Here is a 105,145-nt window from a genome sequence, read left to right on the forward strand (position 1 = left end):
GCAATGTTTATGGAGCGGAACTGACTCCCTATACCTGAGGACCGATATCTGTTCTGCACAATATATTTATATCTTAATGTTCTGTAACATTTCACCCTCCTGAACAGACCCAGGAATTAAATAGCCCTTTGAAAAGGTTGGTGTTTATGTCCATTCCTAACACCCCCTTCTCACCAAATGGAGGTGTTCATATTTAAAGGATATTCCTTAAGTAGTCTTGTTTCTCTCCCAAATAAAGCAACAAAACATTTTTGGGCCACATGTAACTAGCTAAGTGTTAGTGGGGTCTGCATTTGAACTGTATTACTTTATCTAAGAAAGAAAGTTAAGTATATTGATGAAATTAACAGGTAGGAAATAAGTAGCTGCATGATGTGGATGCACCAGAAGGCAGTTATAGCTTTGACTAAAGCACACGTTTGTTGGGATTTTAAAACTATGGTATACTTTCAAACCTTCCAAAAAATGAAGGATGACATTGTTATCACATATACAGTTTATATGCAAATAAAGACTACATCATGACATCCCAACCAAAACAAACATCTTTGGGCTTAGAAATTAAACTGGAGAGATTAGGACAAAATGCGAGTCAATCAACAAGACATTGCAACAACATACAAAAAAAAGACACATTTAAAAATCACACCGTGCCAATAACTGCTTTCACCACAGGTTGCACATGTCCTCATCTGTACAAAATACACATTTTATTGTATGTCCTAAGAAAACACAAGAACTTAAGGCAGACATGGGTCAAGCAAAACACAACATCCTGCCTTTGTGGCCCAGTGAGTAGCTACGACCACTGGTATTCCCATGGAGGCATCGCTCGGCAGACTAAACCAAATCAACTTTAATTCCTCAGATTAGCAAAAACGGAAAATGTCCTCCATAACAAGTTGAACAAAAACATGTTCTCTCAGTTCTATTTTTTCTCAATTCTAATGCACAACGTTGATTTGGCAACCAAGGTCCCCGTGAAATAAATAAGATTAAATGTCTTTGAGTACATGTTTTCCATCAAAATCCCAGGATTCAAAATGGTTCATTTTTAGCACAGGCCTGCTGACAATAGATTGGTCAAACACACACACACACACACACTTGGTTTCAACTTGTGGACAGCAAGAGCTGCGGAATACAAGCGAGAGCTTGTAAAAACGACATGCAGCACACTTCTGAAATTTGCCTAGTCATCATCCAAATCATCAATTCAAGTTTTGGTACCAAGAATGGAATATAAAATGTTGCAATTAATACAATTGTGAGTCCATGATTGGTCCCAGCTTGTACAATTGGGTACTGATAACATATTGTTTGAGAAGGTAGAATTCCTCAGAGAGGGACGATTGACTGATCCGTCACATGAGATAATTGAAATCTCAACATTGCTCCACCATCCTTCCAGAGCCAGAGAGATGCATATTGTGAAGTGCTTGCACAAGACTAATTCTGTTTTGCTACTATTAACACGCACACCTGAAACTCAAACTCAATAAATAAAGACTGACAAATGTGGTAAGGCAGTGTTGAACATGCATCATTCATCACAAAGAACAAAAAAATTATACACACATACATGATAATAATATGCACATTCGTTTTAAGAGCAAGATCTGTTTCTTTCCCTCGTTTTTTTGTTAACTGTGGAATTCTTTCAAGGCTTTCTGGGTGATATTCCTGGTCGACAGGACTCATCAAGGGTGATGCGACACGCTGTTCAGGTCTGTGTCGCTCGCGGGCTACCCTGGTCGTGTGGAGAGCCAGGTTCCAACGAGTAGAGTGGCGCGACCATAACCGCCAGGCACAAGGACCCAGGGCAGGGGCCGGCCGGTAGTCTTTTTTGCAACGCAGAGAAAGTTCAAGTAAAAAAACTAATAAGAGGAAGAATCCAAAGTTCTTCCCCGTGGCAGATAGCTGCTCCCAGACCTCATGACGTCCCAGACGTTTCCAGGTAACTCTGGAGCTTCCGTACCGTGATTTTGTCCAGGGAACAGAGGTCAAAGTCAAAAGTTGTGTTTGTGATGTGGAAGTGTCCAGTCTCCTCGATGAGGTTCACGATCTGGGAGGCAAGAGAAGGCACAAAAATAAAAAGCTGTCAGTTAACACTCAGACTACAGTATGTAAACCCAAATCCCAGCAAGAATGGAGAAAGTGTACACATTTCTTTATGTTGAATCTTCCACATTTAACAATTCCATGCATGTCCTCCTCTTCCTAAAACAAAAGAGGAATGTTGCTTGGATAATATAGTATGTCTAAGCAGGTGATATTAAACTGTATTCTTCTTTGTAGCTGAGCTTCTTTGTATGTGCAGTACTGTCTTAGAGAGCAGCCTAGTCATACACAAATGTTGGACCTCACACAATACTTATTAAAAACACATTTGTGGGAAACGTCATTGAGCGGTTGGTGGGCTAGTGTCGGTTGAACTTGGAATGGGGACCACCCCCCCTAATTCACTCCATCCCATCTCTCACATGCAGAACCCTGTATCAGAGCGGGAGAGACCCTAATGGGAATGATGCTTTTCCATGGCTGGTGGTTCCATGGCTTATTGGTTCTAGTTCTCCTCCGATAGGCGTGTGTGTGTGTGTGTGTGTGTGTGTGTGTGTGTGTGTGTATCTTTCTCGTGGTAATTATGGGCACTCGTGTGTATTTGTTGATGAAGCAACAGCAGTGTTGTAACGTAATTGGGACCCAAACCTGATCCGTTCACACTACAAAGTACTGGATGGAACACATTTCTCCTCCCTCTGAGCGCAGGCTGGATTCAGGAGTGCAGGGAGACTCCGCCCATTGTTATGACACAGCAGATAGATGCTTGCAAGTCGAGTCGCAACAACCCCCTCCCCCCGCTTGTATCCGCAGAGATGGAACCACACCAAGATTTTCAGACCTGGTTTTGGTCATGTAGGACAGCATTTTGGCTGATACTTCCATTTTCCATTTGCCATGACAGATTCATTTCTATTGGATATAAACACAGTCCCCATTTTTGGTTTTCATCACAATGACAAAAAAAATATATCCCATGGGCAGACAGACAATCTACTTTAAAAAAGACTCCACAATGAAATAAGCCCATTTTTACATTTGTGGTTTCCCCAAACAGAGAGACCGGGGAGGAAAAATAGTGTTGGGAGGTTAGAAAGTTAATCATTCCCATGTCTCGTTTTCTGAGGACGTGGAACGCCGCTCCGAACTCTCTAAACGCTCAGAGGATTAGCGTGATTACGCCACGAGTCAGCGCGCCACTTGCTAATGTTGTTTGGGGATGAGTTTTTCCACCGATGCTCGGAGCCAAACTTTTCATTAGGAGAACGAGGAAGAGCGAGGCCACTCCTTGGCAACTGCGGCTGGGAATCGCCATTAATGCTGTCATATGATAGGCCTTGTGAACATAAACAAGAGGACGTTTGCTCTTAGGCAGAGTGGAAAAAAGGTTAACCAAATAATCTATCGTTTCCAGACACACATAGATGAAGTCCTCGACTGTAATGTGTCGAGTAACATACAGTATGAAGTTGTTTGACATACAAGCCCAAACAAAACCACCCTAGCAAGTAACATCTTCTTTGCAAACATGAACTGCAAACAGGTTGTTTTAACACATGTACTACACACACAGTATTAAACCTCACCTGTTGTAGTATGTGCCTCTCTCTCAGTGTCATCAGTCGTCTGTGTAGCTCCACCAGCTCATCCAGGTAAGCCTGAGTGAGTGAGATACCAATTGAGTAGCTCCAAATGTGCAAACTCAAGCAAACCTTCAAGTATGTATTTGACCCAGGCCTTTTAACTAGTCACACCATCTGGGACTATGACAAAGAGAGTAAAGGTTGGATGGCCAAGGAAGAGTGTCTGTCTTCTGTCCATTTACATGAGCCTTGGTGAACATGAAGACTTCTTCAGTGTAAGATTACACCCAGCGTAACTCCACTGGTATGACCTAATCTACGTAAAACCCAACTGCAAGGAAGCTACTCACCTTGTCACAGTCAATGTTTTTATTCTTATCCTGCTTCGTTTGCTTCACCTCCAGTATCTGCGAGACATCAGGGTTGTATTCATTAGTACACAACGTAGCAAAACATTTCGCAATGGCAAACAAGTGTTTCTTTTGGACTAGTTCAAGAAGGACCATTCCAGTTTCAACCTGTTTGCTTCCGTTTTGTTCCTAAGGAATACAACCCAGATAAGGAATTACCATACGCTGGGAAAACCGCTGATTTGTTCACACAACAGTCATTATTTACATAACAGTGTGGTTGGCGTATGAGGGAAATGCTTTGTGGGAATTACGGGATGCTAATACGACAGATGTTTCCCTACGAGCAGCATTGGATAACAATAACAGCCGTGTTCACTTTCATAATGAGGAGCAAAATGGCAAACTACACATTAGAAGGTTTCCTCCCAGCAAAGTGTTTATGCTAATACAGTATTTACATAAAAAGGGGTGGGGGGGGGAACGTATTCGGTCAATTCCGTTGGACTAATTGTGGTTGGGAACTATTTTTGGGCTACTCTAGAATGTGAAAATATTCAACATCAGGGATACCAGTTGATTTTACTGATAACATGTAAGAAACAATCCTCTGACAACTGCTTATCATTTCACCTGGTCTTACCTGGTTATTATTGGTCTTCAGTAAAGGCGGGGGCTCGTGTCGAGAGTGGGGAGAGGGGGCTGAGCTGTTCTCGCTCTCACTGCCGTCACTCAAGCTGACCCTGCAGACAAAGAGGATGACAAGAATTAGAATACAACTATTATTCAAAATAGAAATTAGTCTGAGGTTGTTTTTCATCTAATCGTACACACACACAAACACACCTAGGAGCAGCACAAGGTCAGAGCAGTGTCCCTGAAACTATTTTTAGATAAAGAGCCTTGCTCAAGGGCACAACGATAGCAGGTGGTACCCGAGTTGCCAGTTCATTACAGCCCTATTGAACACGACAACGGGAGGGGCCAGAAGGGCCAAGACAATGGCCAGGCGCTAACTACCGGCGATGGCGGTGTGTCATGTGCGTGTGCACCGGTCGCTCCAGGTCAGAGTCCACGCCGTCGTCGTCCTCCGAGTCATCCTCATTGTCTTCCGACTGGAGGTCATGGATTATCGAACGAAGGGGACCTAACACTGTGTGTGTGAGAGAGAGAGTCAGTGAAGAGGAGCTCACAACTTTATATACACATTTCACTGTCAACTCATCATGCTTAGTCTTGTGATTCCATCCAAGGACTGTAGTCAAGTGTGAGTATACCTGTGTGGGCTGTGCCAGGGACGGCCCCTGCCTTCCTGCGGACGAACTCGGCCACTGTGTCCATGGAACAAAAACACATGCATAGAAGTGAGTGGAAGTGATTCAAAATGTAATACCCCCTTTGTCGTGACCAATCCCCCCAAAAATGTATAGTTATTTCTGGGTGATCTGGAGAAAAGTGTATGCATAGGTTCTGGTGTTACCTTGCCGTTTGTGGCTGGCTGCAAAGCCTGAACTGGAACTGGAGCTGGAGCTGGCCGGACTGGGCTGCTCCGACTGGGGAAAAGAAGAGCGGGAGAGAGATAAGAGACCCAAAAACTATTAGAGATATACTACATGGTAACACCAGCGATCGCAGAGGGAACAAAGCCCATTGCGTAGGGTGCAAACACAGTGTGCACAAAACACTAAGGGAGGACAGTGATGCTATCAGCAGCCAATGAGTCCAGTTAGGGGAGCATACAATTACCACAAAGATGTAGGGCCGTGGTAGAGAAAGAGGGAGAGAATCTGAAGTCAACTGTCTACTGTTTGCTGATGATCTGGTGCCTCTGTCACCAACAAAGGAGGGCCTATAGCAGCACCTAGATCTTCTGCACAGATTCTGTCAGACCTGAGCCCTGACAGTAAATCTCAGTAAAACCAAAATAACGGTGTTCCCCAAAAAAAAAAAAGAAAGGCCAGTTGCCAGGACCATGAATACAAATTACATCTAGACACCGTTGCTCTAGAGCACACATAGCTCGGCCTAAACATCAGTGACAGGTAAATTCCACAAAGCTGTGAACGATCTGAGACACAAGGCAAGAAGGGGCTTCTATGCCATCAAAAGGAACATAAAATTCAACATACCAATTAGGATCTGGCTAAAAAATACTTGAATCAGTTATAGAACCCATTGCCCTTTATAGTTCGGGTCCGCTTCCCAACCAAGAATTCTGCAAAAAATATCCTCTGTGTACAGCGTAAAACACCAAATAATGCATGCAGAGCAGAATTAGGCCGATACCTGCTAATTATCAAGATCCAGAAAATCTTCCATAACAAAGCCATCACCTACAGAGAGATGAACCTGGAGAAGAGCCCCCTAAGCAAGCTGGTCCTGGGGCTCTGTTCACAAACAGACCCCACAGAGCCCCAGGACAGCAACACAATTAAACCCAACCAAATCGTGAGAAAACTATAATATTTACTTGACTCATTGTAAAGAATTAACAAAAAAAACTGAGCAAACTAGAATGCTATTTGGCCCTAAACAGAGAGTACACAGTGGCAGAATACCTGACCACTGTGACTGACCCAAACTTAAGGAAAGCTTTGACTATGTACAGACTCGGTGAGCATAGCCTTGCTATTGAGAAAGGCCGCCAAAGGCAGACCTGGCTCTCAAGAGAAGACAGGCTATGCCCACAAAATGAGGTGGAAACTGAGCTGCACTTCCTTACCTCCTGCCAAATGTATGACCATAGATAGACATTTCCCTTAGATTACACAGATCCACAAAGAATTAGAAAACAAATTCAATTTTGATAAACTCCCATATCTATTGGGTGAAATACCACAGTGTGCCATCACAGCAGCAAGATTTGTGACCTGTTGCCACAAGAAAAGGGCAACCAGTGAAGAACAAAACACCATTGTAAATACAACCTATTTTTATGTTTATTGTTTTCCCTTTTGCACTTTAACTATTTGTACATCATTACAACACTGTATACAGACAATGACATTTGAAATGTCTTTATTCTTTTGGAACTTTAAGTGTAATGTTTACTGTAAATGTTTATTTCACTTTAGTTTATTATCCAATTTCACTTGCTTTGGCAATGTAAACATTTTTCCCATGCCAATAAAGCCCTTTAAATTGAATTGAAATTGAATTGACTGAGTGAGTGTCACTTCGCAACGTGAAGTGATTTGAGATAATAAAGTTAGTCCCATTATCTTCTCTCTACCTTCCATCCTGATGGGCTTAACAGTCTTTTCCCCCGTAAATCTGGGCTTGTCACACATACACAACCTAATGACGATAGATTTACAACGCTTTAAGCTGAGAACAGTATTCACACCTCACAAACACAGTTGGGCAGGAAGGCAGCCAACAAAAGGTAGACTGTGCAGCACACTCACAATAAAAAAGGGGATTCTGTTCTATTCCCACATGCAAAGGAAACACATTTCTGGGAACAGACAAGTACACAGTCTAGAAAAATCCCAATGGAGATGCCGCATACACATCGACCCATTACGTTAATCAACAACTCAAGTTTTCAGACCATCGTCCATCAGATTAAATGTCATCATGCTACCCGAGTTTAATACAAACCAATTCAAATATATTGATCACTGGTCTCCTCTGGGAAAGATGACTTTTGATCCCACGCCCCACAGCTTGAGAACCACTGCTACAGTTGAAGTCGGAAGGTAACATAAACGAGTTTTAATGATTCCAACCGAAGTGTATCAACCACTCCACATATTTCTTGTTAACAAACTATAGTTTTGGAAAGTCGGTTAGGACGTCTACTTCGTGCACGACACAAGTAATTATTCCAACAATTGTTTACAGACTGTTTCACAATTCCAGTGGGTCAGAAGTTTAAATACACCAAGTTGACTGTGCCTTTAAACAGCTTGGACAATGCCAGATGTCGTCATAGCTTTAGAAGCTTCTGATTGGCTAATTTGAGTCAATTGAAGGTATACCTGTGGATGTATTTCAAGGCCTACCTTCAAGCTCAGTGCCTCTTTGCTTGACATCATGGGGAAAATCAAAATAAATCAGCCAAGACCTCAGAAAAACTATTGTAGACCTCCACAAGTCTGGTTCATCCTTGGGAGAAATTTCCAAACGCCTGAAGGTACCACGTTCATCTGTACAAACAATAGTGCGCAAGTATAAACACCACGCAGCCGTCATACCGCTCAGGAAGGAGACGCGTTCTGTCTTCTAGAGATTAATGTACTTTTGTGTGAAAAGTGCAAATCAATCCCAGAACAACAGCAAAGGACCTTGTGAAGATGCTGGAGGAAACCGGTACAAAAGTATCTATATCCACAGTAAAACGAGTCCTATATCGACATAACCTGAAAGGCTGCTCAGCAAGGAAGAAGCCACTGCACCAAAACCGCCATAAAAAAGCCAGACTACAGTTAGCAACTGCAAATGGGGAGAAAGATCGTACTTTTTGGAGTAATGTCCTCTGGTCTGATGAAACAAAAATAGAACTGTTTGGCCATAATGACCATCGTTATGTTTGGAGGAAAAAGGGGGAGGCTTGCAAGCCGAAGAACACCATCCCACCCGTGAAGCACGGGGGCTTTGCTGCAGGAGGGACTGGTGCACTTCACAAAATAGATGGCATTATGAGTCAGTGTGTGCGAGCAGAGGCCTACAAACCGGATTCAGTTACACCAGCTCTGTCAGGAGGAATGGGCCAAAAATTCACCCAGCTTATTGTGGGAAGCTTGTGGGAGGCTACCCGAAACGTTTGAACCAAGTTAAACAATTTAAAGGCAATGCTACCAAATACTAATTTAGTGTATGTAAACTTACGACCGACTGGGAATGTGATGAAAGAAAGAAAAGCTGAAAAAAATAATTCTCTCTACTATTATTCTGACATTTCACATTCTTAAAATAAAGTGGTGATCCTAACTGACCTAAGACAGGGAATTTTTACTAGGATTAAATGTCAGGAATTGTGAAAAAACTCAGTTTAAATGTATTTGGCTAAGGTGTATGTAAACTTCCGACTTCAACTGTATATAGATCATCATGAGAGCACACCTTGTCATATGCTGACTGACACTCATTTAGTACAGAGAGGAAGACGTGTGCATAGAATACTGCACTCCAAATGTCACCAGAAGTTCACTGATTACACCAACTTCTATATCCAAGTAGTTGTACATTTTGCCCGCTATTTTAAGTCAGCGCAAAAGCTGATGGCTCCTTTCAGGAGAAAGAGAAAATAATTAACCATTAAGTTAATCCTCTTTGGAGGGTGGCCCAAAAGGACATTTGAAGGAGCCATTAAAGTTAATCTGAATTAATTTGTTTACATTCCTCTCAGATGACCCCTTGGAAAAACCAAGCCAAGGCAGCACAAAGCAGTGATTTACAGCCAGGACATGGCTAATGCAAAATGTTTTCAGCTGATAAGGGCTCGATAGGGCCGTCATATATATACACACACACACACACCAGCTGCAACAAAGAAATGGTGGATTTAAAAACTGAATGGAGAGGCAAAACTATTTTCCAGAGGACACAAATGGAAGTAATTAATTGGAGGTTTTCCAGGTGTTGATCACTGCATGGCATCCTTTTCCTGTCTGGCTTGTGAGGTGTGCAGCAAGGCATCTCCATTCGAATTGTGGAAGCGTCAACAAATGTCCATGACCACACACACACTACAACCCCCCCCCCCCCCCCCCCCCAAGCTGCCAAGTGTCAGGCTGGCGAAGTGGGGTGCACTAAAACCGAGCCCCCTGTGTGGTCCTGGGGAGTCATGTGAGAATCTTTGATTCTCTCCCTCCCTCCCGCTGGAGCGTTTTACAGCCTGTTTGTCTGTCTGGGTGTCTCATCGACATCAAATGCATGGTCAGAGGCCTCTGTTGTAAATCAAGAGGCTTTTCTCTCTGCCTTTCGTTGTCCGGCCAAAAACTAGACACTTGTAAAAAGAAGAAGAGAGCAAAGTTAAAATCATCCTGAGAGAGAAAGAGAGGAGAGTCACGAGCGGTTGAGGAGAGCGCGAGAAGACAGCGGTTGAAGAGAGCGCGAGAAGACAGCGAGAAAGGAGGAGAGCCCAAGAGAGAGGAGAGCCACTAATGGTTGAGGAGAGCGCGCGAGCCAGGTGAGAGCGAGAGGACGAGGGCGAGCGCGAGAGGACGGGGGCGAGCGCGAGAGGACGAGGGCGAGCGCGAGAGGACGAGCGCGTGCCAGGAGAGGGCGAGCGAGCCAGGAGAGAAAGAGAGGAGAGCGCGCTCTCGCTCCCTCTCGAGCGCGCTCTCCTCTCTCGCCTGGCTCACCCTTGCCCTCGAGAGCGAGAGCGCGCAAGAGCTGAGAGAGAGCGCACAAGAGCTGAGAGCGAGCGAGCGCGCAAGAGCTGCGAGCGAGCGAGCGCGCAAGAGCTGCGAGAGAGCGAGCGCGCAAGAGCTGCGAGAGAGCGAGCGCGCAAGAGCTGCGAGAGAGCGCGCGCGCAAGAGCTGCGAGAGAGCGCGCGCGCAAGAGCTGCGAGAGAGCGCGCGCGCAAGAGCTGCGAGAGAGCGCGCGCGCAAGAGCTGCGAGAGAGAGAGAGCGCAAGAGCTGCGAGAGAGAGAGAGCGCAAGAGCTGCGAGAGAGAGAGAGCGCAAGAGCTGCGAGAGAGAGAGAGCGCAAGAGCTGCAGAGAGAGAGAGCGCAAGAGCTGAGAGAGAGAGAGCGCAAGAGCTGAGAGAGAGCGCAAGAGCTGAGAGAGAGCTCAAGAGCTAAAAGAGAGAGAGCGCAAGAGCTGAAGGAGAGAGAGAGCGCAAGAGCTGCGAGAGAGAGAGAGCGCAAGAGCTGCGAGAGAGAGAGAGCGCAAGAGCTGCGAGAGAGAGAGCGCAAGAGCTGCGAGAGAGAGAGCGCAAGAGCTGAGAGAGAGAGAGCGCAAGAGCTGAGAGAGAGAGAGCGCAAGAGCTGAGAGAGAGAGAGCGCAAGAGCTGAGAGAGAGCGCAAGAGCTGAGAGAGAGAGAGCTCAAGAGCTGAGAGAGAGAGAGCTCAAGAGCTGAGAGAGAGAGAGCTCAAGAGCTGAGAGAGAGAGAGCTCAAGAGCTGAGAGAGAGAGAGCTCAAGAGCTGAGAGAGAGAGAGCTCAAGAGCTGAGAGAGAGAGAGCTCAAGAGCTGAGAGAGAGAGAGCGCAAGAGCTGAGAGAGAGAGAGCGCAAGAGCTGAGAGAGAGAGAGCGCAAGAGCTGAGAGAGAGAGAGCGCAAGAGCTGAGAGAGAGAGAGCGCAAGAGCAGAGAGAGAGAGAGCGCAAGAGCAGAGAGAGAGAGAGCGCAAGAGCAGAGAGAGAGAGAGCGCAAGAGCAGAGAGAGAGAGAGCGCAAGAGCAGAGAGAGAGAGAGAGCGCAAGAGAGAGAGAGAAAGAGCAGAGAGAGAGAGAGAGAGCGCAAGAGCTGAGAGAGCGAGAGAGAGCCCAAGAGCTGAGAGAGAGAGAGAGCGCAAGAGCTGAGAGAGAGAGAGCGCAAGAGCTGAGAGAGAGAGAGAGCGCGAGAGAGAGCGCGAGAGAGAGAGAGAGCGAGAGAGCTGAGAGCTCAAGAGCTGAGAGAGAGAGAGCTGAGAGAGAGAGAGAGCGCAAGAGCTGAGAGAGAGAGAGAGCGCAAGAGCTGAGAGAGAGAGAGAGCGCAAGAGCTGAGAGAGAGAGAGAGCGCAAGAGCTGAGAGAGAGAGAGAGCGCAAGAGCTGAGAGAGAGAGAGAGCGCAAGAGCTGAGAGAGAGAGAGAGCGCAAGAGCTGAGAGAGAGAGAGAGCGCAAGAGCTGAGAGAGAGAGCGCAAGAGCTGAGAGAGAGAACGCAAGAGCTGAGAGAGAGAAAGCAAGAGCTGAGAGAGAGAGAGAGAGAGAGCGCAAGAGCTGAGAGAGAGAGAGAGATCGCAAGAGCTGAGAGAGAGAGAGAGAGAGATCGCAAGAACTGAGAGAGAGAGAGATCGCAAGAGCTGAGAGAGAGAGAGAGAGAGCTCAAGAGCTGAGAGAGAGAGAAAGAGCTCAAGAGCTGAGAGAGAGAGAGAGAGCTCAAGAGCTGAGAGAGAGAGAGAGAGAGAGAGCTCAAGAGCTGAGAGAGAGAGAGCTCAAGAGCTGAGAGAGAGAGAGAGAGAGCTCAAGAGCTGAGAGAGAGAGAGCAAGAGCAGAGAGAGAGAGAGAGCGCAAGAGCAGAGAGAGAGAGAGAGAGCGCAAGAGCAGAGAGAGAGAGAGAGCGCAAGAGCAGAGAGAGAGAGAGAGAGAGAGAGAGAGCGCAAGAGCTGAGAGAGAGCGAGAGAGAGCGAGAGAGAGCGAGAGAGAGAGAGAGAGAGCTGAGAGAGAGAGAGAGAGCTCAAGAGCTGAGAGAGAGAGAGAGCGCAAGAGCTGAGAGAGAGAGAGAGAGAGAGCGCAAGAGCTGAGAGAGAGAGAGAGAGAGAGCGCAAGAGCTGAGAGCGAGAGAGAGCGCAAGAGCTGAGAGCGAGAGAGAGAGCGCAAGAGCTGAGAGCGAGAGCGCAAGAGCTGAGAGCGAGAGAGAGAGCGCAAGAGCTGAGAGCGAGAGAGAGAGCGCAAGAGCTGAGAGCGAGAGAGAGAGCGCAAGAGCTGAGAGCGAGAGAGAGAGCGCAAGAGCTGAGAGCGAGAGCGCTGAGAGAGAGAGAGCGCGAGAGCTGAGAGAGAGAGAGAGCGCAAGAGCTGAGAGAGAGAGAGCGCAAGAGCAGAGAGAGAGAGAGAGAGAGAGCGCAAGAGCAGAGAGAGAGAGAGAGAGAGAGAGCGCAAGAGCAGAGAGAGAGAGAGAGAGCGCAAGAGCAGAGAGAGAGAGAGAGAGAGAGCGCAAGAGCAGAGAGAGAGAGAGAGAGAGAGCGCAAGAGCTGAGAGAGAGAGAGAGAGCGCAAGAGCTGAGAGAGAGAGAGAGCGCAAGAGCTGAGAGAGAGAGAGAGCGCAAGAGCTGAGAGAGAGAGAGAGAGAGAGAGCGCAAGAGCTGAGAGAGAGAGAGAGCGCAAGAGCTGAGAGAGAGAGAGAGAGCGTGAGAGCTGAGAGAGAGAGAGCGAGCGCAAGAGCTGAGAGAGAGAGAGAGAAAGCGCAAGAGCAGAGAGAGAGAGAGAGAGAGCGCAAGAGCAGAGAGAGAGAGAGAGAGAGCGCAAGAGCAGAGAGAGAGAGAGAGAGCGCAAGAGCAGAGAGAGAGAGAGAGAGAGAGAGAGAGAGAGAGAGAGCTCGAGAGAGAGCGCAAGAGCTGAGAGAGAGAGAGAGAGCGCAAGAGCTGAGAGAGAGAGAGAGAGAGCGCAAGAGCTGAGAGAGAGAGAGAGAGAGAGAGCGCAAGAGCTGAGAGCGAGAGAGAGCGCAAGAGCTGAGAGCGAGAGAGAGCGCAAGAGCTGAGAGCGAGAGAGAGAGCGCAAGAGCTGAGAGCGAGAGAGAGAGCGCAAGAGCTGAGAGCGAGAGAGAGAGCGCAAGAGCTGAGAGCGAGAGAGAGAGCGCAAGAGCTGAGAGCGAGAGAGAGAGCGCAAGAGCTGAGAGCGAGAGAGAGAGCGCAAGAGCTGAGAGCGAGAGAGAGAGCGCAAGAGCTGAGAGCGAGAGAGAGAGCGCAAGAGCTGAGAGCGAGAGAGAGAGCGCAAGAGCTGAGAGCGAGAGAGCTGAGAGCTGAGAGCTGAGAGAGAGAGAGAGAGAGAGCGCAAGAGCTGAGAGAGAGAGCGAGAGCGAGAGCGAGAGAGAGAGAGCGCAAGAGCTGAGAGAGAGAGCGAGAGCGCAAGAGCTGAGAGAGAGAGAGCGCAAGAGCTGAGAGAGAGAGAGAGAGCGCAAGAGCTGAGAGAGAGAGAGAGAGCGCAAGAGCTGAGAGAGAGAGAGAGAGCGCAAGAACAGAGAGAGAGAGAGAGAGCGCAAGAGCAGAGAGAGAGAGAGAGCGAGAGAGCGCAAGAGCAGAGAGAGAGAGAGAGCGCAAGAGCAGAGAGAAAGAGAGAGAGCGAGAGAGAGAGCTCAAGAGCTGAGAGAGAGAGAGAGAGAGCGAGAGAGAGAGCGAGAGAGAGAGCGAGAGAGAGAGCGAGAGAGAGAGCGAGAGCGCAAGATCTGAGAGAGAGAGAGAGAGAGCGAGAGAGAGAGGCGAGAGAGCGAGAGCGAGAGCGCAAGAGCTGAGAGAGAGAGAGAGCGCGCAAGAGCTGAGAGAGAGAGAGAGCGCGCAAGAGCTGAGAGAGAGAGAGCGCGCAAGAGCTGAGAGAGAGAGAGAGCGCGCAAGAGCTGAGAGAGAGAGAGAGCGCGCAAGAGCTGAGAGAGAGCGCGCGCAAGAGCTGAGAGAGAGCGCGCGCAAGAGCTGAGAGAGAGCGCTCGCAAGAGCTGAGAGAGAGCGCGTCGCAAGAGCTGAGAGAGAGCGCGCAAGAGCTGAGAGAGAGAGAGAGAGAGCGCGCGCGCAAGAGCTGAGAGAGAGAGAGCGCGCGCGCGCGCAAGAGCTGAGAGAGAGAGAGAGCGCGCAAGAGCTGAGAGAGAGAGAGAGCGCGCAAGAGCTGAGAGAGAGAGAGCGCGCGCAAGAGCTAGAGAGAGAGAGCGCGCGCAAGAGCTGAGAGAGAGAGAGAGTGCGCGCAAGAGCTGAGAGAGAGAGCGCGCAAGAGCTGAGAGAGAGAGCGCGCAAGAGCTGAGAGAGCGCGCGCAAGAGCTAGAGAGAGAGAGAGAGCGCAAGAGCTGAGAGAGAGAGCGCGCGCGCAAGAGCTGAGAGAGAGAGAGAGCGCGCAAGAGCTGAGAGAGAGAGAGAGCGCGCAAGAGCTGAGAGAGAGAGAGAGCGCGCAAGAGCTGAGAGAGAGAGAGAGCGCGCAAGAGCTGAGAGAGAGAGAGAGCGCGCAAGAGCTGAGAGAGAGAGCGAGCGCGCAAGAGCTGAGAGAGAGCGAGCGCGCAAGAGCTGAGAGAGAGCGAGCGCGCAAGAGCTGAGAGAGAGAGAGCGCGCAAGAGCTGAGAGAGAGAGAGAGCGCGCAAGAGCTGAGAGAGAGAGAGAGCGCGCAAGAGCTGAGAGAGAGAGAGAGCGCGCAAGAGCTGAGAGAGAGAGAGAGCGCGCAAGAGCTGAGAGAGAGAGAGAGCGCGCAAGAGCTGAGAGAGAGAGAGAGCGCGCAAGAGCTGAGAGAGAGAGAGAGCGCGCAAGAGCTGAGAGAGAGAGAGCGCGCAAGAGCTGAGAGAGAGAGAGCGCGCAAGAGCTGAGAGAGAGAGAGCGCGCAAGAGCTGAGAGAGAGAGAGCGCGCAAGAGCTGAGAGAGAGAGCGCGCAAGAGCTGAGAGAGCGCGCAAGAGCTGAGAGAGCGCGCAAGAGCTGAGAGAGCGCGCAAGAGCTGAGAGAGCGCGCAAGAGCTGAGAGAGCGCGCAAGAGCTGAGAGAGCGCGCAAGAGCTGAGAGAGCGCGCAAGAGCTGAGAGAGCGCGCAAGAGCTGAGAGAGCGCGCAAGAGCTGAGAGAGCGCGCAAGAGCTGAGAGAGCGCGCAAGAGCTGAGAGAGAGAGAGAGCGCGCGCAAGAGCTGAGAGAGAGAGCGCGCGCAAGAGCTGAGAGAGAGAGAGAGCGCGCGCAAGAGATGAGAGAGAGAGCGAGCGCGCAAGAGCTGAGAGAGAGAGAGCGCGCAAGAGCTGAGAGAGAGAGAGAGCGCGCAAGAGCTGAGAGAGAGAGAGAGCGCGCAAGAGCTGAGAGAGAGAGAGCGCGCAAGAGCTGAGAGAGAGAGAGGGCGCGCAAGAGCTGAGAGAGAGAGAGAGAGCGCGCAAGAGCTGAGAGAGAGAGAGAGAGCGCGCAAGAGCTGAGAGAGAGAGAGAGCGCGCAAGAGCTGAGAGAGAGAGAGCGCGCAAGAGCTGAGAGAGAGAGAGCGCGCAAGAGCTGAGAGAGAGAGAGCGCGCAAGAGCTGAGAGAGAGAGAGAGCGCGCAAGAGCTGAGAGAGAGAGCTGAGAGAGCGCGCAAGAGCTGAGAGAGCGCGCAAGAGCTGAGAGAGCGCGCAAGAGCTGAGAGAGCGCGCAAGAGCTGAGAGAGAGAGCGAGCGCGCAAGAGCTGAGAGAGAGAGCGAGCGCGCAAGAGCTGAGAGAGCGCGCAAGAGCTGAGAGAGCGCGCAAGAGCTGAGAGAGCGCGCAAGAGCTGAGAGAGCGCGCAAGAGCTGAGAGAGAGAGAGAGAGCGCAAGAGCTGAGAGAGAGAGAGAGAGAGAGCTGAGAGAGAGAGAGAGCGCAAGAGCTGAGAGAGAGAGAGAGCGTGAGAGCTGAGAGAGAGAGAGCGAGCGCAAGAGCTGAGAGAGAGAGAGAGAAAGCGCAAGAGCAGAGAGAGAGAGAGAGAGAGCGCAAGAGCAGAGAGAGAGAGAGAGAGCGCAAGAGCAGAGAGAGAGAGAGAGAGCGCAAGAGCAGAGAGAGAGAGAGAGAGAGAGAGAGAGAGAGAGAGCTCGAGAGAGAGCGCAAGAGCTGAGAGAGAGAGAGAGAGCGCAAGAGCTGAGAGAGAGAGAGAGAGAGAGAGCGCAAGAGCTGAGAGAGAGAGAGAGAGAGAGAGAGCGCAAGAGCTGAGAGCGAGAGAGAGCGCAAGAGCTGAGAGCGAGAGAGAGCGCAAGAGCTGAGAGCGAGAGAGAGAGCGCAAGAGCTGAGAGCGAGAGAGAGAGCGCAAGAGCTGAGAGCGAGAGAGAGAGCGCAAGAGCTGAGAGCGAGAGAGAGAGCGCAAGAGCTGAGAGCGAGAGAGAGAGCGCAAGAGCTGAGAGCGAGAGAGAGAGCGCAAGAGCTGAGAGCGAGAGAGAGAGCGCAAGAGCTGAGAGCGAGAGAGAGCGCGCAAGAGCTGAGAGCGAGAGAGCTGAGAGCTGAGAGAGAGAGAGAGAGCGCGCAAGAGCTGAGAGAGAGAGAGAGCGAGAGCGAGAGCGCAAGAGCTGAGAGAGAGAGAGCGCAAGAGCTGAGAGAGAGAGAGAGCGCAAGAGCTGAGAGAGAGAGAGAGAGAGAGCGCAAGAGCTGAGAGAGAGAGAGAGAGCGCAAGAGCTGAGAGAGAGAGAGAGAGCGCAAGAGCAGAGAGAGAGAGAGAGAGCGCAAGAGCAGAGAGAGAGAGAGAGCGAGAGAGCGCAAGAGCAGAGAGAGAGAGAGCGCAAGAGCAGAGAGAAAGAGAGAGAGCGAGAGAGAGAGCTCAAGAGCTGAGAGAGCGAGAGAGAGAGCGAGAGAGAGAGCGAGAGAGAGAGCGAGAGAGAGAGCGAGAGAGAGAGCGAGAGAGAGAGCGAGAGCGCAAGATCTGAGAGAGAGAGAGAGAGAGCGAGAGAGAGAGCGAGAGCGCAAGATCTGAGAGAGAGAGAGAGAGAGCGAGAGAGAGAGGCGAGAGAGCGAGAGCGAGAGCGCAAGAGCTGAGAGAGAGAGAGAGCGCGCAAGAGCTGAGAGAGAGAGAGAGCGCGCAAGAGCTGAGAGAGAGAGAGCGCGCAAGAGCTGAGAGAGAGAGAGAGCGCGCAAGAGCTGAGAGAGAGCGCGCGCAAGAGCTGAGAGAGAGCGCGCGCAAGAGCTGAGAGAGAGCGCTCGCAAGAGCTGAGAGAGAGCGCTCGCAAGAGCTGAGAGAGAGCGCGTGCAAGAGCTGAGAGAGCGCGCAAGAGCTGAGAGAGAGAGAGCGCGCGCGCAAGAGCTGAGAGAGAGAGAGCGCGCGCGCAAGAGCTGAGAGAGAGAGAGAGCGCGCAAGAGCTGAGAGAGAGAGAGAGCGCGCAAGAGCTGAGAGAGAGAGAGCGCGCGCAAGAGCTGAGAGAGAGAGAGAGCGCGCGCAAGAGCTGAGAGAGAGAGAGAGTGCGCGCAAGAGCTGAGAGAGCGCGCGCAAGAGCTGAGAGAGAGAGAGCAAGAGCTGAGAGAGAGAGCGCGCGCGCAAGAGCTGAGAGAGAGAGCGCGCAAGAGCTGAGAGAGAGAGAGAGCGCGCAAGAGCTGAGAGAGAGAGCGCGCAAGAGCTGAGAGAGAGAGAGAGCGCGCAAGAGCTGAGAGAGAGAGCGAGCGCGCAAGAGCTGAGAGAGAGCGAGCGCGCAAGAGCTGAGAGAGAGCGAGCGCGCAAGAGCTGAGAGAGAGCGAGCGCGCAAGAGCTGAGAGAGAGCGAGCGCGCAAGAGCTGAGAGAGAGAGAGCGCGCAAGAGCTGAGAGAGAGAGAGAGCGCGCAAGAGCTGAGAGAGAGAGAGAGCGCGCAAGAGCTAGAGAGAGAGAGAGCGCGCAAGAGCTGAGAGAGAGAGCGCGCAAGAGCTGAGAGAGAGAGCGCGCAAGAGCTGAGAGAGAGAGAGAGCGCGCAAGAGCTGAGAGAGAGAGAGAGCGCGCAAGAGCTGAGAGAGAGAGAGAGCGCGCAAGAGCTGAGAGAGAGAGAGAGCGCGCAAGAGCTGAGAGAGAGAGAGAGCGCGCAAGAGCTGAGAGAGAGAGAGAGCTGAGAGAGAGCGCGTGCAAGAGCTGAGAGAGCGCGCAAGAGCTGAGAGAGAGAGAGCGCGCGCGCAAGAGCTGAGAGAGAGAGAGCGCGCGCGCAAGAGCTGAGAGAGAGAGAGCGCGCGCGCAAGAGCTGAGAGAGAGAGAGAGCGCGCAAGAGCTGAGAGAGAGAGAGAGCGCGCAAGAGCTGAGAGAGAGAGAGCGCGCGCAAGAGCTGAGAGAGAGAGAGAGCGCGCGCAAGAGCTGAGAGAGAGAGAGAGTGCGCGCAAGAGCTGAGAGAGAGAGCGCGCAAGAGCTGAGAGAGAGAGCGCGCAAGAGCTGAGAGAGCGCGCGCAAGAGCTGAGAGAGAGAGACGCAAGAGCTGAGAGAGAGAGCGCGCGCGCAAGAGCTGAGAGAGAGAGCGCGCAAGAGCTGAGAGAGAGAGAGAGCGCGCAAGAGCTGAGAGAGAGAGAGAGCGCGCAAGAGCTGAGAGAGAGAGAGGCGCGCAAGAGCTGAGAGAGAGAGCGAGCGCGCAAGAGCTGAGAGAGAGCGAGCGCGCAAGAGCTGAGAGAGAGCGAGCGCGCAAGAGCTGAGAGAGAGCGAGCGCGCAAGAGCTGAGAGAGAGCGAGCGCGCAAGAGCTGAGAGAGAGAGAGCGCGCAAGAGCTGAGAGAGAGAGAGAGCGCGCAAGAGCTGAGAGAGAGAGAGAGCGCGCAAGAGCTGAGAGAGAGAGCGCGCAAGAGCTGAGAGAGAGAGAGAGCGCGCAAGAGCTGAGAGAGAGAGAGAGCGCGCAAGAGCTGAGAGAGAGAGAGAGCGCGCAAGAGCTGAGAGAGAGAGAGAGCGCGCAAGAGCTGAGAGAGAGAGAGAGCGCGCAAGAGCTGAGAGAGAGAGAGCGCGCAAGAGCTGAGAGAGAGAGAGCGCGCAAGAGCTGAGAGAGAGAGAGCGCGCAAGAGCTGAGAGAGAGAGAGAGCGCGCAAGAGCTGAGAGAGCGAGAGCTGAGAGAGCGCGCAAGAGCTGAGAGAGCGCGCAAGAGCTGAGAGAGCGCGCAAGAGCTGAGAGAGCGCGCAAGAGCTGAGAGAGCGCGCAAGAGCTGAGAGAGCGCGCAAGAGCTGAGAGAGCGCGCAAGAGCTGAGAGAGCGCGCAAGAGCTGAGAGAGCGCGCAAGAGCTGAGAGAGAGAGAGCGCGCGCAAGAGCTGAGAGAGAGAGAGAGCGCGCGCAAGAGCTGAGAGAGAGAGAGAGCGCGCGCAAGAGCTGAGAGAGAGAGCGAGCGCGCAAGAGCTGAGAGAGAGAGAGCGCGCAAGAGCTGAGAGAGAGAGAGAGCGCGCAAGAGCTGAGAGAGAGAGAGAGCGCGCAAGAGCTGAGAGAGAGAGAGCGCGCAAGAGCTGAGAGAGAGAGAGAGCGCGCAAGAGCTGAGAGAGAGAGAGAGCGCGCAAGAGCTGAGAGAGAGAGAGAGAGCGCGCAAGAGCTGAGAGAGAGAGAGAGCGCGCAAGAGCTGAGAGAGAGAGAGAGCGCGCAAGAGCTGAGAGAGAGAGAGCGCGCAAGAGCTGAGAGAGAGAGAGCGCGCAAGAGCTGAGAGAGAGAGAGCGCGCAAGAGCTGAGAGAGAGAGAGAGGCGCGCAAGAGCTGAGAGAGAGAGAGAGCGCGCAAGAGCTGAGAGAGAGAGCTGAGAGAGCGCGCAAGAGCTGAGAGAGCGCGCAAGAGCTGAGAGAGCGCGCAAGAGCTGAGAGAGCGCGCAAGAGCTGAGAGAGAGAGCGAGCGCGCAAGAGCTGAGAGAGAGAGCGAGCGCGCAAGAGCTGAGAGAGCGCGCAAGAGCTGAGAGAGCGCGCAAGAGCTGAGAGAGCGCGCAAGAGCTGAGAGAGCGCGCAAGAGCTGAGAGAGCGCGCAAGAGCTGAGAGAGCGCGCAAGAGCTGAGAGAGCGCGCAAGAGCTGAGAGAGAGAGAGAGCGCGCAAGAGCTGAGAGAGAGAGAGAGCGCGCAAGAGCTGAGAGAGAGAGAGAGCGCGCGCAAGAGCTGAGAGAGAGAGCGAGCGCGCAAGAGCTGAGAGAGAGCGAGCGCGCAAGAGCTGAGAGAGAGCGAGCGCGCAAGAGCTGAGAGAGAGAGCGAGCGCGCAAGAGCTGAGAGAGAGAGCGAGCGCGCAAGAGCTGAGAGAGAGCGAGCGCGCAAGAGCTGAGAGAGAGAGAGCGCGCAAGAGCTGAGAGAGAGAGAGAGCGCGCAAGAGCTGAGAGAGAGAGAGAGCGCGCAAGAGCTGAGAGAGAGAGAGAGCGCGCAAGAGCTGAGAGAGCGCGCAAGAGCTGAGAGAGCGCGCAAGAGCTGAGAGAGCGCGCAAGAGCTGAGAGAGCGCGCAAGAGCTGAGAGAGCGCGCAAGAGCTGAGAGAGCGCGCAAGAGCTGAGAGAGCGCGCAAGAGCTGAGAGAGCGCGCAAGAGCTGAGAGAGCGCGCAAGAGCTGAGAGAGCGCGCAAGAGCTGAGAGAGCGCGCAAGAGCTGGGAGAGCGCGCGCAAGAGCTGAGAGAGCGCGCGCAAGAGCTGAGAGAGAGAGAGAGCGCGCAAGAGCTGAGAGAGAGAGAGCGCGCAAGAGCTGAGAGAGAGAGAGAGCGCGCAAGAGCTGAGAGAGAGAGAGAGCGCGCAAGAGCTGAGAGAGAGAGAGAGAGCGCGCAAGAGCTGAGAGAGAGAGAGAGCGCGCAAGAGCTGAGAGAGAGAGAGAGCGCGCAAGAGCTGAGAGAGAGAGAGCGCGCAAGAGCTGAGAGAGAGAGAGCGCGCAAGAGCTGAGAGAGAGAGAGCGCGCAAGAGCTGAGAGAGAGAGAGAGCGCGCAAGAGCTGAGAGAGAGAGCTGAGAGAGCGCGCAAGAGCTGAGAGAGCGCGCAAGAGCTGAGAGAGCGCGCAAGAGCTGAGAGAGCGCGCAAGAGCTGAGAGAGCGCGCAAGAGCTGAGAGAGCGCGCAAGAGCTGAGAGAGCGCGCAAGAGCTGAGAGAGCGCGCAAGAGCTGAGAGAGCGCGCAAGAGCTGAGAGAGAGAGAGAGCGCGCGCAAGAGCTAGAGAGAGAGAGAGCGCGCGCAAGAGCTGAGAGAGAGAGCGAGCGCGCGCAAGAGCTGAGAGAGAGAGCGAGCGCGCAAGAGCTGAGAGAGAGAGAGCGCGCAAGAGCTGAGAGAGAGAGAGAGCGCGCAAGAGCTGAGAGAGAGAGAGAGCGCGCAAGAGCTGAGAGAGAGAGAGCGCGCAAGAGCTGAGAGAGAGAGAGAGCGCGCAAGAGCTGAGAGAGAGAGAGAGCGCGCAAGAGCTGAGAGAGAGAGAGAGAGCGCGCAAGAGCTGAGAGAGAGAGAGAGCGCGCAAGAGCTGAGAAGAGAGAGAGCGCGCAAGAGCTGAGAGAGAGAGAGCGCGCAAGAGCTGAGAGAGAGAGAGCGCGCAAGAGCTGAGAGAGAGAGAGCGCGCAAGAGCTGAGAGAGAGAGAGAGCGCGCAAGAGCTGAGAGAGAGAGAGAGCGCGCAAGAGCTGAGAGAGAGAGCTGAGAGAGCGCGCAAGAGCTGAGAGAGCGCGCAAGAGCTGAGAGAGCGCGCAAGAGCTGAGAGAGCGCGCAAGAGCTGAGAGAGAGAGCGAGCGCGCAAGAGCTGAGAGAGAGAGCGAGCGCGCAAGAGCTGAGAGAGCGCGCAAGAGCTGAGAGAGCGCGCAAGAGCTGAGAGAGCGCGCAAGAGCTGAGAGAGCGCGCAAGAGCTGAGAGAGCGCGCAAGAGCTGAGAGAGCGCGCAAGAGCTGAGAGAGCGCGCAAGAGCTGAGAGAGAGAGAGAGCGCGCAAGAGCTGAGAGAGAGAGAGAGCGCGCAAGAGCTGAGAGAGAGAGAGAGCGCGCGCAAGAGCTGAGAGAGAGAGCGAGCGCGCAAGAGCTAGAGAGAGAGCGAGCGCGCAAGAGCTAGAGAGAGAGCGAGCGCGCAAGAGCTGAGAGAGAGAGCGAGCGCGCAAGAGCTGAGAGAGAGAGCGAGCGCGCAAGAGCTGAGAGAGAGAGCGAGCGCGCAAGAGCTGAGAGAGAGAGCGAGCGCGCAAGAGCTGAGAGAGAGAGCGAGCGCGCAAGAGCTGAGAGAGAGAGCGAGCGCGCAAGAGCTGAGAGAGAGAGAGAGCGCGCAAGAGCTGAGAGAGCGCGCAAGAGCTGAGAGAGCGCGCAAGAGCTGAGAGAGCGCGCAAGAGCTGAGAGAGCGCGCAAGAGCTGAGAGAGCGCGCAAGAGCTGAGAGAGCGCGCAAGAGCTGAGAGAGCGCGCAAGAGCTGAGAGAGCGCGCAAGAGCTGAGAGAGCGCGCAAGAGCTGAGAGAGCGCGCAAGAGCTGAGAGAGCGCGCAAGAGCTGAGAGAGCGCGCAAGAGCTGAGAGAGCGCGCGCAAGAGCTGAGAGAGCGCGCGCAAGAGCTGAGAGAGCGCGCGCAAGAGCTGAGAGAGCGCGCAAGAGCTGAGAGAGCGCGCAAGAGCTGAGAGAGAGAGCGAGCGCGCGCAAGAGCTGAGAGAGAGAGCGAGCGCGCGCAAGAGCTGAGAGAGAGAGCGAGCGCGCGCAAGAGCTGAGAGAGAGAGCGAGCGCGCGCAAGAGCTGAGAGAGAGCGAGCGCGCGCAAGAGCTGAGAGAGCGAGCGCGCAAGAGCTGAGAGAGCGAGCGCGCAAGAGCTGAGAGAGAGCGAGCGCGCAAGAGCTGAGAGAGAGAGAGAGAGCGCGCAAGAGCTGAGAGAGCGCGCAAGAGCTGAGAGAGAGAGACGAGCGCGCGCAAGAGCTGAGAGAGAGAGCGCGCGCAAGAGCTGAGAGAGAGAGAGAGCGCGCGCAAGAGCTGAGAGAGAGAGCGAGCGCGCGCAAGAGCTGAGAGCGAGAGCGAGCGCGCGCAAGAGCTGAGAGCGAGAGCGAGCGCGCGCAAGAGCTGAGAGAGCGAGCGCGCGCAAGAGCTGAGAGAGCGAGCGCGCAAGAGCTGAGAGAGCGCGCGCGCAAGAGCTGAGAGAGCGCGCGCGCAAGAGCTGAGAGAGCGCGCGCGCAAGAGCTGAGAGAGCGCGCAAGAGCTGAGAGAGCGCGCAAGAGCTGAGAGAGCGCGCAAGAGCTGAGAGAGCGCGCAAGAGCTGAGAGAGAGAGCGAGCGCGCGCAAGAGCTGAGAGAGAGCGAGCGCGCGCAAGAGCTGAGAGAGCGAGCGCGCGCAAGAGCTGAGAGAGAGAGCGAGCGCGCGCAAGAGCTGAGAGAGAGAGCGAGCGCGCGCAAGAGCTGAGAGAGCGAGCGCGCGCAAGAGCTGAGAGAGCGCGCGCGCAAGAGCTGAGAGAGAGCGCGCGCGCAAGAGCTAGAGAGAGCGCGCGCGCAAGAGCTGAGAGAGAGCGCGCGCGCAAGAGCTGAGAGAGCGCGCGCGCAAGAGCTGAGAGAGAGCGCGCGCGCAAGAGCTGAGAGAGAGCGCGCGCGCAAGAGCTGAGAGAGCGCGCGCGCAAGAGCTGAGAGAGCGCGCGCGCAAGAGCTGAGAGAGCGCGCGCGCAAGAGCTGAGAGAGCGCGCGCGCAAGAGCTGAGAGAGCGCGCGCGCAAGAGCTGAGAGAGCGCGCGCGCAAGAGCTGAGAGAGCGCGCAAGAGCTGAGAGAGCGCGCAAGAGCTGAGAGAGCGCGCAAGAGCTGAGAGAGCGCGCAAGAGCTGAGAGAGCGCGCAAGAGCTGAGAGAGCGCGCAAGAGCTGAGAGAGAGCGAGCGCGCAAGAGCTGAGAGAGAGCGAGCGCGCAAGAGCTGAGAGAGAGAGAGCGCGCAAGAGCTGAGAGAGAGCGAGCGCGCAAGAGCTGAGAGAGAGCGAGCGCGCAAGAGCTGAGAGAGAGCGCGCGCGCAAGAGCTGAGAGAGAGCGCGCGCGCAAGAGCTAGAGAGAGCGCGCGCGCAAGAGCTAGAGAGAGCGCGCGCGCAAGAGCTGAGAGAGAGCGCGCGCGCAAGAGCTGAGAGAGCGCGCGCGCAAGAGCTGAGAGAGCGCGCGCGCAAGAGCTGAGAGAGCGCGCGCGCAAGAGCTGAGAGAGCGCGCGCGCAAGAGCTGAGAGAGCGCGCGCGCAAGAGCTGAGAGAGAGCGCGCGCAAGAGCTGAGAGAGCGCGCGCGCAAGAGCTGAGAGAGCGCGCGCGCAAGAGCTGAGAGAGCGCGCGCGCAAGAGCTGAGAGAGCGCGCGCGCAAGAGCTGAGAGAGCGCGCGCGCAAGAGCTGAGAGAGCGCGCGCGCAAGAGCTGAGAGAGCGCGCAAGAGCTGAGAGAGCGCGCAAGAGCTGAGAGAGCGCGCAAGAGCTGAGAGAGCGCGCAAGAGCTGAGAGAGCGCGCAAGAGCTGAGAGAGCGCGCAAGAGCTGAGAGAGCGCGCAAGAGCTGAGAGAGCGCGCAAGAGCTGAGAGAGAGCGCGCAAGAGCTAGAGAGAGAGCGCGCAAGAGCTGAGAGAGAGCGAGCGCGCAAGAGCTGAGAGAGAGCGAGCGCGCAAGAGCTGAGAGAGAGCGAGCGCGCAAGAGCTGAGAGAGAGAGCGAGCGCGCAAGAGCTGAGAGAGAGAGAGAGCGCGCAAGAGCTGAGAGAGCGCGCGCAAGAGCTGAGAGAGCGCGCGCAAGAGCTGAGAGAGCGCGCGCGCAAGAGCTGAGAGAGCGCGCGCGCAAGAGCTGAGAGAGCGCGCGCGCAAGAGCTGAGAGAGCGCGCGCGCAAGAGCTGAGAGAGCGCGCGCGCAAGAGCTGAGAGAGCGCGCGCGCAAGAGCTGAGAGAGCGCGCGCGCAAGAGCTGAGAGAGCGCGCGCGCAAGAGCTGAGAGAGCGCGCGCGCAAGAGCTGAGAGAGCGCGCGCGCAAGAGCTGAGAGAGCGCGCGCGCAAGAGCTGAGAGAGAGCGCGCGCGCAAGAGCTGAGAGAGCGCGCGCGCAAGAGCTGAGAGAGCGCGCGCGCAAGAGCTGAGAGAGCGCGCGCGCAAGAGCTGAGAGAGAGCGCGCGCGCAAGAGCTGAGAGAGAGCGAGCGCGCGCAAGAGCTGAGAGAGCGCGCGCAAGAGCTGAGAGAGCGCGCAAGAGCTGAGAGAGCGCGCAAGAGCTGAGAGCGCGTAAGAGCAAGAGCTGAGAGCGCGCAAGAGCTGAGAGCGCGCAAGAGCTGAGAGAGCGCGCAAGAGCTGAGAGAGCGCGCAAGAGCTGAGAGAGCGCGCAAGAGCTGAGACAGCGCGCAAGAGCTGAGAGAGCGCGCAAGAGCTGAGAGAGAGCGAGCGCGCAAGAGCTGAGAGAGAGCGAGCGCGCAAGAGCTGAGAGAGAGCGAGCGCGCAAGAGCTGAGAGAGAGCGAGCGCGCAAGAGCTGAGAGAGAGAGCGAGCGCGCAAGAGCTGAGAGAGAGAGCGAGCGCGCGCAAGAGCTGAGAGAGAGCGAGCGCGCGCAAGAGCTGAGAGAGAGCGAGCGCGCAAGAGCTGAGAGAGAGCGAGCGCGCAAGAGCTGAGAGAGAGACGAGCGCGCAAGAGCTGAGAGAGACGCGCGCGCAAGAGCTGAGAGAGCGCGCGCGCAAGAGCTGAGAGAGCGCGCGCGCAAGAGCTGAGAGAGCGCGCGCGCAAGAGCTGAGAGAGCGCGCGCGCAAGAGCTGAGAGAGAGCGCGCGCAAGAGCTGAGAGAGCGCGCGCGCAAGAGCTGAGAGAGAGCGCGCGCAAGAGCTGAGAGAGCGAGCGCGCAAGAGCTGAGAGAGAGAGCGCGCAAGAGCTGAGAGAGAGAGCGCGCAAGAGCTGAGAGAGCGCGCAAGAGCTGAGAGAGCGCGCAAGAGCTGAGAGAGCGCGCAAGAGCTGAGAGAGCGCGCAAGAGCTGAGAGAGCGCGCAAGAGCTGAGAGAGCGCGCAAGAGCTGAGAGAGCGCGCAAGAGCTGAGAGAGCGCGCAAGAGCTGAGAGAGAGCGCGCGAGCCTCCCAACAGACAGTTGGCCCCTTAGAAACTTCCACAATTCCTTCCTAGGTACAGAGCCACTCTAGGTACAGTCACAGAGCGAGGTCAAAAGGCATGGAAACTTCAATGGCCGCCAACTTAGACAACAAACATGCAGCTGGTCTATTGGTTTATGTGGCCAGGCTTCTTCAGTACGTCGTAAATCTCACCGCCACTCTGCTTTAGGGGCTTTTGTCTTGCCTTGCTCAAAGCCACCAAAGCAGCCCTCTTAAAGGACAATAAACATGACTTTAGTATTAGGTTGCTCCAATCAATCTGCCCTCTCTTCTCTTTCAGAGGGTCCCAAAGTGCGAGACCGACACAAGATGAATGACGCTGGACTCGATTCAGCAGGAGGTTGAGCAAACAAGGTAGTTTCGATGTGAATTAAGGTTCTGTGAGCTTTCAGTTTGGTCGCGTAGTAGGTCAATTTAACACAAACTACTTTTAACTCGCAGACGTGTAGCACTCCACAAACACAAAACCAGCCGTGTAGCACTCCACAAACACAAAACCAGCCGCAAACTACTACGTTCCTCTGAGAAAGGATCAGGACAGCATGGAAGGTGACGTGCACACAGCCTACACATTTCATATAGATGAGAGACCAGCTTGTTTACTGTTGCACAAAATTAGGCAAAAACGCTAACAAATGGACACATCCGTGATGCGGAGCCTGTGTCTCAATTACATGACAGGGAAGTTAGCCTGACCTACGAGTCCGTTCATATGATCTAGCCATGTGTACTGGAGGGGCCTTGAGGCTTTCCGCTCTTCTTACTACTCTCTCCCTCCACTTTGGTGGTTCCTTGTTTCCCCCAGGCCTACACAGCATGGCGGAAGCCCAGATCAAAAGGACGCGAGTAGGACTAGCCAGGACTGGGCCACCAGGGTCGTCACGGCAGCCCGTGGAGAGGACTCCGTGGAGAGGACTGAGCACCTGGCATTTGTCGCCGCTCACCCTGCACCCACCCTACTTCCCATTTAAGACCAGTACTGTAGGGTAAATCCCCACCATCACACACACACAGCTCCTACATCCCCCACCAACACACACACAGCTCCTACATCCCCCACCAACACACACACAGCTCCTACATCCCCACCATCACACACAGCTCCTACATCTCCACCATCACACACAGCTCCTACATCTCCCACCAACACACACACACACACAGCTCCTACATCCCCACCATCACACACACACACACACAGCTCCTACATCCCCCACCAACACCACCCCGTGGACACGTTTGGCTTTAGGTTGCAATGCCTCTGCTGGTTCTGGCAGGGAAATGGTTAAGGGAGATTAGCGCCTGTGTGTGTGTGTGTGTGTGTGTGTGTGTGTGTGTGTGTGTGTGTGTGTAATGTATTTGGAGTGGGGCCAGTGAACACGCCATGGGCATGAAAGAGAACAGTTGAAAGCAAACAGAGAAGGACAATGAGATGCTTTCTGCCATAAATGCAGAATGTTTGGCCCCTTTTTCCTCCTTTCTAAAGGCAAAAGATTAAAGAGGAACTCTTGGCTATTCATGGCGTCCTGTTCCCATTCTCCTTGGGTGTCGTAAAACCCCGCTTGCTTTTCTGCTAATAAAACAGTCCCTGCTTTGTGTTGAGTTTCTTCACGGAACACGTGAGGAGCTGGCAACCCTCTGAAAGACCTACGGATTCATTTCAAGTTTTAAATAAGCGGCATGAGTCGTGTCTGAAATCTAGGCTTGCCACCTACTTAAACTGCATACTGTGTAGTAATCATACTACATACTGTTTAGAACGTACTGTTAAGTAAAAACAAATGCAGTAAGCAACAAATATCAGCATACTAGTATCATCCTACTGAGAATGTGCAATTAATGCACAATTGCGTTGATTGCCGCCATTCATTCATTTTGGTATAGTTGATTATCAGCGGTTGTCAAACACGTCGGTATCGAAAAACTTTTCTCGTTCTCAATAGTGTGCAGCGAATTCTACTAGATGAAAAGCCGAAATGAGTATGACATCCTGGCATTTAAAAGCATACATTTTCAAAATTTCACATACTATATAAAGAAATGTGCATACCCAAAATGCCTGCAGTTTAGAATGCAAGTACAGGTATTGGGACATGGCCAATGTGAAAGAGAGGGGGGGTATTTCAGATTTTTCCCCCCATCTTGACTCCATCAGCAACATGACGCTTCCAAAGGAACTAGAATGTAGTACAAAAAAAAGCATGGCCAGAACTCTAATTCTTTGCGTAGAGTAGCAAATTGTCAATTTTTCACTCCAGAATGCAACAGTGACGCAACTGCATCCTGCATTTTGCAGAACATTCTAAACCTGCAAACATTGTAGTCGCTTGGCATGGGCAGCTTTTTGTGCTTTGTCAAAATGGAGCACCGGGTGGGAAATTCATGGAGATTTAGGAGGTATCCATTTATTGTTAACATCATCCAAACAAAAGCAGACCATATGCAGCTGAATACCCACCATGTTTAAGATTGCCTCCTCTCTGTTGTTCCTGCATCTGAAGCCGTAACAGTAGCAGAAAACAATGGAACAATTCATCGATCCATTAATGTCATGGATTGCTCAAAAGGTACACCTGGTTTTCAAGATATACATCTGGTTTTCACTACTCACTGATTTGAAGGAAGAGATGAAAACCATCAGACACTGGCCACGAGGAGTGGAATTACTCATCCCTGAATCAATCCTTTTTTTAAACTAAAATAATTGTAGGAGCTACAAAGTAGAGCCCAGAAGACATGAAACTATAATTCAACACTTACTTCCAATGTGGTCAAGACAGACCACACCAACCAACAAAAACACCAAGTACAAAAATCCTTCACTCACCTCTGATTTGGTGGACATATTGTCCTCCATGTCAGAGTAGTTAGCGTCCATCAGCTCTGGGAACGGCGGCAGCGTCAACGCCTTTCTGCGCTCCCCCAGCACCTCGCGGCCGTCCACCCGCAGTTTAGCGGGCTGCACCTGGGATTTGTCCTTCAGCAGTTTCTTATCTGAGTGGTGGGACTGGGCGTGCGAGAGGGACGAGCCCCCTGTCGGTTTTAACGAAAATTCCGCAAAGTTTTTCTTGCGCTTTTTGGTCATGTGGTCCTCGCAGTCAGTGACAGACAGTCGCTTGTTAGTCCCCGCCCCAGACCCGGCCCCGTGCAAGTAGCCCCCGTCCTGCCGGTGCTCCTTGGACATGGCCTTTGGCTCCTTGAAGCCCATCTTGGGGATGGGGGGGTTGTCACGAAGAAGAGGCTGGTTCTCTTTGGGTTTCTTGGAGAAATCTTTGGAGGCTTTGCTGGGTTCCCTGCCACAGTCTCGGAAGGCACTTTTGGTCTCTTTTGAAGGATTGTCTTTGTGGTCCTTTGAGGGTTTGTGTAGCTTGGATGAGCTGCTACTGTTAGTAGTGGTGGTGGTGGTGGTGGTGAGGAGGGCGCCAGTTCCTTTGGAGCTGTCCTGCGGCAAAAAGCACAGGCCAAAGATTAGGTCTCAATTTATTTAGATAGATGGTCTATCATCAAGTTATAGGATCCTATCAACTTTGACTCTTGATTTGCAACAACTTGCTTGAGTTCGGTTTTGCGCTACCTTTAAGTTTAGTGGATAGTTTAACATTGATAGTTAGTGAAACATCTTAAACCATTTGGATTACATATAACATTACATAAGCTTTGTAAATAACGAAAGGTTAGTTCAGCCCTAACTAATGCTCCAAGGATTACGCACTGGCAAGAGGGAAGTTGATAAATGGAGAAATCCCACTTCAGGGTCAGTGGACACGACAGGGCAAACACCTAATTAGTCTGTTTGACACGCTGGCGATTAGCAACAACGTGGGTCAAAAAGCTTGGCTAATAGTAACTCCCGGGATCCAGAGCAGATGGTAGGGGCCGAAAACTAACTTCTTGACCTCAAGGCCTTTTGTACATACAGTGCCTTCAGAAAGTATTCACACCCCTTGACTTTTTCCACATCTTGTGTTGTTACAGCCTGAATTTAAAATGGATTCAATTAAGATGTCAATGGCCAACACACAATAACCCCACAATGTCAAATTGGAATTGTTTATACATTTTTACTAATGAATAAAAAGCTGAAATGTCTTGAGTCAATAAGTATTCAACCCCTTTGTTACGGCAAGCCTAAATAAGTTCAGGAGTAAAACTCTGCATTATTAACAAGTCACATGATAAGTTGTGTGGACTTACTGTGTGCAATAGGTGTTTAACATGATTTTTGAATGACTACCTCATCTTTGTACCCCACACATACAGATAATTGTAAGGTCCCTCAGTCAAGCAGTGAATTTCAAACCCAGAATCAACCACAAAGACCAGAGAAGTTTTCCACTGCCTAATAAAAGAAGGGCACCTATTGGTAATGGATAACATTTTTTAAAGCAGACATTGAATATCCCTTTGAGCATGGTGAAGTTATTAATTACACTTTGGATGGTATATGAATAACCCCAATCACTGCTAAGATACAGGCGTCCTCCCTAACTCAGTTGCCGGAGAGGAAAGAAACCACTCAGGGATTTCACCATGAGTCCAATAGGGACTTTAAAAACAGTTTAGTGGCTGTGATAAGAGAAAACTGAGGATGTATCAACAACATTCTAGTTACTCCACAATAATAACCTAATTGACAAATGTGAAGAGGAAGCCTGTGCAGAATGACAATATTTCAAAACATGCATCCTGTTTGCAATAAGGCACTAAAGTAAAACTGAAAACAATGTGGCAAAGAAATTAACTGTGTCCTAATCACAAATGGTTGTGTTTGTGGCAAAACCAGCATGGTGGTGGCTGCATCGTTTTATGTGTATGCTTGTCATCATCAAGGTCTAAGGATTTATTTTAGCATAAAAATAAACTGAATAGAGCTAAACAGGCAAATCCTAGAGGGAAACCTAGTTCAATCTGCTTTCCAACAGACACTGGGAGTATTGTACAATCCAGGTGTGGAATGCCTTTAAATTTACCCAGAAAGACTAACAGCTGTAAAATCGCTGCCAAAGGGGATTCTAACATGTATTGACTCGTGGATACATATGTAAATTAGATATCTGTATTTCATTTTCAATAAATGTGCAAACTTTTCTAAAAACATGGTTTTCCCTGTCATTATGTGTGTGTAGATGGGTGAGATTTTTCTTGGTATTAATTTTGAATTCAGGATGTAACAACAAAATGTGGAATAAGTCAAGGGGTATGAATACTTTCTGAAGGCACTGTACGTACCACTGAAATTAGTCTAGAGTCTAGACTGTTGACTAGATATTGCAGGGAAATGTGTAGGGATAATGAAATTAGACGTTTGCCACGTCACAGTGAGATTTATTGGGGTCAAAAATCGGAAAAAATAAAATACACTACTGGGGACAATTTACTTGGCTTCTAGCGAGGGGGGCTTGACTACAATGCTCAAATCTATACACCCCTGACAACTAAATGAGCAAAGACAATGTAAAGTCTGGCCAAAGCATATCAAAGGAATCCTAATAATCAGTGTTCATTCATTTTAGAGAAAGCCATTGTGCCACCCTGGGGCTCTTGTACTGCTGTGTCAATGAAGAGTCTATTCTAGAACAACAAGATAAAATAAAAAAAGGGGATTCCAGTTTGCTTGAGAAGAGACCTGGGAACTTGTTTTGTCCAGAATGTGGGGGAAGGGAGGGAAGACTCAACAGCTGTAAGCGCGACCTTAAAAATTTGCGCGGACGGTGAAAAAAAACCTGAAGGTGGAAGCGAGTGCATTTCCTCTTCTCCAACTAAACGTGACCGGGGTCACGCCTTCTGGCCCCCAGTCAATATTTCATAGATGTCTTAAAGCCATTAAGCGCATCTAGACGGTAGGGGTGTGTTACGACCTGCCCAAACCCTTTGATTTTGTCGATCTGCTCCTGACCCCTTGACCTTTTGGACATCTAGCTGCTAACCCGCTCACACAAAACTGTTTAAGACCAGTAAAAGGTGGAGATAAAGTGATGCTCTATCAATAACAGCCCCCCCCACCTTTCCCGATACCAAAAGACTGGCACGTTAGTAGATGCTCCCAGAACATGTAAACCTATAGAGGCCATGAAAGTGAATGAACTGAGCAAAATCGAAGGTACCCCGTAATTGCACATGTCAACGGTTGCTGAATATCAAACAGCTACAGTCCTAAGAGTATCACAGGAATCCTTGCAAGTTAATACGATCTCTGTTCTAAAGAACTTTTCATGCCAAGCACCAGCAATTACAATCCATGTTACTTAAGACAGTAACATTTTAAATTGAGTATATGGATGTGTGCATTATGTACTTTACTAGTCTCCTTGTAATAATGACCTGCCACTCAGCACTATGTACAGAGAATATTACAACCCTGTACATAACAGTTCTGCTTAGATTAATAAAAAATACTCGTTGAGCTGTTTTGGAATGATGTGCAATAACGGAGTTTCAGCAGTTTTGTTTTGCCTATAAAAATGCACTTAAAGTCAAGTATAAAAAGTCAGACTGCCATAGCATTCAGTAACACTTAACAAAGCCATGTGGGGTACAAGTGAACCAGAAGGAGAGGAGACAACAGTAGGTGGGTTGCCATTGGACGTTAGTGTAAGTGTGTGTGTGACCCCTATGCTCCATCAGTAATCCATCACACAATCTGTTTGGATTGGAAACCATTTCCATGTGCACCAGGCCTTTCGTAACCCGGCCCTTGCAGGAGTGGGCTCTGACGGGCCGTGGTAAATGATACCATTTAAAGGGCCTAAAAATAACCCTTAATGGAAGCAACATGCCAGTTAGACCCCATGTACAGTGGGGAGAACAAGTATTTGATAACCTGCAAAATTGGCAGTGTTTCCTACTTAAAAATTAGACACCTACATGCTTTGTATCATAGGTACACTTCAACTGTGAGACGGAATCTAAATCAAAAATCCCGAAAATCACATTGTATGATTTTTAAGTAATTAATTTGCATTTTATTTCATGACATAAGTATTTGATCACCTACCAACCACTAAGAATTCCAGCTCTCACAGACCTGTTAATTTTTCTTTAAGAAGCCCTCCTGTTCTCCACTCATTACCTGTATTAACTGCACCTGTTTGAACTCGTTACCTGTATAAAAGACACCTGTCCACACACAGACTCCAACCTCTCCACAATGGCCAAGACCAGAGAGCTGTGTTAGGACATCAGGGATAAAATTGTAGACCTGCACAAGGCTGGGATGGGCTACAGGACAATAGGCAAGCAGCTTGGTGAGAAGGCAACAACCGTTGGCGCAATTATTAGAAAATGGAAGAAGTTCAAGATGACGGTCAATCACCCTCGGTCTGGGGCTCCATGCAAGATCTCACCTCGTGTGGCATCAATGATCATGAGGAAGGTGAGGGATCACCCCAGAACTACATGGCAGGACCTGGTCAATGACCTGAAGAGAGCTGGGACCACAGTCTCAAAGAAAACCATTAGTAACACACTACGCCGTCATGGATTAAAATCCTGCAGCGCACGCAAGGTCCCCCTGCTCAAGCCAGCGCATGTCCAGGCCCGTCTGAAGTTTGCCAATGACCATCTGGATGATCCAGAGGAGGAATGGGAGAAGGTCATGTGGTCTGATGAGACAAATATAGAGCTTTTTGGTCTAAACTCTTTTTGGTCTAAACAACCCCAAGAACACCATCCCAAACGTGAAGCATGGAGGTGGAAACATCATTCTTTGGGGATGCTTTTCTACAAAGGGGACAGGACGACTGCACCGTATTGAGGGGAGGATGGATGGGGCCATGTATCGCGAGATCTTGGCCAACAACCTCCTTCCCGCAGTAAGAGCATTGAAGATGGGTCGTGGCTGGGTCTTCCAGCATGACAATGACCCAAAACACACAGCCAGGTCAACTAAGGAGTGGCTCCGTAAGAAGCATCTCAAGGTCCTGGAGTGGCCTAGCCAGTCTCCAGACCTGAACCCAATAGAAAATCTTTGGAGGGAGCTGAAAGTCCGTATTGCCCAGCGACAGCCCCGAAACCTGAAGGATCTGGAGAAGGTCTGTATGGAGGAGTGGGCCAAAGTCCCTGCTGCAGTGTGTGCAAACCTGGTCAAGAACTACAGGAAACGTATGATCTCTGTAATTGCAAACAAAGGTTTATGTACCAAATATTAAGTTCTGCTTTTCTGATGTATCAAATACTTATGTCATGCAATAAAATGCAAATTAAAAATCATACAATGTGATTTTAGTTTTAGATTCCGTCTCTCACAGTTGAAGTGTACCTATGATAAAAATTACAGCCCTCTACATGCTTTGTAAGCAGGAAAACCTGCAAAATCGGCAGTGTATCAAATACTTGTTCTCCCCACTGTACATGTCGTTTCTATCCATGATTCTAAAATTGGTTCTCTGAGACTGCTAGAGAACAATTGTATCACAATGAAACACTGATACGTACCAAATTTCAACAGGCTTTAAAACTAGTGACTTCTTTATACTGCCTAATGGATACATTATGGCTGTTGCTATAACCGCTATCAGTAGCATACCTTGCATAAGCCCAAGTCGAGCATCTCTTGAAAATCCACAGACTTCAAATACCCTCAACATCTTTGAACCTAGCCAACTATGCAGGGATTAAGCTGGGGGAGACTTCGAAGAAGTGGGAATTTTTGGGGAAGAGAGGGAGGACGGGGAGACCGTCTAGCCCCGGGCTGTACCTGGAGACCGCCACTGACTTTTGACCCCGGGAAGGCCTTGCTCTTCTTCGCATCAGACAATGTCAATGTCAGGGAGCTGCTGGGGAGGGTGGGCAGCTTGAGATGCTGGCCGAACAGAGATGTGGAGCCCTCCTGCATTACCATCACCTGGAAGTAAAATGGGGTCATTAAACCGATGCCTTCATCCGAAGTGACTTATAGATCATAGGTGACACCCATTTTAATATAGAAAATGTAGCAGATGTGGGAATCAAACCTACAACAGAACCAACATAACAATAAAGACAATAAAACACCACAATAAAAAAAGACATTAACAGAATTATATTGTCCTGATCAGCATGTGTTAAACTGAGTTTTGTATCATATTGTGCGCTCAGTCTGGGAGTGAAGAGCTTTATGAACCGAAAGTACTGCATCAATTGGACAGTTTCTTATTTCCTGCTTATAATAGTGGATTCTGTGTGAAACTTAAGACCGCTTTAGTTTGGACAAAAACTTAAGCGAGGCAAACGTATTATCGTAGCGGTCTTGCCGATCCCAAGAGCAGTAAACTTAACATTCGAGCACTTAACACTGCACGTTACTCCTGGAGTCCCTCACAGACTGTCATCGCTTTGCATGGAATGACAGTGAGCACGCGAAGAAAAGACAACACAGCTGCTTCACTGTGGGTCTAAATTTGAGGGTGCGTCCGTTTGCGGTGTCACTTCAACATAGCAGCCGAGGGAAGAATGAATGTTTCATGTCTTGCCTAGCAGCAAGAGGTTAACAAAGGGTTAAAGCTCCACTGAGAACACGCGGCCTGTTTCTCGGAAGCTCCAGTGCCCTGCAGTTGAAATGAGCTGCTGTGAGTCAGCACCAAAACAACTTAGTAAGCATTTCCTTTCATACAACTTTCCCCACCTTCCGGTCTTTCCATTACCCTTTCTCCAATAGAAGAGGGGGACAATAGATCAAGGCACGGGGTGGGTTCCGCCTTTACAATGGCAGAGGAAACACTGGGTCAACAACATGCGGAAAGTCTCAGAAATAATAGAAGCTCATCCAACTGTGCGTATTGGATACAGGTCCCACATTTTACTGTGGGTCATGCTTAGAAGTCTATATTGCCATAGTGAGAGAGTCATAGCATTGGGGAAGCTACAATGTCAACACATTCTTATGTAAATGTTTCAATTTGAAGAGAACGCTAGTTCACATGTCTTACTTTAGAGTCTTCCAAACTTCTTTTGTTAGGATCCCGTTCCTGTGGACACACAAAAAGCATGTCAGTGTACACACAGCAATCAGCTGTATTGGAGAAGGCCTGAAAACATCCAGTGGGCTGAAGAAATGTGCCTGACAAACCAGTCTCTCAATTAAACCACATCACATTCAGTGCACATCTGTTGCCAATCGTATTCATTTCCTCTGAAAAGGCATCCAATCTACGTTAAGGTGCACGGTGTTGTGCGCACAGCCATAAAGCATTGGTGTGTTACTGGAATGAGCATGGCAGGGGGGCCTGCTAAAAATAAAAACACACCCCTGATCTTGTAAATTCCATAAGTTCCTGAAGATATTGTGCACTGAAATAATTAAGAAATCTATTCCAAAATTGACACTCCTATGTGGGCACACAAGGCTTTCTGGAGGTCACTGGGAAGAAAGACTAAACGTGTATAAACAAAAAAGCACTTCGTTCCAGTCATAAAACATGACAGAGAGAGTGGTTTGCCTGCAAATGGCTGACCTGATACATCCTTTTTCCTGCCAATGGCAGGTCTGATGTGTGACCGACATGGATGATACCTAGTTGCCAGCAAGGTCAAGGTTGTTTTTTAAAAGAGCTACTCATTGGTCTTATTCAACTTCTGAATTGTCATTTAAATAATTTACCTCTCCAGAGTGGTGTTTATCTCAACAGCCTTAAGCATGGGTGGCCATACTGGATATTCAGGGCTTTGCTCCAGCCCTGGTCCTGATGATTACCTCAATCAGGTGTTCAAGCAGGGATGGAGCAAGCCTGTATATCCAGTATGGCTACCCATGCTTAAGGCTAATAGGACAAACACCTGCTATTGAGATGTTCCTCCCCCACCCTCCAGTCTTGTCGTACCCCGCCGGCTTTGAGCAGCTTCCTGCGGAACTCCTCCGTGGGGTTGTTGAAGGTGAGCTTCTCGCAGCGCAGGTGATTGACAGGCGGGTGGCCGTCCAGGTGTAGGAACAGGTCGTAGTCGAAGCGCACTTTCTTAGGTTCTTCCTGTGAAGAACAGTGAGACATCCGTAGGAACAAAAGAAAGGAGTGAAGTCAGTTGCGTACTAAAGTCCAAAATGGTAAACATTCATACAAAAAAGGCAAAGTTGTTAACCATATGGAATTCATAAAGATTAACATCTGCACTGACCACATTAAATGTGACATTTTTCAAAAGCACAACATAGATTATTTAGAAATGACCAACGTGGGATGATCATGGTCACCAATGGTACATAAATCTGGTTAAGCCGTATGTTCACAGCTTGGGATCGTTAGTAAGCAATACGCGTCAAAACCTTGTTAAATGTACCTTATTTCTGAAGTAAACTTCAATGGGCAAGATGAAGCCTGCGTATCCAGACTCCTCCACTTTATAGGGTGGATCCTTACACACTGAAACGAAGGGGAGAAAAATCAGCTTTTCACTCAACGCAGGCGTCACTTGTAAAGGTGTGACGTGTCCTATGTAACAAATGCCAGTGTGTGCATAGAGTCCCTCAAGGATATATGAAATATCTGGGGAGCCGTGTGTCCCTGTGTGCTCGCTTCTCACCGATCTTCCACTGTTTCTAATGTGTCTGTCAATAAAGCCTTGAATAGGAAAGGGAGTGATTCTCCCCTCTCCTTTAATAAAAAAGGTCATGTGAATGTGACAACAGCACCAAGTCTCAAGGTAGCAGTTCATTTCATAGCATGGCTCTAATATAATTAGGTATTTTACCATGCATATTCATCAAGGCTACCTTAAGATTACAAACAGAAAGCCCTTTGTGTGTGTGTGTGTGTGTGTGTGTGTGTGTGTGTGTGTGTGTACAAGACATTGGCACTAATGGGAATTGGAATCTGTTGCTGCCAGCCAGCAGCACTTGCTTACAACTCAACACTGCCAGTGCCAAGACACTACATGAAATGCAGCGCTCTCTCATGGGATCTCATTATAAAACATGAAGACAATTTCCGCCAATAATCTGACGCAACGTCGATACCAGAAACCCTGGGTTTATATTAGATACAAATACACATCCCAAAGACTTGGATCCATCCAGCAGCACACCACGACACACTTAGTTCCCATCTAGCTGATCAGGACAAACAACCTGCGCTTCAGGTCAGGTGACCCTCTCAGACACCCGTTTGTCATTCTCTACATCCCAGGGGGCTTTGCAGCAAGACTGCCAGCTAGTCTGCATGTGTATATGTATTTACTGATAGTAGTTTCTCTTCAATTTGCCTTTCAGCTCCATTTCAATTATTTTCGCTTTTGTAAGTCTTTACAGATTAGTATGAGTAGCATAACCATAGCCAGTACAGATTGGACATTTACTTAGTGCTTTATCAATGTACAATGGGCTCCATTGCCCATTTCATCTCATTTGGAGGGGTAAGTACACTATATTTTATTTAACTAGGCAAGTCAGTTAAGAACAAATTCTTATTTACAATATCCAGCCTACCAAAAGGCCTCCTGCGGGGACGGGGCTGGGATATTTAAAAAATAATAATATAGGACAACACACACATCACGACGAGACAACACTACATAAAGAGAGACCTAAGACAACATATCAAGGTAGCAACACAGCATGGTAGCAGCACAAAACGTCGTACAAACATTATTGGGCACAGACAACAGCAAAGGGCAAGAAGGTCGAGATAACGATAAATCCCGCGAAGCAGCCACGACTGTCAGTAAGAGTGTCCATGATTGAGTCTTTGAATGAAGAGATTGAGATCAAACTGTCCAGTTTGAGTGTTTGTTGCAGCTCGTTCCAGTCGCTAGCTGCAGCGAACTGAAAAGACGAGCAACCCAGGGATGTGTGTGCTTTGGGGACCTTTAACAGAATGTGACTGGCAGAACGGGTGTTGTATGTGGAGGATGAGAGCTGCAGTAGATGTCTCAGATAGGGGGGAGTGAGGTCTAAAATAGTTGTATAACTAAGCATCAACCAGTGGGTCTTGCGACAGGTAGACAGAGATGACCAGCGTACAGAAGAGTATAGAGTGCAGTGATGTGTCCTATAAGGAGCATTGGTGGCAAATCTGATTGCCGAATGGTAAAGAACATCTAACCGCTCGAGAGCACCCTTACCTGCTAATCTATAAATTACGTTTCCGTAATCTAGCATGGGTAGGATGGTCATCTGAATCAGGGTTAGTTTGGCAGCTGGGGTGGAAGAGGAGCGATTACAATAGAGAAAACCAAGTCTAGATTTAACTTCAGCCTGCAGCTTTGATATGTGCTGAGAGAAGGACAGTGTACCGTCTAGCCATACTCTCAAGTACTTGTATGAGGTGACTACCTCAAGCTCTAAACCCTCAGGAGGTAGTAAATCACACCTGTGGGGAGAGGGGCATTCTTCTTACCAAACCACATGACCTTTGTTTTGGAGGTGTTCAGAACAAGGTTAAGGGCAGAGAAAGCTTGTTGGACACTAGGAAAGATTTGTTGTAGAGCGTTTAATAATCCGGGGAGGGGCCAGCTGAGTATAAGACTATCTGCATATAAATGGATTCCTATTGCCTGAGCAATGTTGTTGAAGTAAACTGACAAGAGTGTGGGGCCTAGGATCAAACCTTGGGGTACGCCCTTGGTGACAGGCGGTGGCTGAGACAGCAGATGTGCAGTGTATAAAGTCAGAACTCTTTGAGAGCGGTAGTTATCAAACCAGGCCAAAGACCCCTCAGAGACATCAATACTCCTTAGCCGGCCCACAAGAATGGAATGGTCTACCGTCTCAAAAGCCTTGGCCAAGTCAATAAAAATAGCAGCACAACATTGCTTAGAATCAAGGGCAATGGTGACATCATTGAGGACCATTAAGGTTGCTGTGACATCCATAACCTGAGCAGAAACCAGATTGCATACCAGAGAGAATACCATTAGACATCAAGAAAACCAGTCAGTTGATTATTTTTCCAACACGTTTGATAAAACAGGGCAAAAATAAAAAATAAGCCTATAACAGTTAGGATCAGCTTGATCTCCCCTTTAAAAATAAAGGATGAACCGTGGCTGCCTTCCAAGCAATGGAAACCTCCCCAGAAAGGAGAGACAGGTTAAAAACGGTCAGAGATCGGCTTGGTGATGATACGGGCAGCAACCTTAAGAACCTAAACCCAGATGTTTTTTGGGGGTCAAGTTTAAGGTGCTAAAGGAGCTCCTCGGACTAGTGACCGCCTGCAAGGAGAAACTTTGTAGCGGGGCAGGGGGAAAAGAGGAGAATCGGGGCTAGTTGCATTAGAAGGGGTGGGAGATGAAGAAATGTTGGACAGGCAAGGCTGAGTCAAATAGGAATCCTGACTTAATGAAGTTGTGATTAAAGAGCTCAGCCATGTGCTTATTGTAAGTAACAATCACATCATCAACATTAAGGGACATGGGCAGCTGTGAGGAGGGTTTATTCTCCAGGTCTTTAACTGTTTTCCAGAACTTCTTGGGGTTAGACCCACAGAAAGAAAACTGCTCCTAAAAGTAACTAACTTTGGCCCTCCGGATAGCCTGAGTGCACTTATTTCTCATTTGCCTGAACGAGAGCCAGTCAGTATGCGCATGCTGAGCGTTTCGCCAAATGCAATTCTTCAGGTGGAGTAACTCTGCAAGATCACAGTCGAACCAGGGGCTGAACCTGTTTTTAATTCTCATTTTCTTTATGGGGGCATGTTTGTTAACAATACCACTGAAAATATCAAAAAAGAAGTTCCAGGGGTCTTCGTCAGAGCTTCGTCAAGCTGATTCTATACCATTTTAACAGAGGCCAGTTCATGAAGGAAGGCTTGCTCATTAAAGTTTTTTAGCAAGCGTCTATGACAAAATCAGGACAGGTCGTTTCACTGAGCCATTACGAACACAGGCTGTAAAACAGTGATCACTAAGGTCATTACAGGAAAGACTATTACCCATCAGGATTATTTCTAAGGATAACGTTGAGGAGAGTAGTCTTTTCTGGGTGGTTGGAGTCATACCTTGTGGGATTGGTAATAATCTGAGAAATATTTAGGGTGTCCCATTGCTGTAGGACTTGGTCAGGTGGTTTAAGAATGTCTCAGTTTAGATCACCTAGCAGGACAAATTCAGAGTTAGTGTAAGGGGCCAGGAGAGAGCTCAGGGCAGGTAGGATACAGGTCGGTGCTGATGAAGGACGATAGCACCCAGCAACAGTCAACAAAGAGCTATTTGAAAGTTTAATGCTTAAAACCAGCAAATCAAATTGTTTGGGGACAGACTTGGAGACAACCGAGCACTGAAGTTGATCCTTGGTAAAGTGCCACTCTCCCACTTTTGGAAGATCTGTCTTGCCGAAAAAGGTTATAACCAGAAAGGGTTAACATCAGTATTCAAACCGCTCTTCCTTAACCACGTCTCAGAAATGACTACACATTTGGATTGGAGCTGTGAACACACACTTTAATTTGATCCATTCTAGGTAATAAGCTTCTAGTGTTAACATGCAGAAAACCCAGGCTTTTACGAGAGCAGAAATCAGTGAAGCAGATATCAGAGCACAAGTCAGAATTGGGGCTAGCAACAGTAGATGGGCCAGGGTAAACATGCACATTTCCAGATATCATCAGCAGTAATACAATCAAGGCACAGCAGAGGACAAGGAGAGCTCTGCAGTGTTGATTTATTACATTTGAATGTGCATTAGATGGCAACAAGATCATATTGTACAGCAATTTCATCAGGTAACATGAATACAAAACCAGCGAGAGGTGGTTAGATTAGGATGGGAGGCCAAAAGTCTGTGTAACCAATAGAGAGTCAGAGTCCTGAGTGTGGGAACAAAGTCTGTCCCACGGTTGGGTAAATAAGAAAGTTCAGAGTCAGCAAAGCATGCAGGAGTCATGAGGCAAATAGCAAAATGCACAAGAAAAATATATACAGTGGTTCCTCCTTTAAAAAAAGTCACGTCATACTGCGGCACACCATGCGTGCTACTGCAGCATTCTGTGGCGCGTCATTTAATTCTCAGCTATTTCTGTAAGTTATTGCTAGTTTGACCACCAGAGGGCATCTTTGAGAACCATTTGATGGTATTTCGTATTGTCATTACCAGAGAATTTCAAACCTTTTTTGTAATAACATAGTATACGGGATTGATTAAGAAATTTGGCTTAATTAATTTGATTAATATTATAGCGTTTCAAATCGGTGACGTCACTTGTTCTGAGACCTTGAAGTAGTTGTTCCCCTTGCTCTGCAAGGGCCGTGGCTTTTGGGGAGCGATGGGTAACGATGCTTCGAAGGTGGCTGTTGTCTATATGTGCAGAGGGTCCCTGGTTCGAGCCCAGGTAGGGGCGAGGAGGAACGGAAGCAAAACTGTTACACGGGCACCATTTTAAATCAAGAGAGTCTCCTCTTTGTAATTATGTAAGTCTGGGCAGCGACCTTATTTGTCATCGATCGCGAAACCATAAATAGTCAGAAGTTTTGCATTTTTTCCCTACTTTTTTATTATGCAGACATAAGCACAGCTGACACCAGAGGTGCGGATGTTTACTTTCTACACAAGTAGTTTTTTCCCCCCAGTTTCATCCGATGAACAGATTGTGGTAAAATAAAAAGGGATACATTTTTTATGGAATTCTAAGCATCACTCCAGTCAAAACAGGCTATGCGAACATTTGATTCCATTAATTTGCTATGGGCTCACGCTAGTGTTCAGCGCTATAGATAGCCAGAGCGAATTTACAAAAGCACTCGAATGTCCATTGAGAAAGCACAACGACTATACCATTTAGCTAAGCTAAGAATGACAAGAATAATCAAGTCAATAAACATTGGATAGTTAGATAACTATAGGCTAATATACTGGCAAGTTTGATGTATAACTGCTAACGTTAGGTAGCATACATAGCATATCATTACAACAGTATATACACACACACACACACACCGGTATGTGGTTCGTAAGGACAGCGTAGCTAACAAATTGTCAGCCAACATAACGTGTAAGGTAACTTATCTGAAAAGTCATTACTTTATTACATTGAGTAAGTAGCAAGCTACCCCTTGGTCGTTTGGGCAAATCTGGTCTGTGATAGGAGGGGGGTTTTCACACCTAGCTCGGCTATTAGACTATTCTTTAGTAAAGGTTGAATAGTCTAAAGTTCAGCTATTAGCCCCTCCTCCCCAACTTGCAACAAATCTCATTCCTTTCCCTCTTCCACACGGCATTATTCTGCTGCTGACTGGCTCGCTTGTGGGCATGCTGGCAGAATATGGCAGCATCTTCGGTTGTGCGTCAAGAATTCTGCATAAGGTAGCACGTTTGTATGAAGGTGTGGTTATTCACAGGCAAATTGTTATATGCTATGGAGGTACATGTGTCTTTTTGTCGAGAGCAAAAACGTTTTTATTATTTTCAATCAAAAATAATTGTTCTGAAAGCAACCTTTTTCCGACAAAGGAAGTCATAGCAGACGCCTAGGAAGAAGGACTCTGGTAAGCAGCACTGGGCTGTACTGACGTATCCTGAAAATGACATCTGCTGCTTTAGATTGAACGGTCATCTCTCAGTTATTGTTTTCATATCTATAATTTTAAAAAAGCTGTTTTCTTTACTTTCAGAGAGCAAGCTGACCAAGGGGTCGAACATGTAGATATTGCCAGATGTTCACTGTCCGAAGAACATGCCGTGGAAGCTTTATTGCTGGCAAAAGTGTCTAGAACCAGAGGTAACTGTTCTGTGTTCTTTTTCTCCATCTCTGCCTGTCTTGTTGTACATGGAACCTGTCTCACATGCATTAATTAAACAACCCTTAAGATGTCAGCTGCTAATTTTCAGATTTACACCACATAAACACAGCCATTTTCACTGGACTATCTGTTGCTGCCAAGTCATGATTTCCCTGGGGGTTAGCCTTGCAATAACCAAGTGGTGAGACACATAGCCCTCTATATTTAAATGTTTCAGGTACACTCCGATAGGTGTCGGCGTCACATACAGTATCTTCTATTGACATTATCTTCTATTGTTTGTCCTCATGTGTCTGTTTTTCAGCATAAAGTACTCTGTAACCACTTAGTGTGGACACCAGGTGAGACCACACACACATAGTCTCTCTTCTTCACTTCATCCCTCTCCCCCCTAAATCCTCTAGGTTTTATCAGCTGTTTTGGTGAACCCCTCCCGCATCTGAACTGGCTGACAGAGGGCACAGCATGATCATAGGTGAGATGTCACTTGGTCGGGTCAACAGGAAGTATTATTGAAGAGATGCTTTACATAGAAATACAGACAGATGTAGTAGTCCCAGAGTTAATGATTCAAGGTCAGTTTTGCATTTCACCTCCTGATTTAAGATGACTGACCGTGTTACAATAAAAAAAGACAAGGCTTAAATCATGCTCTCTGCAGGTATGTTTTGATGTGAGAGAGGAAGCCAGTCCCGTCATCGCCACCTCACCCGCTCTTAAGATAACCAGCCTTGGGCCCCCAGTTGGCCCGAAGGTTAGGAGACACCGCAATTGTGATGAACTGAGAGAATATTAGGGTAGCACTAATTCATAAACCATATGCTGTCTGCCGCTGTTCTTACCTCTTTCCCTTTCTGTCTTCTACCCCTCTCTCCCCACCTCGTCTTTGTTCCTCGTTTTATAATGTACACCATATGTGCATTGAAGTACAGATTGAACTTGTATTTATAATATTACAATTATCAGAATTCTAATGCATTTATGTATTTATAACACCTGGATAATGAACCTGGATAATGATATAGGACTTCAATAAAGCGTTTCACATTTTCCACTGGTTGAAATGAAGTATCTCATTGAAATACTATCCTGTGTCCTCAGATTAATGCAGATGAAGAGAGTTTGATATGCATTGTTTTTCTCTCTGTATATATGAATTACAAATCAATTATGTTTCTAGTCTATTGCATAGTTACAATGTGTAATCATTGATGTCCCAGGAGCGATAAACACTGTTGAAGTGTATAATTGTAATACATACATGCAGACACAGCATCATTCAAATAATGGAGTTTGATATGACTGAAAAAGAATGTCTCAGATTCATACCTGAACCGCACGTTTATTTGCCAAGGAAGAGTACATGATCAGTGAACATATTCAATGTACAGGCTACAATGTTGGAATCTCACAAGTGGTAATAACTACAGTACATGTGTATATAGGACTTGCATCCTTGGCACAATAAAGTTATTATATTCTACTCTGTCCATAGGCTTCATTAATGCCATTCAGACTTGAAGTTGATACAACTATGATAGCTGAGGTTCATAGATTGGTATGAATATTAGTTTTAGGGTCCATACACAGACCGGCTATATACTGTAGTAAGCTACACATTCATAGGCATACAGTTATTTTTATCCTCCACTACACAATAAGCAAGTAAATAGTTAGCTAGCTATGTTACTTCAGCTGCATTGCAAGGCAAGCTTACACAACTGTACATTCAATTTGCAGTAAATACTTTAGCTAGCTAGATTCTTTACATCCACTGTTTCACAAGACGACAGCCTGGTTTGTGCTTCTCTGGAGTCCCTAAAACATTAAACACGAATTACAAATCCATTCTCCTAACACTAGCTAATGTTAGCTAGTCAGATAACTTGCTAAATAGCGATTTTTGTAAATTAACTTTGACAAAAAAATATGTACAAACGTTTGTCTCTATATTTAACATATACCTCTCAATTGTAAATGTTTTGCTTGACTCGTTATAACAACTTACATCTGGTTCCACCGTAATGTTTTGTCAGCCATCTTTGTTGAAGAACGCCAAAAGGCAAGGGTGGCTCGTGTCAAAATTTGTCATTGGAACCACTCGATATGATTGGTCATATAAAAACCTTGGGACCCAAATGCATAATGAGTGCTCTAACTCTCCTCTGTGGTGGTCTGGAGCAATGAAGCCGTGATGATGGGTACCTCTAAGTCCAAGCTCGCAACTTTTAAAAGGAGGAACCACTGTTTTTTATATATATATTTATATGGGGCTTGCCATTGTCAGTTCAGTCAAACTGTCAAGGTCAGACAATAGTCTACTAAAGGCAGTAAAATGGCAGGGCACAGCATGAAATGGACAACCAACAAGGAAAAACAAAACAGGGGTTTTAAAAATGACTGCATTCTCCACCAGTGTTTGCCAACCATTCAAATGTGCCAAATCCCATAGAAAACCAGACAAAATGTAAATATAAAAACATTGTCAGAATGGCCAAAACAGCACTCGTCCCCTAAAGAGTCTTGGCTGGAAGTAGCCTAGAAACAGAAAGCTAAGGAGCCAAACTGCAGTGACAGACAGGAAGCCAGTTGCTCACATTACACCAGCTCCGAATGACTGACTGCTCGGATGGCTAGACAGAGGTCGACCTCACCGCTGGGGTACGGGGGTCGACCTCACCGCTGGGGTACGTGCTGCCCCATAACCAAATAAAACGAAGCAAATATTGTGGGTTATGATTAATTGCGCGGTCAGGTCAGATTCAATTACATGCGGCTAAAATATTCCATTCACAGTAACCAACTGGCCTTATTTATGTAGAACCTGGGTTGACAAGATGAGCTACACCACCCAGAAACAGTGTAGGATAGTCTTGAGCAATTTTCTTCTTTTAGCCTCCAGCTCCTTTTCCTGTGTGGGTGTGAAGCAAGTGAAGAAGCAGGTGTGTGGACCTGTGAGACCGTCTGGAGGGTGGTTCCTCGGAGGGTTAGCTAGCGTCAAACACCTGGTCTACCTCCCACAGGGTCTCCCTCATTGCCAAGGCAGAATCTCCCCAATCATTTAACACAGCAAAGCTCAACAATCCATCCACCTGTCTTGAAATCCCCTACAGCCATTGGAAGCTGTAATTTACATTTTATGGATCAATCAACCAATGAACAGCCTGCCTATTGTATTGCAGCAGTTGGGGTTTCCAACATGTCGAATCAAACCACTCTCTATAGGCTTTGTTAAATCACCACAACCAATGTTTTGAAACTATTTCATCAACTAATTTATCACCCACTAAAAAAGTATTACAGCTCAAACACACAACGACGACGAACCGCTAAAAGCAGCAGGTGGCCGTCCTATCGCTTGATGTACTTGGCCTTCCGTTATGGTGTACTTGCTCTCAAATCAGTATTTCAATGCAGGATCCCGGTTGCATGATAAGTCTCATGTGGCAACTAAACTGGACAGCAACCTGTGCAATGTAGATCTCCATTATAAGCAGTGTGCTCCTACAACAAGTGACCCTAGAAGGAACTCATCAATTTGATGAGAAAGCCAATACATTGATCTACCAAGCCAATACATTGGCTATCTTACCCTCTCTGTGTGCGTCACATCAGACAAGAAAGGGTTGGCTTTGCGGTACCATCTTGGCTAAGTTTCCCTAGTCAAAGTTGAAAAGGTCACTGTACATGCAAAGGAGCGACTAGAAGAGCGAGGTGCACAATACACTCATTGACCTGTAACAGGAACTTTGCCAACGATTACAGCAAAGTTTTGGAAGGGAGAGCCTTTTTATTGAGCAAGCCCGAGGCACTCACTTTTTCCCTCCGCAGATCAAGCCGAGATGCCAATCATAGAACAATGCATTTGTCCTTTCCCCAGAGACTGAGTTGTAATGAGCCAGAGTTGGATGACAGAACTGAACTGTAAAAGAAAAAGGTTGGAAAAATAAAATCGTCAAGAAAACGTCTTGCGTCTACTTCACCAACAGCTCCTTCCTCCCACGAAATCTTTGATTTCCCTCTAAACCCCTGCCCTCCATTATTTTTTTAAACCTTTATTTAGCTAGGCAAGTCAGTTAAGAACAAATTCGTATTTTCAATGACGGCCTAAAAAGAGTGCCTTGTTCAGGGGTAGAACGACAGATTTGTACCTTGTCAGCTGGGGGATTCGAACTTGCAACCTTTTGGTTACTAGCCCAATGCTCTAACCACTAGGCTATTTGCACCCCTTCACCTTGAATGGTGAGCGTTTATTAACTTAACGTGCCCTTACTGTATTGTACTTGGGATTAGAACCATCAATCAATTGAGTTCTAACAGATGCACTTAACATCTTTTAAGATAACTATTAGAATACAGTTTATCCACTTAAACTATGCAAGACTTTATCCTAAGGCACTTTCAAGAGAAAATATATTTAAAAAATCTGTCAAGTCGATCGGTCAAAGCGGCTGAATAATACACTGTCAAAGACATGCTGTCAAACTCCATATGGTACATAATACGGTAAAGGAGAGCTTCTAGCTCAGACAGGGCCTCTGTCTGCCTAAGGAACAATAAAAAAGAGAGTAGCCTCCATTGATGGAACAGGTACATGCTGGTAAAATTCCATTTCAAGCTTTATTCAACAATGATAAAGCTAACAGTTTAAAAACTCAAGTCGTTTTAAAGCTAGTCTTCAGTATGACCCTTTCAATTCGACGACATTTGGTCCATGACTCAGCTGAAACACTGCATTATCCATGACTCAGCAGCCTTTAAACAAACATAATAGGTGCACTAATTGTGTGATGCATCGTTTAATTAGAACATCTAGATTCTAGTTTCTGAAAAAGGCCATCAAGCCACAGTGAACGATGTCCATTTTTTAATTGAAAGACCCAGCTGCGAGGTCTTGAATGCCAGACCATGCTGTACTTATTTGGATCGCCATTGGCAGCAGCTACTCTTCCTGGGGTCCAAACAAGATTTAAACAATCACATCACTACACATTTACAATACAAAGTGTATAATACCACAATATTACATTGCAATGTATGTATGCAGAAAGGTCAAGCGTCTTCCCAACTGGAAGGGATAGCACAGAAAATGTGTTTTAGATGCCTCCAAGTCAACTTTAAGGTTGTCATTCCTATGGGTCTTTTTGAACTTGCCACAAGAAACAATACTTACAACAAGTGTTGACAAAAGCTTTGTTTCACGTGGCTACAAGTTATGCTTTGCTCAAAAGGGTCCAAATGGTCATATGCCAAATGGTGAACTCCCACTACAGAGACAAATGAAGTTGTGAAAAGGAACACCGCTTATCTCCTGAAAACAAACTTCAGTGGCGGAACAGCGAGTCGGCTTCCATCGAGACGATTTAGTAGTGGTGTGAGTTGCTCAACCTATGGAGAGTAATGATTAGACGCGCCGCAGGGGTGAGACCTCAATCCGCTAATGAACATCCTCCCTCCAACACCGGGGTCATGGTGCCCCACACAGGGTCCAGTGGGGGCCCCCCGAGGAGTGGTCACCTGCTCCTCTTTGGACTAATCGAGTTAGCAAGGGACTCAATACGCAGGGGGCCATACGCTAAGCGCTTAGGATCAGCACACACTGCAAAAAAGGTGTCATCCAGGATATCCCCTCATCAAGCAAGGGCCACGGGGTCAAACATCAGAAGGTGGAAGGTTATGGCCTTAAAAGGAGTTGACTGAAGAGTGCAGACAGAATTGTACAACGCTCAAGTGCAGGGGGGGGGGGGGGGTGTCAGGCCTTCAAATCTGCTCATTCATTTTCATTTGGCCGAACTGCGGCCAACCTGTAATAACAAGCCATTTACAAAATCGGTTTGCCGATAATTGGTCCCAGGCATGGACTACTTAATTACCACAGCCCCAATGCTCTCCTTTCCCCGTTCGCTCCAGCCTTCTTTCTTCTGCACTATTGACCTATATGACTGGCTGCACTGCAGACTGCTGTACAAGCCCACGAGCAGCCAAAGACTGATTACAGGAAAATCTAAGCATTTTCAACCTATTTGTCTGTCCAATCAAAAAAGGGGAGGAAAGTAGAATTTCACTATTGTGATCTGAAAAGAATAGGCATTAACATTCATCTAGGACTATATCTATCATCATCATCTATGCTTGGATCAAACACCAGTGTAATTCCTCAAGCAGGCGGCTACACAAATATCTGACAGTCATCAGCATGCCAACTCTTGTCAAGTTTACCTTCTAGTTTAAGCCAGTACTGTTTAGTGTAGTTTTGTCCACTATTTCAACCACTTGATTGACTACTAGTTGTAGTTTTGACCACTACTACCAAGTGACTGGGATTCTAGTTTGTAATGAAAAGCGCTGTATAAAAATACTACCACCACCAATCCTGACCTGGCAACTCATGCGCTAATCAAAGCAATTTTAGCCAGTCATCCCCGTTTCCTTCCTGACTCTTGTCGGTGCCCAACTCTTTGTATAGGCAATTTGCTCCCGTTTGCCAATGTGGACTTTTGGATTAGTGGAGAGACACTCAAATGGCACACTCCTCAGACAAACAAGCAACGAGGAGAGGAGGGAAAACAAGAAAGAGGGGGAGAACCAGGGATGAGAGCACTTCCTTCCACAAAGCACACCTCGCCATATGGGGGGTGGGGACTCTAACACAAAAGGTGTAAATCTGCCTACCACATGGGAAGACACCAAAGACAGGGAGGGGGTTGTGTCCCCGAAGCTACAGGGTGTCATGGTAGCAGCTCTCAGGGGCAGTACATGAACAATACAAACCTCGTAACCAAATCATAAACATCTGCCACTCAGATTCACTGGACAACTTCCTCAAGCATCCCTTACAGCATCAGAGTTGGTTGATTTGGACAACAAAATAATAATAATAATAATCGCCTGAATTGATGCGATAATGATAAGTTTATCATCAATGTGCACCACCGTTGTTTTTAAAATGAGCCTTTAAACTACTACTTTGACAGTTGTACCCATCAATTGTCCCATTAACAATAACCCATATTAGAAAACCCATTTCAATTAAAGTCTAATTTCTGTAGTAGACCTATAGGCTACTCATCGTAATGAGCGAAATCAGCAATATGCCTGCGATAAGTGATCAACATCGATCATTTTCGGTTTACCGCCCAAGCTCTACAACATCACAAGTCACTATTCTATTATAGTAAGGGCACGGTGTGAGGAGAGTATTTTAGGGGCATGATGGTTGGATCTCTCATGAGAATAGGCTGGCCTACTCCATGACTACAGCATTAGAAAGTTCCCCCTCCTGCCTTTCTGTTTCCCCGTGGTTCCTGCACCTATAGCCCGACCCCCCGGTTCAGAAATAGACCATTGATCTCTAGCCTAGATCTTGAAGGTGCAACTTCTAGTGCCATACACCCCTCTCCTTACCCCTACTGATCCAAAACCGCTGAATGTGAGCATACTGAATGATGATTCAGCGGCCAGGCCAACGCTGATGTAGAGGGGTGAACAGTGAACACACATCCTCATCCACCAACCACAGCTGCGAGCACTGGGCGAAAACGCTCTCCTAACACTAAGCTTAACAGTCCATGGCTGACCTCATCAAAGTAAGCCCCAAACAAGAGCATTTTTTTGTTTGTTTCAAGAATAGTTTTCTAACAATATTGGAAAGACTTGTCCATTAAAAACTACGATTATTATTTCTCAAATGTTTTCAAAATCACTTAACTACCATTCACAGCAAGACAATGCATTTAGTGTGCAACACCACCAGCGCGTCGTTGCGCTAACAATGGCATGTTACTGGGCAAACAGATTGGGTTAGTCAGTCTGCATGGGACCTGGACTGAACTAGGTATAGCCCCACCATGCCCCTCTTAGATGTGTGATCTCTCCCTGATGCCAGCAGCCATCCCAGGTAATTGACCATTAGGAGCGGAGATGGTAAGGAGACACATTCCTTGATCGCAAAACCCCCAACACCGACCCCATCCCCAATCAACAAAACGACAGCAAGATATTTATTAGAAACAGGGCACTCACATCCCATAATTGGCACCATACTAGGGTGATCAGTTGCTGGGTAGAATTCCATTATGGTTCTAATTAAAAGGCCATTAATGGTGGCCGCACTGACCAGTCTCACTTCCTTGCAAGGTGATTTAATTTCCTGTACAGTATTGTTTTCAGTGCACCTCACTGAGCTCCCCAGCTTGTAAAAGGTTTAAGAACACCAAATCCCCCCTCTGACATATTTTACCCAGGGCGCCTTGCTGTCAGCGCACCAGCTGGCCATCAGTCAGCAAGGCCGTTGGTGGTTGCTCCGTCACTCTCCAAGTTCAATCTGCTCCCCCAGCCGTCAAAGCACTCAGACAAGGTTGTTTCTTTCTTCAACCTCTGGCCCTCTGTTTCACCGTCCCATTGACTTCCACATGTGTCCGGTTTCTTCAAATGCAGTGGGTTTTCTACAACCACTGACCTTGGTCCTGTATGGTCCCACTGGAATAGCCGAGGCATGATGGGAGATTTCATAAATATCTTCAAAGAAAATTTGATTCTCATGAAATCTGTGCTTTTGAATGTTACAATTTCCTCTAAAATAGCCATCCATTCTGCAGCTTCCTTTCTTCTACAGGCAACTTCTTTGAAGGCTAAATTGGCATCAAGGTTAAAGGTATAGTTCACCCAAATTACAAAATGACACATCGGTTTCTTTACACTGACATCAATCCATGCTTTGGTTTTATTTCTCTGGCACAGTTTCCAAATGCTAACATTTTAGCATTTGTCATTGGACCGATATTAGCATTTTTTGCGCACCATGACCGAATCATCCGGAAGTATCTAAAATTGATTGTGAAGCTCAAAGTCCCTTAGATTACTTGAACATGAAAATAACAAGTAAACTAAAGCTAAGCATGGATTGCTGTTATACCCTGTCCATAGACTTCTTACAGGGTAAGGAAACCAATACATAATTCTGTAATTAGGGTGAACTTTCCTATAAAGACATATTACATGCAAGGACAACAAAGCTATCAGGAAACGCAGACAATCACCATCGTGTGAAATGGAACAAAGCCGGTGTCGCATCACCTGTTTGTCATCGCTGCCTCCATTCAGGCCTGCTCTCTGGGGGACCCTACCTTAGGATTACCCCCAAACTCCTCTGGACCAGGAAGTATTTCCCACTCACCTTCAACTCCCTGGCCTTTCCTCATTTGGATAAAAGTCAGTCCTCCACCCGCTCTCCTCTTCAGTGACCCAGAAACCGATAAGTGGTCGCGGAGATGAAAATTGGTTAGTAGGCGAACGGAAGTGTCGTCCCCTCCTCGATAGTCACCTTTCATCGAGGATAGTCATGTGTATGGATCCTAGCCCTTCACTGACGAGTTTTGAAATCTGCCACACCCCCTTTGAAATCAGCTTTTGTTTTGTCGTCGGAGAAAAGCATGCACACATTAAAAAAACGATACGCTACTTATTGTTTTATCTATAAAATACCTTGCACAACTAATTCACTTTGTTTTTATCACATTTATTTTGGGATCCACCCCTGTAAAAAGTAATTTGCCTGATGACGCGCAAGTGGCAAAGGAGAGTCCCATTTCATACAAGCTCATTTTCATCCCTCTCCTCGATTACCTTTGACTTTTTTCAGAGAAGACGAAGGAGTTGAGCTGAAAGGCCCCTGCAGTGCAGGCTGGGGAAGATTAATTGGCCTACACTGCATACATATTGATTAAAGCAAATTACAAGGTGGTCATGCTCACGATTAGGGCTGGGACTACACCAGTATTTTTTTTTATTTTTTTATTTTACCGTTATTTTACCAGGTAAGTTGACTGAGAACACATTCTCATTTGCAGCAACGACCTGGGGAATAGTTACAGGGGAGAGGAGGGGGATGAATGAGCCAATTGTAAACTGGGGATTATTAGGTGACCGTGATGGTTGAAGGCCAGATTGGGAATTTAGCCAGGACACCGGGGTTAACACCCCTACTCTTACGATAAGTGCCATGGGATCTTTAATGACCTCAGAGAGTCAGGACACCCGTTTAACGTCCCATCCGAAAGACGGCACCCTTTCACAGAGCAGTGTCCCCAATCACTGCCCTGGGGCATTGGGATCTTTGTTTAGACCAGAGGAAAGAGTGCCTCCTACTGGCCCTCCAACACCACTTCCAGCAGCACCTGGTCTCCCATCCAGGGACTGACCAGGACCAACCCTGCTTAGCTTCAGAAGCAAGCCAGCAGTGGTATGCAGGGTGGTATGTATGGCAAACTTTATTCATGACAAAAAAATAAATCACGAAGCAGATCAAACTCTTTGGTCCTTTAAAAACCTCCTGTATGTAAAATAGTGTGCTTTTGCTTGGAAAATAAATGTGACTCTGGATGACAACATAATGATGTTTGTTTACAACATTATGTCTGTTTTCCTAAAGAAGTTAAATCCGCTTCGTGTTTTGTTTCTTTGCCACGATACTAACGAGTATATCGATACTGGTATTAATTATCCCAGCCCTACTCATGATAGACCTAGTCGAACAATGCATAAAATAAGAGAAATCTTCAATAGTCTTTTTATACATGCCTTCATAAAAAAGGCTACTCATTATTAAAGCTTCATAAATTAGGCACAAGTTGCTGTGTGAAAACACTTCCAACTGACAACTTGTACACTTCTCATATTTTACAAGTAAAAACAGTCTTTCCAACCATTCTGAATGGAAAAAAGGAGCATGACAAAAGATGACTTAAATTACGGACTGCCAAAAAATACCCAGACTAATCGTTTATAATTCCTATTTTAAAAAGGCAGTGACAGGCCAGTCTTTGAAAAAGTGACCAATTGAAAAAGAATATGATAAACAAGAGGGAAAAACCCTTTTCTGGCCAAAATTCCCAACTGTTAAACTAAAAGAAACATCTTATTTCTTTTTCCTCTGACATTATTATTGAGCCTGCGGTTTGTGGGATTTATAACAATTTGAGTGGAGTTGAGTTCCCAGCCATGTTTAGAGTTTGAGTTAAGCTTCTCACTGCTTGCCAAACTGACAACGGCCACTGAAGGATTCCCCGTTGTCGAAGCAGCGGGTCGGATTTCTGCCCTGCACCCTTGCTGTGCCCACCACATATCAAGTCCCTCAACCCTCTTGATTATTATACATTGCATGCCTTTGGAATCATCTTGTGAAAACCTCGTCTTTGATGGAAACCTGGAGGCCAAAATGGAACCGAAACCATTTTCATATCAACGTTTCTCGTGAGGCTACTCGTTTAGACCCCACTCTCAATTTCCACAAACACTGAATCAGTTTAGTCCAAGACAGTACCCAAGAAAAACAAATTGCCATAAGAGTATGGCAGGAGTGTATTAATCTCACACTAATTAAAATTACTCCTTGTGCTCATATCCCAGTTCAGCCAAGCCATTTGGCTCATTATTGAAAATGAGAAACAATCACTAACAGCAGCAAGTCTTGACACAAATTTTCCTGCTTTAGTTTCTGGAGATGCTGTAAATAAGTAAAAATGTATGGCGATCATGAACAAGAGAAAGACCTGGCAACAGACAGCCCTTATAACCGTGCTTCCATAAAGCACTTCCGCCACCCTCGCTTTCATTGACAAAACCAGGGGAGAGTTAGCATTTACGGCTCAGTTCCTGTTTTTCAGGCGGCTGCCCCCCTCTCCATCCCCACCTCCTCCTCCCCTTTCCCAATCCTTTCATGCCAGCAAGAACAGCAGCAGCGGCAGGCAGCCTGCAGTTTCACGGCCCGGGACCTTTGTGCTCCACCTATACTAGTAGGTATGATTTCTGCCGAGTCGTAAAACAATTACTGGCAAATTCCTGCAGCTCTTTGATTTCTGGCCAGAGGCTGGAGGGGGCGAAGAGGAGGAGGAAGGGCCATGGGGCGGCTGACGGTACCTCTGCTATACAGTAAGGGGCAGGGGGGCACAAGGAAGTAGCAGCAGAGGGGGCTTTGTCCAGTGCTGGGAACATCAAGGAATACTGGATCTTTGTGACAGTGCAGAGCCTGTGGTCATTAGGAAACAGTAGAATGAACTGAAGGTAACATGAGCAGTTGCTAACCTCGAGCCGTCTTCAAATGCCCAGTACCGTTGACCAACTTCCTGACTCTCCCCGATTAATAAAACACCTTTACTATGAAACAATCTTGGATTGTAAAATGTATACAACCTCTTTAAAAAGTAAAGAGGGGTTCAATGCCAAAAAAGGTAAATTGCCTCAAATCCAAACAGTTGACACTCGAAACCCAAGAAGGACCGATGTCAATTGCCAAACTACAGCTGACAGCACTGTATTCTCTGCGGTTTCTCAACTTCGCCAAAAGCCTGTCTCTCATATCACAACTTTCGTGCCCCCTTAAACTAAATGAACTCAAATCTGTGGAGCCAACATCCAGCTGGCTGGCAGGAGGGAACAATGTATGCCTTTCTGGCATGACTGTGGTCTTGGGGTGACTCTGAGGTAACGATACAGGCAGAGAAGAGGGGGAAACCAAACAGGCTTCTGGCAGGGGAGGGTGTTGCTGACAGACCTCCCAAATCATGAGGGGGAAATCGGGGGAGAGCAATGGTTTACACTCTGCACATCTCCAATAGGAAATAATCAGTCTGAGGCCAAGAATGTCATGTCAAGCCCCAGGGCTGGAAACCCAATTACCTCAGCTGAGATGTGTGTGTAGAAATTGTGTGCAGAGTGTGTGCGTGCACGCAATGTTGGCGTGTGTGTATACAGTGCATTCGGAAAGTATTCAGACCCCTTCCACACATTTTGTTACATTACATCCTTATTCTAAAATTGATTAAATTAAATGTTTTTCAATCTACACACAATACCCCATAATGACAAAGCAAAAAATTAAACAGACATAGCTTATTTACATTTACATTTAAGTCATTTAGCTGACGCTCTTATCCAGAGCGACTTACAATTTGGAAAGTTCATACATATTCATCCTTTACATCATTTACATAAGTACTCAGATTCTTTGCTATAAGATTTAAAATTGAGCTCCTGTGCATCCTGTTTACATTGATTAGCCTTGAGATGTTTCCACAACTTGGAGTCCACCTGTGGTAAATTCCTCTGTGGAGATGGGAGAACCTTCCAGAAGGTCAACCATCCTTGCAGCAGTCCACCAATCAGGCCTTTATGGTAGCGTGGCCAGTCGGAAGCCACTCCTCAGTAAAAGGCACATGACAGCCAGCTTGGAGTTTGCCAAAAGGCACCTAAAGGCCTCTCAGACCATGAGATTCTCTGGTCTGATGAAACCGTCACGCCTGGAGGAAACCTGGCACCAGCCCTACAATGAAGCATGGTGGTGGCAGCATTATGCTGTGGGGATGTTTTTCAGCAGCAGGAACTGGGAGACTAGTCAGTACCGAGGCATTGTACTGAGAGATCGTTGATGAAAACCTGCTCCAGAGTGCTCAGGACCTCAGACTGGGGTGAAGGTTCACCTTCAAAAAGAACAAAGACCCTAAGCACACAACCAAGACAACGCAGGAGTGTCTTCTGGACAAGTCTCTGAAGGTCCTCGAGTTGCCCAGCCAGAGCCCAGACTTGAACCCGATCGAACATCTCTGGAGAGACCTGAAAATAGCTGTGCAGCTATCCAACCTGACAGAGCTTGAGAGGATCTGCAAAGAAGAATGTGAGAAACTCCCCAAATATAGGTGTGCCAAGCTTGTAGCGTCATACCCAAGAAGAGTCAAAGCTGTAATCGATGCCAAAGGTGCTTCGACAAAGTACTGAGTAAAGGGTCTGAATACTTATGTAAATTTAAAAAATACTGATATCATGTGTCAATTTCTAAAAACCTGTCTTTGCTTTGTCATTATGGGGTATTGTGTGTAGATGGATTAAAATAGTTTTTTTCCTCATCAATTTTGAAATAAGGCTGTAACATAAAATGTGGAAAAAGTCAAGGGGTCTGAATACTTTGTGTGCGCATGCATCCCATACCTGTATGGGAAAGGCTAGCGTAAAAGACATCCCGCTGCTTGCTTAGTGATTAACACTTCCTACTGATTCAGCTCATACCAGACCCGCAGATAACTAAATATATATATATTTTTTTATCCCCATAAAAATCTGTAGTTTTAAGCTAGAAATCTGTTTTTTTGCATGGCCTGCGTCTCATTCCACTGATGTCGGCTTTCCGCATCTGTGGGGAAAGATGGCAGAGCTACAACGGTGTTTGTCAGACCATGAGACATCTCGAAAAGCGATCTTATCACGAAAACGTCTATTATCACACCTCTATGGAAAGGTGAATCTTACGAACACGTACACTACCGGTCAAAAGTTAAACCCTTGAATGAGTAGGTGTTTCCTTTATTTTTACTATTTTCTACATTGTAGAATAATAGTGAATATATCAAAACTATGAAATAACACGTATGGAATCATGTAGTAACCAAAAAGTGTTAAATCAAAATATATTTTATATTTGAGATTCTTCAAATAGGCACCCTTTGCCATGATGACAGCTTTGCACACTCTTGGCATCCTCTCAACCAGCTTCACCTGGAATGCTTTTCCAACAGTCTTGAAGGAGTTTCCCAAATGAGTCCCACCAAGCGCAAACCAGATGGGATGGTGTATCGCTGCTGAATGCTGTGGTAACCATGCTGGTTAAATGTGTCTTGAATTCCAAATAAAATCACTGACAGTGTCACCAGTAAAGCACTCCCACACCATACCACCTCCATTGCTTCACGGTGGGAAATACACATGCGGAGATCATCCGTTCACCCACACCGCGTCTCACAAAGACACGGGACCAAAAATCTCCAATTTGGACTCCAAAGCAAAGGATACATTTCCACCGGTCTAATGTCCATTGCTCGTGTTTCTTGGCCTAAGCAAGTCTATTCTTCTTATTGGTGTCCTTTAGTGGTTTCTTAGCAGCAATTCGACCATGAAGGCCTGATTCACACAGTCTCCTCTGAACAGTTGATGTTGAGATGTGTCTGTTACTTGAACTCTGTGAAGCATTTATTTGGGCTGCAATTTGTGAGGCTGGTAACTAATGAACTTATCCTCTGCAGCAGAGGTAACTCTGGGTCTTCCAGTCCTGTGGAGGTCCTCATGAAAGCCAGTTTCATCATAGCGCTTGATGGGTTTTGCGACTGCACTTGAAGAAACTTTCAAAGTACTTGACATTTCCCGTATTGATTGACCTAAATATCTTAAAGTAACGATGGACTGTCGTTTCTCTTTGCTTATTTGAACTGTTCTTGCCATAATAAGGACTTGGTATTTTACCAAATAGGGCTATCTTCTGTATACCCCCTACCTTGTACAACACAACTGATTGCCTCAAAACACACTGTATCGCAGCGCTAGCTGCGCCACCTGAGTCTCTGGGTTCGCGCCCATGCTCTGTCGCAGCCGGCCGCGACCGGGAGGTCCATGGGGCGACGCGCAATTGGCCTAGCGTCGTCCGGGTTAGGGAGGGTTTGGCCGGTAGGGATATCCTTGTCTCATCGCGCTCCAGCGACTCCTGTGGCGGGCCGGGCGCAGTGCGCGCTAACCAAGGGGGCCAGGTGCACGGTGTTTCCTCCGACACATTGGTGTGGCTGGCTTCCGGGTTGGAGGCGCGCTGTGTTAAAAAGCAGTGCGGCTTGGTTGGGTTGTGCTTCGGAGGACGCATGGCTTTCGACCTTCGTCTCTCCTGAGCCCGTACGGGAGTTGTAGCGATGAGACAAGATAGTAATTACTAGCGATTGGATACCACGAAAAAGAGAAAGATTTTTTTTTTTTTTTATGTTTAAAAAAGAAGCCCTCCTGTTCTCCACTCATTACCTGTATTAACTGCACCTGTTTGAACTGGTTACCTGTATAAAAGACACCTGTCCACACACAGACTCCAACCTCTCCACAATGGCCAAGACCAGAGAGCTGTGTAAGGACATCAGGGATAAAGTTGTAGACCTGCACAAGGCTGGGATGGGCTACAGGACAATAGGCAAGCAGCTTGGTGAGAAGGCAACAACCGTTGGCGCAATTATTAGAAAATGGAAGAAGTTCAAGATGACGGTCAATCACCCTCGGTCTGGGGCTCCATGCAAGATCTCACCTCTTGGGGCATCAATGATCATGAGGAAGGTGAGGGATCAGCCCAGAACTACACGGCAGGACCTGGTCAATGACCTGAAGAGAGCTGGGACCACAGTCTCAAAGAAAACCATTAGTAACACACTACGCCGTCATGGATTAAAATCCTGCAGCGCACGCAAGGTCCCCCTGCTCAAGCCAGAGCATGTCCAGGCCCGTCTGAAGTTTGTCAATGACCATCTGGATGATCTAGAGGAGGAATGGGAGAAGGTCATGTGGTCTGATGAGACAAAAATAGAGCTTTTTGGTCTAAACTCCACTCGCCGTGTTTGGAGGAAGAAGGATGCGTACAACCCCAAGAACACCATCCCAACCGTGAAGCATGGAGGTGGAAACATCATTCTTTGGGGATGCGTTTCTGCAAAGGGGACAGGACGACTGCACCGTATTGAGGGGAGGATGGATGGGGCCATGTATCGCGAGATCTTGGCCAACAACCTCCTTCCCTCAGTAAGAGCATTGAAGATGGGTCGTGGCTGGATCTTCCAGCATGACAACGACCCGAAACACACAGCCAGGGCAACTAAGGAGTGGCTCCGTAAGAAGCATCTCAAGGTCCTGGAGTGGAATAGCCAGTCTCCAGACCTGAACCCAATAGAAAATCTTTGGAGGGAGCTGAAAGTCCGTATTGCCCAGCGACAGCCCCGAAATCTGAAGGATCTGGAGAAGGTCTGTATGGAGGAGTGGGCCAAAATCCCTGCTGCAGTGTGTGCAAACATGGTCAAGAACTACAGGAAACGTATGATCTCTGTAATTGCAAACAAAGGTTCCTGTACCAAATATTAAGTTCTGCTTTTCTGATGTATCAAATACTTATGTCATGCAATAAAATGCAAATTAATTACTTAAAAATCATACAATGTGATTTTCTGGATTTTTGTTTTAGATTCCGTCTCTCACAGTTGAAGTGTACCTATGATAAAAAATTTGACCTCTACATGCTTTGTAAGTAGGAAAACCTGCAAAATCGGCAGTGTATCAAATACTTGTTCTCCCCACTGTATGTATGTATGTATGTATGTATGTATATACACACACACTGCTCAAAAAAATAAAGGGAACACTTAAACAACACAATGTAACTCCAAGTCAATCACACTTCTGTGAAATCAAACTGTCCACTTAGGAAGCAACACTGATTGACAATAAATTTCACATGCTGTTGTGCAAATGGTATAGACAAAAGGTGGAAATTATAGGCAATTAGCAAGACACCCCCAATAAAGGGGTGATTCTGCAGGTAGTGACCACAGACCACTTCTCAGTTCCTATGCTTCCTGGCTGATGTTTTGGTCACTTTTGAATGCTGGCGGTGTTTTCACTCTAGTGGTAGCATGAGACGGAGTCTACAACCCACACAAGTGGCTCAGGTAGTGCAGCTCATCCAGGATGGCACATCAATGCGAGCAAAATGACCTCCAGCAGGCCACAAATGTGCATGTGTCTGCTCAAACGGTCAGAAACAGACTCCATGAGGGTGGTATGAGGGCCCGACGTCCACATGTGGGGGTTGTGCTTACAGCCCAACACCGTGCAGGATGTTTGGCATTTGCCAGAGAACACCAAGATTGGCAAATTCGCCACTGGCGCCCTGTGCTCTTCACAGATGAAAGCAGGTTCACACTGAGCACATGTGACAGACGTGACAGAGTCTGGAGACGCCATGGAGAACGTTCTGCTGCCTGCAACATCCTCCAGCATGACCGGTTTGGCGGTGGGTCAGTCATGGTGTGGGGTGGCATTTCTTTGTGGGGCCGCACAGCCCTCCATGTGCTCGCCAGAGGTAGCCTGACTGCCATTAGGTACCGAGATGAGATCCTCAGACCCCTTGTGAGACCATATGCTGACACATGCACATTTGTGGCCTGCTGGAGGTCATTTTGCAGGGCTCTGGCAGTGTTCCTCCTTGCACAAAGGCGGAGGTAGCGGTCCTGCTGCTGGGTTGTTGCCCTCCTACGGCCTCCTCCACGTCTCCTGATGTACTGGCCTGTCTGCTGGTAGCGCCTCCATGCTCTGGACACTATGCTGACAGACACAGCAAACCTTCTTGCCACAGCTCGCATTGATGTGCCATCCTGGATGAGCTGCACTACCTGAGCCACTTGTGTGGGTTGTAGACTCCGTCTCATGCTACCACTAGAGTGAAAGGAAAGCACCGCCAGCATTCAAAAGTGACCAAAACATCAGCCAGGAAGCATAGGAACTGAGAAGTGGTCTGTGGTCACCACCTGCAGAACCACTCCTTTATTGGGGGTGTCTTGCTAATTGCCTATAATTTCCACCTTTTGTCTATTCCATTTGCACAACAGCATGTGAAATTTATTGTCAATCAGTGTTGCTTCCTAAGTGGACAGTTTGATTTCACAGAAGTATGATTGACTTGGAGTTACATTGTGCTGTTAAAGTGTTCCCTTTATTTTTTTGAGCAGTGTATATATATATATTTTTTTTTTAACCATCTGCTTATCCATGCATGAATCGGTTATTCAATGCGTTTCTATGGGCTAATAGCAGTAAGGCCAAATTCAATGTTTCATCAAATAATTATATATATATATTTTTTTGATACCTTAAGGGGTCAAATCAAATATAAATGATCCTTGGTATGACCATCTTAAAACAATTCCATATGTTAGCTTAGTAGACCCCTGAACACCCGGCTTAGAATCTGGAGGGTTAACATCCATTAACACTTGAAAGTTATTTGTCTCGTAATACCCCTTCAGAAAGTCATTACCACTAGTAAAACACAGGCATAGTCACACACACATTCACCCTCACTCCCAATATCCTGACAAACTTGAACATTTAAATTTGACTACAAATTGAACCATAAATCTAGGTTACCACAATCTCCAAAGCCATACTCCCCTAAACGAATCAGAATGTTCTACGCTGCAGACAAAGACAATATGGCCATCAATATCAAAGCCAGACAAGATCACATTCGGGAACCCACAGCAAAAGGAGGAAAGGAACGCAACATCTAAGACATGTTTAGCCTGAGGAGATCATGTATGGGTTACTCCAGTCACTTGACTTATGTGGTATGTGCACACACACACACACGCCACAAAATAATGGGGAAACGCAAAGAGAGGATGTGGAACGTTAAGGCTTCATGCTACAACTTCAGGGGCTCAGGAGAGGCCCAAGGGTCCAACATACTGACCCAATCATTAAGCTAAGCCACCACTATGGAGGGAATAGGGCAGGTGTGTGTGTGCGCTTAGTTTATTTAATCTGGTTATCGGAGATCTTCTTTTACAGAATAATAACAAAGAGCCTGAAAAGAGCCCTTCACTGTCAGTCTGTTTCCACAGAAAGATCCATTAACGCTTCTGTCAACTCCCCCATTCCGCCCGCGTAATCCCGAGGCCTTTTATCTACTTCCCCAGAGTCAGATGAACTCATGGATACAATTTTTATGCCTCTGCGTGCAGTTTGAAGCAAGTTGCTAACTAGCTCTAGCGCAATTGCAAACTGGCGTGAGCATAATGTCTGGAAGTCTATGGGTATCTGCTTTCAGATAGCATTCTGACTGGAAGTCTATGGGTAACGCTAGTTAGAGGTGGTTTCACAAGCCAATTCTAACTTCCTACATACTAGGCAGACATAATAAATGGTATCCAAAAGTTCATCTGATTCTGAGGAAGGGCCTCATTGGCAAAATCCCAAAGTATCCCTTTTAGGTGACACTATTCATTAAATATTACCTGCACATCTTATGAGGCATCTCAAAACACAATAAAATTGCATAGACCCATTATTGCACCAATTCAAATTTACCCCTACCTATATATACATAGCTACCTCATACCCCTGCATATTGACTCGGTACTGGTACTCTGTATATAGCCATGTTATTTTTACTTGTTATTGTTATTCGTTGTATATTTTTTCTCATCTTTAACTCTGAATTGTTGGAAAATGACCGGTAAATAATCATGTCACTGTTAGTCAAAACCTGTTTTTTTACAAAGCATATGACAAAATTGATTTGATTAAATGGCACCAAATAGAGTGCAAGTGCCAAATAGAGTGCCATTGGAGCGCAATACAAAAATAGCCCATTCTCGGTTCCAGTCCAGACCCAACTTCGAGGTTGGTGAGCTCCACCGAGACGACAGCGATGCCATTCGCAGCGGCCGTCGCCACGGCAACACCTGAACGCCAGGACCCAACTGCCGGCGATAATGAAGCGGCACTGTGACTTCACAGACTGTTGCATCATTCATTTTAATGTGTTGAGAAGAAGCAGCTTCCCCTCCTGGACTGAAACTGAAAATCAGTGCAGCTGTGTGGGAACGTGAGAGGAGAGCTACAGCAACGTCTCCAGTTCGCTTCCTAAGCACCACATCATGGCCAGGGGAGAAAAAAGTGATGTGAGCTAGAACCGTCCAAACAAGTAGAAAATGAAAGGCTGGTTAAGCAAAAAAATAGGAACAGAGGATAAGATTTAAGATTCGGAACAACGCACCGAGAGCCCGTTTTGACCAATACCTTGTTGACGTCTCTGCCAGTGTGAAACATCAGTTCACTGGAATCGTTTCACAGGGAAATAGATTTAGAGAGTGACACAAATGTGACCCGCTCAGCTCCCTGAAAATCAATAAATCAAACTTCCCATAGAGCCAACAGTCATGATATATTACCATCAGGCCTTAAAACTGTCACTGAGGTTTTGAATTACGATTATGACTGAGGAGTAATGGGAAAAGGCCAGCTATTCCCCACTGGCTTTGAAGCAGGTGAGAGCACCCTTACAGCAAACACTGCATATGAGTAAGTGCTCATTTCAGAACCTGAAATGACAGGCAAAATGGCCAGTGAATGAAATGAATCCCTCGTCATTCTGAATATCGGTGAATATGAATATCATGAATATGCCTACATGACACACTGACTTATCATTCTTTATGCAAAAAATAGACTACTTTACCATGATACAAATACATTTTGTTCAGAGAAGTATACAATGACAGAATCAAGTCATGTATGCTTTGACAGGTGAAGCCCAATGTAAAAATGGCCGACCAAACCATGTTCCAGTCCATTTATTTTGGGATGGGGTCGGTCTTACACTCCTTCTCACAGCACTAAATATCAGGTTTCCAAGGCTACACAGCATGGCAGCCAATCATAGCCATTTTCTTCAGGTCCGTTTAAATGTCTTGCTGGCCATAAAACTCAAAATTGGAAGCTTTAACCGAGAGAGCAGCACAGTGGAGAATGGGGACAGTAACTGACCACTCCTGTTGTGACAAATGTTAGCCATTTTATTTTTCTTCCTAATTCACATATAGCCTGCCTTACTCTACATTTATGCCACATTTAGGATGGTTAAAAAGTATAACCATCCACAATACATTTTTCAAAGCAAGGTGAGTGAAAAGATTCCCTTTCAAGTGAGGAGAAGGCACCGGTGTAATCCACAACAGCTGCAAGACGGACTATATTAAAACAGTATAGCCAGCGTTTAGCCGCCTCACAAGAAAAGAGGGAAGTGAGAAAGAAAGAAAGAGGGAAGAAAGAGAGAAAGTGGAAGAGTGACCTAATGCCGAGCTGCACCTCCTTGGAAGGAGTGTCTGTGCGTCTCTGCAGGAGTAGGGGCAGGCAGCTGCGCCCTTATGAGACCACTCTGCGAGACTGTTAGTATTAAAACTGTCAAACACATGCTTGTCTATGTTACAAGGTTTCCCCTCAATTTCTTTGGCTTCGCCCGTCAGGGGCCCAATGTTGATCAAAGGTACCGGAGGGGTAGGGGTGGGGGGCTTCAGCTGGGCTGAAGACGGCTTGTGGACGTCTCTTGTACCCAACAGAGAGAGGGTGCCGATGCCACACTGCTCCTGAAGAGTCTTCAAGCTCGATTCATTAAATTCTACATATGCTAAATGTATTCTGTCATAACATAAGAGTATCTATCTACTGTTGTCAAATGTAGGTGTACTATCCCAACACAGGTAAACTCCCCTAACAGGTAGATACCACCAAGTTTCAGAACAAGACCTGTGATACGGTAGTTTGCTAACCATGATACAGAATGAACTTGCCAAGGCAGGTTTCAGCCTAAAAGGAGAGTGCCAATTGGTCAAATTCAGTGATAAGCTACATCATCCTTGCAAACAAAATCCAAATGTGCTTTCATTTTCAAACGAGTTTAAGCAAGGCTGGAAGAATTTAAAACCATGGCCTAGCCTGAAAACTCTGAGCTTGCCTTAAAAAAATGTAACGAATGTCACTGTAGGCAACACCACGTTTTGATAAGTGAGACAGCACTTGTGCCGACAAGAGGGTAACAATGAACCACTATACCCAATGATGGAAACACTGCTCATTTCCCAAAAACTGCCTCAAAAGAAATAGGTCACTCATTACTCATTACCCATGCACCCAAATGTTTTGTGTCTATGTTTTATACAAAACCCTTCCAAAGAAATAAGGAAGTACTTAGGCTGGCAATTTGCCACCATGTGAAAACACACAGAAGTACCAGAATACCATTCACCTCCTTGGGACTGGGCTAGGATCTCATGGCATGTGTCATCAGGTGATTTACACGAGGTTAAGCATCTTTCTGATGGGTTTTTGGGACATTTTCTCCAGGCCCAGCACAACATTTATCAAGAAGGGGTGTGGGGGGGGTACTCTCACTGGGCTCACCTCGTCATCAAAGGTCCTTCTTCAGAACATACATCTCACGCAGTGCCGTTTCCATATCAGGAAAGCGTTTAGCTTGAAGTTCACACACACACACCGGTAGAAATAAAACGCCTCATCTGTTCTCATGAGCTTTGAAATGCATCTATTCCTATGCCATAAATCAGAGTACTGGATGATAATAAGTACTTTCGCTAACCAAACTCTCCTCTCCAGTCAGGTGTTCAGACTAGGGAAGAGATCGGTTGCATACGCCTCAAGAATTCACTGCATGCATTGAAGCATGCAAGCAGCAGCACTTTGGAGCATCAAGTACAAGCAACACTTTGTATACTAGCCCTTGCCTTGACCCCCTCTCCTCTATTTACACACTATAGATTTATGCCCGTTGAAATGGGAAAAATAGGGTTTCTTTTCAACACGCATGTAAATGGCCAGACTTTCCAGTTTATTGACAGAACACTGATTTGCTAAATGACTTAGCAGGAAACTGATGGTCAAGGTGGATTCGTAACCAAATGCATCATATGAAGTACATCTATTTCACTTGCCACCATGTTCAAATGAAGCTCTGTAGCTCAGCTATTACAGATGAAACAGTACATGACATTGGTGTTATGACAAAATAACTAAACATTTACCAGCAACTGTTTATTTTTGTATTCAAAAGTCCAGTAGCAAGACAACTTACAATTAGATCGTTTTTTCAGTATTCTCGCAGTGAAAGAAACAAAGCTTCTCTCTTTTAACTGATTTCAACCTCGTTCCTTGGCACTAGTCTAACAAGCTGTTGTCTCTTTACACCACAAAGAGCAGACTCAAAAGCAGCCTTTGGTGGGTTGTGTGTGTGTGGGGGGGGGGGGGGGGTTGGCAGAGAGGGGTTTGTACAGTCAACCATGTACGACAGACTGTAGCCTACCTGCACCAGTGAACAGAGACCAAGCATAAGAAGCACCAGCAAAACAGACTTATGGTGGTGGCTGGCTGGTTCTATGGTTGTCTTGTGTTCAAATCTACCAGCCTTTTAATGAATATTGTAATAGGCTATGTCATTCATCCAATCAAACTGTGACAATTCCTGTGACATTTTTGAATTTTAGAAATAGGAGTGAAAATCAGATCACTTTGCTTCTATAGGGTATTGGTAACATCATGAAAGCACACAGGGGCCAGCTGTCAATGGAACACGTCAGACACTTACAGGGGATACTGGTAAACATCACAATGACACCATGTTGTGAACTGTAAAACTCCCTGGATAACGTAACAGGTATGTGATGTGTAGCCTTTGAGAGGGCTATCTAGTCCAAATGCCCATGCAACAACATCACTGTGTGACACTAGAAGTCGTTGGCAGGTTGTTTAACAGCCTACAAAAATGGACAATCAAGTCACTAATATTTATACTATATAGGGGTGAAAGCATAAAAGTATAAGAGTTTTAACAAAGAATAGTCTACTCAAAATACTTTATTTATATAGTAAAAGACAGTGGTTCTCCTGCACCCAGTAGGCTATGAACTCATTGCTATTAGACCCAATTTATTTTGTACATTGCATAATGCATATTTTTCTTGATGCAATGACTATTCTTCAGACTGTTGAGAGTAGTGAATGAATGGTGGTTGAATGAATAACAGCATGATCTTACAACTGTTCCCAATAAACTGCAAATGTTCCCTGGTAATCTGAGTCGCATGTAATTAATATGACAGGGTCTCTCCAAGGCATCGACTTTGGCACATTTCCCTGCATTATTCACACTAAACAACACTCAAACACACCAGCAGGAAAGGAGGTAAAAATTCCAAACCAACAAATAGTATAATTGATCCCTACCAGCCATGCCAGAAGCTTAAACAACCACTATGCTCTCCACTGTTTGAACAAGCCCTCTTATGTTTACCATCACCAAATGCTGGGTAGTAGTCACATTTAGCCTTTCTAGTTATTACTGCCACACCTAGCAACGTTGTTACGGTTTGTAGTTTACGCTCACCATTTTTTTTATAAAACGTGTGGGGTGGAATTAGTAACCTATTCTACTAAAACTGGTTTACAAAAGAAAACAATAATGCTTTAATCTAACCTCTCGGGTTATGTTTTAATTGTAGAGATACACATATGGGGAACTCTATCCTATGACGATCAAAGATGTTTACAGTATAAATTATCCAATAGCGCATCTAATTAATTGTGCATGCGCTACAGGTGGGCATGTTCAAATGAATTAACCAAGTTTTTTTGGGGGGGGGTCCATTTATAAACTTTGCAAAGTGAAGGCTATAACAAAAACAAAGTATTTTCAATGAACCGCCAAGGATGGTCGCGCACACAAATCAATATGCTTAATTTGTCCGGAGTGGTAGGCTATTGCTATAAGCTTTGCTTTACAAATCAAGCAGTCTATTTTACGACAGTAAAACTAAATGATATGCCTACCTCGTTTTGGTCTTGGGAAGCTTTCGTGCAGGTGAAAAACGACTTTTTCCACAAAGTGCTGAATGTTGCTGTGCTCTGGTCCTCGGACAAACACCATCCAGTCGTGCGTAAAGCCTTCCACGGTGGGTTTCTTTCTGACCTGGGCACGATGTCCGAGTTCTAGTTTCACCTGAACAGCACCCTAGAACATCCAAAATCATATCACATATTGTTGCCAATCGGAGGCTGGTATCATTGCATGTTGTACAACCTACCTAAATCTATCCACGAGTAAAACCATACATTGTCTCAATAGACACCCGTGTCAGCCTCAATGCGTGGAATAAATTAAATAAAACAATCACACGTTAAACATGTTTCGATTTGATAGGTCTACTCAATCACTTGCACTCTATCCTGCTTTGCATTTCAGCAAAGAAAGCAAGGTGTCTATAGCCTTCCCTACACTATAAAGACATTCATGTATTTATGTTCATGAAGTAGCCTAGGCTACAAACGGCAAATAATGTTGAACGCCGAAAAACTATTACAAGGAGACTGTAATTCGCCAGGGTATACTTTTTTTCATGATTTTACTATCCAAGCATCACTTTTGCAAACATACTTTATACGTGAGATATGCAACATTCTAGACGCGCTTCGCTGCTCAACTAACGTTAGTTCTACTGTACTTGAATATCAATATAAATATGGCTGGAAATCTTCGGCTCAGACGCACCGGGCAATACCGCCTTCTTCGAGCAAAGAAAACAATACGTTGGAACACACCCTGCCTAAGCATGGTCGCGAGCAGTGTACTCACCGACGTGGCCATTCTTGAGGCCGCGTGCAACCGCTATTTCATCGAGAATTTGTTCTAAATGAGAAGATATAGGAGTGCAAATGGCTGATGGCGGACATGGTCTCTCCTAATTGAACTCAACCCCCGAGTTTCAGACTGAGGAGCAAAGTAAGACGCATGCGCTGTTTTGTGCACTGACAAGAGACAGACAGAGCAGAGGGAAGAGAACCAATGAGACAACGCACACGCGCAGAGAACCAATGCATGGACTCGAGTAAAACCACCTCACAACTTCCCCACATAGGCAAGGGATTATTACCCCATGCCTTCAAACCATTGATGACTAGACCCAGCTCCCAGCATGAACAGTCAACATACATTTACTTGCACTCTCGCAACAGTGTTGAGTGGAGCACTCAATACTGTAACATTATCCAATATATCCAACATGATAAACAGTCTGCTATCAGATGTTTTTTTTTTTTTAAGTATCAATTAGCCTACAACTGGATGTCAATATATTCAAACATTTCCCCAAATAGTAATTGAATCAACATAATCATTCATACACCATTCTTATCAAATCGAACAACATATTATGAGCCCCAAAATAGATAACTATTCATGTTTTATTCAAGCATCCCCTCCCATAATGCCCATTTCATCATCTCCACCCATAATGTGACAACCAAGTAAATAAACACCTTGATTTTGAACTATACTCCAAATAGCCCACAAATTCTGATCATACCTATGATCTGAATGAGTTAACTACAATTTCTGACTGAGAAATCAATGAATGCAAGGTGTCAGTTTCCACTTTCTTTCAATAGGTGTGTGCTCTTCAGTTGTGCCAGCAGCAAAATAAGAAGTGTTGGATTTGACAACTAGCCAACTGTTCATCATTCCCTACTGAAAAACGATTGTTTTTACTGTCATTGCTGTGGCAACTTGATGTTGCTTCTGCATGAACACATTGATTATTGTTAAAGAGGTAATAATTACTTTATTGAGGATCAGATCAGGTGGTGCCCTAATCTGAAAACTCTTAATTTCACTAGAATGGAGGCGAGGACAAAAAGGTGACCAATTGCAGGGGGCAGAGGTCATGGTGCCAAACCAAAGCTCCATGAATTAGCATCGACTCCTCATTGGTCCGTCGTTACAGGAAGTCCAGAGAAAAGCCAAACCTAACCAAGCCATCTTTGGCCATACTGACTTTACAATATACCTATCCAAATCACATTAAATCAAGTGAAGTAAAATATTTGATGGAATATTTTAAGTATACTATTGGACTAAAAACAGATCTGGCTAATTAATCTATATGGGCCAAATAATGATGATCCACACTTTTTTGAAAATATATATAATAATAATCCATTGAGTTCACAAGCAACGAAATAATCTATTAATATGGTGGGAGATTATAATACGGTTTTAAGTACCTCAATGGATCGTAAAGGAAATCATTCTACAAACTATCACCCTCAAGCACATAAGGACATCACAAAGATCATGGATACATTACAACTAGTGGATATATAGAGGTTGAAAAACCCTGACCTAGTGAGATATGCATGGAGGCTTCATCAAGCTAGCCATCTTGATTACTTCCTAGTTTCATTCTTGCTGGCATCAAAAGTAAAAAAGTATTGATAGGAAACCGAATGTGATCGAACCACCATCTAATTGGCCTCCATATAACTCTTACAGAATTTCCACGTGGACGGGACTATTGGAAATTTAATCAAAGCCTATTGGATGACAATTTGTTCTTGACTAAGAAAAAAATTATGAATAATTGACTTTTTCTTTGTAGAACATACAGTTGAAGTCAGAAGTTTACATACACCTTAGCCAAATACATTTAAACTCAGTTTTTCACAAATCCTGACATTTAATCCTAGTAAAAATGCATTGTTTGTCAGTTAGGATCATTGTCATTGTCAGTTAGGATCACCACTTTATTTTAAGAATGTGAAATGTCAGAAAGTAGTAGAGAGAATGATTTATTTCAGCTTTTATTTCTTTCATCACATTCCCAGTGGGTCAGAAGTTTACATACACTCAATTAGTATTTGGTAGCATTGCCTTTAAATTGTTTAACTTGGGTCAAACATTCCGGGTAGCCTTTCACAAGCTTCCCACAATAAATTTGGTGAATTTTGGCCCATTCCTCCTGACAGAGCTGGTGTAACTATGTCAGGTTTGTAGGCCTCCTTTTTCGCACACGCTTTTTCAGCTCTGCCCACACATTTTCTATGCGATTGAGGTCAAGGCTTTGTGATGGCCACTCCAATACCTTGACTTTGTTGTCCTTAAGCCATTTTGCAACAACTTTGGAAGTATGCTTGGGGTCATTGTCCATTTGGAAGACCAATTTGCGACCAAGCTTTAACTTCCTGACTGATGCCTTGAGATGTTGCTTCAATGTATCCACATAATTTTCCTGCCTCATGATGCCATCTATTTTGTGAAATGCACCAGTCCCTCCTGCAGAAAAGCACCCCCACAACATGATGCTGCCACCCCCGTGCTTCACGGTTGGGATGGTGTTCTTCGGCTTGCAAGCCTCCTCCTTTTTCCTCCAAACATAACGATGGTCATTATGGACAAAAAGTTTAATTTTTGTTTCATCAGACCAGAGGACATTTCTCCAAAAAGTACGATCTTTGTCTCCATGTGCAGTACGATCTTTCTCCCCATTTGCAGTTGCTAACTGTAGTCTGGCTTTTTATGGCGGTTTTGGAGCAGTGGCTTCTTCCTTGCTGAGCGGCCTTTCAGGTTATGTCGATATTGGACTCGTTTTACTGTGGATATAGATACTTTTGTACTTGTTTCCTCCAGCATCTTCACAAGGTCCTTTGCTGTTGTTCTGGGATTGATTTGCACTTGTCGCACCAAAGTACGTTCATCTCTATGAGACAGAACGCGTCTCCTTCCTGAGCGGTATGACGGCTGCGTGGTCCCATGGTGTTTATACTTGCGTACTATTGTTTGTACAGATGAACGTGGTACCTTCAGGCGTTTGGAAATTGCTCCCAAGGATGAACCAGACTTGTGGAGGTCTACAAATATTTTTCAGAGGTCTTGGCTGATTTATTTTGATTTTCCCATGATGTCAAGCAAAGAGGCACTGAGTTTGAAGGTAGGCCTTGAAATACATCCACAGGTATACCTCCACTTGACTCAAATAATGTCAATTAGCCTCTCAGAAGCTTCTAAAGCCATGACATCATCTGGAATTTTCCAAGCTGTTTGAAGGCACAGTCAACTTGGCGTATGTAAACTTCTGACCCACTGGAATTGTGATACAGTGAATTATAAGTGAAATAATCTGTCTGTTAACAATTGTTGGAAAAATTACTTGTGTCATGCACAAAGTAGATGTCCTAACCGACTTGCCAAAACTATAGTTTGTTAACCAGAAATTTGTGGAGTGGTTGAAAAACGAGTTTTAATGACTCCAACCTAAGTGTATGTAAACTTCTGACTTCAACTGTAGGTACAGAAGTTCCCCTTATTGCATGGGACACTTTCAAATGTACTTTTAGAGGCCATTCAATACAATACAATACTCATCATTAAAACAGAAGCAGATTAGATCAAAATAGATTAGAATAATAAAGGAAATAGAGGAAGTAACAGCGCAGGTAGATGGTAATGGAAACTGTACCATAGAGGCACACAATAGGTTAGAGGAAAAACAAAAAGAATTGGAGTTACTTATTCAAGAACGATTGAGTGTAATGTATTACAAAAATAAAGCGACTTGGATGGAAAATTGTGAAAAATGTACAAAAATGTTCTAGAATCTTCAACATAGGAATTATACCAAAAATAATTTACAGAGACTTGTTTCAAATGATGGAGTTATCCATGATTCACCAAATTATATTTTGAAAGAGGAAGCAAAATATTTTAAGCATATGTTTTCTTTTCAGTCTCCTCCATTTCCACTGAATGATTTATTTCATAATAATGATAATAATGTAAAATAAACAAATTTACAGAAAGACCTGTGTGAAGGCCAACTTACCAAATAGGAACTCTTTGAGGCAATAAAATATTTTCAGTCTGGAAAAACACCAGGGCTTGATGGTATACCAGTAGAGGTATATGTGACCTTTTTTGATGTGCTCAAAGATCCATTATTAGCATGTTTTAATTACTCTTATACAAATGGTAGACTTGCAGACCCTCAACAAGGTCTGATTTAATTACTACTAAAACAGGACCCAGGTGGTAAGTATAAAGATCCAGTCCATTTAAAAAACTGGAGGCCTCTAACATTTCAATGTTGTGATGCAAAAATCCTGGCGAAATGCATAGCACATAGAAAAAAAAGGTTTTACCAGATATTGTTCATGCTGATCAGACAGGTTTTTTACATGGATGATATATTGGAGATAATATATGACAATTACTAATTGAACATTATGAAACATCGAAGATACCAGGCCTGGTCTTCATTGCTGATTTTGAAAAAGTGTTTGATAAAGTACAATTTGAATTTATATATAAATGCCTGGATTACTTAAATTTTGGTGAATCTCTTATACTGTCACGCCCTGACCTTAGAGATCCTTTTTATGTCTCTATTTTGTTTTGGTCAGGGTGTGATTTGGGTGGGCATTCTATGTTCTGTATTTCTAGGTTTTGTATTTCTTTGTTTCTGGCCGAGTGTGGTTCCCAATCAGAGACAGCTGTCTATCGTTGTCTCTGGTTGGGGATCATACTTAGGCTGCCCTTTTCCCTCTTTCTGTGTGGGATCATGTTCTTTGTTTGTGTGCAGGGAGTTTGCACATCGAAGCTGTTCAGTTGTTGTATTCTTTATTGTTTTGTCCTGTTTTAGTTTCACTTCGTGATTAAATTATGTGGAACTCTAAGAACGCTGCGCCTTGGTCTCTTCCGACGACGACACCCGTTACATATACAATAGTTTAAAGATATATACAGCAACCCCAGATGTAAATAATGCTTACTTCTCAGAAAGTATTGAGCTTTTAAGAGGAGTAAAACAAGGCTGTCTGTTGTCTCCATATCTATTTATTATGGCCTTTTAAAATGCTAGCTATCAAAATTAGATCCATCCAGAACATCAAGGGCTTAAAAATCCAGGGGATAAAAACAAAAGTGTCAATGTATGCCGATGACTCCAGTTTTTTCTTAAGTTCGCAATCTGGATCCCTGTACAATCTCATTGAAGATCTTGATCACTTTTCTAGCCCCTCTGGATTAAAACCTAATTATGACAAGTGTACCATATTACGTATTGGATTGTTAAAAAATGCAGTGTTTACACTACCTTGTAGTTAACCAATAAAATAGGTGGATGGTGAAGTAGACATACTTGGTATTCACATCTCAAAAAATATAAATTAACTTACCACAATTCATTTCAATAGAAAGTTAGAAAAAATAGATCCGATTCTACAACCATGGAGAGGTAAATACTTGTCTATTTATGGAAAAATCACATTGATTAACTCTTTGGTCCCATCAAAGTTTACTTACTTACTAATGGTGGCCTAATCCAGATGACTCGTTTTTGAAATCATATGAGCAAAAAATATTTCATTTTATATGGAATGCTAAACCAGACAAAATTAAACATGCCTATTTATATAATGAATATGAGTTTGGAGGGCTAAAATTATTAAATATTAAAGCTTTAAACCTCTCATTAAAAGCTTCACTCATACATAAATTATACTTAAACCCCAAAATGGTTCTCCAGTAGATTATTAAGAAAGGCTCATCCTTTGTTCAAAAATTGCCTTTTTTTGTCTTCATACAGATTTTTTCCGACAAATTGGAAATGAAATTTTGTTTAAAGTATTGCCCTTTTTTCCACAAGCCATACAAAGCTGGTTACAATTTCAGTTATATCCTCCAGAAAAGATAGAACAAATATTACAACAAATGTTATGGTTAAACTCAAATATACTGATTAATAAAAAAAACATTCTGTCACGCCCTGGCCTTAGTTATCTTTGTTCTCTTTATTATTTTGGTTAGGTCAGGGTGTGACGACGGTGGTTTGTGTGTTTTTGTCTCGTCTAGGGTTTTTGTACTGTCTAGGTTTTTTTTGTAGAGTTATGGGGTTGTGTTCATTATAGGTGTTTATGTAAGTCTATGGTTGCCTAGATTGGTTCTCAATTAGAGGCAGGTGTTTATCGTTGTCTCTGATTGGGAACCATATTTAGGCAGCCATGTTCTTTGGGTATTTTGTGGGTGATTGTTTCCTGTGTCAGTGTTTTGTGCCACACGGGACTGTTTCGGTTTGTTCACGTTTTTGTATTTGTGTTCAGTTTTCTTTATTAAAAACATGGACACCTACCACGCTGCGTATTGGTCTGATCCTTGCTACACCTCTTCAGAGGAAGAGGAGGAAGACAGCCGTGACACATTCTTTATGGATTTTTAAAAACATTTTAAAATTATATTTATTAATGATATGAGTAGAAACGGAGAAGTTATGTAACATATGCAGTTATCGAAAATGTATGGGAATATCTGCTCAATCCAAATTTACAACCAACTAATTGCAGTATTACCACCAAAATGGAGGCAAGTGGAAAAAGGAGAAGTGGGGAACTTGTTTGCCTGCCATATATTAAAGATATAAATTGGCTGAAAGGAACTGGCATAAATAGAAAAATATACCAGTTTCATCTTAGGGCAAAAATGTTGACAGCTGCGCCATACAGGTTGCAAATAAATGTGAGGAGATTTTTGATGTACCAATTCCGTGGCATGTGGTTTATGAATTGATACAAAAAACTACACTTGATTCAACATTTTTAGTTTTTCAATTTAAATGATCATATAAAATTCTTGCCACCAACAGAACGCTACATATATTTTTGGGCATACAACAATCTCAGCTCTGTAGATTTTGCTGCGAAGAGACAGAATCAATTGTTCATTTATTCTGGTATTTCCCATATGTAGCTTGTTTCTGACCACAGGTTCAGGAATGGTTAGAAAAATCATAACATGCACCTAAAATTAACCTTACAAATAGCAGTGTTGGGCGATTTGGAAAGCCATAGTCAGTCAATAAATAATATACTAATACTCATAGGAAAGGTTTTCATCTTTAGCTCACAATCTGTGGATACTATACGATTAGAAAGGTTCCAACACTTTGTAAAACATCACAGCACAATTAAAAATATATGGCACATGGAAACCAAACGAGGGTGGTCTATGGTGATAGGTGGGATGGTCTGAGAGTGGCTGAGGGTTGGGATTAAAGAGCTTATGTTTGGTCATATATTATTGGTATGTGACTGCTTTATATAAAAGTTACATTTTTTATTTTTTTATTTCACCTTTCTTTAACCAGGTAGGCTAGTTGAGAACAAGTTCTCATTTACAACTGCGACCTGGCCAAGATAAAGCAAAGCAGTTCGACACATACAACAACACAGAGTTACACATGGAATAAACAAACATACAGTCAATAAATACAATAGAGAAAGTCTATATACAGTGTGTGCAAATGAGTTAAGATAAGGGGGGTGAGGCAATAAATAGGCCATAGTGGCGAAATTATTACAGTATGGCAAATTAAACACTGGGGTGATAGATGTGCAGAAGATGAAAGTGCAAGTAGCGGTACGGGGGTGCAAAGGAGCTAAATAAAATAAAATAAATAACAATATGGTGATGAGGTAGTTGGATGGGCTATTTACAGATTGGCTATGTACAGGTGCAGTGATCTGTGAGCTGCTCTGACAGCTGGTGCTTAAAGCTAGTGAGGGAAATATGCGTCTCCAGCTTCAGTGATTTTTGCAGTTCGTTCCAGTCATTGGCAGCAGAGAACTGGAAGGAAAGGCGGCCAAAGGAGGAATTGGCTTTGGGAGTGACCAGTGAAATATACCTGCTGGAACACGTGCTGCGGGTGGGTGCTGCTATGGTGACCAGTGAGCTGAGATAAGGCGGTGCTTTACCTAGCAACGACTTATAGATTATCTGGAGCCAGTGAGTTTGGCGACAGATATGAAGCGAGGGCCAGCCAACGAGAGCATACAGGTCGCAGTGGTGGGTAGTATATGGGGCTTTGGTGACAAAACAGATGGCACTGTGATAGACTGCATCCAATTTGCTGAGTAGAGTGTTGGAGAGTATTTCTAAATGACATCGCCGAAGTCAAGGATCGGTAGGATAGTCAGTTTTACTAGGGTATGTTTGGCAGCATGAGTGAAGGATGCTTTGTTGCGAAATAGGAAACCGATTCTAGATTTAATTTTGGATTGGAGATGCTTAATGGGAGTCTGGAAGGAGAGTTTACAGTCTAACCAGACACCTAGGTATTTGTAGTTGTCCACATATTCTAAGTCAGAACCGTCCAGAGTAGTGATGCTGGACCGGTGGGTAGGTGTTGGCAGCGATCGGTTGAAGAGCATGCATTTAGTTTTGCTTGCATTTAAGAGCAGTTGGAGGCCACGGAAGGAGAGTTGCATGGCATTGAAGCTCGTCTGGAGGTTAGTTAACACAGTGTCCAAAGAAGGGCCAGAAGTATACAGAATGGTGTCGTCTGCGTAGAGGTGGATCAGAGACTCACCAGCAGCACTGGGTAGCCAGGTGGAAAGCATGGCCAGCTGTAGAAAAATGTTAATTGAGATTCTCAATTATCGTGACTTTATCGGTGGTGCCAGTGTTTCCTAGCCTCAGTGCAGTGGGCAGCTGGGAGGAGGTGCTCTTATTCTCCATGGACTTTACAGTGTCCCAGAACTTTTTGGAGTTAGTGCTACAGGATGCAAATTTCTTTTTGAAAAGCTAGCCTTTGCTTTCCTAACTGCCTGTGTATATTGGTTCCTAACTTCCCTGAAAAGTTGCATATCGCTGGGGCTATTTGATGCAAATGCAGTACGCCACAGGATGTTTTTGTGCTGGTCAAGGGCAGTCAGGTCTGGAGTGAATCAAGGACTATATCTGTTCCTGGTTCTACATTTTTGAATGGGGCATGCTTATTTAAGATGGTGAGGAAAGCACTTTTAAAGAATAACCAGGCATCCTCTACTGACGGAATGAGGTCAATATCCTTCCAGAATACCCGGGCCAGGTCGATTAGAATGGCCTGCTCGCTGAAGTGTTTTAGGGAGCGTTTGACAGTGATGAGGGGTGGTCGCTTGACCGCAGACCCATTACGGATGCAGGCAATGAAGCAGTGATCGCTGAGATCCTGGTTGAAGACAGCAGAGGTGTATTGGAGGGCAGGTTGGTTAGGATGATATCTATGAGGGTGCCTGTGTTTATGGATTTGGGGTTGTACCTGGTGGGTTCATTTATAATTTGTGTGAGATTGAGAGCATCAAGCTTAGATTGTAGAATGGCAGGGGTACCATGTATATAAAATTTATATGTAAAATGTAAAATGTAGCAGAAAATATGTTAAAAACTAAGATATTTGTCCTCCGAAGAGGAGGGATGGTGGAGGGGTTAATAATAAAAAAATTAAAAATAAAGAAAATAAATATAAAAAAAATATATATATAAAAATAAAATACAAATTGTATGGCACACCGAATGTTTGCTGAAGAAACTATCCCAAGCGTAGAAACCGATGACACTGGCTATGATTCATTATGATATAATTACATTTTAGGATTCAATCTAATTTTGTTTTCTTAGACATTTAATGTAACAGTAGGACTAATTCAATCGAATATGGTTTCACCTGTTTAGCCTACGGACTTATCAACACCATCATGCTCTGTGAGGACTGGTTTGGCCTAGCCACTCATCCAGCACATTCACAGAGAAATTCGACTTGAAATGTCCGAAACCCAAGGCAATACCAAGGCAAGGATCCTACTTTGTTCAAGGTTACAAATCAATCAAATCTAATTGTATTTATCACATGCGCCGAATACAAGAGCTGTAGACCTTACAGTGAAATGCTTACTTACAAACCCTTAACCAACAATGCAGTTTTAAGAAAAAAGAAGTGTTAAGAAAGTAGTTACTAAATAAACTGAAGTAAACAATAAATAAAATGACAAATAATTAAAGAGAAAGAATAAAATAACAGTAATGAGGCTATATGCAGGGGGTACCGGTGCAGAGTCAATGTGTGTGGGGGGCACATGTTCATTTAAAATTCAAGCAGAACAGAAACATTTCTTCACACAACCATTTCCTGGAAGCTGATTTTTTCATTCTTATCAACAATGCTATTTGAAAAACATTTTCCTTTTAATGATAACAGCGATTTACTGCAGTTAAAAAGACAATCTCTGTTATGATCTTACATGCTGAAATTAAGGAAACAACCATGAAAAAAACATGCTAAAACCACATTTTAGTGAAATGTTGATCTAACATTACAACATTTTTGGGGGGTGGCAATTTGGTGTTTTACAGGAAGCACATGATGTGTGTCCAATAATTCCCCCTATCCTCCCCCATCACCTCCTCCTCCTCATCATCATCATCATCATCCTCCTCCATCTCCTCCTCTTCCTCCTCCTCCTCCTCCTCCTCCTCCTCCTCATCATCATCAGTAAAAGCTAGATCCAAATCAATGCACATTTAAATATATGTATGCAATAATAATGAATGTCAGAAAAATAGGAATCTTATTTATTTAATTATAGATTCATTCTTTATTCAAATAAGATTTCATGACATAGTATGGAACTCTCAATTAGTTTCCCATACCCATTTGACCCTTACTGCACACCGTAACTGTGTTTTTGGCAGATCTGGACCAGAGGTACAGTCTGAAAATATAGATATTGGTCATAGAGAATGATAGAGATCTCTAGTGGCCAAAAAATATATTTTAGCATGGGCAGCGCCATTGAGAGCTTCCATCATTTTAATGTAGTCTTACATCTTCATTGGCTGATCCCTCCTGGTGACCCTGTTGTAGTCAGATGTCCAGATGTCCTCTATCTATCTCTATGATATTGTTTTAACTTTTTTAGCTTGAAATTTTAAATCTGTAATGTAAAAGTATAGAAGTTTTAAATACTGTATCTTTTCTGTTTAGTTCAACTGGAATATGCTTTCGTGTGCACTGGTGATGTTGCAGAAGTTCTACAAGCTAGCTAACATTATTTAACAGTGGCCAGCTAGCTAACTTAGCAAGCTTGACAAATGCATAAAATGTAGTTATAATTTACACATACGCTCTGTTAGTTTGTACTGCCAACTGTGCGTGTTCTTTGCAAGTTATCAAGACCTCAACATTTTTAACCTAGCTGAAAGTGAAAGTGATCTAAGACAAAGTTAGCTGTAGCTTGATAGCTAGCTAGCTCAGCTACATATATTTTGTATTTGCAAGCATCAACAGAGGAAGAGACGAACCGAGAGGTTTTACTCCGCCCAACATCTGTTCACGAAAATATGCCCACAAGGTGAGGATTTTTTTTTAATGGAGGTGAATGAGAGAGTGTCGAATTTGATAAATATACAATGTACTTGCTAATTTGCTACATGATGCTTATTTGATTGAATAGAAGTTTCGTAATTGTTAGGTTGTTACGAATGGACTGATATAAGTGGACCCACAAGGCATTTCGGCAACTTACCCAAACACAACTTTATATCGGCGTTGTGTCTGTTGTCATTAAGGACTCATCATGGATATAACCCATTTTAGCGGGGACATTGCAATTGGGGGCTTCCACCATTTTAAATTAGTCAACTGGGTGGGGATTCCTATGAGTTGGGAGCAATCAGCCAATGAAGAAGAAAATTGACTACTTTAAAATGGATATAGACTCAATGGCGCTGCCCATGCTGTCCCAGATGCAAATGGCACAGATACAAAGTCCTCTACCTAGCTCTATGGCCTGTTGTTCACACGTATCCGCCCTCTCAATGGCTAGAATGGTCCCACCAGATCTCACCTCTTAACGCCTGCCTTCCATCTTTGAGGACATGTATTTCCGTTGTTAGAGCGGTCACTTGAATATCTTGTCAATATAATAGACAATCTTTGGCATAAGGGACCTTAGTTCTGTTCCAGGAAACTCATCATGATGTTATAGATATACAGTGCATTCGTGAACATTTTCAGACCCCTTGACTTTTTCCGCATTTTGTTACATTACAGCCTTATTCTAAAATTGATTAAATAGTTTTTTTCCCTCATCAAACTTCACACAATATCCCATAATGACGAAGCAAAAACAGTTTTTTAGAACATTGAAAAAAAAAGGAAATCACATTTACATAAGTATTCAGACCCTTTACTCAGTACTTTGTTGAAGCACCATTAGCAGTGATTACAGCCCCGAGTCTTCATGGGTATGTCGCACCAAGCTTGGCACACATGTATTTGGGGAGTTTATCTCATTCTCCTCTGCAGATCCTCTCAAGCTCTGTCAAGTTGGATGGGGCGTGTTGCTGCACAGCTATTTTCAGGTCTCTCCAGAAATGTTCGATTGGGTTCAAGTTCGGGCTCTGGCTGGGCCACTCAAGGACATTCAGAAACATGTCCTGAAGCCACTCCTGCATTGTCTTGGCTGGGTGCTTAGGGTCGTTGTCCTGTTGGAAGGTGAACCTTCGCCACAGTCTGAGGTCCTGAGCACTCTGGAGCAGATTTTCATCAAGGATCTCTCTGTACATAGCTCTGTTCATCTATGCCTCAATCCTGACTAGTCTCCCAGTCCCTGCCGCTGAATAACATCCCAACAGCATGATGCTGCCACCATAATGCTTCAGCATAGGGATGATGCCAGGTTTCCTCCAGACGTGAGTCTTTGCATTCAGGCCAAATAGTTCAATCTTGGTTTCAACAGATAAGAGAATCTTGTTTCTCATGGTCTGAGAGTGTTTCGGTGCCTTTTTGCAAACTCCAAGCGGGCTGCCATGTGCCTTTTCCTGAGGAGTGGCTTCCGTCTGGCCACTCTACCATAAAGGCCTGATTGGTGGAGTGCTGCAGAGATGGTTGTTCTTCTGGAAGGTTCTCCCATCTCCACAGAGGAACTGCTCTGTCAGAGGGAACATCGGTTTCTTGGTTGACTACCTGACCAAGGCCCTTCTCCCTTGATTGCTCAGTTTGGCCAGGCGGCCAGCTCTAAGAAGTGTATTGGTGGTTCCAAACATCTTCCATTTAAGAATGATGGAGGCTGCTGTATTCTTGGGGACCTTCAATGCTGCAGAAATGTTTTGGTACCCTTCCCCAGATCTGTGCCTCAACACAATCCTATCTCGGACCTTTCCTTCGACCACATGGCTTGGTTTTTGCTCTGACATGAACTGACAACTGTGGGACCTTATATAGACAGGTGTGTTTCTTTCCAAATCATGTCCAATCAATTGAATTTTCCACAGGTGGACTCACATCAAGTTGTACAAACATCTCAAGTATGATAAATGGAAACAGGATGCACCTGAGCTCAATTTCAAGTCTCATAGCAAAGGGTCTGAATAGTTATGTAAATAAGATATTTCTGTTTTTTATTTTTAATACATATGCAAACATTTCTATAAACTGTTTTAACTTTGTCATTATGGGGTATTGTGTGTAGGATGCTGAGGATTTAAAAAAATGTAATCCATTTTAGAATAAGGCTATAATGTAAGAAAATGTGGAAAAAGTCAAGGGGTCGGAATACTTTCCAAAGGCACTGTATATATACATCAGTGGAGGCTGCTGAGGGGAGGATGCCTCATAATAATGTCTGGAATGGAGTATTATGGCTGTGTTTGACACCATTCCATTGATTCCATTCCAGCCAGTATTATGAGCCATCCTCCCCTCAGCAGCCTCCACTGATATCTATTGTGTCTCTAGTAACCCCAGGCGCAGCGGTTAGACAGCTAGCTAAATTAGGCCACTATACAGTCAATGCTACACTGTTGGTAGAGTTTGTGGTGACTCTATCAAATGTATCCCATTGAAAATGTAAAGAGAATGTCCTATGTGTTCTGCCTGCCTTAACCAGTAACTAAATCGTTTTGGAGGACAAGCAACCAGCCATGGATTATTCTCCTATCCACAAGCGGCAGGACTGTCACTTTCAAAGGCACAGGATTGACCATTTAAACAATGTAACATGGTTTACACTAGCAATGCCGAGCTAGCAGTACAGGTCTGTCTACATTGTTAGTGAACAAGTTAAAGGCAGTCTAGAAACCCCTGGAACAGTTTCATTTACATGTGTTTTGCTGAGTATTATTCCTCTTTGAGTTTGGAAAATGTGCTATGAAGCACAAGTGAAATAACATATATTTTTATACTATCTGGGGGTCACAGCTCGACATAGACATTACATTTAACATTTTAGTAGAAACTCTTATCCATATCGACTTACAGGAGCAATTAGGGTTAAGTGATTTGCTCAAGGGCACATCCAACAGATTTTTCACCTAGTCGGCTCGGGATTTGAGCCAGTGACATTTCAGTTACTAGCCCAACGCTCTTTACCGCTAGGCTACCTGCCACTAAGCTAGACTAGACTAGCAAGGTGAACATTTGAATGTCGTCATTTCAATCCATAAATAATTGAACACCATCTGTCTTAGGCCTAATTCAACAACCACAAATGTGTTTTTCCACTCAAAGAATATGAATGTTAGTTTATTCCTCTAATTGCCCTGTATCCACATTTAACTACACACCGCACACAATTTTGTTCTACATTTTAATCCCTTCACAACAAAATGTAATTTTATGGAACCGAACACCTTGTGCAGTGTAATAACATTGTGGTGGATTCTATCCTCTTTATAACACAAAGTCAAAGTCACTTAACAAAGAAAGGCCTACGATCAGGCTCAACCATAAACACCAACTTGTAGAAGACAGTTGTCAGAAGTCTACTTTTATCATTGAATATAATGACCTTACCGGGTCGTAAGCTTGGGCTGCAGTAGTGTGGATGCTGCTGTGGCTGCTTTGTTAAGTCGTTGGGAGTGAATGTTATAGCTGCGTCAGAGGCTGTGAATTGGCTGTTGCACACTGTCGGCCTGTCACTTATCAGCACTTTAATATAGGGGGAACGGGTGGGGCTGGGGTGGGGTAGGGTGCAGTATGTGTGTGTGTGTGTGTGGAGGGGGGGGGTCGCTACATTGTCTCTCGTATCCCCCTCTGTTCAGATAACATGCAGATCTCCCTCTGGCTATCAGCCAGCCAGGCAGCCAGGGTTAGGCCCTGAGAGTTACCATCTGGTGGTCAGTCCACTCCACTCGTCTGTCCTCTCTGCCTCATTGTCCTTCTATAATGGGAAGACAACCTGAGATGGTCAAAGTTGCAATGCATTCAATGTAGCAACTAGCAAACTGCTTAGGAGCTTGTCATCTTTCTGTATTTGGGAAGGTCAAGGTGTCTCGTGAACAATGCATTAAATTCATTCAAAATTATGTCAGTGGCTGTAGGCCAGTGTCACCTGTCAGAGCTTTAGTTTACACTGCAGGGGTCATCTTTCAAATGGATGCAGGTACAGTACCTGCTAGGGGGCTGTTCTTCATTGTAGATACACAATGCATTAGGTAAGTTGTATATGACACAGCAGATGGCTAGAGTTTGGCCATCGCTACTATTTCATAGGTTGTCATGTCAGTCCACTGGGAGCTAGGAGTAAAAATGTAGTGTAAAATATATCTTTGAAACATGGCCAGAAAGTTTGGTTTTCCAGACAATAATCAATAATCTTTGTTTTGTTGTGTACTTTTGTTTCCAACAGGAGAGCTCCATTCTATTTGAGTTTTAAGTTATTTGAAAGCACAAAAACAGGATTATTTATCTTCTAGGCCTAATCTTTCTCTCTCCCTCCCTCCCTTACAAGCAGGCATGGCCAGAAGCCCTGTGATGCCGTGGTGCTCTCCACCAGGTACTACACACACACACACACACACACACACACACACACACACACACACACACACACACACACACACACACACACACACACACACACACACACACACACACACACACACACACACACACACACACACACACACACACACACACACATACACACACACACACACACACAGTCAAAACACATAATTATTAAATTATTAAAATGTTGTTCTCCTGCTACGACAGCCTCCCTGCCCCACCCTGTAGAGGTCTTAACAGATCTTATCCATACTGTCAGACATGTCCCTCTATCTCTCTGTGGTTCAACACTGATAAGGACATCCTGCTACACAGCATTGTCATGTCATACTGTAGAGCAGCTGATCACGTTAAACTAAAAGTCATTTTGAAACTCAACCTAGCTCTCCTATAAGCCTTATTGAGACATCACTCAATCATATAAATCATGTTATATTATTTGCTATAGGAAGAAAAGAAAATACAGTGCACTCCACGTGTAGAATCATCACTATGGTTACTATGATTCACTGTATGACACTGATGCGTATGTTGTTGTTTATTTTATTTGTATTCTTTTTTACACCACTTTCATTAAGGTCTGTCACCATGTCAACACTTTTAACGATGGTAATTTATTTGAGTCTGGGCACCTTGCCCTGTTCTCTTTACATTGTTCGGACACACCATGGGCATTCTGGCTGTAAACAAGGTGATGACAGTCATTTCACTGAGGAAGGGACACTCTGTCCTTGCTACTCCCCAGGCTGCTGCTGCTGACTATTGATCTTGCTTAGGTAATGGCCTTCACAGCAGGAAATGGAACGTCAATCAGCTTGTGACCTTTCCCGCCTCGGATATTATGGCATGCGCCGTCTAACATCATTGTGTAAATGTACAGTGTTCTTCTATTACTGAGTCAGCCATGAAGCGTGCGTTGAGACTGAGAGGGACTGGTTGGTATTTAATATCCCAGATGAAGAGGGATGTGTCTGGGTGTTTGTCATACTGACTCGGACTGTCAGTCCTCAATGTAAAATAGTATATTTTGGGGTCAAATTAAAACATAACAGAGATGCAGTGTTTGTATAGTGCTCTGTGGGCCAGTGTTTAAATGCTTTTCAAAATGAAGATTGGAGCTGTTTCTTCCCCATGTGCACTCATCAATATCATGAAGGTCCTCGACACAGTATACTGTAAGTAAGTGGTTCCCAACCTTTTTCAGTTACTGTTCACTAACTGAATTTATCTCTGCCCGGAGTACCCCTGAAGTACCCCCTCATGTGCATTTTACTAGTAGGCCTACTGTCTCATGAGTCTTCTCAAGTACCCCCTGTGGATAGGCCAAGTACATGGGTCCAAGTACCTCTGGGTACTACATGGGAACCACTGGTATAGGTTAGAGGTAGTTATATCCCTGACCTTATTCTTTTTTTCTTCTGTTTATTGTGGACAGAAATGTGCAGGGGTTGATAAAAGTGATAGGAAGGTTTCTCCAGACGCAAGTGGACCAGAGAGACAAAGGAGCAAGCTTTCACTTGTCCCTACTCCATCAGGTCAGTCCACTTTACTTGTCCCTACTCCATCAGGTCAGTCCACTTTACTTGTCCCTACTCCATCAGGTCAGTCCACTTTACTTGTCCCTACTCCATCAGGTCAGTCCACTTTACTTGTCCCTACTCCATCAGGTCAGTCCACTTTACTTGTCCCTACTCCATCAGGTCAGTCCACTTTACTTGTCCCTACTCCATCAGGTCAGTCCACTTTACTTGTCCCTACTCCATCAGGTCAGTCCACTTTACTTGTCCCTGCTCCATCAGGTCAGTCCACTTCACCTATCCCTACTCCACCAGGTCAGTCCACTCCACTTGTCCCTACTCCATCAGGTCAATCCACTTCACTTGTCCCTACTCCATCAGGTCAGTCCACTTCACCTGTTCCTACTCCATCAGGTCAGTCCACTTCACTTGTCCCTACTCCATCAGGTCAGTCCACTTCACTTGTCCCTACTCCATCAGGTCAGTCCACTTCACTTGTCCCTACTCCATCAGGTCAGTCCACTTCACTTGTCCCTACTCCATCAGGTCAGTCCACTTCACTTGTCCCTACTCCATCAGGTCAGTCCACTTCACTTGTCCCTACTCCATCAGGTCAGTCCACTTCACTTGTCCCTACTCAATCAGATCAGTCCACTTCACCTGTCCCTACTCCATCAGGTCAGTCCACTTCACTTGTCCCTTCTCCATCAGGTCAATCCACTACACATGTCCCTACTCCATCAGGTCAGTCCACTTTACCTGTCCCTACTCCATCAGATCAGTCCACTTCACTTGTCCCTACTCCATCAGGTCAGTTCAATACACTTGTCCCTACTCCATCAGGTCAGTTCAATACACTTGTCTTTACACTATTATACAGTATCATCATCCAGTCTTGGTCATTCCCTGTGAAAATGCCACACAACTTTAGTAAGAAGAAATATTATTTGAAAGGAGAATCTTAGAATATATATGATACTATACAGTATATTTGAATTTTAAGTCCACTATGTAATTTTTAACCTTTATTTAACCAAGGCTGGTCAACAGTAGTCATTATAGGGAACAGGGTTTCCTTTGGGAAGTATAGAATTATTTCCCTTCGGAGCGATGCTAGTAAGTTAGCATACCAACCCCATCCATAGGATTGTTCTCTGGCCGAGCCGTCCTGTTGATAGGGATTCATATCTAATTTGGGTAACATCAACCTACTCTGATGGGCTGTTAAGGCCCAGCTCTGATTTAATTTCATAGTGGAGCAATGGACCATGAATCATGACCCCCTCAGGCGTCACCATAGGTGTCAGGAATAAGGAGCATGAATTGGGGGTAGGGTCGAATTGCGTCATGGGGGTACAAAAGGCCAGCATCTACTCCTACACTAGTGATCTGGGGCCGTATGTATCAAGATGTCTCAGAGTAGGACTGCTGATCTAGGATCAGGTCCCCCCTGTCCATGTAATAATATTAAATATAGACGCTTGATACATACAGCCATAGAGTAAGTAGGTGTGCACCTTGAGCCATCTAACCAGCATACAACTCTCCAAGACAGATATGGTGATTCCGGTTTTGAGAATGAATGGATATGAACCACCAGGGGTAGAGGAATCTGGAGGCCCGTCAATACTAGGCATGATGAAATAAAAATCTCTTAGCTATACCCAGAACACAAATGGATGCTTTTCTCAGAGTTTGCAGAGAGAACCCTCCTTTCCGTCCCCAGGTCTTTGATATGCACCTTTGCCAAGATCCCGGGGCCTCTGTAATCAGTTACAGAGTGGCGGAGAAATACACCGAGTTAGGCCTATCCTTTTATTTATTTATTTCTCCCTCCCTCCCTTTTGTTTTCTCACAGCATCCCCTTGTCTTTCTTTCCATCCCTCCCTTTCTCTATATTCCTCCTTTCCCTCCTTTCCCTTCTTTACATCTCCTCTCCGTCTCGCTCCCTGTCATTCCCTGGTGAGAAGATGAATATGCCGGGGGCACCAGGGTGGCGCCGCAGGCCCGTCATTGGTGGACCAGCCTGGTTTAAATGCCAGGCCGGTTTAAATGCTGCAGGATTTATGAAGGATACCCACTAGGTGCCCATTGTTGACTGTCTGCCCGCCGCTGCCCCCGTGCAATCTGCCACAGAGACACTAAGCCACTTAACTACCCAGCGGGACCAGGAGGAGGGGGATAGGGAGGTTCAGGTGGGCCGCATTCTCCCAGGATTACGTCCTGGGTATGTCTATCTGTCCCATTAACCTCCTTGGTCCCTTGCAACCAGACAGGCTTCTCCCGTGCATCTGACCGATTTCCGATTCAGACTTGTTGTGGCACTAAAGCTGTCGGGTCTCCCTCACCCCAACCCCCACCTCCTTTTGTGTGTTCTGGGTTCATCTGGGAGTCAGTGTAACCTGCACGCATTGCCAGACAGGTGTGTTCTTAAACGTACAGTCCAAAGTTAATGGGACAGTTAAAGGGACAGTTTTTTTTTGTCAGAGGTATTCTGACCTCATAACTGGTCTAATGTGGAGATGTGTTCATGTTGCACGCCATCAGGCTAGATCCAGCTGTATGCCTCAATCCCAAATGAATGGAGAAGATAAGCACTATCTTCCTAATTCTATTCAGTACTTACATTTTCGATTCATTAGGATTTAAGCTATATAACTCATACAGACTTTCTACACCACCATTGCCATCAGATGGGGACTCATCTCGACATTAGATCACTTTGATATCTGAAAACATCTGACAAACTTTGGTTTTGGAGCAAACAGTCCCTTTAACGCCCCGCTACCCTCCAACCCAGCGCTCTCTATTCTGCCACTGCCAGTGAACTTGCAGTTCAACAACGGCAAGGTCAGTCTTGTCAGTTTCGCTCCCTCCATTGTCTGGCTGTGAAAGCAGGTAATGGTGGGTCTGTCTGGCCTGTCTAGAGAGAAAGAAGAAGGTCTGATGGATGAGCCGCATTGAACTGGAGGCCGAGACAAGCCACAGGGAACCTGAGGACAGGGATAGAGAGATGGTCAGACAGATTAAGCTATGGGACGCGGAGGGAGGGGGGAGGTAAAGGGAAGGGGGACGCTTTGTCCCTAAGAGTCTGTGGCAGGCAAGCTGGTAAGTCACGCTCTCAGTTAACAGAGCGAGAGACAGACTTCCTTCCCCCGGTGTTTCGGGAGCACTCAGTGATGCGTGCAATGATTGAGGTGGGGCAGTGGTCAAGATCATGCCTGTCTGTCTGCAGGCAGGTTCTCCTTGCCACTCTTCAAGTGTGTTGATTTAACCTCAACCTTTGGTTGGTTCAAAGGTCATATCCAATCTCTCTTGACATTCAGATTTATGATTCTAAAGAGTGGGATTCCTTGTTATTGTAATCCATGAATCACTTTTCATGAAAGGTTCTTTGGGGTCTTCAGCTCCACCAGGGGTTTGGAGTTTATCCACTTTTCTTCAACCACTAGACATTCTTTTTTATCCCCGGGAGCTTCTCTTCTGACCTAATTGAACATCATTGTGGATTGTTGTGACTGGAAACACCACAGGCCCTCTGTTTGCCAGTGGGCCCGTGGCCAGATCTTAGCCCGGGTACAGTCTGTCTGACGCCAGCCCTTCCCCAAACCCCAGGTGGCAGGGAGAGGTAGGGGGAAGACGGGGGTGAGGGGCGAGGGCAAGCATTAGCCTCAGAAGAGGGTTATTTGGCTTTGGCGCTCTTCCTGGTAATGTATTTTTGCCTCTTTGTTTTGCCGTCCAGTCTCACAGCAGACAAGGCAAGATCCTGTTACAATGATAGCCAGGCCATTTGTAGGCGTTGACAGGAACTTTGTTGGTTAGAAAGGCTTCCTATGTTAACCGGTTTCTTGTAAAACCTAAACTCCATTAACCTGTGCTTGAGGCTTAGCACCTACATACATTCAAAGTTCTGAAGCTTGGTGGTCAGAAGTGGATCCAATGCCCCGGAGGAATTTCTGTACATTTTGGACAAATCAAGTTACACATAGATTTGTAGAAAGAAGAAACGTTAAAGACTTTGGTTATGCATGTTTTTAAGGCTAATCAGCATGACAAAAAACTCCTAGCTTACTGTTTAAAGAACAAAAAGTGATAGCCTACCTTAGGCCTCAAAATAAGTTATTCAGAAGAACATCTGTCTGACAAACTCTTAGCCGATGAAGCCCAGAAGCCTGTCAGTCACACACATGTCTTCAAGGCCAGGCGTCTGCTAGCACGTCATATTCCAGCATTTTCTTTCACACACACAGGCATGAACGCACACACACACACACACACACACACACACACACACACACACACACACACACACACACACACACACACACACACACACACACACACACACACACACACACACACACACACACACACACACACACACACACACACACACACACACACACACACACACACACACACACACACACACACACACACACACACACAACCACCCAGGGAAAGATTAGGAGCCCAACAAGTGACCATAATATCTACAGTATTACCCACTGTGCTGTAATATAATGATATAACTAAAGAAGAACAGAACACATGAAACCATTTATCCATATGTCTTCGTTGGATGCAATGGATGATGGTTCTTCCTGTTTCCACGTGTATGTTTTTATTTATCAAAGCATATGTGTCACATTAGCTTTCAAGCTAAACGCCAGCAGACCAGCACTTTTCCCATGGATGTGAAACCTGAAATCCTGACCGTGTTGCATTGTCCTCAATGAGATGAAACAGGACAGATAACTGATTATGAGTTATTGTTTAAAAATGTCTAAGCCCAGACATGTGGGCTGATAATACACTGAGACAGTCCCAAATGTCACCCTGTTCCTGATTTAGTGCACTACTTATGAACAGGGCCCATAGTGCTGTAGTCAAAAGTAGTGCAATATATAGGGAATATGGTTATTATGGTTATACTGGTTATACTGGTTATTTACAGCATGCGAGCAAACGTAACTCGTCTTCACATATCCATGGAGATTGCGTACCTGCTGGTAACCCAAAGCATAGCCAAACTAACAAATGAATGTGTTACAGGAGCAGCCCCCATCCACACACCACCGTGCTGGAAAACTGGCCCGACTGCTGGCCCGTTCTGCTGCTGGAGATTGATGACTTCATCCAGTGGGCCGCTGACAGGTTAGCTAAAGGGTTTCCGGCCTTGGCCAGACCTGGGCCAGGGGCCTTGAGTGGCCGATAAAACCTCCACAGGAACCAACTAGAAGAGAGGCCAAACTGCTCTCCCTTCTAACATTTCAAAGTAATCTGGTTGTACAGCTGGAGCGTCCTCCATAACTCATGACTGTCAGCTGGCTAACCTGTGTGATGTTTGTTTTTCTTGGAGGCATGATATTATCTACTTGAAATATGCTTTAAAGTTACATTTTATGACATGGATGTGCAGGTGTGTGATTAACATTGAATTCTCCTGTCAGTTTGTGTGTGTGTGTGTGTGTGTGTGTGTGTGTGTGTGTGTGTGTGTGTGTGTGTGTGTGTGTGTGTGTGTGTGTGTGTGTGTGTGTGTGTGTGTGTGTGTGTGTGTGTGTGTGTGTGTGTGTGTGTGTGCGTGCATATAACACTTGCACGTGTGTGTGTGTGTGCATGTAGGGGTGAGCCTGCGCACGTGACCATATTGGCTCCCTTCCTGCTCTACCTGTACTGTGAGCTCCAGCGGCTGCCTGAGTACGCCCTGCTCACACACAGCCTCCTCGGGGACCCTCCAGCAAGGGGACCACACCCAGAACCAGAACCAAGAAAAGAAAGAAGACCAGGAAAAGGAAGAGGACCCGGGACAGAGCCCTGTGGTACGCCATAGAATGGTTTGCTTTCTCTACAAGCTGGTACCTTACATGCAGGTGAGACAAGATTGATTTCCCTTTTTATTATTTTGAGGCAACACACTGTGTAGACATGGACCTGTGAACATAATGTAGCACGGCACAACACAGTACACGACACAATAGGTGAAAGACAAAACATATAGCAGGTATGATGGAACCATTGACGCGACCTGTGTTATGTCTATCTCTAGGTGGACTGTGTGAAGGCGGTGTTGGAGCTGCGGGGCTTTTCGTGGAGGCCCTGAGCCCGGCCCTGGAGGGTTCCCTGGGGGAAGGCTGGAGTACTCAGTGGTCCCATCTGGCCCTTCAGCTGCTGTGTGCCTGTCAGTTTAGCAGGGACTGCAGACCGCTACTCCAACTACTGCACCAGCTTCTCCCAGCCCGTACAGAGGCGTGGCAGTCACACAAGACGAAGTAGACCAGGGCTGCATCTCACTAGTCTTAACCCACCTCCTCTTCTTCATATGCACTGATCAGAAAACAGTTTGTGTGAGTTCTAATGAGATCAGCCTTTTGCTTTTCGATGTTGCACCACTGTTTATGGTCATGCCATATTGCTGACTCTCAGTATAAAAGAATGAAGAACCCCCAGCAAACAATTTCCGCAGAGACAGACACAAAGCACAGCAGCTCTTTAGCTTGTTTTTCTGCCTGCAGCTGTGGAAGTTTTGTTAAGGTTCTGTCTACATTGCCCTGCCAGGGTATCCAGATCCGACTCACTGTGTGATCCTAATCTCTTCAAAGCATTGGATGGGGAGCGCACACAGCTCCAAAGATTCCTCTTGTTGTCAGAGACTGAGATGGAATCTTTTGAGCTCAGTGTGCTTACGATCCCTGCGTTGTCAAGACCCCTTGAGGATCTGTTTGTAGTCCCACTTCCTCTAAAGTGTGTGTGTATATGTGTGTTCGCCTCTATGTGTGTGTGTGTGTGTGTGTGTGTGTGTGTGTGTGTGTGTGTGTGTGTGTGTGTGTGTGTGTGTGTGTGTGTGTGTGTGTGTGTGTGTGTGTGTGTGTGTGTGTGTGTGTGTGTGTGTGTGTGTGTGTGTGTGTGTGTGTCTGACTATGTGTGTGTGCCTGCATGTGTGTGTGTCTGACTCTGTGTGTGTGCCTACATGTGTGTGTGTGTGTCTGACTCTGTGTGTGTCTCTAGGAGTTCCCGGTAGAGGAGATGATAGTGGGTTTGGCTTCTCACACTGGGTAATGACCCAACGCTATATCACTCTCTCAGCCTCCTCTCCTTACACACACTGTTACCTCGCTTTGTCCCTGTCTCTTATCTACAATTACTTCTATCACACACCTCTCTCTCTCTCTCTCTCTCTCTCTCTCTCTCTCTCTCTCTCTCTCTCTCTCTCTCTCTCTCTCTCTCTCTCTCTCTCTCTCTCTCTCTCTCTCTCTCTCTCTCTCTCTCTCTCTCTCTCTCTCTCTCTCTCTCTCTCTCTCTCTCACTCACCTCTCTCTCTCTCTGTCTTTCACTCATCTTTCTCTCTCTCTGTCTTTCATTCACCTCTCACTCTGTCTTTCACTCATCTCTCTCCGTATTTCACTCAGCTCTCTCTCTCTCTCTTTCACTCACCTCTCTCTCTCTCTTTCCCTCACCTCTCTCTCTCTCACTCCTCTCTCACTTTCTCTTTCACTCACCTCTCTCTCTTAAGTAAAAATACTTAAGTTGTTATTTTGGGTATCTGTACTTTACATGACACCCAAAAGTACATGTTACATTTTGACAGGAAAATGGTGCAATTCAGGCACTTATCAACAGAACATCCCTGGTCATCCCTACTGCCTCTGATCTGGAGGACTCACTAACCAGAGAACATCCCTGGTCATCCCTACTGCCTCTGATCTGGTGGACTCACTAAACAGAGAACATCCCTGGTCCTCCCTACTGCCTCTGATCTGGTGGACTCACTAAACAGAGAACATCCCTGGTCATCCCTACTGCCTCTGATCTGGCGGACTCAATAAACACACATGCTTAGTTTGTAAATGATGTCTGAGTGTTGGCGTGTACCGTTGGCTATCTATACATTTAAAAACATCTAAAATAAATGTGCCATCTGGTTTGCTTGATCGGACCCTTTTTTTTTTTAAATGCCTAAAATGACATACCCAAATCTAATATAAGGAATTTGAAATGATTTATACTTTTTCTTTTGATACTTAAGTATATTTAAAAACAAATTATTTTAGACTTTTACTCAAGTAGTATTTTACTGGGTGACTCACTTTTACTTGAGTCATTTTCTATTAAGGTATCTTTACTTTTACTCAAGTATGACAATTGAGTTCTTTTTCCACCATTGCCCCTTTGCTAATATAACAACCTCCACTCTTCTGGGAAGGCTTTCCACTAGATGTTGGAACATTGCTGTGGGGACTTACTTCCATTCAGCCACAAGCGCATTAGTGAGGTCGGGCACTGATGTTGGGCGATTAGGCCTGGCTCTCAGTCGGCGTTCCAATTCATCCCAAAGGTGTTCGATGGGGTTGAGGTCCGGGCTCTGTGCAGGCCACTCAAGTTCTTCACACCGATCTCGACAAACCACTTCTGTATGGACATCGCTTTGTGCACGGGGGCATTGTCCTGCTGAAACAGGAAAGGGCCTTCCCCAAACTGTTGCCACAAAGTTGGAAGAACAGAATAGTCAAGAATAGTATGCTGTAGTGTTAAGATTTCCCTTCCCTGGAACTAAGGGGCCTAGACCAAACCATGAAAAACAGACCCAGACCATTATTCCTCCTCCACCAAACTTTACAGTTGGCACTCTGAATTGGGGCAGGAAGCATTCTCCTGGCATCCGCCAAACCCAGATTCGTCCGTCAGACTGCCAGATGATGAAGCGTGATGCATCATTTCCAGAGAACGCGTTTACACTGCTCCAGAGTCCAATGGCGGCGAGCTTGACACCACTCAACACTTGGCATTGTGCATGGTGATCTTAGGGTTTTGTGCGGCTCCTTGGCCATCGAAACCCATTTCATGAAGCTCCTGACGAGCAGTTATTGTGCTGACGTTGCTTCCAGAGGCAGTTTTATGCGCTACACGCTTCAGCACTCAGTGGTCCCGTTCTGTGAGCTTGTGTGGCCTACCACTTCGCGCCGGAGCCGTTGTTGCTCCTAGAAGTTTCCACTTCACAGTAACAGCACTACAGTTGACCGGGGCAGATCTAGCGAGGCAAAAATTTGCTTTGACTTGTTGGATAGGTGGCATCCTATGACAGTGTGTTAACAAAGAGGGAGACAACGCGGAAATAAAGAAATAACAAACATATTTATTGAATAAAGTAAACTATATCCAAGTAACAATGGTGTGTGTGTAGTCAGTAGTGTAAGTAAGTGGATGCGTGCATCGATGGGGATAATGAGGGGTGTTGAGAGGTGCCAAAACAAATGAATACAAAGAAGCCCAAAAATGCCACAACCAAAAACAACAGTATGTCTGCATTGAGAGAGTCTCCTCAGTCTATGGGGGGGAAAGATGTATTTATCCCCGGGACACACCCAAATCCAGGTGTGTCTCATTTCGCTGACGACCCTCCCGGCTTCGCCCACCGACATCCTATTAAGGAAAACAAGAGCAAAGAGAAAGAATTCGGCAGACCGAGTGGGAGGGTCGTCACACAGTGCCACGTTGAAAGTCACTGAGCTCTTCAGGAAGGCCATTCTATTGACAATGTTTGTCTATTGAGATTGCATGGCTGTGTGATCGATTTGATACACCTGTCAGCAACAGGTGTGGCTGAAATATCCGAATCCTCTAATTTGAAGGGGTGTCCACATACTTTTGCATATATAGTGTATCTTTATCCCCTGCAGCTCTGAGTCAGGCCCCCCCAGGCAGACCCTGCACAGGCAGCTACTGGAAACTGCATACTGGAACCACAGTTATTGAATTTGACTGTTCAACAAAAAAAACAAGTTCAACTCTATGGCACACAGAAATATTACACATACAAACAATGAGAAACAAGATTTTTTCCCCTTTTGGATAATTTGCCGGCCTTGTCGTGTACAGAACGGTACACCATAGCAAATTGTTTTGGAACAGCTTAGTGCAAGCCTTTGATTCTATAATTGCTCCCTGAGCGCCTGTAGTTCTGCTAGTTAGGTGGGGAGAAGTAGGTTATTGATAACTGTAGTTCTGCTAGTTAACGGAGGCCAGTAGGTTATTGATGCCTGTAGTTCTGCTAGTTAACAGGGGCCAGTAGGTTATTGATGCCTGTAGTTCTGCTAGTTAACAGGGGCCAGTAGGTTATTGATGCCTGTAGTTCTGCTAGTTAACGGGGGCCAGTAGGTTATTGATGCCTGTAGTTCTGCTAGTTAACGGAGGCCAGTAGGTTATTGATGCCTGTAGTTCTGCTAGTTAATGGAGGCCAGTAGATTATTGATGCCTGTAGTTCTGCTAGTTAATGGAGGCCAGTAGGTTATTGATGCCTGTAGTTCTGCTAGTTAATGGAGGCCAGTAGATTATTGATGCCTGTAGTTTTGATAGTTAACAGGGGCCAGTAGGTTATTGATGCCTGTAGTTCTGCTAGTTAACGGAAGCCAGTAGGTTATTGATGCCTGTAGTTCTGCTAGTTAACATTGCCTTGTAGCAATGTGTGTGTGTGTGTGTGTGTGTGTGTGTGTGTGTGTGTGTGTGTGTGTGTGTGTGTGTGTGTGTGTGTGTGTGCGTGCGTGCGTGCGTGCGTGCGTGCGTGCGTGCGTGCGTGCGTGCGTGCGTGCGTGCGTGTGTGTGTGTGTGTGTGTGCGTGTGCATGTGTGAGTACAGTATAGCATGTTTGTGTCATTATAGCCTGTGTTTGTGTTTGTACATGCATGCTGTGTTTTGTTACCCCATATACAGTTTTTATCGGCAGATTAATTTCTTTTTACACTATTGGCTCGTAGGTTGAACACCCCCTGACCCTCTGACCCCCATATCTCTCAGTAACTTTGAGGCTAAATCCCGACACCACCATCTCCACTGTGGCTGCCGCAGTGTACAGAAACCAGGGTGCTGCCAACACAAGATTTTACAAGCCAGAAACATAAACGCGCTAGGCTAGTACCTACAGTATTCATGTCCCTGTATTCAAGTCTCTGTCTTGTCACTACAATGCTAACTAGTAGCATCTTCAGGCACTGCAGTGATACAAGTGAAGGAAAGATCAGATGGTTGATTATTGTGTTGGAGAACACAGGTGGCCATTACCTCTAAAAGGAGAGAAAATGTCCCCCCCCTCTCACTGTCCTCCAACCCCACCCCCACGATAAGCCATGCAGATGTTTGGGTTGCTAGGCAACAGGGCAAGGTCCAGGCGAACTGGGAGCGATAAGTACGTTATGCTAATTTAGGCGTAGCAGTGGCAGAGCCGGCGCTCTCATGGAGCCGAGGGCTCAGAGACAGACCCCTTTTTTCCTTCTTCTACCCCTGAAGGAAGGAAATTAGAAAGGCAGGAAGGAATGGAGGAAGGAAGGAAGAAAGGTGAAGAGAAGGAGCGGAGGAAGGAAGGAAGAAAGGTGAAGAGAAGGAGCGGAAGAGTGCTTTTAACCTCTTTGCTCTGGCACGAACATTCCTGCCTTCATATTATGAATTTGGTACCCTGGCACACTTCCATTGGTGCGTTTAAGAGGATTCCCCAAAAATATAATTAACTGAAAATAGATCTTTCACAGAGCACTAAACTTAAGTCCATAGCCTCTAATGCCAACATTCTGGGATGAAACCAGAGGTTTTTTTATTTGGCATTTTTTATGATTCTACAGATAACAGACAGAATAGGTAGAGGGCAGAACACACACTGATCCCCTACCAAATCAAACCCACCCAAACCCCCCATGCTCTAACAGAGCCCCACCCCCAAACCAGACTTAAAGCAGGCATGATATACAGTGAGTAATATAATCAAATAGTTAAAAAAATACAAAGATATTATAAAATAAAATGTTAAAAGAGTAAAAATAATGATCCACATTCTAATTTGGGTTGGTTCATGGAGTTGTGAAATTAGCTGGGTCCATGTCTTCTACAAAGGATAGGAAAGGTTGCCAGATATTATAAAATGTAATTGCAGATTCTCTAACGGAGGAGCGTATTTTCTCTAGCTTGAGATGTTGCATAACTTCCTTTATCCAATGGTTAAAAGTAGGAGGAAACTGATCCTTCCACTTGAATAGTAGGAGACGTCTAGCTAGAAGAGTAGTAAATACCGGGAGGTTGCCCATAGAACTGTTTAGACGGGCCTCCTGTGGTGCCCCTCTGAATAATGCAATAAAGCCAGAAGGTTCTATAGGTCTCTCCAGTATCTTAGAAGACGTCTCAAATTGATATCCAGATATCTGTCCAAAACATGTAATAAAGTAGCAGGAGCCTCAGTCACAAGTGGGATTCATTTGGCATTTGACCAATGCAGCTAATGAACTATTTTAAATTGAAATACAGCATGTCTTAGACATATAGATGAAGAATGTATTCTCTGAAGCATACTCTGCCACGTTTCGTCTGAAAGTTGTTCACCTAAATCCTCTTCCCATTGGCTCTTAAGAGAGTTCAGGGAATCCAGGTTGTACAAGTTTAATAACGTATAGATCAAACTTATGCCCCCTTAGATTTAAAAAAAATGTAACCTTTATTTAACTAGGCAAGTCAGTTAAGAACACATTTTTATTTACAATGACAGCCTACCCTGGCCAAACCTGGACGACACTGGGCCAATTGTATGCCGCCCTATGGGACTCCCAGACACGGAGGCCGGATGTGATAGAGCCTGGATTCAAACCAGGGACTGTAGTGACACCTCTTGCACTGAGATGCAGTGCCTTAGACCACTGCGCCACTCAGGAGCCCATTTTTAAAGGGTTCACTTTAAAAATAGAATCTAGAAGGGAGGTAGGTGGGCGTAATGGGAAGTGGCTAGAGTATGAAGATACAAAACGACACAATTACAGGTGTCTAAAGAAATGGGATCTATGAATATTGAACTTTTGTACTAACTGTTCAAAAGATGCAAAATCCATATCAATGCACAAGTCGTTCAGTGAGGAGATCCCTTTTCCACACCAGATATGAAACGCCCGGTCTAATAATGATGGAGAGAATGTATGGTTCTTTAATAATGGGGCAGAAATTCACTGAGACCAAACAATCACCTGAACTGTTTCCAGGTTTTTGGAGAATGCTTCACAGTCATTTTTTTGTGCATTTGGAAACAGGCTCAGCTAATGCAAGGTTTGAGCAGAGTAAGGCAGCTAATGAGGTGGGGCCACAGGATGAGATCTCCAAGGTCAACAATTTTGGACCTATAACATCAGGGATTTCTGTCATTCAATATAAAATGATTCATATATTAGCTGCCCAGTAATAATATCAGTAAGAATATTGAAAGTTCAGAAGTGCTAGACCACCCTGGGTATGAGATCTCTGAAATACGTTCTTACGTATCCAGGGTTTTTCTTGTTCCAGATAAAAGCAGATATCAGTTTATGGAGTCTATGGAGATAAAAAAAAAAAGATTTTGTCAGAAAGGAAGGAATGCATTGAAATAAGAATAAAACCTTACGAAATAGAAAGTAAATCCCAACATTCAATATCCTGTTTCAGACAGAGTACCAAGGGAGGGAAATTGGCTTTATAGAGATCTTTGCAATTGTGTGTGACCCAAATTCCCAAATATTTCCATTTCTGTGGAGTCATTCTGGAGAGAATATGACAAAAATAAATTTGCATGGCAGAAGGGTTAATAAGCATCAATTACCTTTTTTGTAGATTAACCTTATACCAGGATATTTACCAACTGTCTTTAGTAGAACCTGGATCTCTGGAAGTGAAAGGGTCAGACATATATAATAGCATGTTATCCGCATAGAGTGAAACTTTCTGCTCTAAGCCCCCTCTTCGAATACCTTTGATAGTGGTGTTATTACGTATTGTATGGCTAAAGGCTCAATTGCGATGGCCAACAGCTGAGGGGATAGAGGACAACCCTGTCTTGTCCCACGTTGAAGCTGGAAATAGGATGAAAGGTTATTTGTGTGCACTGCAGCCATAGGGGAGGAGGAAAGGACTTTGATCCAGTACATAAAATTGGGACCGAATCAAAATTGTTTGAGAGTATAAAATGGATAATCCCATTCCACCTGATCAAATGCCTTCACAGCATCAAGTAATAACACTATATCTGGAGTGTCAGATGAAGAGGGATTATAAAGTATATTATAAAGACGTCTGATGTTGAAAAAATAATGATGATTTTTAATGAAACAAGTTTGATCTGTAGAGATAATGGAGGGAAGGACTGACTCAAAATGGCAGGCAATCTTTTTAGAAGTATATTTACATCGCAATTCAGTAAAGAAATTGGCCTATATGAACCACACTCAATCGTTTTTTTTTCCTTTTTCAGAATAAGTGAAATACACGCTTGTCTCATTGTTGAGGGTAAAGAGTTTGAGGAGAATGATTCTTCAAATAGAGGGGAGAGAGTTGATCTGAGAATTGTTTTAAGAATTCACTCTGAAATCTGTTGGGTCCAGGGGATTTACCACACTGCATAGATTTAATTGCCAACACAATCTCTTCTACAGAGAATTGTTCTTCTAATTCTGCAGCTATCTCAGGTTCAACTGTAGGAATATAGACTCTTGACATCATTGAAAGCAGCACGGTCAAGCAGCACGGTCACGAGCAACGCTGGGGACATAGTCTGGGAAATAGAGATGGGTGCTCCATTGCATCGAAGTGGGCCAAATTCTTTGGCACCACTAAAAACATCAATACGATCTTGATAGCAGTGTAGTTTAGCCACAATGACGCAAGATTTTCCGCCAGGCTGTGAGCGGTCTACAAGGATGTCTTTATCCAATTTGAGGGCTTCCTTCAATAACTTTGAGACTGATGAAGTAGAACTTGAGCCCGGGTCCTCAGCTACCCCCATGATCCTGATATTGGATCTTCACATATAACCATGTAAATGTATGCATTGTTCCTTAAGGCTAGCCACATCAGTTTCGAGCTTCTTAACCTCTTGACGCTAGGGGTCATATTTTTTTAATATATTTTTTAAACGTTCCCAACGTAAACAGACATTTTCTCTGGCCCAGATCGTAGAATATGCATATAATTTACAGATTAGGATAGAAAACACTCCAAAGTTTCCAAAACTGTCAAATATTGTCTTTGAGTATAACAATACTTATTCTGCAGGCGAAAACCTGAGAAAATATAACCCGGAAGTGATATATATATTTTTTAATTCTGTGTTTCCTGGACCGTCTATCCTCCATTTAAAGGGGTATAAACCAGATTCCTTTTCCAATGGCTTCCTCAGGCTGTGACCAGGCTTTAGACATAGTTTCAGGCTTTTATTTAGAAAAATGTTTCAAAAGAGGTCAGGTGTCCTCTGAATAGTTCCTGCGCGCGAGAGAGGGGCTCCCCATTTTCCTTTTGTCTCTTAAAGAATAGGTTATGGTCCGGTTGAAATATTATCGATTATGTTTGTTAAAAACAACCTGAAGATTGACTATAAAAAACATTTGACATTTTTCTACGACCATTACGGATACTTTTTGGAATTTGTCGAACGGAACAAGGCTGTAGTTTTCTCAACATAATGCGCAACCCAAATGTGACCATTATGTGACCATTCGTGACCATGCTAATTTGGGGCTAGCTGTTGTAGCATTGATTGCTACACTCACAAAGGCTTGGATTTCTTTCGCTGTAAAGTATATTTTCAAAATCTGACACGATAGGTGGATTAACAACAAGCTAAGCTGTGTTTTGGTATTTTTCACTTGTGATTGCATTATTATAAATATTTTTAGTAATATTTATGCATTTGGCGCCCTGCAATTCTAGCGGTTGTTTAGGAAAGTGATCCCGTAAAAGGGATCCGTAGCACAGAGAAGTTAACCGTGGTATGTAGCGTAGTCGTGTCGTCCGAGCATGTTGGCAAGCCTTGTTTCATGTCGGAGACAGTTTTCTTAACTGTATCCAGTTCAGTACGAACTATTGCTGTATGCTTTGCGAGTTCATTCTTGACTGCTTGTAACTCCGACTTAATAAAATTAAAGTCCTCACTGCGTGCCTCCTTGAGTTCCGACTTGAGCATAGATTAAATGTCCACTCTGAGGGCAGCAAGAATCTCGGCCTTCAAATCCTCGGTGTTCATTTTTTCACCGAGCCGAGGGGAGGAGCCGCTACTCCCACTTGTTGAAGAACTCGAGTTCCTCGTCTTGGGCCTAGTGTTTTCTCTTTTGCCAGTGACTCCGCTGAACTTAAACTTTTGCAGGTTATGTGCCATTTACGCATTAAAACAAAAATACAAGTTGAACAAAGTAAAGCACGTCATTCAAAGGCTGTGTTTCCTAGTTCTTTTTGGGTCAAAGTGCAAAGAAAGTATTAAATAAATGCAATTTCAGCAGGAGCTCGGAAAAACGTGATCTACTCCATGGCTTCCTCACTAGCGGATGAAACCAATTTAACAAAAATTCTCCCAAACCAGGGGCCCACAGAGTTAGGTGGAGACATGACATAAAAACATGTATAGTAGTGATGAATGGTAGGCACACTGAGACTAATGCAGAATACTATCAATCCAATGCATCCAATTTGTGCTAAGTGGTAAGGGGTATTCTTCATCACACCTTGGTGTCCATAAGACCATGTTAATTGGCCAAATCATGAATGGTTCAAAAGAAGGAGCCCTGCGATCCATGGGGAGGGGTCAGAGGTTACAACCCTGTTAATGGGGGCACAGGGAGGGGTGAGGGTTACACATACGTCCCGCAGGACTCAAGGAGTTAATCCCGCACTGTCTCAGTTCAGAGGTTAGAACATTTTTGTAACTCGCCGCCGGCAGTTTTGCATAGCTCATTGCTTTTTTGAGTTGTGTACATTCTATCTGGCCACAGTTTCTGTCTGTCATTTGACCCTTGGGACTGCTGTTTAGCAGCCCTGCACGTTACTGTACGGCTGTATGTTGGACATGTGTGCATTACCTCATTTGTCCTGATTGTATTATTTTTTATATATAGTACAAGTCAATGGTTCGGACAGACCTACTCATTCCAGGATTGTTCTACATTGTAGAATAATATTGAAGACATCAAAACTATGAAATAGCACATATGGAATCATGTGGTAACCAAAAAAGTGTTAAACATTTTTAGATTTGAGATTCTTCAAAGTAGCCACCCTTTGCCTTGATGACAGCTTTGCACACTCTTGGCATTCTTTCAATCAGCGTCATGAGGTCATCACCTGGAATGCATTTCAGTTAACAGGTGTGCCTTGTTAAAAGTACATTTGTGGAATTTCTTTCCTTCTTAATGCATTTGAGCCAATCAGTTGTGTTGTGACAAGGTAGGGGTGGTATACAGAAGATAGCCCTATTTGGTAAAAGACCGAGTCCATATTATGGCCTATTGTGAATAAGGCCTTCATGGTCAAATTGCTGCAAAGAAACCACTACTAAAGGACACCAATAAGGAGAAGAGACTTGCTTGGGCCAAGAAACATTATCAATGGACATTAAACCGGTGGAAATCTATCCTTTGGTCTGATGAGTCCAGATTTGAGATTTTTGGTTCCAACCATCGTGTCTTTGTGAGACGCAGAGTAGGTGAATGGATGATGTCCGCATGTGTAGTTCCCACCATGAAGCATGGAGTAGGAGGTGTGATGGTGTGGGGGTGCTTTGCTGGTGACACTGTCAGTGATTTATTTATAATTCAAGGCACTTAACCAGCAATAGATATCCCAGCATTCTGCAGTGATACACCATCCCATCTGGGCTATTTGGCCAAGAAGGAGAGTGATGGAGTGCTGCATCAGAGAACCTGGCCTCCATAATCACCCAACCTCAACCCAATTGAGATGGTTTGGGATGAGTTGGACCGCAGAGTGAAGAAAAAGCAGCCAACAAGTGCTTAGCAAATGTGGGAACTCCTTCAAGACTGTTGGAAAAGCATTCCTCACGAAGCTGGTTGAGAGAATGCCAAGAATCTTCAAAGCTGTCATCAAGGCAAAGGGTGGCTACTTTGAAGAATATAAAATCTGAAATATATTTTGTGTCCAAACTTTTGACTGGTACTGTATATATTATTGAAGGATATGAAACAAAAGCAGTTATACAAGTTCAAGTTGTAAATCCTGTTTGTGTTCTATAACAA

General features: G+C 45.6%; 1 protein-coding gene, 1 long non-coding RNA gene and 1 pseudogene across 2 annotated transcripts; 2 read left to right on the forward strand and 1 right to left on the reverse strand.

Moving 5' to 3' along the window:
• Positions 1-481: 481 nt before the first annotated feature.
• On the reverse strand, positions 482-69,989 carry LOC139534570 (protein AF-9-like). Its single transcript, XM_071333804.1, has 14 exons — positions 69,819-69,989; positions 69,017-69,197; positions 37,388-37,470; positions 36,937-37,080; positions 36,046-36,084; positions 34,836-34,982; positions 28,968-29,582; positions 5,475-5,547; positions 5,272-5,325; positions 5,015-5,147; positions 4,638-4,737; positions 3,995-4,051; positions 3,648-3,719; positions 482-2,065 (listed from the first exon to the last, which is right to left on the reverse strand). Exons 1-14 carry the CDS (start codon positions 69,828-69,830, stop codon positions 1,934-1,936), a joined length of 1,842 nt encoding a protein of 613 aa, XP_071189905.1. The 5' UTR covers positions 69,831-69,989; the 3' UTR covers positions 482-1,933.
• LOC139534571 (uncharacterized) lies at positions 43,256-44,831 on the forward strand. The gene is made up of 4 exons (XR_011666970.1): positions 43,256-43,522; positions 43,649-43,755; positions 44,182-44,252; positions 44,439-44,831. It is a non-coding gene; the product is annotated as an uncharacterized lncRNA (long non-coding RNA).
• Positions 69,990-86,945: 16,956 nt separating the features above from the next.
• Positions 86,946-105,145, forward strand: part of LOC139533348 (focadhesin-like) — a 32,088-nt pseudogene continuing 13,888 nt past the window's right edge.

The sequence above is a fragment of the Salvelinus alpinus genome, chromosome 11, assembly GCF_045679555.1.
Source record: "Salvelinus alpinus chromosome 11, SLU_Salpinus.1, whole genome shotgun sequence".
NCBI lineage: Eukaryota > Metazoa > Chordata > Actinopteri > Salmoniformes > Salmonidae > Salvelinus > Salvelinus alpinus.

Bases quoted from the DNA above. Each gene is read 5' to 3' on its own strand.
- LOC139534570 (XM_071333804.1), bottom strand. The intron at 29,583-34,835 runs GTACAGCCCGGG...TTTTTGCCGCAG, and splicing joins AAGTCAGTGGCGGTCTCCAG to GACAGCTCCAAAGGAACTGG. The intron at 4,052-4,637 runs GTAAGACCAGGT...GATGTCTCGCAG, and splicing joins TGAAGACCAATAATAACCAG to ATACTGGAGGTGAAGCAAAC.